This window comes from Anolis sagrei, chromosome 9 (assembly GCF_037176765.1).
Source record: "Anolis sagrei isolate rAnoSag1 chromosome 9, rAnoSag1.mat, whole genome shotgun sequence".
NCBI classification, from domain to species: Eukaryota; Metazoa; Chordata; class Lepidosauria; order Squamata; family Dactyloidae; genus Anolis; species Anolis sagrei.
Window position 1 is genome coordinate 24,865,877 of NC_090029.1, and position 130,000 is coordinate 24,995,876.

The 130,000-nt window shown below is 41.5% G+C and overlaps 6 protein-coding genes and 5 non-coding genes across 13 annotated transcripts in view; 8 read left to right on the top strand and 3 right to left on the bottom strand.

Annotated features, from left to right (window-relative positions):
* Positions 1-16,867: 16,867 nt before the first annotated feature.
* ZWILCH (zwilch kinetochore protein) lies at positions 16,868-38,097 on the bottom strand. Of its 2 annotated transcripts, XM_060755368.2 has the most exons (18): positions 37,998-38,097; positions 35,192-35,243; positions 32,983-33,078; positions 32,789-32,907; positions 31,158-31,360; positions 30,586-30,671; positions 29,229-29,399; positions 28,182-28,253; positions 27,921-28,014; positions 27,674-27,726; positions 24,778-24,883; positions 23,748-23,827; positions 22,191-22,347; positions 21,272-21,300; positions 19,983-20,119; positions 18,896-18,991; positions 18,558-18,676; positions 16,868-17,248 (listed from the first exon to the last, which is right to left on the bottom strand). In XM_060755368.2, the coding sequence occupies exons 1-18, from the start codon at positions 38,057-38,059 to the stop codon at positions 17,160-17,162; spliced, it is 1,821 nt and encodes a 606-aa protein (XP_060611351.2). In that variant the 5' UTR covers positions 38,060-38,097; the 3' UTR covers positions 16,868-17,159. The 2 variants fall into 2 exon arrangements, with proteins under 2 accessions (XP_060611351.2, XP_060611353.2); XM_060755370.2 differs by lacking the exon at positions 35,192-35,243 and having other exon boundaries at positions 37,998-38,059.
* Positions 38,098-38,338: 241 nt separating this feature from the next.
* Positions 38,339-50,941, top strand: RPL4 (ribosomal protein L4). The gene is made up of 10 exons (XM_060755371.2): positions 38,339-38,440; positions 41,698-41,869; positions 43,896-44,002; positions 44,563-44,701; positions 45,239-45,363; positions 45,969-46,098; positions 46,382-46,538; positions 48,236-48,319; positions 49,909-50,029; positions 50,755-50,941. Exons 1-10 carry the CDS (start codon positions 38,438-38,440, stop codon positions 50,845-50,847), a joined length of 1,131 nt encoding a protein of 376 aa, XP_060611354.1. The 5' UTR covers positions 38,339-38,437; the 3' UTR covers positions 50,848-50,941.
* LOC132762798 (small nucleolar RNA SNORD16) lies at positions 41,507-41,607 on the top strand. The gene has a single exon (XR_009630207.1). It is a non-coding gene; the product is annotated as a small nucleolar RNA SNORD16 (small nucleolar RNA).
* LOC132762796 (small nucleolar RNA SNORD18) lies at positions 43,746-43,817 on the top strand. The gene has a single exon (XR_009630205.1). It is a non-coding gene; the product is annotated as a small nucleolar RNA SNORD18 (small nucleolar RNA).
* Positions 44,395-44,494, top strand: LOC132762797 (small nucleolar RNA SNORD16). Its single transcript, XR_009630206.1, has one exon. It is a non-coding gene; the product is annotated as a small nucleolar RNA SNORD16 (small nucleolar RNA).
* LOC132762795 (small nucleolar RNA SNORD18) lies at positions 46,157-46,227 on the top strand. The gene has a single exon (XR_009630204.1). It is a non-coding gene; the product is annotated as a small nucleolar RNA SNORD18 (small nucleolar RNA).
* Positions 50,942-53,781: 2,840 nt separating the features above from the next.
* On the top strand, positions 53,782-65,105 carry SNAPC5 (small nuclear RNA activating complex polypeptide 5). The gene is made up of 3 exons (XM_060755366.2): positions 53,782-53,908; positions 60,693-60,782; positions 62,996-65,105. The coding sequence occupies exons 1-3, from the start codon at positions 53,819-53,821 to the stop codon at positions 63,089-63,091; spliced, it is 276 nt and encodes a 91-aa protein (XP_060611349.2). The 5' UTR covers positions 53,782-53,818; the 3' UTR covers positions 63,092-65,105.
* Positions 65,018-104,257, bottom strand: MAP2K1 (mitogen-activated protein kinase kinase 1). Its single transcript, XM_060755365.2, has 11 exons — positions 103,998-104,257; positions 88,991-89,201; positions 85,537-85,683; positions 82,539-82,616; positions 80,948-80,999; positions 74,889-75,013; positions 73,131-73,320; positions 70,516-70,580; positions 68,446-68,507; positions 68,086-68,131; positions 65,018-66,063 (listed from the first exon to the last, which is right to left on the bottom strand). Exons 1-11 carry the CDS (start codon positions 104,075-104,077, stop codon positions 65,947-65,949), a joined length of 1,173 nt encoding a protein of 390 aa, XP_060611348.2. The 5' UTR covers positions 104,078-104,257; the 3' UTR covers positions 65,018-65,946.
* A 4,829-nt stretch (positions 104,258-109,086) lies between these two features.
* Positions 109,087-118,104, top strand: TIPIN (TIMELESS interacting protein). 2 transcript variants are annotated; one of them, XM_060755364.2, is made up of 8 exons: positions 109,087-109,185; positions 110,794-110,965; positions 111,311-111,395; positions 112,102-112,177; positions 112,648-112,770; positions 113,889-113,952; positions 116,242-116,442; positions 117,589-118,104. In XM_060755364.2, the coding sequence occupies exons 2-8, from the start codon at positions 110,836-110,838 to the stop codon at positions 117,708-117,710; spliced, it is 801 nt and encodes a 266-aa protein (XP_060611347.2). In that variant the 5' UTR covers positions 109,087-109,185; positions 110,794-110,835; the 3' UTR covers positions 117,711-118,104. The 2 variants fall into 2 exon arrangements, with proteins under 2 accessions (XP_060611347.2, XP_067327484.1); XM_067471383.1 differs by having other exon boundaries at positions 109,117-109,195.
* Positions 115,975-116,109, top strand: LOC132762799 (small Cajal body-specific RNA 14). Its single transcript, XR_009630208.2, has one exon. It is a non-coding gene; the product is annotated as a small Cajal body-specific RNA 14 (non-coding RNA).
* Positions 118,105-119,725: 1,621 nt separating the features above from the next.
* The window catches only part of DIS3L (DIS3 like exosome 3'-5' exoribonuclease), a 22,753-nt gene continuing 12,478 nt past the window's right edge, over positions 119,726-130,000 (bottom strand). Inside the window, exons 11-17 of the mRNA XM_060755363.2 lie at positions 129,792-129,884; positions 127,909-128,445; positions 126,781-126,935; positions 126,091-126,269; positions 124,242-124,387; positions 122,659-122,833; positions 119,726-120,287 (exon numbers count right to left, since the gene is read on the bottom strand). Of these exons, the coding sequence (XP_060611346.2) occupies positions 119,970-120,287; positions 122,659-122,833; positions 124,242-124,387; positions 126,091-126,269; positions 126,781-126,935; positions 127,909-128,445; positions 129,792-129,884 (1,603 nt within the window). The 3' untranslated portion in view covers positions 119,726-119,969. The remainder of the gene's footprint in view (positions 120,288-122,658; positions 122,834-124,241; positions 124,388-126,090; positions 126,270-126,780; positions 126,936-127,908; positions 128,446-129,791; positions 129,885-130,000) is intronic.

Sequence of the window (130,000 nt, forward strand, 5' to 3'; positions counted from 1 at the left end):
GATATAGTTTGTTTATGCTGAAGTAAATGTACCACAATCTTTGGGTGCATTGATAGTGACACTGTATTGGCTCAAGGTGACGAGAGTTATGGAAACTGTAGTTTCACAAGGCCGTCTCTGCTAATGAGTACATCCCACCAGGAAGAAGTCATGCACCTTAAGGCAATGTTACCTGGTGCTGCATCAAATTACAGCTCCCATAGTATTGAATCATAGCAGTATGGATTTTGGGGTACCCCAAGGATACTGACACTGCATTGGCTCAAGGTGACGAGAGTTATGGAAACTGTAGTTTCACAAGGCCCTCTCTGCTAATGAGTACATCCCACCAAGAAGAAGTCATGCACCTTAAGGCAATGTTACCTGGTGCTGCATCAAATTACAGCTCCCATAGTATTGAATCATGGCAGTATGGATTTTGGGGCACCCCAAGGATTGGCAATGATGCCAAGGTAAGCGGCGCAATGGCACGGCTCCAGGTAACAACATTGCCTTAAGGTGCATGTATTCTTCCTGGTGGGATGTGCCAACTGGACTCCCTCCAGATCCTATGCAAATCTCCTTAATTTGGGTTTGGCTGGGATGCCCTTTCTTGAAAAGAGAGAGTCATAAATGATCAGAAGGTAGAGGGGAACTCATTGAAACTTTTGGCTGCTGGCCCCGGAGTTTGATCAGCGTTGAGCATGTTTTCCTATTTTATGGCCTTGACTTCCAGCTATGGATGGCCGTATTCTCACCTGCAGTAGGTTTCCCACAAGCGAATCCCAATGCAAGAATAGAAGCCAAACGGATTACTCTGGGTGCACCTATATAGTAGAATGCTATGGAATCACAGGAGATACTGTTTGACAAGGAGCCAAAGAGAGCTGGTGCATCATCAAACTACAGTTCCCACGGTTCCATAGCACTTAGCCATCACACTAGTGCATTAAATCTTCAGTGTGGATACAGCCCTAATTCATCATCAACAACTACACTATGTAACATTTGAAAAATGTTCTGTTCCTGATTTGAAGGTGTCATTAACTGTTTAATTGTTGTTCTACTCCAGAAACTTTTTTTCTGTGGCACAAACTATGTGGAATTGGTCGAGACTCGGGGAGATACTCCTTGCAAAACTATAGCAAAACGTGCTGCAGTTTAATCAACGTTTCCCATGTTTTGATGATAGAACCAATCAGGAAATGACATTTATAACCCAGGAACGAAACTCTTGTTCCATATTGCGATTGATCACAAATATCCCAGTCCTGTCTATGAAAGGTTGGAAGATAGACACTGCAATAACCAGAGCTTGACTTCTTTGGCAGCTAAATTGCCAGCGTTTGCTGCCACAATTTTCATTGATTTTTGGAGATGCTTTCAGGACATGAACCCAAAAGCAGTGCTTTGTTCCTTGAAGCCGAAGAATGTTGAGCGAGTGGGTTTATTAACAAAAGTCCCTCCCCATAAATGTACAGCAGAGTAACTTATTAGCAGCAGTGTGACCTAGCACCAGTAGCCCAAAGTTACAGACCAATGTTATCTCTTCAATAGGAGGCTTTTCTTTGTAGTAAAATAATATGGTTGCACTATTTACAAGAACAAGGTTTCCATAACACAAATAAAGTTCTTCATACTTTGAACCGCTTCCACGCTGGACTTCTTTCTCATGCAGATAAACAGCTTTGCTCTCACAGAGCCCCTTAACACACCGAACTTACACAGGAGTTTCACACAGTAGCTTTTTACACACAGCAGCCTTCACACTGGACCTTCACACACTGAGGCCTTCAACCTGGGGCTTCTCTCACCAAAGCTTCTCACACCAGGTCTACTCACACCGAGGCCTACTAACACTGAGGCCTTTCTCTCACTGAGGGCTCTTCCAGACAGAACTAAATTACAGGTTTTAAAAGGGGACAAAAATCCCAGGATTTCAGAAGACGTCCACATACAGACTTATTGGTCATGGAATTTGTGCTGTCGCACGCTGGGCCTGTGCATAAGACTGTAGACAGGACATAAATTCTGTGTGCCCAACGGGACGCCGGGGCTGCCTCAGATTAAAGGCCCTTGGATTCCCTTAAAACAGAGTCTTTAGATTGCTTAAAGGTTCAACAAAGTTCTTTATTAATGAAAACAAACAGGTATTTTAAGGCTTTCTTCACAGTCTATTGGCTCTCTCTCAATCTTGTCCACGGGGAACAGGCACTATCTTCATAACTATATACTTACTAATGGGGAAATCCTTAACTTCTAATTTGGGCAGTCTGTCTTTGCCTCTGTTGGCGTGGAGCCCCTGCACCCGGTATCAACTGCTTCTGGGACTGCTTTCCACATTCAATGCAAAGCAAACAAAATTGGAGCTCCTGGTACAACTGTACCTGCACAGAATTTCTACCTCCGTTGTCTTGATACTTTGTTGGGAGATTTAGAGGCTCCAACAATGGCTGCCGTGGAACTTCTGTCGGAAACTTCAGCAGTTTTTTTGTTTAAAAAACCTCAAGATGTTGATATGCAGATATGCAGGGAGTTACTACAGCTAATCACTGCAAAAGTTCTGTTCTTTTTCATGGCCAAAGAAAATGTGCCCTCCACATGTTTCAAAAACAAAGTTTTTGCCTTCTACTCAAATGTCACCTTCTTTCTCGGAACCAACCAACCAGGAACAAAAATCTAAAACCTGGGAACAAACTCAGATAAAAAAATCCCGTGATGTCCTATTGCAGGGACACACAGACATGCGAGGATCCTCATATTCAACTCAAAACCATGATATTCCCACACCTACAAATCTCAGATTTTTTTTTTTGCCTTTTGTAACAATTGCTTCCATGTTTACAGGAAACAGCATCTGGCCACCCTCCTGTTTGCTGCGGAAGTTCCTGGGATAAAGGTACTGTCTGGACGGGCCCTGAGGCCTTCTCACACTGAGGGCTGTCTCAGACTGATGCCTCTCTCACACTGAGGCGAACTAACACTGAGGCCTTCTAAGCTACAGTAATATACTGTAAAATAGAACTACAGTTTTTGCTGAGTCATTGCATGCATTTAACCCTTTCAGTGCTTGATTCACAGTTCTGTAATTTAAAATATCTAGTTAATTTTTAATATTTCTGCCAGAGAAAGCCTTTGCCAGGAAATAGATATTACCCACCTTTCTTTGGCACAAATGAATGTGCAAGCGGCTACTTGGTTACGATTCCTGCGCAAGGAGCGCATCGTTCCCCTAGGGCCCACTGGAGGGAGGAATGGCTGCCAGGCGGAGTGGATTTTGAAGGAAACCAGGCTCGAATGCCATTTAACGGAGCCACTGCATTCTTTGAGAGTTGAATAACCCGGAGAAATCATTATAAATTGATCTGTATATTTTCTCTTCTCTCCCCTTTGGAATATTTCAGCCTTCCAGAGCTGCTGACATAGGAACCAAAATAAGGCCCCAAGGAATGATGGAGTGCAGGGAGGTTTTATGATGCAAAACCAAAAAGCTGCAAAAAAATGGAAGTGGAGTTAACTCATGGCATTGTGGATACTGGGCATGGAAGAAGTTCTTTTTGCCTAGGGATTGGTTCTAGCAACAACAACAACAACAACAACAACAACAACAACGTGTAACATGATTTCTGTTCCTGGGTTATAAATGTCATTTCCTAATTGGTTCATAGAAACACAGAAAATGTGAGAGATGTGAGAGAATTGGCCATCTACAAGGACGTTGCCCAGGGGACGCTCGGATGTTTTACCATCCTTGTGGGAGGCTTCTCTCACATCCCTGCATGGGGAGCTGGAGCAGACAGATGGAGCTCAACACACTCTCCCCGGATTTGAATCGGTCAGCAATTCTACTGGCACAAGGGTTTAACCCATTCTTCCACTGGGAGCTCCATACAATTATAATAATATAATATAATATAATAACAATATGGGTCCGCAGTGACACAATGGGTTAAACCACAGTGCTGCAGATCTGAGGGTTGGCAGTTCAAATCCACGGGACAGGGTGAGCTTCCACTGTTAGCCCTAGCTCCTGCCAACCTAGCAGTTCAAAAACATGCAAATGTGAGTAGATAAATAGGTACCGCTTCTGTGGGAAGGGCATAATACGCTCCAAGCGGGCTCCTCGGCTTGAAAATGGAGAATAGCACCTCCCCAGAGCCAGAGATGAGCACTACCTCCAAAGCAGGAAATGAAAGGAGAAGCCTTTGCCTTTGTTTGTGTTTGTGTGTTTCACTGTATTGTAACAAGGCACTGAATGTTTGTTGGTATCTGTTTACACTGTAATCCACTCTGAGTCCCCATGGGGAGAAGGGCAGAATATAAACAAAGTGTTATTATGATTATGATTATTATTATTTGGCAATATAATATGATATAATGTGCTGCAGGATGTCCCTCCCACAAAGACAAAGTTTTTTTAACAGTTAATAAAACTGCAAAATACCGAACCTGAGCATCACTGGGTACCACGAGCTAGTATGTATGTGTGTATATAGAAGGAAAACTCTGTAATGGCTCCCAAATCCGGCCTGAAACGAGTTTGAATTTGCATGCGCCCTTTGGGGTTTCTCAAGTGCGCTAGAGTCTGAAGATGCTCTCCCATTTCCAAGCTTAATGGCCCATGGCCTGTGCTTCCTCCAAAGAAGCCTTTTCTAACCCCCAGAGCACTAAATCTTTCCTCTGCTACCAAAAAACAGACAACAACAAAAACAACAACCGCCCTTGGATTTCAAGGCACGATCTCAGAAGGGGGATTATTTAGGTCAAAGCCAATGGTGCCTTTTCGCTCGCTCTTATTTCTTCCGTAATGAGAGGGGATTGCCAGGTATAAAGGGATGTCCCATGGCATGGAGGGACCCTCCATCCCGAATACCTCTCCTTCCCTTCCTTTTTATGGATGCTCTGGAACCAAATTCCCTGCTCGATGCTCACAGAACCCACTAAATATCCTTTTTCCAGCCTGAGCTGGAATGGTTTCGCAGCCCATTGACGTGACAAACACCTGCCATTTATGCGGCAAAGAGCAAAATAAAGCAACAGAGATGCACTTGGCACATTTCACTATCCAAAAGATTGCCTTATCTCTTGCTCCAACCCCACATTTTGGGAGGGAATGAACCACAGAGAGGTATTTTATGGTTTTTCAATAGGATTATAAAAATGGGATTGCTTGTGCAATGTATGCTTTTGATTTTGCTGCAGTTTTCAATGGGATTTTGGCAGGGATATATCTCAGGTCCAGGAAGGAAATTAGGGCATTGCTTTCACCAATTTAAGTATCTCCCAATAATTTGCTTTTTGCTTTTGCTTTTGCAAGTGGATGTTTTGCAAGAATGAATGCAGTTTGACACCATTTTAACTACAGTGGCTCTATGTTATAAGCTGAAGTTTTACTTAGGTGATCCCTCGTAGCCCAAGGATGATGGTCCTCCAAGTGTAGTGTCTTGGAGGTGGGTCTATAGGTGGCTGTGTAACCCTATTCTTGCCCGCATGTTCTCCTGCTGGTGGAAAGCAGTCCCAGTCAGGGTTGGCTTGACACGCCTTCCTCTTGGCACATTTATCCCTTTCACCCTCCATTTGTGCCTCTTTGAATTCTGCAGCAGTGCTGGTCACAGCTGACCTCCAGTTAGAGTTCAAGGGCCAGGGCTTCCCAATTTTCGGTGTCTATGCCACAGGTTTTAAGGTTGGCTTTAAGCTCATCTTTAAATCTCTTTTCCTGTCCACCAACATTACATTTCCCATTCTTGAATTGGGAGTATAGTAACTGCTTTGGGAGACGGTGATCGGGCATTCAGACAATGTGTCTAGTCCAGCAGAGTTGATGGCATAGGAGCATTGCTTCAATGCTGATAGTCTTTGCTTCTTCTATGAACCGGCACGAGCTCTAAGATCTTCCGGGAAGGCCCTCCTCTCGGACCCACTACCGTCTCAAGCGCGGTTGGTGGGGACGAGAGAGAGGGCCTTCTCAGTGGTGGCCCCCTGCCTCTGGAATGCCCTTCCAAGGAAAATAAGACAGGCCCCATCCCTCCCCTCCTTTTGTAAGAGCTTGAAGACCTGGTGGTTTCAACAAGCCTTTGAAAATGACCAGTTCTAATTCAGCCCTACCAAAGGCAGGTAAATACAGCAAATAATAGCCTTCTAGGTTGAGATAACTTGACACAATGCTAGAAAATTGTAGATTTCTAGCATCTCAATGCTTATTTTGATCTCTAAGTGCTTTTATCATGTAACAGTGCGTGAGAAAGATTCCCATGTAATCCCATGGAACAGTACATGAGGAAACCCAAGTCATATCCTACGATATTCATGAAAGAAAGGCAGAAAGTAACCAAAGTAGTGTAACAACATTTGAAAAATTTTCTGTTCCTGGTTTGAAAGTGTTATTTCCTGTTTAATTGTGCGGTCCTTACTTTGAAAGGAGTTGTTCTGCTCCAGAAACTTTTTTTTTTTGGTGGCAAACTAGGTTGAATTGGTCAAGACTTGATGATGAGACATTCATTGAAAAACTACCTGCAAAGACAAAGTTTGTGCAGTTTAATACACTTTTCCCCATGTTTTAATGATAGAACCAATTGAGAAAGGACATTTATAACCCAGGAACAAAAATCGTGTTACAGAGTGTTATTATTGTTCTCTAAAGGAGCCCTTTGTGTTTGCATCTCTCAGGAGGGGAAATTGGGCAGAGGATGCAACCCGAAGTTTTAAGTCTGTTCGCCTTGCGAAGCCCCCTCTTTGGCCCTGAACAAGAGGGTTCCCAAAGGGGCCCACAGAATAGAAAGATGTCAGTTTTGATCCCAAGTGTTAGTGACGGATGGATGGGCTGGGGCCCTTAATTGGGCCTTGGTGCGCTCAAGCGCTGCAAGCCCTTCGGACATGAAACGCTCCCCGGACCTGGCTGCGTTGATGTCCGAACTGCTCAGGGTTTGCCCCATTGAGCAGGCTTTGGGCTTCGCTGTCATTAACCCTAATATCCGCTGCCCGTCGCATGGCAACCGGGATAAGTGGCCGGGAGACGTAGCGTCCCCACCGGACTTTCACGGCTCTTGGTTTTACAGACATGGATCTGATGAGGCCCTTTGATGCTGCTGAGGAATCATCCCCAGAGAGAGGAAGCATTGCCAACTGGGAAGGTTCCCAGTTCGATGGGACTGTGAATCCGCTCCAGCATTTAGCCTGAACTTTTAGGTTGCTATTCAATATGCTGGGCTTTCTTTCAATGCCATATACATCTCCATCATCACCATCATCTTCATCATATATCATATCATCATATATATGTATTAGGCTTGTGCATAAAATTTGGAAGTTTTGTGAAAATTCATTGAATCTGTACTTTCAAACTGATATCCGACACGTTGGCATGGCTTGTGCTTAAAACTTAGGAATCAAAACTTACCCAATCATTTTTCATTTTCATTTTGTAAACCTTAGAAGCCGCCCAAAGTCAGTTTCCTGTTCATGTCAAGCAGCCAAAAAGGAGCCCATTCCTCGTGAAATTAATGGCCTCTCGCCATTAGAAGAGGTAAAGCAGGGAGAAAGCAGAGTTCGCTGGGAAAGAAAGCACAGGATTCTGGGAAATGTAGTTCAGAGAAGGCAAGGAGCCCTACGCCAGAGAATGCAGAAGTCCCTGTCCTGAACTACATTTCCCAGAATTCTGCTCAGCATCAGAAAGCCCCAGTCAGGGCAATGTGTCCCTCCATCGCAGCAGTGAGCCAGAGTTCCAATGTATGGTTGAATCTGCAAAGAGGAGGACTGATGGAGACTTCTAGTAAGATAATAATAATAATAATAATAATAATAATAATAATAATAATAATAATAATAAGAGCTGGGAAGAAATCCCTAAATGCATGGCTCTTGAGGTCCCTTCCAACTCAATATAGGAAGTATATTATCTTAGAGGCTGGATGGCCATCTGTCAGGAGAGTTTGGATGGTGCCCTTCTGCCTGGAAGAAGGGAGTTGGACTAGATGGTCCTTTGGGGTCCCCTCCAACTCTAGGTTTCTAGGAAAATGTAGAAAAAATTAAAAAGCATAGAGAATTAAAAAAATGCGCCATAGGTGGCGCAGTGGGTTAAACCGCTGAACTACTGAATTTGCTGACTGAAAGGTCAGCAGTTCGAATCCAGGGGGTGGGATGAGCTCCCACTGTTAGCCCCAGCTTTTGCCAACCTAGCAGTTCAAAAACATGAAAATGTGAGTAGATCAATAGGTACCGCTCCAGTGGGAAAGTAGTGGTGCTCCATGCAGTCATGCAGGCCACATGACCTTGGAGGTGGCTCTTCGGCTTAGAAATGGAGATGAGCACCAATCTCCATAGTCGGACACAATTAGACTTAATGTCAAGGGGAAACCTTTACTTTTTTATATTTAAAAGAATACACACACACACAATGGAAATATATATATTCATCAAAGGAAAGTTAAATCAGCTAACGCTAAAAACCATAACAAGATGTGAAAATGTAAAGCCGATAAACAGTAAAATAGAATTAAACATTCAAATATTTTAAAGTATATAGCAGTAAAAGAGTTAAACAAATCGTTTTAAAATCTGGGCTAAAAGGATGTCATATTGAAAGAAAGGTCAGATTTTTTTTCCGGCTCCAGATTCTTGGATGGATGCATTTTGACGTCCCTTGAACTGCCATGGCATAGTGCTATGGAGTCCTGGGAGTTGTAGTTTTGCAAGGTTTTTAGCCTTCTCTAAGTCGGTCCCTCATCAAACTACAAATCCTAGGGTTCCATGTGGAGTCAAAGTGCATTAATTCTGCAGTATAGATGCACTCTAAAGTCGTATTCAGACCCTTTTGATTGATTGCCGCTCTGTGCTTCCCATTTCCGTGCCCATACAAACCCCGAGAGCCTGTGCCCAGAAAGAGCAGATAGCATCTTGTATTACACATGCAAATGAAAGTGTTAATCCTCCATTAAGCAGCCCTAAATTAAATGTATGTTCATTGCATCAGGACAAGCTGTGCTTTCCTTTGTGAAAGAGATAACTATCTTGGAAAGGCATCTGGAAGAGCAGGAAAGGCAAAACACATCCAACCTGCCGTTTGGGGATCCAACATTTTGCAACCAGCTCCTTTCTGCCAAATATCATGGAAGGCAAGCCATTTGTTCTTGAAGTCAAGCCGTTTGGCATCATGCTGTCAAATGGGAATATCAAGAAGGAAATCTGGGCCTATTGATTCGAACGTACCCTCCTTGTTGTCTCAGTTTGGCAAGCTGATGGGATATGTAGTCCAACAGTTGGTGGGCCACAACTTCTTCAATGCAGTCCGATTAATTTCAGTTGGAGGAATTGCCATCCTTTTGAAGTGGATAAGTAGGACTGCGGATAAAAGACTCCGTGCCCGGCAAGCGTAAGCTAAACCGAATGGGTTGAGACAGGGAAACACTCATCAGGTTGAAGAATAAATTATAGATATTTATTCAATTCAAATAAAAGGGATGCAAGTACAAGTGAACGCTTCGAAGTGTACAAGCATAACATTTTGACAGCTACTCCATGATTGGCTGAAAGAGGGGTCGGTTTGGAGAGCACTGCTGATATTGTTGCCTCCAGGCAGGGATTCCCTTTCATAGGGAAATGATAGTTCGGGATTGGCCGGCTAGTGAGGCAACAAGCACATGGGACGTCTTCTGGGAGAATCTGGCATTTGCAAAGACAATGCTAAAGAAGTGATCATGAGTTTTTGATTAACTCAACTGTCCAGTTCCATGTTAGCAAAGATAGGAGCTTCCAAATACAAAGGTGAGCAGCTCCTGAAACAAAAGGTGATGATTTTGGGCAGTCAAGGGCTGTGTATCAACAAAGAATTTAACAACATAATCTGAGCTTCTGTTTCTATGCTCAGCAACCACTCAGCCTCATGTGAACCATTAGCTAGACAAGTGTTTCTCAAAATGTGCTCCTCCAGATGTTTTGGACTTCAGCACCCAAAAATCCCAGCCAGTTTACCAGCTGATAGGAATTGTGGGTACTGAAGTCCAAAACATCTAGAGGACCACAGTTTCAGAAACTCTGAACTAGACAAATAATTCTGGGTTTATCTGAGCTGATATGGGAAACTCTGCATACATGAACAATGGATTTTTTGTATTGTCAAAGGCTTTCATGGCCAGAATCACTGGGTTGTTGTAGGTTTTTTCGGGCTATATGTCCATGTTCTAGAGGCATTCTCTCCTGACGTTTCACCTGCATCTATGGCAAGCATCCTCAGAGGTAGTAGTGACCTCACTACCTCTGAGGATGCTTGCCATAGATGCAGGTGAAACGTCAGGAGAGAATGCCTCTAGAACATGGCCATATAGCCCGAAAAAACCTACAACAACCCAATCGATATTTTTATGATTGTCTGGCTGGGAAACAGCCAGAGGGATTTGCCCAACCTTCTGGCTCTCATGGAAATAGCTCTGCAGGGTTATAAAGAGGTGATGGTCTCTGGGCTATATCTTGTTACATTCTATAAAGAAGTATATCTATTTAATAGAAATAAATACAGTACAGGGAATGAGACAAGTTACACAAAAGTCAAATAAAACAATTACAATTTATGAAAGGGTTAGAACAATACAGTGGCGGGGCGAAGCACTCAATTTCAGATGCTCCAAAATAACAAAAGTTCAAAAAAGTATTTCAAAAAATAATTAAAATATTTTTAAAATAGCTCTTGAGGAAGTATACAGCCTCTTTGGGGGATCACTGTGATTTGACACTTTTGAGTTTTCAGTCCAGATTATAGGATTATTTTGCATGATTCATAGACAGAATGAGGTTGCTACTAGGCATTCAACACAGCTCTGTGTCCCGTGGAAGTACATTTCAGGGTTAAAAGGAGAAACTGTGGATTATCCATTAAATAAAGTTGCTTTTTTAGTTTGAGATAGCTGCCATCTAGCGGTGCATCATTCATATTGATATGAAAGGCAGGCTTCCCAAGGGAACCAAACAAATCCTGGTATTTCCCATTGATGAAAGAGACAATCTGGGTATCCTGCTGATACCATCCCCTAAATAAATACACCTTCCTCTGTTTATATTTGTATTATAAATGCTTGTCTTTAAGATCCTTAGGGAGAAACGTAATGGGAATTGGGCATTGCAAAGAGGAGCTAGAGCAGATGGCCCAGTCTCCTAATGCTATTTGTTGGATTGATGGCTGACATGCAATTTAAATAATGTGAATACTAATAATAATGTCATTGATTGGCTGTGAAACGCTGCCACACTTAGAATACTTGAAAGGGATTTAAATGGCCTTTGAAAAGATATTTTATTTATTTATTGAACTGGAACTCCCAGAATTCCCTCATAATCATGCTGGAAGGAAGCAATGGGATTTGTAGTCCCCAGAAAGGGACATTTTGCATATACAGTAGAATCTCGCCTATCCAAACTTCCCTCACCTAACGTTCTGTATAATCCAACGCAGTCCGCCTCCCGCCCAGATCCATAGCTGTTTCAATAAATTGCAGTGTTTTGGTGCTAAATTTGTAAATACAGTAATTACTACATAGCATTACCGTGTATTGGACTTTTTCCGATTTGTGGGAAAACATGATTTGTAAAATCATAACGTAATTTGACGTTTAATAGGCTCCTTATTATCCAACGTTTTCGCTTATCCAACATTCTTCCAGCCCATTTATGTTCGATAAGTGAGACTCTACTATATAGCAATTGAAAATGCTTTCATGAGAAGACACCTTTGCAATATAAATGAAACCTGAATCTTGGTCGGATCCTTTCCTAAAACAATCCCATGTCAGTTTTGCAAAGCTTTGGAGCCGGGCGACCCAAAGCGATCCGCTCTGCAAGGAACTCAGCCAAACGTTGGAAAGAGCTGATTCCAATGACGTGCCATCTGTAATAACCGTAACAAACATAAGTAAGTGTTCTTAATTCCTTGCTTTTAATACATTCAAACACCACATTTACATTTTGTGTCACTGGCAAGAAAGCAGCCTGGCAAAGCATTAAAGGGACACCGGTTGAGCTGGAAGAAATAGGCCCCAAGTTCTCTTTCATTACTGCAGCTAAGTAATAATCCCAACGGAGACAAAGTTCTTTGCTTCCAAGGAGGTCAGCAAACTTTGCTGAAGAATTAAAACACACAGTGTTAGGAAGAATCGGAATATATATTCATTTTTCTTCCCATTTTATTTTGCTGTTCAATTATCTTTTGTGTTCCAAACACACAGGCAGTGAAGCCAGGTGCAAAAACTTAAAAAGACTTGTGGGTTTTCTGACATGACGGTTGACGTCATATTTCTTGATGGTGAATGATGTGTCGAGGCATGTTCTTTCTAGGCTCAATATCTATATTCTTTCCCCTAAGAATATAATGTTTTAAGTAGGAAACAAAATATCTGGAAAAATGTTCAGGAATGGAAAATATAAAATATCTAGGCTCGAACCTGACGGAGATCATTTTTTGCTAATGAAGACACTTACTGACTTCCTCACAATAGAGAAAAAATCCACGTAAAGTTTCTGCCTCCTGCAGGATTCTGGGGTTTTTCTGGCTTGTGAACCAATGTCCTGGGCATGTTACACTGTTGTTTGTTTGTTCAGTGGCTTCTGACTCTTCCTGACCTCCTGGACCAGCCCACACCAGAGCTCCCTGTCAGCCGAGGCCACCCACAGCTCCTTCAAGGTCAAGCCAGTCACTTCAAGGATACCATCCATCCATCTTGCCCTTGGCCAGCCCCTCTTCCTTTTTCCTTCCATTTTCCCCAGCATCATAGTCTTCTCCAAGCTTTCCTGTCTTCTCATTATGTGGACAAAGTACTTCATCTTTGTCTCCAATATCCTTCCCTCCTGTAAGTAGTAGTCGGGCTTTATTTCCTGCACTATGGACTGGTTTGGTCTTCTCGCGGTCCAAGCACTCTCACACAATTCAAAAGGAACAATTTTCCTTTGCTCAGCCTTCCTTAAGATCCAGCACTTGCATCCAGCTCTCTTCTTCCAAGGAAACATTTTCTGATTTACTGGCTGCAGTCTGCATCTGCAATCATCTTTGCTCCTAGAAATACAAAGTCTGTTACTGCCTCTTTGTTTTCTCCCTGTATTTGCCAATTTTCAATCAGTCTGGTTGCCATCATCTTGATTTTTTTGATGTTTAACTGCAACCCAGCTTTTGCACTTTCTTCTTTCATCTTGGTTAGAAGGCTCCTCAGCTCCATCTCGCTTTCAGTCATCAGAGTGGTATCATCTGCATATCTAAGGTTGTTAATGTTTCTTCCAGCAATATAAACTCCCGCCCTGGAAACCTAGACTATTCCATTTTGTTTACACTATGTAACAAAATTTGGAAAAATGATTTGTTCCTGGTTTGAAAGTGTTATTCCTTGTTTAATTGTGTGGCCTTTACTTTGAAAGTAGTTGCTATCCTCCAGAAACTTTGTTTTTGTGGCTGCCGCAAACTATGTTAAATAGGTAGAGACGCAATGATACATTCATTGAAAAACTAGAGCAAAATGTGCTATAGCAGGATGTCTGTCCCACAGAAACAAAGTTTTTGCAGTTTAATAAACTTTCCCCATGTTTTTTTATGATAGAACCAATTAGGAAATGACATTTAAAACCCAGGACAAAAAAATTGTGTTACATAGTGTTATTAGGTAAGAAGAACCACAACAAAAGTGCACATAGAAATGTGACTCTTACAATGTTTTGCTTCTGCTGGGATCCCATACTAGAGAGATAGGGCACTTGGGCCGGCGCTGCAGAATTGTTCCCTGTGGGCAACATGAGGACGCCAGCTAAGCCTGAAAGCATGAGTTGATGGTGGAGTGTGATTAACCAATTAATAGCTTCATTACAGAGTAAATATACATCTCCGGTTAATTGGAGCTGGCAACCCACTGAGTGTCTGCCTTTCTTCCACTTGCACCACCAGAATTGGAATGTGGTTCAATGTTCCTTGCTGTTCTTCAACTCCAAAAATTGGGAAATTGTCTTTTTGGAGACCAATGTCCCATCTTCTATGGGACACACCATGATAGCACTATAACACAATTTTTGTTCCTGGGTTATAAATCTCATTTCCTAATTGGTTCTATCAAAAAACATGGGAAAGGTTTATTCAACTGCCAAAACTTTGTTCTTGTGAGAAGGACATCTTGCTATTGTTTTTCATAGGTAGGAGAGAGCAGGCTTGTTTTCTGCCGCCCTGGAGACTAGGACTCAGAACAATGGCTTCAAAAGACAGGAAAGAATATTCTACCTAAACATTAGGAAGGACTTCCTGACTGTGAGAGGCATTCAGCAGTGGAATTCTCTGCCCCAGAATGTGGAGGAGGCTCCTTCTTTGGAGGCTTTGAAACAGAGGCTGGATGGCCATCTGTCAGGGGTGCTTTGAATGCAATTTTCCTGCTTCTTGGCAGGGGGTTGGACTGGATGGCCCATGAGGTCTCTTCCAACTCTATGATTCTACAGGTACTTTGAATGCGATTTTCCTGCTTCTTGGCAGAATAGGGTTGGACTGGATGGCCCACCAGGTCTCTTCTAACTCTAGGATTCTATGATTAAATTAATATCTTATCATAGCATCTCAACCAATTCAACCTAGGTTGTGGCAGCCATAAAAATGAAGTTTCTTGAGTAGAACAACTACCTTAAAAGGAAGGACCGCCCAATGAAACAGGAAATGACACTTTCAAATTAGGAACAGAAATGTCACTTAATAATAATAATACTTTACTTAGAGACTGGCCAATCTTCACGAGGGGACTCAGGGCAGTTTCCAACACATAATATAATATAATATATTGTATATACATATAATATTGGTAATATTATAATGTAATACAATATAATACTACTAATAATAACATGATATAATTATGTATTTTATATTATAAATATATGATATAATTATGTATTTTATATTATATTATAAATCTAATATTACTAATAATATTACAGTATAATGTTATAGTACAATGTAATATATAATATTAATATTGTGCTATGGTAATAATATAATATATTGTATTTACTTGCTACTTGTAAGCTGCTCTGAGTCCCCTTCGGGGTGAGAAGGGCGGCATATAAATGTTGCAAGTAAATAAATAAATAAATAAGGCAAGCATTCAATGCCAACGAAGAAACATATCAACAAATTACATCGAAACAAGACACGTGAGACAATATAAAACAGCCTAACTGTAAACTTAATACTAAATAAGAATATACCAAAAAAATCAAACTAACAACCTTAGCAGACATAATCACTTGCCTGTGATTCCACTCCTGGAGAAAGGTGGCATGATAATGAAATCCAAAAATGAGAAATTGACTCAACCCTTGAATGTTAGGTGAATTACATGGGCAAATGCAATGGATTTAGTAGCTCTACTCAGGACTGAGAATTGGAATGAAGCCTTTGCTATACCTTTCCAAACCTGTAAATCTTTCCTCTCGGGTAACAAAATGTCTTGAGCCAATCCTGCCTAGAAAAGCATAACATTGCAAATAAATAGCCCAAAATGTGCGGCCAACACACATTTTGGAACCTCAGGCCTGTTTCTGGGCATATTTGGTCAATTTCCCCTCTTAAGCTCTAGTTTTTGGGATGCAGAACATATGCCATCTACCTGTCGCCCATAGTAAAACTATGATAACCGTATCTACCCATTGCAACATTCTGAATCAATGTCTCAAAGAACCCCAGGATTAAAAACGAAGACACCAAATTTTATTTTTTTTTGCTGTGGTTGGGCTGTGCAATCTCTACTGACCACATTGGTTTGACACAATTGTTGTTAACTGTCTTCAAACTGAATTTGATTTGTGATGCTCCAATGAAGGAGAGACCTCAAAGTCAGCAATCCTCAACCACAGGGTTCTGGCTTGAGAGAATCTCTCAGTCTAAAATGGATTTTCCCCCTTTTTCCTCCTTGCCAAGTCTTACTGTCTTTCCTCCTGAATCCTGTATTCTCACAATGTTTCCAAAATACGACAGCCTCGCTTCAGTCAACACGATTTCTAGGGAGAGTTCAGACCTGGGTTTGCTCTGGTGCCCATTGATTTGTCCTTTTTATTTAATGTGGAAGCCTGCAAGTCCATCAAGAGCAGAGTTTTGGATCTTGACCTTCACAGTCTGAGTCTTGCCGCAAAGACCACTTGTTCCCCTACCGCATCATTAATTCCATGTAAGTCTTCTCAATGGCAGATGTTATACAATCCCATACCTTCTGAACAACTCTGAGACATTCTTTTGTGAGACTGTAGCAAATTTTATCCTTGAGATAAGTAGTTCTTAATTATGCTTTCCTGTGACTTCCTATTGCTGTATATGCCTGTGTTGTGATTTTGTTGTTGTATGCTAATCAAGGCTGTGTGCATATGTAGATTTGTTCTTTTTGCAATCAGTGGGAGTCACAACTTATGGCACTGTTTTCCCCTTTGGAGTCTCTCTTCATAAGGTTTTCATGGCAAAACATACTGAAAAGAGATTTACCAAACCCCTCCCGCCATGCCTTTGTCCCAGTGAACTCCATTTTCCACTCCTGCTGTTGCCCAGTAGCTATTTGGCTCTTTGGCCTTTTCTGCATTATCTCATAAGGAAAGGTTTAAATACAATTACAGGCCCCGACTTGCCTTGGAAGTTCAGAAGGAAGCACAACTCAGAGCTTATGCATCTTGAATGGATGAAAAGAATAGAATAAGCCGTTCCAATGCTGCCATCGTGTGGGGAGGACGGCATATGGCCAGTTTGGCTTGAACTGGATAACCAAAATCAACCTTTTCCCTGATGAAAGCAGTTGTGCTTAAAACCAACACTATTCCAGAGCTGGAACTGATCAAAAAATTGCAAACCTGTAGAAAAAAACATACATCCATGAATCCAGAAAAAATGCTGCTTCCCTAGAAATTGCCAGGATTGTATATTTATTTGACACAGACATCTTTTCCTTTCAGTCCCTGAAGATTTCCCTTTCCCTTCGCTGCATTTAATACAGCCACCAAACAAACTGTCAATGTGACATAAATACTATATACATATATAATGGGTTGCTATTTTAACGCCTAACAGCTATATTATACATGTGTTCCCCATTGATTCTCCTTGAAATGTTAAGGCAAGTGATTTCAATACACCGCTGATGTTGTGTACCTCCACCAGTTTTACATCAGTTAAGGAAGTCTACATAAACAATCTATTGTCAGCCAAAGTACACTGCAGAGCAGTCAGCCAGAGTGGTGAAACACGTTTCCTCTTTGCTGATGGAAGCTTCTGTTTCATCCAGGAGACCTGCAAGATAATAATAATAATAATAATAATAATAATAATAATAATACAGCACACAGTCCTAGACACTTGGGAAATGTTCGACTTGTGATTTTGTGATATGAAATCCAGCATATAGATCTCGTTTGCTGTGACATACTGTGCTTTTGTGTCAGTAAAATAATAATAATAATAATAATAATAATAATAATAATAATACATTTCTACTATATATATTTCTGGGGCTGACTCGGTATTATAATAATAACAATAATAACAATAATCTATTTCTACTATATATATATTTATTATATTATATTTCTCTTATGTATTTTCCAAAGTGAGAGCACATCCAGAGAGCACGCTGAACCCAACCACTGATGAATCTGGATCAAACCTGGCAAACATACACATCATGACTAACTTCAAATACTGGAGGTGTTTTGTGGAGGGCTGAACCAGTATAATCATTATAATCATCATCATATATCTCTCTATATATTTCTATTATATTATATCTATGTATTTTCCAAAATGAGAGCACATCCAGAGAGCATGTGGAACCCAACCATCGATGGATCTGGACCAAAGTTGTCAGACATACACATCACAAACAACTTTAAATACTGGTGTGGATTGGGGACAATGACAGATGATGATGGGAGTTGTAGTTCATCCACATCCAGAGAGCTCTATGAATCCAACTATCAATATATCTGGACCAAACTTGGCACACAGACCCAACACCTGAGTCCCCTTCGGCGATGAGAAAGGCATGATATAAATATAGGTAAATGTAAAGGGTTTCCCCTGACATTAAATCCAGTCGTGTTCGAATCTGGGGGTTGGTGCTCATCTCCATTTCTAAGTCGAAAAGCCGGCGTTGTTTGTAGACACCTCCAAGATCGTGTGGCTGGCATGACTACATGGAGCACCATTACCTTCCCGCTGGAGCGGTACCTATTGATCTACTTGCATTTGCATGTTTTCGAACTCCTAGGTTGGCAGAAGCTGGGCCTAACAGCGGGAGCTCATACTGCAACCACATTCGGAAAGACCTAGGAATCTCAGAAATGGGGAGATTCACAATCCCAAACCAAACAGTGACTATTTTTCTAATACTCTTTGTCCTTCCAAAAGATCTAACCCAGGTATTACTGGGTACCTAAATTAATAATAATAATAATAATAATAATAATAATAATAAAGAGCATGGGGGAAAAATACAAGATGCCTTGGGTGCCAGGGGAGACACTGGACTTATTTGTAAGGAAAGACAAAGAACACAAAGCAGAATTACTGCACCAAGCTTCAGACCGTAAAGGCCACTCACCCACAAGGCTTTCATTCATGTGTTCATCTGGAGGGCTGGTGCTGAGCTGCCACACTGTCCTCAGTTTCTTCGACCCTTGTCCACTGCTGATTTCCACTCTCCAAACTTGGGGGAAAGCACTAGGCCAAAGGGGAAAAACTGTTTATTAAGAGTTCAAGAGAGGATAGAGAATCAAGGCAAATGCCATGGGTCTTAAGGAACAAGAAAGAGAATGAACAAGGGAAGAATGACAAAGACACACAGTGTCTCCCACCACCTTTGGTCCCCTCATCCCTGACCCTAAAAAAAGGTTGACAAAGATTGGCTAGGCCTAGTTTAAGTATTGAGATTGAGCTTACCCTTGGTAGAATGCCTTCAGAAAAGCCGTCTTGACTGGAAGCTGAAATACATGTTTTTCATTCAGGGGGTTTTCCTTATAGTATTTTATACAGGACCTAAAAAGAGATATTTTTAGGGATGTGAATAGGTTTAAAACAACAACAACATATAGCTGAAGATTAATCCCGACAAGACAGAGGTCCTCCTGGTCGATCGTAAACCTGACCGGGATTAAATACATATAAAATAAAATACATATAAGCCAGTTCACCAAAATAAAATCATGTCCAACACTAAAATAAAATAATAATATAATATAATAATAGTAACAATAACAATATAAAATACAATAATATAATAATAATAAAATATACTAAAATTAATTCATAACACTGTATCAATAATAATAATAATATTACCTCAAGGTGTCTCAAGAAGGTCAAGATAAACCCACATATTAAAACATAATTAAAATACAACCACAATAGCATATATTTAAACATACAGATATTTAAATCTATGAAAGAAATGTTAAAAACACACAATAAACATGGGATGTGATTTTAAAATTTCATAGTGAAAACTGAGTGACTGGGTTGGTCTTTGGATGTTTTTAAAATGGTTTTTAATTATATTCGCTGTTTATTTTTTAATAGTTTCAATGTTTAATCCTATTTTTTTTGTTTTTAATTATATATGATTTTTAGAGAGATACAGCAGAGGAGAAATAATAATAACAATAATAATCTACTTAATTATAGAAAAGTATTTCTACCTCACCAATAACCTTGAAGGAAAAGGAACATCCAATAAAATTATTTACACTTAAAAGCCAATTGCATCCCCAGACTTCATAAAACCTTGTGGCCTTATTTTTAAAAAATCAAAAAGATACTAGCTAACTCCAAGAAGACTATATATCTATTGTGCAAGTGCATATGTGCTAGAAAGTGCCTATGTATTTTACTGTTAGCAATTTGAGTCTCATTTTTAGAGAGATGAATTGGGGTACAAATAAGAAGAGGAGGAGGAGGAAGAAATTGTTATTGTGGTTCCTTCAACCAGTTTTTAATTTGCTTAAAGAAAAACATGAAGGCAAACACTTACTGTGTCAAAAAGATGAGGTGTTCCTGCTCAAGTTTGAGGAGCTCGACACAGTTCTGCATGATCTCCAGCATGTGATGAAGCTTCTGCACTCGATGGACCTGTTCCTGCAGGTCAACCAAAGCAGACATGAAGTAGTCCTGAGAGAAAGGGAGAGACGGGCAAAGGCAGAAACCATTACCCCTGGAGTCAGCTGCTGAGTGCAATTCATAAGATATCATAGAATCAGAGTTGGAAGAGACCCCCAAGGGGCATCCAGTCCAACCCCATTTTGCTAGGAAGGAAAAGCACAATCAAATTCCCCTCAACAGATGACCATCCAGCCTGTTTAAAAGTATCCAAAGAAGGACCTTCCACCACACTCCTAGGCAGTGAGTTCCACTGCTGAACAGCTCTCAAATTCAGGAAGTTCATCCTAATGTTCAAGTGGAATATCTTTTCCTGTCATTTGAACCCATGACTCCATTGAGTCCTCATCTCCAGGGCGGAATAAAACAAGTTCTGTTCCCTCTTCCTTATGGCATCCTTTCAAATATGTAAACACAGTGATCATGTCTCCTCTCAACCTTCTCTACTGTAGGCTAAACAGACCCAGCTCTTTAAGACTTTTATCATAGGGATTCATGGTCTCCAGACCTTTGATCATTTCAGTTGCCCTTAACTGGACAAGTTCCATCTTGTCAATATCTCTCTTAAATCGCTTTGCCCAGAATTGGACAGGGTTATTATTCCAGGTAGAGATGTGTGAACAAAGAAGGAGAGGGGTTTCATGGTTCTCCTTAATCTAGACCAGTGGTTCTCAACCTGTGGGTCCCCAGATGTTTTGGCCTTTAACTCCCAGAAATCCTAACTGCTGGTAAACTGGCTGGGATTTCTGAGAGTTGTAGGTCAAAATACCTGGGGACCTACAGGTTGAGAACCACTGATCTAGACACTAGACTCCTACTGATGCAACTTACAATTGCATTAACTTTTTTAGCTGCTGCATTGCATTCCTGGCTCATGTTCGGCTTGTTGTCCACTAAGACTCCAAGGTCTCTTTCCCATATAACTCTGTTGTGGAACTAAGCATTACGCAACCTATCTCTGGGAGTTTAATTTGTTCTGCCTCAGTGAAGTATCCTACATTTCTCCTTGTTGACATTCATTTTGCTAATTTTGAACATCACAAACTCAACAAAAGCAAAACAAAGCTTCCTTCTTTGCCCTACAAAAATAAATAAATGCTCAGTTCTCTAGTTATTATTTCACTTTTGTTTACAAGGAATGAAAGTAAATTGCATGTATCTTACCAACTGAGTCTGCGTTGTAAGTTCTTTGCCTGAAATAGTTTGAAAATATACGCAATTAATATGAAATATTACATCTTAATTTTTACTGTTTATAAAAAAACTAGAAAGAATATCTATGTAAAAATGTCACAAGATCTCATTCTAACTGAAAAATTGTAACAGGAACTCAAATCAATAGAGATAACCTTCGGGACAACTTCATCTAAGGAAGTTTATTTTTAAAAACAATTATTTGCAAGTTAATATATCAATGAACTCTTCCGTGAAACAAATCCAGCATATGTTTACTTGCCAGAACTTTGAATTATTTATTTATTTTATTTATTTACAGCTTTTATATTCCGCCCTTCTCACCCCGCAGGGAACTCAGGGCGGATTACAGTGTACACATATATGGCAAACATTCAATGCCAATTTTTGACATACAAAAATATACAGACATACGCAGAGGCTATTTAACTTTTTTTTCCTGGCCGCCAGGGGAGCTGTCGCATTCATCGTCCATCTGCGATGCTGATGAAGCACTTCTGCATTCCTGCATGCTTCCCCGCTGGATTGCTTTGCTGGAGTCTTCTTTATGGCCTCATAAATCAGTTAATTTAGCCTCCCCACACTTTAAGGTGGTACCCTATTTTCCTACTTGACAGATGCAAGTCTTTCGGGTTGCAAAGGTCGACAACAGGCTACACACAATTGGTTGGAAATCCACTCCAACCCAAGCTGGCTTCGAACTCATGACATTTTGGTCAGAGTGATCATAATGCAGCTGACACTCAGCCAGCTGCGCCACAATCCCGGTGAAGCTCTGTTTGATTTCTAGCCCGATATATATATATATGCTTAAATCAGAAATGATTACTTTAAAAAGTGATGGAATGCTGGAACAGAACTATAATGGTTGGGCCCAAAGTGTACATACCTACAAAATAGTGGAAATAATCCCTCTTCAATTTATCCACGCCGATTTCGAGAAACATCCGCATGGGAGCATCACCACTAAGAGAAACCTGCTCAACGTTTCCATAATAGGATTGTTTAATCAGTTTGCTCAGCAAACTGCTGCTTTCTTCATGGACCTATGAGGACAAAATACATGTCACTGTGTTGGGGAGGATGGGAGTGTGTCATTTTCCCAAGTTGGGGGTTAGAATGAGAAAACAAACAAGCCTTGGGTTTAGATGAACATCACTTCTCTCTATTATTGAAGGCTTTCATGGCTGGAATCACTGGGTTGCTGTGAGTTCCAGAAGCATTCTCTCCTGGCGTTTCACCCACATTTGTTTGCCCTCACAACCTTTGAGGATACCTGCCATGGATGCAGGCGAAACGTCAGGAGAGAATACTTCTAGAACGTGGCCATACAGCCCAGAAAACTCACAGCAACCCAAATACATGTCATTTATATCCGAATTCCAAAATATCTTGAAATATAAAACAATTATGGCAACCCCCCCCCCCTCAAAACAATGTATGAAGCTATTTCTGAAGGCTCAACAACATGAAATGCATGCTATTAAAAAACTTTTTTTTATTTTAGCTAGCTATTTTAAATATTTAAATGTTTAATTCTTTTTTAATTTTTATATGATATTATAAATCATATAACATTTTTATATGATATTATAGGTTTTAATTCACACATTGTTAAGGTTTTTAAATTTAGCTGTTTTGGGCCTCTTTGACAGGAAAAGTATGAAGTATAAATAATAATAATAATAATAATAATAATAATAATAAATGTCAGGTTTTAATTCACATTGTTATGGTTTTTAGTGTTACGTAGTTGTTTTGGGTTTCTTTGGCAGAGAAAACGTGGAGTATAAATAATAACAATAACAATAACAATAATAATAATAATAAATGTTATGGTTTTTAGTGTCAGCTGCCTTGGGTCTCCTTAGGCAGGGAAAACATGGGGTAGAAATAATAACACTAATACATGTTAGGTTTTTTCACACATTGTTATGGTATTTAGTATTAGCAGCTTTGGGTCTTCTTTGGCAGAGAAAATGAGATATATTAATACATAATAATGATAATAATTCCTCAGTGGTTGAGGTCCAACAGGTCTAACAGAAGAAATGATTTAAACTGGGATCGTTTCTTCTCCTCAAATGTTCTGAATAATCTGAGCAGAAACTGTAAGCTTCTGAGATATAGGGAATGTTGATGTGTTAGCACAGCATAGAGGCTGGATGGACATCTGTTGGGAGTGCTTTGATTGTGCTTTTCCTGCCTGGCCGGGGAGTGGGGGGGTTGGACTAGATGGCCCTTTGAGTCTCTTCCAATGCTATGATTCTAAGTCGTAACACTGTTTCAGTTGGTGGCCTTCACTGCTGCTCCTATTTTCAAGTCCTAATTGTATGTTGTATGCTGTTGGGAGGTCGAGTGCAGGCCATTCTGCTGATGGGCCTTTGCCTTGGAACAAAAATGGTGATAGTTGTGCCTAGATTCCCACTCCGTTCCTCATACCTACCGGTGCCTGCAATTCACCGCACTGAAGGGATTTCATGACCAACATGAAACATTCTACCAGTTCCTCATAGGAAACGATATCTTGGAAGAATAGAGTTCAGTGTTAAAGAAAGAATGGATAAAAAAGGAAGCAGATTAATGCACCAACCAATGAGTTATCGAAACCCCAAACGTTTTTGGTCAGAAGACACTCAGAGGTACCCCACAGCTAATACATGTATTATTATTATTATTATTATTATTATTATTATTACTATTTTTTCATGAAACATCATTCCTGATTTGATCAATATATGCACCATATATACTCGAGTATAAGCCGTGTTTTCAGGCTTGAAAACTCGATCATGAACCCCCATAAACAGCAAAAAATATTGTAGGTCTTTGGAGGAATTTCACCTTGGTTTAGGGAAGTTGTAGTTCACTTACATCAAGAGAGCACTGTGAACCTAAACACTGATGGATCTGGACCAAACTTGGCACGCATACCTGATATGCAAAATTTGATTACTGGAGGGGTTTTGGGGGGTGGTGGTGGTGCAGAGAATTGGCCTTCCTTTCTGGGAGTTGTAGTTCACCCACAACCAGAGAAACTGTGACCTCCACCACTGATGGACCTCGACCAAACTTGGTACACAGAACCCCCATGACTAACTCAACTTACTGGAGAGGTTTGAGGGGACTGACTCACCATAGTGTAAGTTGTAGTGCACTCTACAGTCAGATGCATCCAGAGAAAACTTACCCAACATAACCAACTTTAAGTACTGATGGAGTTTTTTTGGGGTTAACCTGGCATGATGCGAGTTGTAGTTCACCCACAACTTTATGCATTTTGTACAATAAAAAACTGACTTTTTCAAATAACCCGGACAACACCGGATACCTAAGCTCTGTTCTTAACTATAAGTTGTTTGTAAGTCGGGTGTTTGTAACTCGGGGACTGGCTATATTTAAAACATTTGCCATTTATCTTAGAGGCTGGAAATCTGAAAAGGAGGTAGCTGGAGTTATAAGCCTTTAAAACATACTTCTCCATATTTTAGACCACAGCAGTTCCACGAAATCCAGATTTCCTCGCTGATTGAAAAGACTTTCCATAGAAACATAGACTGCACTGCTAGTGTCCTGGGGACTCTGTGAAGGAGAGGGGAGTGATACGACTTCAGCATACAGAAACAATTGTCAGCAATGGGTACAAATCACCACACTTCAGACAAATATATAACTATGTAACAAAATTTGAAAAAAAAAGTCTGTTTGTGGTCTGGAAGTGTTATTTCCTGTTTAATTGTGTGTTCCTTACTTTGAAAGTAGTTGTTCTACTCCAGAAACCTTTTGTGGCTGCCACAAACTAGGTTGAATTGGTTGAGACTCAATGAGATATTAATTAAAAAATGATTACAAAACGTGCTGCTGCAGGATGTCCCTCTCGCCAAAACAAAGTTTTAGCAGTTTAATAAACTTTTCCCATCTCAGTTCTTGTGGGTTTTTTTCGGGCTATATGGCCATGTTCTAGAGGCATTTCTCCTGACGTTTCGCCTGCATCTATGGCAAGCATCCTCAGAGGTGAGGTCTTATGACAGAACGAATTAGGGAATGAATTAGGGAACAAAAATTGTGTTACATCAGGAAACGAGGCCCTCCGAGAGCATTAACATTATTTGACAATACATTGAACATTATTTGATTCCATCTGTAGTGATAAATCAAATCAAACTAAATGACAACTATCAAAATGGTACTGGAAAATTCAGGAAGTAAAATTTGGAACATTAAATGGATTATGCTTTGGTATGGGAATCAGATCTAGGATTGAAGACAGAAGAGAAACAATGGGACTCAATTTGGAAAAACTCAAGTGTATAAATCAATTTCAGCACAACTGAGAGAAAATACTTTGAAAACTAAGTATAGATGGTACTACTATCTACTTAAACTACATGGAATTATTAACGGAATCCCTAAAGTATGGAAAATAAGGGGTTTGGAGCCCCTTGGAATTAAGATTTATTTATTTATTTATTTATTTATTTATTTTACTTGTATACCGCAGTTTCTCAGCCTAACAGGCGACTCAACGCGGTTTACAACAAGGATAAGATCAATACAATGATATACAATTTAAAACCATTAGAGCACAATATACAATATTGACACAACAATAACACAATGCATCTCATAACTAGAGTCGTGATCCAAATTCGTCGTCCATATTTCCATTCCTGTAATCATCACATTCATTGCACTGATTAATCAAATGCCTGTTCAAACATCCAAGTTTTTAATCTCCTTCGGAACACCATCAGCGAGGGGGCTGATCTTACCTCCATGGGAAGGGCGTTCCACAGCCGGGGGGCCACCACAGAAAAGGCCCTGTCTCTCGTCCCCGCCAGCCGCACCTGTGAAGCAGGCGGGATAGAGAGCAGGGCCTCCCCAGAAGATCTTAGGGTCCTGGCGGGCTGATAGGCAAAGATACGTTCGGATAGGTAGCTTGGGCCAGAACCGTTTAGGGCTTTAAAGGCCAACGCCAGCACTTTGATTTGGCTCAAAAGTATGGAGATTCAGAAATGAATTTCTATCATGGATAAAACAAATAGTGAGGGAAATAATACATTTTAGGGAAGTTCTATTAATGATCTCCGTATTTGAAAGTGAGAATAAGGATTTGGTAAACAAATATATTATTCATGTTATGTGCCACAAGACTCAAAAATATTAGAAACTGGAAAAAAGCTATAGAAAATTTATCAATAAAGGCTTGGCCAAATAGGATAAGGCCTATAGAACTATTTGAAAAGTTAACCTATAAACTAAGGTGAGCAAAAGGAGAAATAAAAGAAGACCGTTTTGGAAATACATGAAACCTGTCAATAAGCTCCAATGTGTCAAAGCAATGGCGAATCTAAACCCACAAAACGATCAAGAAAAACTGTGGACGAACAATTAGAAAAACATACCACCACAGTGATATATAATGGAGAAAATTGGAATAACTAAAAAGCAATAGAACTGACAGAGATGTATTGCTATGTGAATGATGGGGGAGTATCGATTTGGGAAGAGACAGAGTAGCAATGCAATTGCATTGTGTTAAATACTTTCTTTTAATCAATTAAATAATAAAATGTTTAACCATTATTTTTTTAAAAATACCATATATACTCGAGTATTAGCTGACTCGAATATAATTTTACCACAAAAAACTGGGGAAATGTATTGACTCGAGTCTAAGCCGAGGGTGGGAAATGCAGCAGCTATGGGTAAATTTCAAAGTAAAATAGACACCAATAAAATTACATTAATTGAAGCATCCATAGTTTAAATATTTTGGAATATTTACATAAAACTGTAATGTAAGATAAGACTGTCCAACTCTGGTAAAACCCTTATTCTAACCTTCTTCAATGTAAATGAGCTTATGTATCCTTCCAATAATAATTGAGAGAGTAAAATAATAAATGTAATAATAATAATAATAGAGTAAAACAATGAAAATGTAATAACAGCAAAACTAGAGTAATATAATAAATTAAGGTAAAAAATAAATGTAATAACAATAATAGATTAAAATAATATAATAATAACAATAATAGAGTAAAATAATAAATGTAATAATAATAATAATAGAGTAAAATAATAAATGTTATAAAATATAATAAATAGAGAACAATAATGAAAATGTAATAAAAACAATAATAGAGAAAAATAATAAATGTAATAAAATAATTATAGAGTAAAACATTGTCAATGTTATAATAACAATAGTAAATAGAGTAAAATAATAAATGTAATAAAAATACTAATAACCGAGTAAAATATTAAATAACTTCGACTTGAGTATAAGCCAAGGGGAGCTTTTTCAGCCTTAAAAAAGCTGAAAAACTCAGCTTATACTCTAGTATATACTGTAGTCTTATCACATACATCAGAAGAATCTTGGTTTGGTGTCTTCAACCCATCTGCTTCATCCTTTAAATCTAAAGATCGAGAGAATATAAAATGATGGGGTTGCAGCACAAAAAAAGGACAAGGCAAGAGTTCAGCTTGAAACTGATAAAATTATGCCCAGAATTGGTGATTTATTAAGCCCCCAAGGTTGTAGAAAAACATGTTTTTAATTAGCTGTGTTAAGCGTTGCCTGGCAGGTGTTTCAAGAAGACTACAACTTTACCTTTCAAAAGTTTCTGCATCACTTCAATAGCCGATTTCCGGCCCAAAGGCTTAGGCCAGTCGGTTGTGCCACTCTTCAAGCTTTCGCTTAAATTCTAGCAATATGGATAAAGAAAGCAAACAGAAGGACACATGCGTCATTTTCCATTGCAGTTCTCATCAGCATTAAGTTTTAATTGAAAACAAGCATTTAATTGAAAACAAGTACAATTGTGGCTGAGAGGCCAGCCTTCTAATTGGGAAATGTTGCTGGTATACTCACAAGGATAAATTGCAGCTCCCTGTACAGCTCATATGTAGAACTCAAGGTGCTCCCAGGTGCCATTTGAATGTTCTAAGAGAATAAAATTACTAATGTTGAAGAGACAGTTGCTGGAACACATTCAGACTAATAAGTCAAGCTACCCAGTATTTATTTATTTATTATACCTTTTATTTCTAGCTATCTATCTTACATATATTTTATTCTATATACTAGCCCCTATTTTTATTCCCCTCTACCCTATTCCATTCCATATCTATCTATATCAATAAACAGAAGTCAATATAGACTTAATATAGACAATATAGAAATAAATTTTCCAAGATGGCTCCCACATGCAGAGACTACTGTGATTCCCATCTACGACATATCTGGATCAAAATATGGCATACAAACCCACCGTGACCAACTTTAAGCACTGGCAGGGCTTGGAGGGGAAAAAGACCCAGAATGATAAGAGCTCTAGAGCACAGTAAACCCAAGCGATGATGGATCTGGACCAAACATAGCATGCATATCCACCATGATCAGCTTTAACTACTGGTGCCAGTGGGCCCGGGGGGGGGGGGGAGGGGAAATGGATGGATGACAGATTATGGGATTTATAGTTTACCCATATCACTTATACATTTTCTATTGGTACAATTCATAAAATCTGAAAACAATAGCATATTCTAATAAACACCACTAGAAATTTTAAAAACAATATTAAGTTTTTTTCTTCGTGTCAGGAGCAACTTGAGAAACTGCAAGTCACTTCTGGTGTGAGAGAATTGGTTGTCTGCAAGGACGTTGCCCAGGGGAACAATATTAAGTGAGGAAGAGTCATTTCCCGCTTCTTGAAAGTTTTCTTGGGCTTAGTACTGAATGAGGATGGGCCCAAAAGTGGTGGAAATGTTCTCACTCCTTAGAATGTATTTTTCCCCCAAGCGTTTAGCTGAAATAACACTTTTTGCAAAATTTTGTATTGATCCCCCCTCCCCCGGGGCTTGTACTATCCTATCCTATCATCATAATAAATGAAACTAAGCTAACTCTTTCCCTTACCAGGATAGCATCTGAAGTGAGAGGAGGTGTCTGCAGGACCTTTGTGACGTTGTTCCAAGAGAAATCGGCATATATATTTCTCTCCATGGGAGCGAGGCTGTCCTCCAAAGAAAGGGAGCCCAAGCAAGTGGTTTCAAGGAACTCATAACGAGCAAAACCCTTTATGGTCAGCTAGAATTGATACAACATATAGGTTACACAGTTTTTCTACTAACTGTAGGGTCAACAACTACGGGAAAATAATCAAAGCCCAGCCACTAGCAATGGGCATAAGAATCCCCATTACGAATGCAATTCTTAGCATGCTTGAATATTGGAAGAAAGTCCCACTGAAATGTGAGGGCTTTCCTTTCAACATTTTAGGTTTTGTTTTTTTTTTGGTCGTGTCAGGGGCGACTTGAAAAACTGCAAGCTGCTTCTGGTGTGAGAGAATTGGCCGTCTGCAAGGGGACGAGGAGCTGGAGCTGAGAGAGGGAGTTCATCTGCCTCTCCCTGGATTCGAACCTGTGACCTATTGGTCTCCAGTCCTTCGGCACAGGGGTTTAACCCACTGCGCCACTGGGGCATTTTAGATAGTTCAGGGTCACTACCATCAACTTTTTAAAGCACTATTTTAAAGGATTAGATAACACTATGTAACACGATTTTTGTTCCTGGCTTATAAGTGTCATTTCCTAATTGATTCTGTCATAAAAACATGGAAAACTTTTATTAAACTGCCCAAACTTTGTTTGTGTGAGAAGGACATCCTGCAGCACATTTTGCTATAGTTTTTCATTGAATATCTCATTGAGTCTCAACCCATTCAACCTAGTTTGTGGCAGCCACAAAAAAACAAGTTTCTGGAGTAGAACAATGACTTTCAAAGTAAGGACCACACAATTAAACAGGAAATAACACTTTCAAACCAGGAACAGAATTTTGGTGAAATTTTGTTATAGTGCAATTAAGAACACTGAGATTTTCCAGTCCAGCACACTTTTAAACAAAACCAGAGTGAATAAAGACGAACAACTATAGTTTGCTGTTTGCACCTTCCCATGTTCAGCCCTTTTGATAGCCAGGTCATGCCCATATTAGGAGCCCTGGTTCCTGGATCTGGATTTGAATATTGATTGGATGTTTTATACTTTTGTGTCTATTTACTTTGTTTTTAACTGGACAAACACTCCATTTGATCATGTTCTTATTTTAATTATGTTTTTGTTTGCTGGATTGCTTGTTTATTGGCTTATGGACATTTGGTCCCATGTAAGCCGCCCCGAGTCCCTTTGGGGAGATGATATTATTATTATTATTATTATTATTATTATTATTATTATTATTACAACAAATGTGAATTTTTAAAAAAACCTACATCTACATCAGTACACCGATGTGTTGTTCGATGTTTCTCTTTCAGGTTTTCCAGACTTGTCGAACATTTTTTCTTTGGCACGGGTCCTGGAAATAAAATTTAGCAAGTATTGTCAAACTCCCAAAGAGTTTATAGAATAATGTGCCAGATTCCCACCAGCACGTGTTCACATTTAGGAGATTTCTATCAAGCCAACTAAACGTACGTTGCCTTGCTTCTGGCAGCTGCAATAGTATATTTCTCTGAGATAAAAGCTACCAAATGAATAATACATCTGTATAAAGACTACATGTATTTGAAGTAAGAAGGGAAGTGCATCCATTGGAGTCACATTTCCAGGGACTACTGCTTGACTTTAAAGTGACTATTTCCTTTATCAGACGCATGTAGCAAAAAATCACATTAAAAAAAAGTTCCTGAACTACTGTGAACTTTCCATTTTGATTATAGAAAAAACAGTGACGTGCTACATTTTTGTAATATGTGCTCCCTTTTAAAGCCTTCCCATACTTCCCACACTTCTGCCCAGCAAATCTCACTGTAAGAAATGCCCAATTGAGAGGAGAGCTTACCTCTGCAGGTAATTGAGTGAAGAATTATGCCTGTGGAATTGTTCCCGGTGCTGAAAGGCTCAGCTCCCATCCAAATGGTCTGCGGAGGATCGGAGCGATCACATCGCACCCACAATGGAAGACGTGGTGCTGCACTGTTCCTGTCAGTTTTTAAGTGGTTCATATGTGGGTTATGAGCCATGGTGAAGAACGAAATGAGCTGCCTAGAAACAAACAAAGCCATAGGAAGACTTAATCACAAATCAATCTCTAGTTTACATTCTTTGCCCCACAATCTTTGATTGTTACCATTTGGAAGAGCTAAATGCTGCAGGCTGAATTGTCACATTTACTGCTCTATTGCTTCAGTAAGTCCAGTAAGAAAATATATATTGATTTAATACATTCTGTAATGCACAAGCCTTTTTTCCTCCCATGTTCCACCCTTTCTTAAGACAGAAGGCATTTAATAAAGCAGTCTCCATGACACCCAAATTAAAGAGTTGCACCATGCTGTCCTTTCTCCCATCCTGGACTTTCCAGATATATATACATCCAACTTGCCTCACTTCTAATAGACCTCAGAACAAACCTCTGAGGATGCCTGTCGTAGATGCAGGCGAAACATGAGGAGACAACTGTCGTACCACAGGCCTGAAGCCACCTATGACCACAGTGTCACATAAGAGTCCAAGGTAAAAGCAGTTTATTTTAAAACACACAATACACACACACATACATACACACACACATAGGAAAAATCCAGAAATAAGGAAATCAGGTATATAATCCAAATAGATGGTAATCAATTCTCTCTTGTAAATTCAGGGATAAAATAGTCCAAAGATAGTCCCAGAGCACCAAGGCAACTTAAGTTGATAAGCAAAACTTGAACAGGAATACAAACCATGAACATGAAGTACTTAGATCCAAAACTATGAGCAAAAGTTGAAACAGGAATACAAAACAAGACCATAGGATACTTAGATCCAAAACCAAGACTTGAAATGAGAGAGCCAGGCCTAGCTGTCAACTTGAACGCCACATTGCCTGAACCAAAGAGCAAAGTGCCCATTAGCTATTAATAAACAGACATAAAAGCATTACGTATTATCTGGAATGTCTGCTTCCCTCAAAGGTGTGAAGATCTATGAAGCTGGTTATTTGTACGAATCTGCAAGCAAGCCTCCTTGCTTAAATCAGAAGCTAGAGTCCTTATCTGGAGAGGATGCTTCCAACTCTTTTCCCTAACCTTGAGGTTAAGAAACAAATTCTCAGGCTCTGCATCTGTGCTGGCCTCTATCTAAAACAGTTTCACTTTCCTAGCCTGCATGAGAAGGAATCCCAAGGCCTGTATCAGAATGAATTCCAGGAAAGCCCACAATCCCATCTGACTCAAAGTCATCAGTGAGCCCCTCGGCCCCTGTCTGCTGTGACTGCTGCTGAGCTACAGCAAGAATGCTACTGTTACATGGCCATACAGCCCGAAAAATTCACAGCAACCCAGTGATTCCAGCCATGAAAGCCTTCGACAACACATACAATACTTTACTTGTTTGTTAATGTTAAGAGACAATGAACATGCATTTCTTTTTGGTAGAAAAATGCCCATTTCTTTTAGGGGAAAATGTAAGAGTTAGGATGAAACACACCTCGCTCTTGAAACTGGCAAAGCAAGTGCCAAAGACACAGAACCAGAGACATCACCTAGTTGGCTGGTTTCTTCTAATTGGCTGGTTTCTTCTAATTGGCTGGTTTCTTCACAGGGCTTCTGCAAGAATAAAAGAGGCTTCTTATAGTGGCTGCTCTAACCAGAAAAGCAAGTCCCAAATTTTATGCTACTCACTGCTTTCTCCAGAACAATCATTTCCCCGTCTCTTTGCCAGAAGCTCTCCAAGGGATTTGCATGTCCCTTGCCATTCAAATAGCCATAAACATCTGCCTGGCAGAAGAAAACAACTGTTTTAATCAGGCACATTTAAAATGATATTGCAGGGGAAGGATGACTGTAATATACCATTGACTTTGATGCACACCTTGGCTTTGAAGGTGTGCACTAAAAAAAGGATTGGCTGTCTAATATAATGTGAGGCCATGAAAAGACTGGTGCAAAGCCACCCCCGCCCGATGTAACTTAGCCAATTTGGATATAATCAACAGTAGATAACACCCCACCCCATGCCTAAGCATGATCTTTCCCTGCGGTTTCATGTAAATATTAAAAAGCATTGGGGAGAGAATGGCACCAATTTGTTTAGAACTGGTGTATTATTTCAAAACAAACAGGTATACTTTCCAAAACAAGAGAGCTACAGGTTTCAAGCTTTAATAGTACAGTATTGACATCCATCCCTTCCTTTCTGCTTCTCTTCCTCTGGCTACATTACAAAAACAAAGCTAAGCAGAGTAACAAATAAAAAGACAAAACATTTATTTACATTGTTTTCATAAAGCACAATGTTTTGTTTGGAAAAATAATGCATGTTTACTAGGCTGGTACAAAACTTTCTAAAATTGGATAAAAATGGGTAAAATCTGTACTTTCAAAGTGATTTCTGACATGTGGGCTTGGCCTGTGCCTAAAACTTAAGAATAAAAACCCATCCAATCCTTTTTCATTTGCATTTTTGAAATCTCGCAAGGCTCCCTTCCAAAGTCAACTTCATTTCCATGGCAAGCAAGCAAAGCAAACTCAAAAAGGCTCCCATTCCTTTGTAAATTAATGGCCTCTCATCATTAGCAGAGAGAAAGCAAGGAGCAGTGTTCACTGGGGAAAAAAGCACAGAACTCTGGGAAATGTAGTTTGGGAAGACGAGGGGCCCTATGTCAGTGAATGCAAAAGGCCCTGCCCTAAACTACATTTCCCAGAATTCTGCTCAGCATCAGAAAGCCCCAATGAGGAGAGGGGAGAGATGTGTCGCTCAGTAGCAGCAGCCAGCCAGAGTTCCAATGAATGGTTGAATCTGCAAAGAGGACTGAGACTGACATATTTCTAGCAAGAAAATCTCCGTGTTCTTTTGAGGGTTCCTTCCAACTCAATAGGGGCAGCATATCAATTAGTTTAGAGCAGTGGTTCTCAACCTTTCCAATCCCGTGACCCCTTAATACAGTTCCTCAGGTTGTGGTGACCCCCAACCATAAAATTATTTTCGTTGTTACTTCATAACTGTCATTTTGCTACTGTTATGAAATGTCATGTAAATATCTGAAATGCATGATGTATTTTCATTCACTGGAACAAATTTGACACAAATACCCAATACGCCCACATTTGAATATTGGTAGGCTTGGGAGGGTTTTTTCTTCTTCTATAATTTGGGAGTTTCTAGGATTTATAGTTCACCTACAATCAAAGAGCATTCTGAATTCCACCGACAATAGAACTGAACCAAACGTGGCACACAGAACTCCCATGGCCAACAGAAAATACTGGAAAGGTTTAGTGGCTATTGACCTTGAGTTTGAGAGCTGTAGTTCACCTACATCCAGAGAGCACTGTGGACTCAAACAATGATGGATCTGGACCAAACTTGGCATGGATACTCAATATGCCCATACATGAACACTGGTGGAGTTTGGGGGAAATAGACCTTGACATTTGGGAGTTGTAGTTGCTGGGATTTATAGTTCACCTACAATCAGAGCGTTCTGAACCCCACCAACAATAGAACTGGGCCAAACGTTCTACACAGAACCCCCCATGACCAACAGAAAATAATGTGTTTTCTGATGGTCTTCAGTGACCCCTCTGACACCCCCTCACGACCCCCTCAGGGGTCCCGACCCCCAGGTTGAGAAACACTGGTTTAGAGGCTGGATGGCCATCAGTCAGGAGACTTTGCCTGGAAGAAGCAGGCAAAGAAGAGAGTTGGACTAGATGTCCCTCGGGGGTCCCCTCCAACTCTAGGATTTTATGAAAATATAGAATTGGTTAATATTGGTTTCTATTGTTTAATATGGGAGACGTTCAATAAGATAGCTATTGTGGTTAAAAAAAACATTTTTGTCAAAACCTTTTTTAAAAAATTAATGGGTTGCACATGCCTAATGCTTACCTCAAAAGTACAGGGCCCTTTGATGGCATCTTTCTTTCCTTCATCATATGTTCTAAAATACAGACAACAATATGTAATAATAATAATAATAATAATGCAGTTTTATTTTTAACCTTCCCTCTCTCCCAAAGGGGACTCAGGGTGGCTTCCAAAAACAAAATGGCAAACATTCAATGGCAAGAGCAGTATCAAAAGAAGCAAAGTAAACAAACAAAACAAACTATTAAAATTAACAGTTAAAATAACTAGATTAAAATGAACAAATAAAAACAACCTTTAGCAAGAGAATGTACTCGATCAGGCCTCATAAGTAACATAATGTTGAACTCTAGGTTTAATTTATTATTTATTTACCATATTTACACCCCGCCCTTCTCACCTCAAAGGGGACTCAGAGCGACCTTACAGGTAGGCAACAATTCAATGCTATATGACAACTTGAAAATATAACACTGTACACAACAAATATTTACATTGTATGTATATTTTAATCAATGTACAAATTTCAAAAATGCCTGAAACATAGCTTTAAAACGGATCCAAACTGCATTAATTTCATTTTGCAGATATAAAATTGAGAGATTACATTTTGGGAGAATTGTGATCAAGTGTGAGGTGCTTATTTTCTGTAGCTATTTCTTTCTAAGTGTAGTTTGAAACACTTTTCACAAGAAAGGACTAGCCGTCCCCTGCCACACGTTGCTGTGGCCCATTCTGGTGATCTGGAAAATAAAGTGATGACAAAGCGTTGGTTTCCAATATATGTAATTTCTTTATGCTTGTGGGTAAACAGTATTTCTTGTTGTTTGTTTGTCAGTGTTGATGTGGAGAGTGTCTGATTTGCCTACTCTGGAATATTGTAGTCCTTCTTTAGGGGTTTCTTTCAAATCTATGATACTATATTTGTGTGTGTGTGTGTGTGTGAATCATATCTATCTGAATCTATGGCTGGATGGCTCTTTGTCAGGAGGGCTTTAAGTTTTGTTGCCCTGGTGAAGGGAATTGGACTGGAGTATTTTCTGTTGGTCATGGGGGTTCTGTGTGGGAAGTTTGGCCCAATTCTGTCATTGGTGGGGTTCAGAACACTCTTTGATTGTAGGTGAACTATAAATCCCAGTAACTACAACTCCCAAATATCAAGGTCTATTTCCCCTAAACTTCATCTGTGTTCACATTTTGGCATATTAATTATTCGTGCCAAATTTGGTCCAGATCCATCATTGTTTGAGTCCATGGTAGTTTCTGGATGTAGGTGAACTACAACTCCCAAACTCAAGGTCAATGCCCACTAAACCCTTCTAGTGTTTTCTGTTGGTCATGGGAGTCCTCTGTACCAAGTTTGGTTCAATTCCATCATTGGTGGAGTTTAGAATGTTCTTTGATTGTAGGTGAACTATAAATCCCAGCAATTATTTGAGTGATGGTCACTCCTTGTGTTGTGAGACGTTTTGTTGCCAAATTTGGTGTGATTTCGTTCATTTTTTCTTTTGTTTTTAAGGCACTCATTATGCACAGAGCATATACATACATACATACATATCTCACAACACCACAAGATATTAAACTAACATTACAAATGGATTTAGAAAAGGCAGAGGAACGAGAGACCAGATTGCCAATATCCGCTGGATAATGGAGAAAGGCAGGGAGTTTCAGAAAAACATCTACTTCTGCTTCATTGACTATTCTAAAGCCTTTGACTGTGTGGATCATAATAAATTGTGGCAAGTTCTTAGTGGGATGGGCATCCCAAGCCACCTTGTCTCTCTCCTGAGGAATCTGTACAAGGACCAAGTAGCAACAGTCAGAACTGACCACGGAACAACAGACTGGTTCAAGATTGGGAAAGGCGTACGGCAAGGCTGCATCCTCTCACCCAACCTTTTTAACTTGTATGCAGAACACATCATGCGAGGATGTGCGGGGCTTGATTAATGCAAAGCTGGGGTGAAAATTGCTAGAAGAAACATTAGCAACCTCAGATATGCAGATGACACCACTCTGATGGCTGAAAGCGAGGAGGAGCTGAGGAGCCTTCTAATCAAGGTGAAAGAAGAAAGCGCAAAAGCCGGGTTGCAGCTAAACGTCAAAAAAACCAAGATTATGGCAACAAGAATGATTGACAACTGGAAAATAGAGGGAGAAAATGTGGAGGCCGTGACAGACTTTGTATTTCTAGGTGCAAAGATCACTGCAGATGCAGACTGTGGCCAGGAAATCAGAAGACGCTTCCTTCTTGGGAGGAGAGCAATGTCCAGTCTCGATAAAATAGTAAAGAGTAGAGACATCAGACTGGCAACAAAGATCCGCCTAGTCAAAGCCATGGTATTCCCTGTAGTCACCTACGGATGTGAGAGCTGGACCTTAGGGAAGGCTGAGCGAAGGAAGATCGATGCTTTTGAGCTGTGGTGTTGGAGGAAAGTTCTGAGAGTGCCTTGGATTGCGGGAAGATCCAACCAGTCCATCCTCCAGGAAATAAAGCCCGACTGCTCACTGGAGGGAAGGAGACTAGAGACAAAGTTGAAGTACTTTGGCCACATCATGAGGAGACAGCAAAGCCTAGAGAAGACAATGATGCTGGGGAAAGTGAAAGGCAAAAGGAAGAGGGGCCGACCAAGGGCAAGATGGATGGATGGCATCCTTGAAGTGACTGGACTGACCTTGAAGGAGCTGGGTGTGGTGACGGCCGACAGGGAGCTCTGGCGTGGGCTGGTCCATGAGGTCACGAAGAGTCGGAGACGAATGAACGAATGAACAACACAACAAACAAATGGAAGACAAAAAAGGGACTGAAAGGGAGACTCACTGCTGAAGGAAACGGCAAAAGCGAAGACCAAATTCACGGCGTTTCTGCAGCGAGGCGGCCATCTTTATTTCTTTTCGAACTGCGGCCTTTTCCCCCCTTGCGCTTTTCTCGCGTCCTGATTGGACCGCTGTCTGGATCCTTCCGCGCAGTGAAGCGGTTTCAGGAAAGAAAGAGTCCCTCACCATTCTGAGACGGATTGACCCTATTCCTGTCACAGAGGACAATCAAATGGTGAAATGTTGCTTTAGAAAAGGCGGGTTTTTTATAAAAAAATCGTAAAAACAGTGAAGTTTGGCTCGATAGAGAAAAGGGGGCGGGGCTACGAGGCGGAAGAGTCCCCCAAAGAAGAGCGGTTGTGAGAAGAACTTCCTTTTCCGGCTGGGCCCGCGACAGAGGCGGCGGCGTGGGGAGTTCCTCCGCGACTCGGGAGCGGCGCCGTCATGGTGAGAGGCAGCCTTTGGGTAATAAAGGGACTGTTGGGAAGGAAGGAAGGAGAAGGGAGGCAGAGAAGCCGAGGAAGAGAAGGGAGGAAGGAAAGGAAAGGAGCGAAGGAGGAAAGCCACCATTCCAGGAAGGCCGGCCAGGCGCCATTTTGGATCGCCGCGTGGAGGCCTTCAGGCAGAGAGAACAGGCCTTAGGCACGGGGATAACATGATCTCAGGCATGGGCAAACTTCAGCCCTCCTGGTGTTTTGGACTTCTACAATCCCTAGGAGCCTGTGGAACACATCTCACCACACTAAAACAGTGGATGTGGCTCATAATGAGACATGCCGCATTATCACGGGGTGTCTGAGCCTTGCACCACTGGAGAAATTACACTGCTTAGCCGGTATTGCACCACCTGATATCCGCCGGGAAGTAGCAGCCAATAGTGAAAGGACCAAGGCAGAGACATCTCCAGCTCATCCCCTTTTTGGGTATCTAGAAATAGTTTTCTAAGATCTACAGAGACACTTACTGGAACACCTCAGCAAGTGAGAGTCCAAAAGTGGCAGGCTCAAACCCAGAACCTCAACCAATGGCTGATACCAAATGAGAGACTCCCCCCTAGGCACACAGAGGACTGGGCGACATGGAAGGCGCTGAACAGACTGCGCTCTGGCACCACGAGACGCAGAGCCAACCTTCAGAAATGGGGCTACAAAGTGGAATCCTCGACATGCGAATGCGGAGAGGAGCAAACCACTGACCACCTGCTGCAATGCAACCTGAGCCCTGCCACATGCACAATGGAGGACCTTCTTGAAGCAACACCAGAGGCACTCCAAGTGGCCAGATACTGGTCAAAGGACATTTAATCAACTACCAAACTCACAAATTTTGTATTATGTCTATTTGTTTGCTTTGTTCTGTTAGAAATGTAATATAATTCACTGGCTGTCCTGACACGAAATAAAACAAAACATAATAATGTTAATTATATATTGCATATTACATGTAATATTACTAAGAATATTATGGGATAGTGGCATAGTACAATATAGTAATATATAATACTAATATTGTACTATGCCAATAATATAATATTATAATATAATGGAGCTTCTGGTGGCGCAGTTGGTTAAAGCACTGAGCTGCTGAGCTTGTTGACCAAAAGGTCACAGGTTCAAATCCGGGGAGCAGCGTGAGCTGTCAGCCCCAGCTTCTGCCAACCTGGCAGCTTGAAAACATGCAAATGTGAGTAGATCAATAGGTACCGCTCCGGTGGGAAGGTAACAGCGCTCCATGCAGTCATGCCGGCCACAGGACCTTGGAGGTGTCTATGGACAACGCCGGTTCTTCGGCTTAGAAATGAAGATGAGCACTTAATGTCAGGGGAAAACCTTTACCTAATAATATAATACATTGAATGTACATTTAACTCGTAAGCCACTCTGAGAGAGAGCGAGGTACAAATGTAGTAAGTAAATAAAAACATTGTATATTTTTAATTTGATAATGCTTTTATGTCAAGCCGCTCTTGAGGCTCTTTTGGGGAGCCAAAGTGGGGTATAAATAAAAATTTATAACTAATAAAATAATAATTTATAACTGATAAAATAAAGGGATCCCAAGTAGCTTGATCAGCTATATAGACATAATAATAAGTAATATACTTTTTTCTGTATCAGGAGCGACTTGTGGAACTGCAAGTTGCTTCTGGTGTGAGAGAATTGGCCGTCTGCAAGGATGTTGCCCAGATGTTTTGATGTTTTACCATCCTTGTGGAAGGCTTCTCTCATGTCATCTGTGCTCTCCCTGGATTTGAACCTCCGACCTGTTGATCTTCAGTCCTGCTGGCAAAGGGTTTAACCCAGTGCACTACTGGGGGCTCCTGGTAAAACATATATAATTACATATGTATAAATAACATACATAAACTAAATTGTATCCTAGTGCTTTTATGGCAAGATGCTTTGGATGGCTTGACATAAAAACGATAGCCTCATTTAAAATATACAAATATTAAAACAGAATTAAATATAAAGAGTATTAAAAGATTCACAGTTAAAATCATGCAAATATATTTGATGCATATATTCAAACCTAAAACCACAACACCCCCTGAAATTGATCTTTAAAATCTTCATCTTTAAAAGCCTGTGGGGTCTCTTCCAACTCTAGGATTCTTTGCTGAAAAATAAGAATGGTATTGCAGTCATGCTCTGGTTGCAAAATATTTTACATAGAGATGTGATTTGCCACTTAGAACACTAGGCAGAATCAGTCTGTGGTTGAATCCAGCACAGCCCTCCTTGTAGTAAGTGCCTTTAATCTCAGAGGAATCCGAAGACAGCCTGTATAACAGAATAGAAAAATGCTTTTTTGAAGTTTCATATGCTGCAACCCTCTCAGAAATACCTCTTTGGTAAGCTTCCAAGAGCTGTGATCACACTTTTCAACAAGACCCCCTTGCCTGTTTTACAATTTGATGACCCAGTTTTCAAATCTAAATACCATATTTGCTGGAATATGTTGCTCACCTTTTGGGATTAAATTATCTTGCCAAAATTGGGATGCAAATGAGATTTGAATCATCTTAGTGCTGAGCCAAAGAGGAAACTGCACCTGAAGCGCCTCTTTTAGGGATGTCATCTCTAATGTAATGGTCATGGCTAAGTGTTCTGCAATGCTGGGATTTGTAGTTTGTTGAGGCATCGGCATTCTTTGGCAGAACAGGCTCAAGACTTTGTAAATGTAATTAAAGTACATTCGTTTTACAACATAGATGCACTCCTAAGGGTTTCTTTTTTTGCTGTTGCAATCTTTGGGGTACGAACACCTTTGCTTTTAAAGAAGGAATTCTAAGCAGGCAGCCATTGTAATGTCCAAATTATAAAGAGTACCCCTTTTACTGCTGTCCTTTTACTTTTTTGGTTTCAGTGTTTTGAAAATTGAGGTGTATATTAGATTATTGTATGTCACTCACTGATAGTAACACTTAGGCAAAGAGTGGGCACATCTAGTCCTGATGTTGCATTTATATTAGGACTGGATGTGCACTTCTTTATATATGACTGCACATATTGCTATGATGTTGTAATTTGCGTCGTATCCGGTGTTCAGGGACAGTTGCCTGCTGTCCATATGCTGTCACCGATGAGCTGAAGATTCTCTAAAACTGAGCAATATTTGTTCTTGTTTTGAGCAGCGTAACTTTGAGTGGAATTTGTCTATTATAACAATCTTTTCTTTTGTGTCTCCCCACCCAAATCCAGGCTTGTACTCGGCCTTTGATTTCTGTGTATTCCGAAAAGGGGGAAGTGTCCGGTAAAAATGTCACCATGCCGGCTGTGTTCAAGGCCCCTATTCGCCCAGATATTGTGAACTTTGTTCACACCAATTTGCGGAAGAACAGCAGGCAGCCCTATGCTGTGAGCGAACTTGCAGGTACGTTTCAAAACAGTGCTGTGGAGATTCAGGGTTTCTTAGTGGTGTCCCAGTGGGTTTTAAATAATAGATTAGCTTAAGTCTTTTGTAATGCTGAATATCAGAAGTAGTTCTTATTTTTGGATTTTATGAAGGCTCTCATTAGAAAATGCACAAGTATGTGAGTGAACTACAACGTCCATCATCCTGGGTCTATCTCTTCCCATCCCCCCAAACCTCGCCATTATTTTAAGTTGGTTATGAGGGATCTGTGTGCTGAGTTTGGTTCAGATCTGTTGGTGGGAGTCGAAAGGCTCTCTGGATGTGGGAGCCATCTTGGAAAACACTTTTTAACACAAATAGAAACATACATACAAACATTTTCACTTTTACTATGTGTGTGTGTGTAATATATATATATATATATATATATATATAGTCTATTATATTATATAGATGTTCCAGTATGCATTTGATGATGGTTAGGTCCCTGTTAATGTACGCTAAACCCTAATTGACCGATAGATTGTACTTAGCATTTTATCCCCAGCCCTGGCCCTATACTCTTTTTTTTTTTTTTTTTTTGCTTAAGTCCATGCTCAGCCCTCTCTAATTCTGATCATGCCCATCGAATTCCTGGTTATTGGTTGTTGAGGTTGCTTTTGATTTTATTTATTTATTTATTTATTTATTTACGGTTCTTATATTCCGCCCTTCTCACCCCGCAGGGGACTCAGGGCGGATTATAGTAAACACATATATGGCAAACATTCAATGCCAGTTTGACAAACAACATTTAACAGACAAAGGCTATTTAACTTTTTTCTGGCCGCCAGGGGAGCTGCTGCTTTTCATCGTCCATCAACGACACCAATGAAGTTCTTCCGCATTCCACATTCCCCGGAGTCTTCTTTCTTTATGGCCTCATAAATTAGTTAAATTTAGCCTCCCACACAAGGTGGTCCCTTATTTTCCTACTTGACAGATGCAACTGTCTTTCGGGTTGCAAAGGTCGACAACGGGCTACACAATGGCTGGACACCCACTCCAGCCCGGGCTGGCTTCGAACTCATGACCTTTTGGTCAGAGTGATCTTAATGCAGCTGACACTCAGCCAGCTGCGCCACAATCCCTAAAACCTATATATGTTTTATACCTTGTTGCTTTTAATTGTTTAATTAGATTGTTATATGTTATCTTGCTTTAACTGTGTTTCATTCAGTTTATACACTTTGTTGTTTGCTCTGGGCTTGGTCCCTCATGTAAGCCATCCGAGTCCCTTTGGGGAGATGCTGGTGGGGTACTAAAAAGTTTTTAAGTTATTATATAATATATACAGCCAATCTCTGAGTCACAAACATCCAACTTACAAACAACTCATAGTTACAAAGGGGGTTGAGACAACAGGAAGTGACAGAAATCATCTCGGAAGGGAAATTAACTCCTGGAAGAGTCATCATGGTGAAAAGGTGTCTCAACTGAATCTTTATCACTGACTCTTGTTTCCACAACAAGCCAAATTTTCCAAATCCAATTCTCACAGAGACAGAAAGTGAGGATATTATCCAAAGCTTGTGTGTGTGGCTGAAGTTACCCTTTTAAAAGTTTCCATTCTGACTTGCATACAAATTCAGCTTAAGAGGAAATCTACAGAACTTGTTCATTAACATGGGGACTGCCTATCATTTTATTGATATAGATGTTGAAAAGTCTTAGTTGTCAGTTTTATGCCACGAGTTCAATGGAATGTGAAATACACAGTATATGTTAGATTATTCCTTTAGCTCTGTTTATGTGTTGCTCATTTGAAGAGGCAACATGGATGCTTCTAGGCTGCTGTGTGTTTTTTCACATTTTGGGAGATTGTGTTCTGCAAGAGCTTTCTTCCTGTGCCACATAACTATGATGAGATTCCACTTCTATGGTCCGTGTTTCTGAATTCTGTGATCTTAGTGGAAGTTCTGACGTTGGCTTTTTCAGGTTCAGGGAAACTGCGTCAAAATGTTTGATTAGCAGGTAACGAATATTGTACTGCTTTCCCTTCCAGGGCATCAGACCAGTGCTGAATCATGGGGCACCGGCAGAGCTGTGGCTCGTATCCCAAGGGTTCGCGGAGGTGGAACCCATCGGTCTGGCCAGGGTGCCTTTGGCAATGTATCCTTCATTCTGGCTGCCCTTCCTGAGAATCCCTTTAGGAGAGAAACTCCTCTTTTGAAGTAAATGTCAATCCTAATGCTATCACTTAAGGCAGGCCTGACTTAACAATCAGACCCCTTTCACATAGCTGAACAAAATCCCTCATTTTCTGCTTTGAACTGAGATATGTGGCAGTGGACTCAGATAACCTAGATCTTGTGGGATTTTCTGGCTTGATATTCTGGTTTATATAGCTGTGTGAAAGGGCCCTTGCTGTTATGATTTATATCCCACCTTTCTTCCTGCATAGCTGCCTTCATAGTAGATAAACTAGCTTTGATAGCCAATAATACTATGCCATTTGAAATCTGAGGCAGTTTGAAAGTACTCAGAAAAAACAGACCCAGGCTTGCCATGATGTCGTAATTTGCGTCTGACTCTGCACTCAGCGACAGTTGCCTGCTGTCACAAGGCTGGTGCAGATGGTTGGTGACCAGCTAATTCTGAGCAAGGCTGAAAGGGCTGAGGGGACTTCTGTAATGAATATTATAGTTGCATCCTTTATGCAGAGTAAATAGATGTGTCGTGGAGGCCGCATGTTTGCCCCGACCAAGACTTGGCGACGCTGGCATCGTCGGGTGAACATCACCCAGAAGCGCTATGCCATCTGCTCTGCTTTGGCGGCTTCAGCTCTTCCGGCACTGGTGATGTCTAAAGGCAAGTATTTTGGGGACATATTTAGACCATGCAGCAGAACTGCAGTTGGAGGGTAGAAGTATAGCCCAGAATCCTGGAGGGAGCAGGTATTTTATTAACCGTTGCTTAAAAAAAAAGAGAAATTGTACTGAGCAACATAAAGGAATTTTAGATCTGCTCGTATGCCCTTCCACAAACGCCACTATCACCTTTCGTCCATGTCCCAGCATTATTTCCATTTTAACTTTACATTTGGCCTTCCCACTGTTTTTAATTTTGTGTTGTCTTATTGATAATGTTGTATATTTTATTGTCTATGTTTTATCTTAATTGCTTGTACTGTTGTTGATTTGCTTGTATTGTTGTATTCGGGCTCGGCCTCATGTAAGCCGCACCGAGTCCCTTGGGGAGATGGTAGCGGGGTACAAATAAAGTGTTGTTGTTATTATTATTATTATTATTATTATTATTTCTTCTCATAGTTTAGGCTCATTAATAATCACAATCTTGTCCTTGTAATCAGGATAACACTTAATCTCCAAACTTCCTCTCTGCCAGGCCATCGCATTGAGGAGATCCCAGAACTTCCTCTGGTTGTCGAAGACAAAGTTGAGGGTTACAAAAAGACAAAGGAAGCAGTCCTGCTCCTCAAGAAGCTGAAAGCCTGGAATGATATAAAAAAGGTGAGCAGGACATTACTTTTAAAACGAGTGGTTTTGGTATCGATTGAAATATTTGTATTGTTTTCTAATAGCTAGAGATCTTGTGGTACTTTGGTTGTCCCTGGACTGATGATAATAATAATGATAGCAATGGTAATAATAGGTTTTATTTATTACCGCCCTCTTCTGACAGCTCAAGGTGGTGCACAACATATTCAAAAATATTTAAATATAAAATATACACAATGAATGACATAGAGAAAATACAAAAACATATATTAAAAAACCCTGCAGATACAGATACAGAATTGTGATATTGCGAGTCTGAAAATATATATTTCACCCATTATTAGAATGTTGTTGCTTTTTTTAATACAAAGCCTAGTATCCGATTTCATTTACATATTTCTGTATGGCAGTTAGTAACTAATCCAAGAATATTCCTCTGAAGTTATGTAAGCATATTTGAGTTTTCGTTGTCTCTGCAAAGTGATGAATTTTTCACTGGTCCGTGTTTCAGATGAACAATGGTGATGGTGAAGTTCTGAGTTGGACAGATCCATTTGTTCACGCAGAAAGTGTGTGGTGTGTTTGGATTTCAACAGCTTTGTTGTTTTGTACACTAGGTCTATGCCTCCCAGCGCATGCGCGCAGGCAAAGGGAAGATGCGGAATCGCCGTCGCATCCAACGCAAAGGACCCTGCATTATCTTCAATGAGGACAACGGGATCATAAAAGCTTTCAGGAATATCCCAGGTAGCTGTTGCTTACAGAACAAGGTGTATGGTCTTGAAAGTTTGTGGGCAGAAGGGCTAAAAAATGATGAGATTCCACTTCATTGGTCCGTGTTTCTGAAACACATGATTTGGTGGAAGTTCTGATTCAGTTAAATAGTGGGATACAAGACTCCTACTTTAGAAGGAGAAATTTGATAGGTATCTAGCATATTAGCACCCAACACACAATTAGATCTTCATATTTGGCAGTTGTGGCTATTTCCTAACTTGGAGGATATAAAACACGTTTTTTTCATTAACAGGAATTACTGTTCTCAATGTCAACAAGCTGAACATCTTGAGACTGGCTCCTGGCGGTCATGTCGGACGTTTCTGCATTTGGACTGAAAGCGCTTTCCGCAAATTGGATGATTTGTATGGCACTTGGCGCAAGCCGGCTACCCTGAAGAGCAACTACAAGTAAGCTTGTTTTCGCCCAATCAGTAGAAGTTAGAGATGTCTGGTCCTTTTTTACTTCCTAATTAAGAGTAGGAACTGAGGAGATTGAAACATTTTGGAGATTGGTCTCCAAATCAAGACAAGCCAAAGATGGGCATCAAGAAAAGTGCCGTGTTTTGACTTAATCTGAATTGTGAGTTTTATAGTCTCAAATTGACACAATCATGCATGTCCAAGCCAAGAAATCAAACTTTCCCCATGTCTATCTGTAATTTTTCTTCTCTGACTTCAATGCCTGTCTCTATTATGTTTTCTACAAGCATCCTTTTTATCACTTTTTCTGTAAACTTTTCCTTGTGTTCCCAAACAATTTCCTGTCTGAAAAGTTTACAGAAAAAGAGATAAAAAGGATGCTTGTAGAAAACATAATAGAGACAGCAGAAGGAAAATTACAGATAGACAGGGCCTTCCTATGAACCATCAAAGAGGTTAAGAACTTCTGGGAAGGCCCTGCTCTCAGTCCCACCTTTTTTGCACATGCGGTTGTCGGGGGGAGAGATAGGGCCTTCTCAGTGGTGGCTCCTCGGTTCTGGAACTCAACCCCAGCGAGATTAGATCAGCGCCCTCACTCCTGGCCTTCAGAAGGAAAACAAAGACACAATTGTGGGAGTGAGCCTTTGGCCAGTAAAGTAATGCAGACCAAGAAATAATTAGTGAATATGTGCAATGACAGTTGGAATGTCTACGGTTTATGATTTTGGATCATGTTTTAATGCTTTGTGTTAATGTTTAAATGTTGCTTATGTCTTACGTTCAATGGTTTTAATGATTTTAATTTATAGTTATATGTTACTGTTTAGTTATTATGATTTCTTAACATATGTTGGCATTAGTATGTTGTAAACCATCTTGAGTCCCCCAGGGGTGAGAAAGGCAGTATATAAAAACAGTAAATCATAAATTCTGAAAACAATTTTCACTCACTTCCTTTCCCCTCCTATCTCCTCAGATAACTCGATCTCTTTCTACCTTTCGCGCAGATATCCATCCTTCGCCTTAGTGGCATAATTATAACATCCTATCTTATCCACATTCCTTCACCCCTTCCTTGCTCCTTGTCACTCCCTCCTTTTTTTCTCTTTAACCCATTCTAACATTGTGAAATTCACTTCACTCATTTTCCTGGTCCAAACAGAGTGTTTCAGGTTTGAGTTTTATCCTCCTAGAAGAGGAAAAGGTGCTCATCAACACAGTTTGAATGCATTTGATAGATACAAATACATAGGGGAACAGCAAAATATCAATGTTAATAATAATACATAGCAGCAGATTGGAGGGTGAATCCTATCCCCAGCCAAAAAGTCCTTGATGGGGGAAATAGTTAAAATAGATGGAGTTTGGAGGCTGCCTTGTGTCTTCCAGGTATTGCTTATTTACATTCACAGTTAGGTGGAGACCTCTCCTTTGGAGGCTGTTAAACAGAGGTTGGATTGCTAACTGCTGGATGGGCTTTGATTGTGCTTTTCCTGCATGAGAGCAACCTTATGTTCCTCTACCAACCTCTTCCAACTCTATGATTCTTATTTTTTATCATCCCTTACTTCCTTTGGAACCGATTCCAACTATAGCCCTTTTGATACTAGGTGTAAGGCAGAAATGACTTGTTTATTGGAGTCCTGTGATGGCTAATAATGTACACGTGGTCTGTTTAAACGCAGCTTGCCAATGCACAAGATGACCAACACTGATCTTGGAAGGATCTTGAAGAGTCAGGAGATCCAGAAGGCCCTGCGTGCACCAAAGTAAGTCCCTCTTGAAAATGTTTTAAGGTAGTTGCTTTCAAACAAAAGGAATAGGACACTGCTTCCATAAATGATTTGGATGAATGAAAGTAAATGAATGCAGTGATGCTTGTCCTGGTATTCCAGTAGAAACTAATAAAAGATGTCACACTTGTATCTGTTAATTAATCCATCAGTTTGTTTTCTAAAAGCCTAGTTTTCATAATGCATAAGTAATCTAACCCCCGTTGATTCATAAAACGACCCAAATTCAAGCAGAGTCCTATTCACTCCTGGAACAATACTAGTTAATATTATGTTGAACCTTCAACTCAAGAACAATCAACATAGTTATCTCCTTTTGCATCCTAAGAGTATCCCATTAAAACAGCGTTTCTCAACCTTCCTAATGCTGCGACCCCTTAATACAGTTCCTCATGTTGTGGTGACCCCCAACTATAACATTATTTTTGTTGCTAATTCATAACTGTAATTTTGCTGCTGTTATGACTTGTCATGTAAATAGCTGATATGCAGGATGTATTTTTAGTCACTGGACCAAATTTGGCACAAATACCCGATACGCCCAAATTTGAATACTGGTGGCATTATGGGGATTGGTTTTGTCATTTGGGAGTTGTAGTTGCTGGGATGTATAGTTCACTTACATTCAAAGAGCATTCTGAACTCCACCAGTGATGGAACTGAACCAAATTTGGCACACAGAACTCCCACGACCAAAAGAAAATACTGGAAGGGTTTGGTGGGCATTGATCTTGAGTTTTGGAGTTGTAGTTCACCTGCATTGAAAGGACACTGTGGGCTCAAACAATGATGGATCTGGACCAAACTTGGCACAAATACTCAATATGCCCAATTGTGAATACTGGTGGAGTTTGAGGAAAATAGACCGTGACATTTGGATGTTGCAGTTGCTGGGATTGATGATCACCACTCAAGGAACATTCTGAACCTCATCAATGATATATTGGATCCAAACTTCCCACACAGAACCCCCCTCACTAACAGAAAATACTGTGTTTTCTGATGGTCTTTGGCGACCCCTCTGGCACCCCCTCGTAAACCACTGGTGGAGAAAAGCTGCTTTAAAATATCAAACAATGGAGTCCAGGCTCTCAGTGTGATCACACGGCCCTGCGGCTGACTATTGCAGAGATCTCTAGTTCTTTTGGGTTTCTCTTTGCATGCTCCTTATTTCTCATAACATTATGTAACAAACTTGGAAAAATGTTCCAATCCTGGTTTGAAAGTTTTTATTTATCTGTTTTATTGTGTGGTCCTTACTTTTAATGTAACTGTTCTACTCCAGAAATTTGTTTTTGTGGCTTGAATTTGGTTGAGAGTCATTGAAAAACGAGAGGGGAATGTGCTATTGCATGATGTCCCTTCCACAAAGACAAAGTTTTGTCAGTTCAATAAACTTTCCCCATGTTCTTATGATAGATCCAATTAACAAAAATCATGTTACATAGTGTAATCTGGTGCTAGCACCATCCTAGGACCTTTCCTATTTCCAGGCTTATTGTCTTCATACCTGCTTTGTTCTCCCTTCCTGTAAATCACTCCTGTTCTTTCCAATCTCTCTTCAGGAAAAAGATTCACCGCAGAGTTCTTAAGAAAAACCCACTGAAGAATCTGAGAATTATGATTAAGCTGAACCCATACGCCAAGACTATGCGGCGCAACACCATTCTGCGCCATGCTAAAAATGTGAGTGTGCTTATTAACAAAAGACCCTCCTTATACGTAAATGTACAGCAGAGTAACTTACTAGCACCAGTGTGACCCAGCACCAGTAGCCCAAAGTGATAAAAAGAACAGAAACACACAGACCAATGTTATCTCTTCCATAGGAGGCTTTCTTTACAGCAAAATAATAAATATAGTTGCAGTATTTACAAAAACAAGGTTTCCACAACACAAATAAAGTTCATTATATTTCCTTCTTTGCTTCCATACTGGGCTTCTCATGCAGATGAACAGCTTCGCTCTCATAGAGCTTCTTCTCACACCAAACTTACACAGGACCTTCACACAGTAGCTTTACGCACTAAGGCGTACCTCACACTTGAGGCCTTCTCTCACTGAGACCTCTCACAGACTCAGGGCTACAGGCACACGTTATATAGAACTGCAGCTTTTGCAGAGTCATGATATCCATTTAACCCTTTCAGTGCTTGACTCACATTTGTAATTAAAAATACCTATAGTTAATTTTTAATATTTATGACAGTCTAAACCAGAGTACAATTATATATATATATATAGAGAGAGAGAGATAAAGGTTTTCCCCTGACATGAAGTCCAGTCGGGTCTGGGGTGTGGTGCTCATCTCCATTTCTAAGCCGAAGAGCCGGCATTGTCCGTAGATACTTCCAAGATCATGTGGCTGGCATGACTGCATATATCTAACATTCTTGTCTATTTCCTTGCAGCACAAACTCAAAGAAGAGAAAGCAGCGAAGGGGAAGGAAAAGGCTCAAGCTGCTGCCGCCGCCGCTGCTGCAAAAAAGGAAAGTGCGGCTTAAACCTGACAATAAAAAAGAGTTGGCGCTTGGCCTGCTTCAGTGCTGAAAAGGGCTGTACTGTGTATGACAGTGAATAAAAAACAATTTACCCAAAGCTGTATCTTTTTTTCTTTTGTTCATTATTATATAAGCACCAAAAGGCATTCAGAAATCCAGCAGAGCTTAAGACGAAAAAGGTTCTTAAAATGGGGTTTTATGTATAGTGCTAAATAAAAAGCAAGGTGTATTCTTTGCTTTCCTTTTCACTTGTTTTAAGGCTCAATTGGAAACACGGAGTATAGAAATCCTTGCGTAAAACAATGGCAAGCCCTAACTACCACTTTTTCTTTTAATAGGGTTGCAAATCAGTTAACAGCAGATCTAGAACAAATCTAGAAACTCATTATCATCTTTAATTTTTCCTCCCAGAAATTGAGAGTCATGATGTCTTATCTATCAAAATGAGATGCAGGATGCATAAAACCATACTAAAATGCGACCAAAACTAAAATAGCAATGACATCACATTTAAGATTATTCTTATTGGAGATCATAGTTGCTTTTATCTATTATTATTTCCTCAATTTTCTCTGTAAAAAACAGACTCAAAGCCATTTACAATTAAACCAATTTGTATTAAAACCTAAAAATACAAGAGGGTAGATCTAAAAGTTTTGCCTCATGCGTCATAAAAAGGTTATGAATGAACATACAACAGAAATTGGACAGATCATAGCCTGAACTATCCTCTACACAAAGCAACTGTTCAGCATAGGTTTTATTTATCGTGACAGGAAAGAACCAAACAGTTGCATTTTTAAAAAAGCACAAGGTTTGCAAACTTGCAGTTTTGTTAAATGTCCTTTGACCAATAGCTGGCACTTGGAGTGCCTCTGGTGTTGCTATAAGCAAGTCATATAAGCTCAAAACCAACCTTAAAAACTCCGGCATAGACACTGAGAACTGGGAAGCCGTGGCCCTTGACTGCTCCAGCTGGAGGTCAGCTGTGACCAGCAGTGCTGCAGCATTTGAAGAGGCACGAATGGAGGGAGAAAGGGAGAAGCGTGCCAAGAGGAAGGCGCGTCAAGCCAACCCCGACCGAGACTGCCTTCCACCTGAAAACCAATGCCCTCACTGCGGAAGAAGATGCAGAGCAAGAATAGGGCTCCACAGCCACATACGGACCCACAAGAACACTGGAAGACAATCCTCGGAAAACAAGGGATCACCTAAGTAAGAAGTAGTAAGCAAGTCCTCCATTGTGCATGTGGTAGGGCTCAGGCTGCATTGTAGTAGGTGGTCTGTGGTTAGCTCTTCTCCATACTCGCATGTTGTGGATTCCACTTGTTGGCCCCATTTCTTAAGGTTGGCTCTGCATCTAGTGGTGCCAGAGTGCAGTCTGTTTAGCACCTTCCAAGTTACTCCGTCTTCTGTGTGCCCAAGAAGGAGTCTCTCATCTGGTATTGGCGATTAATTGAGGTTCTGCCACTTTTGGACTCTTGCTTGCTGAGGTGTTCTGGTGAGTGTCTATGTAGATCTTAGAAAACTATTTCTTGAAATAAAGTCGTTTATGTGCTGGCTGATTTTCAAATGGGATGGGCTGGAGATGTCCTTTCACTATTGGTTGCTACTTCCCGGCGTAAAGCTTTCGACATTAAGTCTAGTCCTGTCCAACTCTGCTGGGTGGTGCTCATCATTTCAAAGCCGGCATTGTCCGCAGGCATGACTGCATGGAACACAGTTACCTTCCCACTGGAGCTTATCTATTCGCATCTCTTCCTACGAACCCACCAGGAACTTGAGATCGTTGGAGGAGACCCTGCTCTCGATCCCGCCTGCTTAGCAAGCACGTTTGGCGGAGACGAGAGACAGGGCCTTCTCTGTGGCGGCCCCTCGGCTGTGGAACTCCCTGCCTAGGGATATTAGATCAGCCCCCTCCCTCCTGACCTTTCGAAAAAGAGTGAAAACTTGGCTTTTCGAGCAAGCATTCGGAACCTCAGCATAAACAGACAAACTTGAATCGGAAAATGACCCAGGAACGACCAAGACGATGGAACGGATGAGGATTTGAACGAGAGGATATAGTTTTTAATTTTTTTATTGTTCATTGTTTTATTATTTTAAATGTACTGTAATGTTGCTTTTTTTGCTTTTTATCAATGTATGTATTTTAGCCCCCGGTGGCGCAGTGGGTTAAAGCACTGAGCTGCTGAGCTTGTTGATCGAAAGGTCGCAGGTTCGATTCTGGGGAGCGGCGTGAGTTTCCACTGTCAGCCCTAGCTTCTGCCAACCTAGCAGTTCGAAAACATGCAAATGTGAGTAGATCAATAGGTACCGCTTGGCAGGAAGGTAACGGCACTCCACGCAGTCATGCCGGCCACATGACCTTGGAGGTGTCTACGGACAACGCGGGCTCTTAGGCTTAGAAATGGAGATGAGCACCACCCCCCAGAGTTGGACACAACTAGACTTAATGTCAGGGGACTACCTTTACCTATGTATTTTATATATGGCATCAAATTGTGCCGACTCTGTACGCCGGCCTGAGTTGCCTTTGGGCTGATATGGGCAGGATAGAAATAGCATAAATAAATAAATACATAAATATTGATCTACTTACCTTTGCATGTTTTTGAACTGCTAGGTTGGCAGAAGCTGGGGCTAACAGCAGGAGCTCATCCCGCTCTCTGGATTCGAACCGCCAACCTTTCAGTCAAATATGGGACAGTGTTTAAGAAATCCCCCCCCCGCCTCCCCCTACATTTGAAATGGAATAGCCCATTCTCCAATCAACTGTTTCCAGTCTTTCCCCCTTTTAGGAATGGTAGCTCCTCCCACACCAGGGGGTGTCCAATAGGAAAGCGGTCCCCTCTCGCTTCCGCCCTTGAGGAAGATGGCGCCGCTTCCCTCGCCTTACCTTCTTTAGGCTACGTCACATTGAAAGCCGCAGCCTTAGCGTTGTCGTCATCGGCCCGCGCCGGAAAGGAGCAGGATGCTGAGCCGCCTGCAGGAGCTGCGCAAGGAGGAGGAGACGCTGCTGCGGGTCAAGGCGGCGCTCCACGACCAGCTCCACCGCCTCAAGGTCCGGCTCATCTGCATATGCTAATGAGGGCCCTAATAAGGGGGGGTTGGTTGTCATGGCTTCCCCGTGGAGGCTGAGAGAGTGTGACCCTTCCCTTTCCCCTTCATTGGGGGTTGGGGGCCTCCCCGTGAGAACCACCACCACCATTCCTCTGAGGCTGAGAGAGTGTGGCTTGGTCGCATCATCATAGATTGAAGGTTATGATTAGATTGAGTTATTGAATTATTGATTGAACAATAAAAACAACATGCTGAGGCTGAGAGAGTGTGACTTGATTGCATAATAATAATAATTGAAGGTTATGATTAGATTGAGTTGTTGAATAATTGATTGAATAACTGAATAAAAACAAGATGAGACTGAGCGAGTGTGACTTGATTGCATAATAATAATAATAATAGATTGAAGGTTATGATTAGATTGAAGGTTATGATTAACAGTGCTCTGTGCAGTCATGCCAGCCACATGACCTTGGAGGTGTCTACGGACAACACTGGCTCTTCGGCTTAGAAATGGAGATGAGCACCACACCTCAGAATCAGACATGACTGTACTTAATGTCAGGGGACTACCTTTGCCTTTACCTATGATTAGATTGAATTATTGAATAACGGATTGAATAATTGATTGAACTATGAAAACAACAGGCTGAGGCTGAGAGAGTGTGACTTGATTACATAATAATAATAATAATAGATTGAAGGTTATGATTAGATTGAATTAGTGAATAATTGATTGAACAATAAAACAACAGGCTGAGGCTGAGAGAGTATGCCTTGATTGCATTATTATTATTATTATTATTATTGAAGGTTATGATTAGATTGAATTAGTGAATAACTGAACAATAAAAACAACAGGCTGAGGCTGAGAGAGTGTGACTTGATTGCATAATAATAATCATAATTGAAGGTTATGATTAGATTGAATTAGTGAATAATTGAATAATTAAACAATAAAAACAACAGGCTGAGGCTGAGAGAGTGTGACTTGATTGCATAATAATAATAATTGAAGGTTATGATTAGATTGAATTGTTGAATAATTGATTGAATAACTGAATAAAAACAAGATGAGGCTGAGAGAGTGTGACTTGATTGCATAATAATAGATTGAAGGTTATGATTAGATTGAATTATTGAATAACTGATTGAATAATTAATTGAACTAAGAAAACAACAGGCTGAGGCTGAGAGAGTGTGGCTTGATTGCATAATAATAGATTGAAAGTTATTATTAGATTGAATTAGTGAATAATCGAACAATAGAAACAACAGGCTGAGGCTGAGAGAGTGTGACTTGATTGCATAATAATAGATTGAAGGTTAGGATTAGATTTAATTATTGAATAACTGATTGAATTATTGATTGAACAATAAAAACAACAGGCCAAAGCTGAGAGAGTGTGACTTGATTGCATAATAATAATAGATTGAAGGTTATGATTAGATTGAATTATTGAATAACTGATTGAATAATTGATTGAACTAAGAAAACAACAGGCCAAGGCTGAGAGAGTGTGACTTGATTGCATAATAATAGATTGAAAGTTATTATATATTTATTTATTTATTTGCTTCACTTGTATACCGCTCTTCTCAGCCCTCAGGCGACTCAACCAATTCAACAGTACAAAACAGATCATTAATCAATTAAAACAGCAATATCAATTAATTCACATCAAAACATCAATCCAACAATACAACAAAATAACAATTCATCACGTCTCATCAATAGAATCAGCATCCACTCTCATTGTTCATTAATCCATATTCCAATAATTGCACTGCTTAGTTGAAAGCCTGTTCGAAGAACCAGGTTTCCACTCTCTTCCAGAATGCCAGATAGGAGGGGGCCGATCTGATGTCTGTAGGAAGGGCGTTCCACAGCCGAGGGGCCACTATTGAGAAGGCCCTGTCTCTCGTCCCCGCCAGGCGTGCTTGTGAGGCCGATGGGACTGAGAGCAGGGCCTCCCCAGATTGAATAATTGAATAACTGATTGAATAATTGATTGAACTATGAAAACAACAGGCCAAGGCTGAAAGAGTGTGACTTGATTGCATAATAATAATAATAATAATTGAAGGTTATGATTAGATTGAATTAGTGAATAATTGAACAATATTGATTGAATAATAAAAAAATAATAGAATGAAGAGGAAAAAGATGATTCCCTTCAAAAAGTTCACTTATTTTTGGGATGAGGGTCTGTCACTAATAATCATATAGTGACTATAGTCATTATAATAATAATAATACTACATTTATCAGAGGCTGAGAAGGATCCCCCGGTGGCGCAATGGGTTAAACCCTTGTGCCGGCAGGACTGAACACCGACAGGTCACAGGTTTGAATCCGGGGAGAGTGCGGATGAGCTCCGTCTGTCAGCTCCGGCTCAAGATGCCGGGACATGAGAGAAGCCTCCCATAAGGATGGTAAAACATCAAAACATCCGGGCTTTCCCTGGACAACATCCTTGCAGATGGCCAATTCTCTCACACCAGAAGCAACTTGCAGTTCTCAAGTCGCTCCTGACATGGAAAAAAGAGGCTGACAGAATGTGACTCATTCAAGCTCACAGCAGTCCCTTGTTTATAGGCTAGAAAGCTTTTATTCCCCACCCCACCCCTATAAAATGCCCACCAAAGAAAATCATATTTGCGGATTTTATACACTATACAGCTTAAATGTCAATATGAATGAAACCACTTCTCTCTTTCCCTTTGCCTCATCTATGTCTGGATGGCCATCTGTCAGGAGAGATTTGATCCCACCCTCGGATTCTATTATTCTATACACTTCTAAGATGGAAACAGTCAAGATGGACTAGATAATGATGGATACTCCATCAATGGAGGCCTTTAAAGGGAGGCCAGAGGGTCATCTGCTGGGAAGGTTTGGTTGGTTCCTTCATTTATGGCACAAAGAAAAGGGTTGGAGTGGATGGCCTTCGGGTCCCTTCCAACTGTAAGGATCTGTGTTACGTTCTTGTCGTGCGCCTTCCAGTTCTTTGAGACTTGTAGTGATTCTTCAAGTGCTGCAAAACCTATTGCAGAATTTTCTTGCCAAGATTTGTTCAGATTTGCTCTCCTTAGAGGCCAAGAGAGTGACTTGCCTCAAATATCTGTGTTTCCTTTTGTATTATTCTTAGTGCAAAACTGCCTCCTGGAACTGATATCTTGGGCAGCCTCAGTATCGAATATAACTCCTTATCAGACAAGCCTATTAATTGTTGTTTAAATTTGGTATTAAACTGTTGATCCCATTCCTTTTGGTTTCCCCAAAACAGAAAAATAGTAAGTTACGTGCACCTTCTGAAAGGGACATTTCTGCTTTAGTTTTTAATTTACACATTGTATGGTTTTTAATGTTAGTCCTTTGAGTCTCTTTTGAGAGAGAAGCAGGGCATAAATGCATATAAATGCATATGGTTTTGGACGATGAGTCTAATAGTAAAGGTAGTGGTTTTATATGTTTTTAAAGATTTGAATGTACCGTATATACTCAAGTATAACCCGACCCGAATATAAGCCGAGGCAACAAATTTTACCACAAAAAACTGGGAAAATATATTGATTCGAGTATAAGCCAAGGGTAGGAAATGCAGCAGCTGCTGGTAATTTTCAAAATAAAAATAGATACAATACAATTACATTAATTGAGGCATCAGCAGGTTAAATGTTTTGAATATTTAAATAAAACTATAATTTAAGATAAGACTGTCCAACTCTGATTAAACCATTATTCTAACCTTCTTCAATGTAAATGTGCTTGCATATCCTTCCAATAAAAATAGAGTAAAATAATAAATGTAGTAATACTGCTACTAATAATAGAGTAAAATAACGGAAATGTAATAATAACAGTAATAATAGAGTAAAATAATAAATATAATAAAAACGATGTTAAAGTAGAATGATCAATGTAATAATAATAACAACAACAGTACATTTATTACGTATTTCTAACAGGGTGAAATAATAAATAACCTTGACTCGAATATAAGCGGGCTTTTTCAGCCTAAAAAAAGGGCTGAAAAACTAGGCTTATACTCGAGTATATACAGTATGTATTTTATAATTGTTTATTGTAATTTTCACATTGTTTTAATGGCATCAAATAGCTGCCTATGCTGTAAAGCCACCTTGAGTCACCTTCGAGTTCGAGAAAGGTGGGGTAGAAATATCGTAAATAAATAAATAAATATTATGTGTTATAATAATCATAATGGATAATAATAATGTATGATCAACATCCAGCGGTCTTGCTCTTGGCAGTTGGCATCTAATTAGGAGGATAGGAAGAATAACATATAAATACACAAATGGGCTTGTCTAAGTCTTTAGCTCAAATGAAATCTTTACAGTTGGGGTTTGCATTTCTAACTAGGAAAGAAAAAGTTGCAGGTTCATTAACCCATCTTTGTTTGTGCCTATGGCTCATTCCCCCCCCCCCCCCCCCCCGTAGCTATAAAAAGACCTTGACAAAGGATCTCACCACCAAACCTCATGTTTGCATTGTTTGAATGCCACAACAGTGTTAAGACTGTGGCCTGAGGAATGGCGGAAGAGGAAGGCATACACACACACACAGAGGGCAGCAACATTATACATAAATAGGCTGCCACCAGGGAATGTGCTTTCCGGAAGGGATTAGGCCTGAACCTTGCTGCATGTGCAGCACATTGCTTGGTGTGATGCCAAGGTGGGTCAGATGTTGTTTAGGCCTTTGGAGACTCCATTCACCTGCAAGTGGGCTTTGGAAGCACTGAAGTTGGCTTGTGTTGATTTCCTAGCACAGATACTCAATGTTGTCTGGGCTTACATTTTCCTTATGGCTCTTCTTTCCTTTCCCTCATACACCTTCATCCCTTACCTTCACTCATAAACACATCTGTCCCTCCCTCCTTCCCTCCCTTTTCTTTCCCTCTCCTTCCTTCATACATCTTCTTCCCTTGCTTTCTCACAATATACCTTTCTTCCTTTCTTTCTTATTTCCCCCTCCCTTCTTTCTCTTTCCTTCCTTCGTTTCTTTCATATATCTTCTTCCCTTGCTTTTTTACACACATCTTCTCCTTCCTTCCTTCCTTCCTTCCTTCTTTCCTTCCTCTCTCCCTCCCTCCCTCTTTCTTTCTTTCTTTCTTTCTTTCTTTCTTTCTTTCCCTTTTCCCCTCTCCCTTCTTTCTCTTTTTCCTTTCTTCATTTCCCTCATCTACCTCCTTCTTCCCTTGCTTTCTCTCATACACCTGCCTTCCTTTCTTTTTCTTTTCCTTCCCCTTTTCTCTCTCTTCTTTTTCGTTCTTTCCTTCCTTCATTTCCCTCATCTACCTCCTTCTTCCCTTGCTTTCTCTCATACACCTTCCTTCCTTTCTTTTTCTTTTCCTTCCCCTTTTCTCTCTCTTCTTTTTCGCTCTTTCCTTCCTTCATTTCCCTCATCTACCTCCTTCTTCCCTTGCTTTCTCTCATACACCTTCCTTCCTTTCTTTTTCTTTTCCTTCCCCTTTTCTCTCTCTCTTCTTTTTCGCTCTTTCCTTCATTTCCTTCATATACTTTCTTCTTCCCTTGCTTTCACTCATACACCTTTCCTCTTTTTCTTTCCCTTCTTTCTCTCTATCTTCTTTTTTCTTTCTTTCCTTTTTCCCTCACATACCCCCTTCTTCCCTTGCTTCCACTCATAAACTTGTCTGTTTCTTTTCGCTCCCTCTCCCTAGCTCCCTTTCCCTTCTTTTTCTCCGTTTCCTTCATAAATCATCTTTTCCTCTTGCTTTTCCACACACATCTTCCTTCTTTCTCTCTCTCTCTCTCTCTCTCTCTCTCTCTCTCTCTCTCTTTTCCTCCCCTCCCTTCTTTCTCTCACTTTCCTTTGTTTCCCTTATACACCTTCTTCTATTGCTTTCCCTCATACGCCTTCCCAACGCACCTACCTACCTACCTTCCTTTGTTTCTCTCTCTCTCTCTTTTTCTCCCTCCCCCCCTTTTCTTTCTTTCATAGCTTCCTTCATTTCTCTCAAAAACCATACCCCCTTCCTTCCTTTCTCTTCTTTTTCTTTCTTTTTTTCCCTGACGCTCATACACATTTCACCTAGCACCAAATAATTCCAAACATACTTTGATTTTTGGATGGGTAGATAGATAGATACATTACCCATTCTTGTTTCTAGATCTCTCAAGGTGTTCATTTCAGAAATCTCTAACCAGCATTCTCCCCCCCCCCCTTTTTTATGTACCTCTTACAAAGGGAATATTTCTCTGTGGGGTTTTTTTTTATTAAACAGAAAGCAGAACAGGGTTTCTTCTTTTGATGTAGTTATGAATCTTGGGTGTAATTTATATATTTTGTTGTGTTTGCTGTTCCATTTTCACTCTTCTCCAAACTCCTTCTCTTGTTGCAACAGTTAAGTCCCATCTTGTTTACTCCTTTGACTTTACTCCATTTTATGAATTACAGTGAAGAAAACGAGGCAGGAACCATATTCTAAGCATGTTGTGGCCATTTGTTATTGCTGCTGCTGCTGAGCAGAAAGTGCAGCAATTGGCTGGTAAGGGTAAGCAATATCATGCTTACCTTTGAGATGTTCTGGACTATAATCCTCATAAGAGCCTGCAAAAGCAAAACTAAGGGGATATATAGTCCAGAATAACACTTTCAAACCAGGAACAGAACGTTTTTCAAATTTTGTTACATATAGTGTAGTTGTTTCATGTTTGGAAGCGAATTTAGAGACTATGTTGCTTTACAAGAAGGTAGGGATTCAAGACTAATAATGGCTGCGATTCCTTTCCAGGTGGAAGAGCTGGCGCTGCAGTCCATGATCAAGGAAAACGAGGGGACAGTGCCGGTCTCATCCGCTGCCGAAATGGAGGAGGAACAAAACGTAAGCTATGGCATTATGCAGGGCTGGTTGCTCCTGTTTTAACCTTTCAGATCCAACCTTGAATGATGGACAGGGCGGAGAGCTTGGCTCAAGGAAGAAAACGTTCCTTGAGAGCCATGTTTAGAGATCGGAAAGGATTTTCCCATTGAGGAGGGGGCAAGCATCTGTTTCTGCTGCTCTGGAGGCAAGGACACAACTGAGCCATGGATTCAAATGGCAGGAAAGAAAGATTCCAGCTAAACATTAGAAAGAACTTCTTGATGGTAAGAGCCATTTGGCAGTGGAATATATTGCCTTGGAGTCTTCTTCTCTGAAGGTTTATAACCCAGGAACAAACATTGCATTCCATAGTGTAATTCAATGAAAGCAAACCTAGCAATTCTACAGAGTAATCTTCTGCAGCCTGGTGCTCTTCAAGGACAGCTTCTTATTAATGACACATGCACATGGGGAATTATTATTATTATTATTATTATTATTATTACTATTTTGGACTTGCTGAAGATATGGGACCAGTGTGTTTAGTGTAGCTGGCATACTGTTAGTGTTGTTGCCATCTGCAAAGATGGGGCCAACAGTGATGCAGCAGCTAAAAAAGCCAGTGAGATTTTGGGCTGCATCCAAAGGGGTCTAGTGTCTAGATCAGGCATGGGCAAACTTCAGCCCTCCAGGTATTTTGGACTTCAACTCCCACAATTCCTAACATCCTCTGGTGCCCTCCTTTTCCTTTTCTTTTCCACTTATTTATTATTATTTATTTATTTATTTCTTGCATTTATTGACCGCCACTCTCAGCCCTAGGGCGACTCGTGGCGGTGAACAGCAACAAAGAAAGACAGTATACAATAAATCACTACAGTACAAATCAGACAAGTACAACATAACATATACTTATGCTAAAAATCCGCTTCGTCAAGTCCTGGGGTCATAGCTGAATTCGTAGTCCTAGTTCATTCCAGTGTCGTTAAGCAGCTGAGAGTGAAAAGAAAGGGGCTGAGGTTCTTAAAAATTGTGGGAGTTGGAGTCCAAAACACTTGGAGAGCCCAAGTTTGCCCATGCCCAGTCTAGATCAAGGGAAGTAATGGTGCCTTTCTAAAGAGGCTTTGGTCAGGCCTCTTTACCTGGAATACTGTGTCCAATTCTGGGCACCACCGTTCAAAAGAGATGAGGGGAGCCATGTTTATGCGGTCCTAAGGAAAGGGGAGCAGGTTTGTTTTCTGCTGCCCTGGAGACTAGGACTTAATGGAACCATGGGTTCAAGTGACAGGAAAGGAGATCCCACCTGAACATTAAGAACTTCCTGACCATAAGGAAAGTTGTTCAACAGTGGAACTCTCTGCCTCAGAGTCCAGGGGAAGCTCCTTCCTTGGAGGCTTTGAAACACAAGCTGGATGGCCATCTGTCTGACGGATTTTGATTGTGCTTTTCCTGCACAGCAGAAAGAGGTTGAACTGGATGGCCCCTGGGTTTGATATTTATTATTATCATTATTATTATCATTATTACTACTACTACTACTATTATAACAGAGGCTGGATGGCCATCTGTTGGGGTGCTTTGATTGTGCTTTTACTGCATGGCAGAATAAAGGGGATTGGACTCAATGGTCCCTGGGTTTGCTCCTATTACTACTACTACTCCTTCTATTATTATTACAGAGGCTGAATGGCCCCTGAGTTTGCTATTACTACTACTACTACCACTACTACTACTACTATTACAGAGGATGGGTGGCCATCTGTCGGGGTGCTTTGATTGTGCTTTTTCTGCACGGCAGAATAAAAGGGTTTGGACAGGATGGCCCCTGGGCCTGCTCCTATTATTATTATTATTATTATTATTATTATTATCATTATTATTACAGAGACTGGATGGTCATCTGTCAGGGGTGCTTTGATTGTGCTGTTCGTGCATGGCAGAAAGGGGTTGGATTGGATGGCCCCTGGGTTTGTTGTTATTATTATTGTTGTTGTTATTGCAGAAGCTGGATGGCCATTTGTGGGGGGTGCTTTGATTGTGGTTTTACTGCACAGCAGAATAAAGGGGGTTGGACTGGATGACCCCTGGGGTCTCTTCCAACTCTATGGTTCTTTGATTCTAAGTTGTTGTCCATGTACTGAAAGTATCCCTGCATGCCTTGCAATCCTTATTTACAAGGAAGCTCTTAGGTTTGTTGGCTTGCATTAACTAGATGCTTTGTTCCCCCTTGACAGATGGACAACGAAGAAGCGATCAACCAGACTAAACTCCAGCTCCAGATGTGTGTCAGTGAAGAGGAGGAAGAGGAGGAGGAAGAATCGGATTCCTAAAACGGGACACACAGCCTCTTTTCTCAGGAAGCTCCCTGCCCACCGTTCAAGGAGAAACAGTGTCCCCCGACCTTTGCTGCAAAGAGGAAGCAGCACTTGGTTTCAGTGAGGCTTCCGGAGGTGGCCACAAAACCGGGGGTCTGAGCCGGGGGGCTTGCGCCATGGACGCAGCAATGCCAATGTAGCACAATTTCCTTTTCCAAAACACACGCAACACTCATTTTGAGCCGAGTAGCATTTGGGAGATGCCACACGCACCGCTCTCACAGCAATAACTGAGCCTCGAAGCATCTGCTGCTGCTAAAATATATATATCTATAGGGTCTCAAAGCCCACATTGAAATGCCTCCAGCCCAAGTAGATCAACCCAAAAGTGGTTTGGGGCCCTTTGCATGTAGCCCTTGGGCCGCTCATGAAACCACTCCGGAAGTGGGGAGATGCCTCGATTCTAGGTATCGTTTCTCCCATTGTGCGGAACCTTTAAACATTTAGGGGAAATCTGGATTTTCTTTTTTACAGTGTTATGTGGAAAGACTGGCTTTCCAACTGTTGTCAGATGATGCTAGGTCCCTTTACCTTTTGGTCCCGGGAAAAAGGGGTCAAAATGGAAGTCAAGTTGTAATGGTGACTTGCCCCAGTTGTTTCCAGTTTGGAGCATTCTTTCTTACGCTCTCTCTAATCCTAGAGCAAGTCTTGGCAAAGCAGTTCTCTAAATATGGTTGCCCTCCCTAGCAATTGGCAAAGAAAGCTGAGAATTTGAGGCTAAACAACGTCTGAACGGCTCTGGTTTGACCACATGTGAAGGAACGGCATCTTTGCTGCAATAATGATGCAGAAGTGAGCCTAATTATATTCCTGTTTCCTTTCTTTTCCCCATTCTGGCTGTATTTGTTTCCCTCCCCATCTTCCTCTAATTGATTATTGATCAGGACCAAGGAAAATTGGGAATGATCAGTATTGGGATACAATAATGCTGGAGCAAGGAAGAAACCCACATTATTTGGAGGGGAATTACAGCTCCCAGGCTCATCCGGCGGCCATGTTTACAAGGGGAGAATGGGAGTGTGTCGTTTTGCCAAGTTGGGGTTAGAATGAGAAAACAAACAAGCTTCGAGTTTAGATGAACATCAGTTCTCTATTATCGAAGACTTTCATGGCCGGAATCACTGGGTTGTTATAAGTTTTCAGGCTATATGACCATGTTCCAGAAGCATTCTCTCCTGATGTTTCGCCTGCATCTATGGCAGGCATCCTCAGAGGTTGTGAGGTCTGTTGGAAACTAGGCAAGTGGGGCTGATATATCTGTGGAATAATGTCCAGGGTGGGAGAAAGTACTCTTGTCTGTTGGAGGCAAGTGGGAATGTTTGGTTAGCATTGAATGGCTTTGCAGCTTCAAAGCCTGGCTGATTCCTGCCTGGGGGAATCCTTTGTTGGGAGGTGTTAGCTGACCCTGATTGTTTCATGGTCAGGAACTTCCCTGTTTTTGAGTGTTATTCTTTATTTACAGTTATGATTTTAGAGTTTCTTAATACTGGTAGCCAGAAAAAAACTGCAAGGCTAATCAATGCTAATCAAGGTGGACAATTGCAACATTCACACCTACATCAAACAGACAAGAGTCTGGGCACCCTGGACATTCCACAGATATATAAACCCCATTTTTCTAGTTTCCAACACACCTCACAACCTCTGAGGATGCTTGCCATAGATGCAGGGGAAATGTCAGGAGAGAATGCTTCTGGAACTTGGCCAGACAGCCTGAAAAACTTAGAACAACCCATCAGTTCTCTAGTTTCTTGCAGGAAAAGCCAGACAAGTGATGGGAGGATTCTCTAATAGGGAATGTGCCCAATTTCCATCTTAAAAGGCCTCGAGTCTTGTTTTAATTAACAGCATTAATGCCTGAAAGAAACCACCTTCCCTGAGTAACACCATGATCTATTTATTAGTGTAGGATTGAACTGCGGAACATCTGACAGAATGAAATGATTAAAAAGGATTTTCCAAACACAAACGTCTATGCAGTTTTTCTTCGTAAGCAAAAGTTGGCTGGTCTTTGGAGGAGGAGGAGGAGGAGGAGGAGGATTTCAGTGCATTTCCTTCTTTTGGCTGAGAGCATTAGTCTTATCGCTGCCTGTCCTTAGAATACAAAACAATCAGGGAGTCGGGCAGTGTCGTTCCCACCTTTTCAACAAGAGACTTTACGAATAAATAGGAGTGTCATCCGTGGTTGAAGATCTTGACCCGTCCCATACCAATTTAGAAGTCTTTGCAAAGGTCAGGAGAGTTACTTTGATCTCAGCTTTGGAGCAGATCATGGTCAAACTTCTTTGGGAGCGGCCTTCCCTAATGATTTAACCTGAGAGACTTGGATAGGCAGGACTGAGAAAGGACCATCAAGTTACAAGGAAAGAAAGGCGGTTGACAACAATTGAGGTGGAGATGAGGACGCACTTCGCATTTGGAAAGGATGCTCTTGTTCGCTTTGAAGCATCGCGTGTTTGGTCAGTTGGCAAATAAGTTGTCAATTAGAAACATATTAATTTAGGACCCTTGGGGGGAAAAAGGAAGGAAGGAAGAGGCGACACAGGGAGGAAATAATTTGGCACATGTGAAGTAGGGCAATATTTTGTGGTGGAAATACACATGGTTGCCCGCCAAGCGGAGAAAAGCTCTGAGAAGATGGGGCCAAGACTGTGTTGGTTGAAATGGCTATAGGAGGAGGAGGCAGTGGTGGCAGGTGGCGATCCACCAAGCGACCACCCCGGTGGGTTTCCGTCTTGGAGGAGGAGGAAGGGGCACTCCGTCGAGCTCCCCTTGGAATTGAAGATCCTCAATTCACCCCAATTCGAGAGTCAGACCCCGCCACCAACGTGGGTTGGGGTACTGGGCTGGTTGAGGCCGATAGTGGCGCACAGCCATCCCGCAAAGTCCACCTCGTCCGCCTCGGAGCGCTTGATGAACGCGTGGACCTGGCGGGAAGTAAGGAGAAGGACATTCGTCAGCAAAGCGAGTGGGCTTATTAACAAAGGACCCTCCTCATAAATGTACAGCAGAATAACTTATTAGCAGCAGCATGACCCAGCACCAGTAGCCCAAACAAGGTTTCCACAACACAAAGTCCTTTATACTTCCTTCTTTGCTTCCATGCTGGGCTTCTTCCTCATGCAGATAAACAGCTTCTCTCTCACAGAGCCTCCTCTCACAACAAACTTATACTGGAGCTTCACCCAGAAGCTTTTTACACCCAGCAGCCTTTATACTGGAGCTTTACACATGAGGCCTTCAACCTGGGGCTTCTCACATCAGGCCTTCCTCATACTCTGCCTTCTCATAGACTAAGGCCTACTCAAACTGTGAGGCTTACCTCACAATCAAAGACCTTTCTCCCACTGAGGTTTACCTCAGCCTGACAGCTACTAAGCTACAGGCACATCTGCTTATATAGAACTGCAGCTTTCGCTGAGTCATTGCATCCATTTAACCCCTCCAGTGCTTGACTCACATTTTTGTAATTAAAAATACCTAGTTATTGAGTATGCCCACATTTGGCCATTCTTCCCTGCTTTGAACCTTCTTGCCAATCTAAACATATGTAGCTCCCTCAGCTGCTTTTGAGAGGGATTCATAATTTCCTGACCTCTGGACTCCTTCCATCCTTTCCATCTTCTTGAATGGCTTTGCCCAAAACTGGACAAAGGATTATGATTCCAGGTAAGGCCTGAGCAAACATAAGAGAGTTGGACTATGGCTTCCCTCGATCTGGACACTAGACTCCAACTGATGCAGACTAAAATGGTGTTGGATTTATTTACTGACGGGACATAGTTGGCTCATGTTCAGCTTGTGGTCTACTAAGACACCTAGATCCCTTTCACATGGACTGTTTCCAAGCAAAGTGTCGCCTATTTATTTATTTATTTACAGTATTTATATTCCGCCCGACTCAAGCCGGATTACAATGTACATATACATGGCAAACATTCAATGCCATAGACACACAACATATATAGACAGGCACTCAGAGGCTATTTAACAATCCAGTTTTTTTCCTAAGGGTATTCTGACCACCAGGAGAGCTGTCGCTTCACCGTCCATTTGTGACACTGATGAAGTACTTCCTCATTCTTTGCATGCTTGCTGGAGATTTTTATGGCCACATAAATTAAATTAGCCTTCCCACGTAAGTGGTATCTAAATTTACTACTTGACAGATGTAACTGTCTTTTGGGCTGTAACGGTCGACAACAAGCTGCACAAATTGGTTGGAAGCTCACTCCCACCCAGGCTGGCTTTGAACTCATGTCCTTTCCGTCAGTGATCTTAATGCAGCTGACTCCCAGCCAGCTGCGCCACAGTCACTATATTGAGGATGTTTCAACTTTCCTAGGTGTATAATCCCTGACTTTCAAGTACAGTCTGATCCCCTTATCCCTGGACTCAATACCCATGGTTTCACTCACCCTTGCTCTCAAAAATATCCTTCCACTCAGTAATGTTTGTGGGCCTCTCTAAGTCTTCCAGTTCTATTCTATAGTATGCTTCTGACCCAAGATAACATCAGAATATAGATCTTGCTATTACTTGTGGCTCTTGGAATAGACCCCCTGTGGATATGGGGGATCTCACCGTAGCAGTTCTTGAACAATTACCGAAAAAGGAGAAAGGTTGGAAATGGAAACAGCTGAATTGGGCTAAACTCACAAATTGCAATCCATTAGCAGAGGTAAGAAGAAAGACACTGTGCCAACAAACCACTATGTATATTAATGCATTAACTGCAGATGTAGCAAAAGGAATCGCAAAAGGTTCGGACTCCAAGGAAACGTTAACACATTTATTGCTTTTACACCTCAGTAGAAAAGACTCAATAGTCCACTTGCAAGAGACGGCCACCGAATGTGTTTAAAGACTTCTAAAGAAGACCAATCCAGTCTGATCCACTCTTTAATAGTTCTTACGGTCAAGAGAAAAAGTAAAAGTTTCCGACTCACCATCAACTGCTTGAGGTCAGCTCTTTCTGCAGGATTCTTGATCAAGCTGTGTGAAAACAAGGAGGGAAGAAGAGTCCTATTCTTATTGCAAAGCTCAATGATCTCATTCAGAGCAAACAGGAGAAATCAGGGCCTTGAGATTGCCTTACACCTCAGGCTACGGCCCGCGGGACAGATACAGCCCACCAATGTTATTTACCGATCCCTCACCATAGCCGCCATTTACACCCTTGCCACTGCAAAGAACGAAACCAAACCTTTCCGGTTCTTTCCTCCTCTGCTCATTCGAGTGCATCCTTTCAAAGAAGGCAAACATCCCTTTTCTTTAGAGGAAACAAGCTGCTTAAGGGCTGGACTCACCACTTGTTCACAAAGTCCTGGAAGTCTGGGCTGAAGACTCCGGTGGGAAGCTTCGGAGGTGGCTGCAAAGGATAAAGCAAAAGACAGAGATGGGAACCCGCATCGGTCCCATGAACAGCTCTCATGTCCCTTAGAACCCAATCCCAATGGGAAAGGGCCACCTGAAGGTCTTCCTGGTCTCTTTATGGGAAAGGAGCTTCGGTGGTCATGGGGACTCGCCAGAGGGACAGTTTTGGCCCTGTTTTCAGTCTGGGAATCTGGCTCCCAGGTCTCTTCCGTACCATGCAATTAAAGCACTTCCATCCCTCTTCAATTCCCTTTCCTCTACCCACCTGCCTATTTGTCGGTCTGTCTGTTTATCCATCCATCCATCCATCCATCCATCCATCCATCCATCCATCCATCCATCCATCCATCTGGCTTGTAATGGAAATCCCTGTCTCTCTGCCTGTACATCCGCCTGTTTATTCATCCGTTAGCCTATCTATCTATCTATCTATCTATCTATCTATCTATCTATCTATCTATCTATCTATCTATCTATCTATCTATCCATCCATCCATCCATCCATCACTATTACTACTACTACTACTACTAATAATAATAATAATAATAATATAATTATTATAAATATGATCTTAAGCACAGTTCTACTTATAAAGCCTAAAAAAGGAGAAGATGTCACAGCGCATGCATGCAGGGGTGGGGGGTACCCGCGCACAAGAGAGCTCCCCAATATCTTGCGGCGAAGCCTGTGGCGGCGACGGCTGTTAGGCCGTCTGGAGCCAGCCTCGGCTCCTCGTGATTGTCCTGGAGAGGAAAGGGACACCTCAAAATTCAAAATCTCAAGCACCAGCCGGAGCAATGGAGGTGGAAGAAGAGGGGCCATTTCTCTTTCTCTCTTTCTCTCTCTCTCTCCATCTCCATCCATCCGGCTTGTAATGGAAATCCTTGTTTGTCTATCCATCCTTCTGCCTATTCGTCTGCCATCCATCCATATGGCCCATCTGCCTGCCTATCTATCTGTCTGTCTGTCTGTCTGTCTGTCTGTCTATGCACAGGGCTTGTAATGGAGAGCCCTGTTTGTCTGCCCATTTGCCCACCTAGTAGTTCATCCAACTAAGTGGCATGTAATGGAGATCCTTGTCTGTCCATCTGTCTGTCTGTCCGTCCACCCATCCATCCATCATTCACCCATCCATCCATCCATCCATCCATCCATCCATCCATCCATCCATCCCTCCCTCCCTCCATCCACCCACCCACCCACCCACCCACCCATCCATCCATCCATCCATCCATAGGGCTTGTAATGGAGATCCCAGCCTGTCTGTCCATCCGCCTGACTATTCGTCTGTCCATCCATCCAGCTTGTAATACAGATTCCCTGAATGTCTGTCCATCTGCCTTTACATCCATCTATCTATCTGGCTTGTAATGTAGATCATTGTGTGTCTGTCCATCCGTCAGTCCTCCCGCCTAGTCGTCCATCCATCCGTCCATCCATTAATTTAACCATTCATCTATGTGGCTTGCAATGGAGATTCCTGTCTGTCTGTCCATCTCCCCACCTATTCATCTATCTATCCATCCATTCATCAATCAATCTATCTATCTGGTTTCTAATAATCATTGTCTGTCTGTCCATCCATCCACCTATTTGTCCATCCATCTTTGGGGTTGTAATCCAGATCCCTGTCTGTCTGTCTGCCAGTCTGTCCTTCCATCAATCAGCCTGCCTATTTGTCCATCCGTCCGTCCGTCCGTCCATCCATCCATTCATCTATGTGGCCTGTAATGGAGATCCCTGTCAGTTTGTCCATCCATTCGTCCATCGATCCAATCACCCATCCATGGGGCTTGTAATGCCAATCCCTGTCTGTCTGTCCATCCATCTGTCTATTCATCTATCTGGTTTGTAATGGAGATCCTCCTCTGTCTGTTTGTCAGTTCGTCCATCTACACATCCATAAATTTATCTACCCATCCTTTCTACCATTATTCTTGCTTGTGAGGCTCACATGAGTGAAAATGCCAAATCCGCACAAGAGTGCTGCTGCCTTGCTCACCTCATTGACGATATAGTCTAGGAGTTCAAAGATGGCCATCGGAGGCCGGCTGTCCGAGTTGTAAGCTGGGAAAAACCAAGCAGAGAGTAGAAGTTAATGATCGTATAGACTTCCTTTTAGTCAATCACTGACTTCCCCAGAAACAATGCATTACCCCCAGAGCTGCCTCTTGGTGGCAGTTTTCCAATAATGGCATCCAGAAATCAGTGACCTAAGAACATCCCATGAACGGTTTATTACATGTTGGAGCTTCCCTTTCCCAAAATTGGTAGGCTTGGGATTTTATTTTCAATTCCCCTGCATCTGCATATTGAAATGCCTCAGAGATGGGACCCAAGTCGTATTCATATACAGTCTGTTCCTGAGTTACGAAGAAAACTGGCTCTGGAGGTTTCTGCTTAATCTGAATTTGTTTGCAAGTTTGGAATAGGACACTGTTTAAGTGCAATTCCAGCAAAGAATGTGCATACATCAGTGGAGATCCCCTTTCTCCCGAGAATAATTTTTCAGTGAGTGGATTTCCCTTCCTAAGTGTTGGGTTTCATCCCTGGACTGCACAAGTCTCCTGTGTCATCAAGTCTCCAGACCTCAATGAGTAGCTAGGCTAGAGATAGGACTAGACTGAGGGATTCCTGTTCCTCCACACAAACATTCCTATGCATGCTTATCCCAGAAGGGGCCTTTGTCTTTACTCTTCTTGCTTGCCTCAATCTCCTCCCCTTTGAAGATGTAGCAATGGAATCTCTGTGAAGGATGAGGTAACGTCCTCTTTAAAGGTATTTTTATTGCCCTGTGTTTGGCCGTGTGGTCATTCTACATTGTTGGCTCTCTCTCTGCCTTTTCTTCCTTCCAGTGAGGATGCATTTTTCCTCTCTCCAGGCAAAATATAACTGCATTGATATTTTTGACTTTTTGCCCTTTTTACTTCTTAGAAGATGAGATTTAGTAAGCTAGTTAGCTCCAAGACCTTTTCTATCTAGAATGTATTTCTTTTCTCCAATAAATATTTTGAATCTAAAGTTTCTAAGCCGAAGAGCCGACGTTGTCCGTAGACACCTCCAAGGTCATGCGACCAGCATGACTGCACCGAGTGGCATTACCTTCTCGCTGGAGTGGTACCTATTGATCTACTCACATTTGCATGTTTTCAAACTGCTAGGTTGGCAGAAGCTGGAGCTAACAGCAGGAGCTCACACCACTCCCCAGATTCACACCGGCGACCTTTTGATCAGCAAGTTCAGAAGCTCAGCAGTTTAACCTACTGTGCTACTGGGAGCTCCAAAATAATACTAATAATACATAATATAAGATTGTATTGTCGAAGGCTTTCATGGCCGGAATCACTGGGTTGTTGTAGGTTTTTTTGGGCTATATGGCCATGTTCTAGAACATGGCCATGTTCTAGAACATGGCCATATAGCTCGAAAAAACCTACAACAACCTAATATAAGATTCTTCACACTTCCTGTTGTCTCAACCCTGTTCGTAACTAGGAGTCATTTGTAAGTCGGATGTTTGTAAGCCAGGGAATGCCTGTATACAATAATAATAATAATAATAATAATAATAATAATAATAATAATAAATTAATAATATTATAAAATACATTAATAATATAATAATAATATAATTTAAGATTCCTCTCACTGTTGAGGCCTGTGAAGCCTTGGAGGATGAGGACGAGGGTTTTCTGGTTGAACCTGGTGTTTCTGTGGGGGAAAGGGAAAGTGTTTTCGAGTCAACGGGAATGTTTTGGATAGATCTGTTGTTAGGAAAACAGGCAGTGATTCTCATGAGAATCAGCCAGGGATTGACTCTGAAGGGAATGAGGAGGAAACAGGAGGGTTGCAGATAACCCAGTGTTTACAGATCTGATGGGATAGTGTGAAACAGAGACAAATCCGGTGCTCCCAGAGACTGAAAGATGAACAAAGGGAACCCAGGTGTGAAAAAGAGTAATGGCATAGGCAAGAGGGAGTATTCTTAAGGAATTGGAGTCCGTGTTTGGTGGGGAGATCAACGTTGGATTTTCAAGTTGCCTGTCTTGAGGGCTCCGAGTTAGGAGTTCTGTTCTTGGGTCTGGACCTTGTTTTCCTGTTTAAGTTCCATGTCTCCAGTTAGGATTACAAATCTTGTTTCAAGTTTCAAGCCTTTGGGATTATAGTCAAGTTCAAGTATCAAGCCTTTGGATTATGGCCATGTTCATGCTTTCAAGCTTTTGGATATAATTCTCGTTTAAGTGCAACCACCCTTGGATTGCAGTTTCTTGCTTTTGCCTTAAGTGATTTCGGAAGTCCTATTTAGAGTTGGCCCTTGCTTTTTTGTTATGATTCTGGAAATCTAGCTCAGGAATGTATTTAGAAACTGTTTTTATATTAGATACTCTTTTCTTAATGAACTTACTGTTCTTGTTGATTGGTGTAGTGTTTGGGTGAAAAAGAGATTAAGTAGGTTGCTGGGCTGCAAAACCCCATTCTTAACTGGGAGTCATGTGTAAGTCAGGTGTTTGTAACTCAGGGTCAGCCCGAATACCTAGGGCATTATCTCTCCTCTCCAGCCTGGTGTCCCCCAAATATACTTTCCTCCCCTACTTCTCCCCTGCGGAGGCTCCTTACCACTCAGGGGCCGCCCGGGGGGGCGTTGCCTCGGCGATGTCTCACAGACAGGCTCCCCAAACATGAGCTGCAACTCCTTGGCGTCCGGCGGTGGAATGGGATACCGGCCAATGGCCATCTCCACCAGGGAGAGGCCCATGCTCCAGATGTCCGACTGCACCGAATAGTGCGTCCCTTGGAGGCGCTCGGGCTGCGGAGAACACAGAACCATCAGATGCAGTTAGACAGCTCTATGGATACCTCTGCCATCATTTGTTTATATTTTAATTATATTTATATTTATATTTATATTATACTAGCTACCCCCTGCCACGCGTTGCAGTGGCCCAGTCTGTGTATATGTGTTTTGTGTGTGTGTGTGTGTATATGGTTTTGCGCATGCATCGTAATGTTGTTGTTTTTTGCTTTTTAAGCCCTTTCCACTATGTTTTTAGTGTTTTTATGAGTGATGTTTTTAGTGTTTTTATGAGTGATGGCCTGATATGTGCATTGTGTCCAAATTTGGTATCAATTCATCAAGTGGTTTTTGAGTGATGTTAATCCCACAAACTAACATTACATTTTTATTTATATAGCCTACCCATCCCCTGCCATGTGTTGCTGTGGCCCAGTCTGTGTATATGTGTTTGCGTGTGTATATATTTGTGTATATGTGTATATATGTGGTTTTGCGCATGCATTGCAATAGTTTTTTTCTTTTTAAGTCTCTTCTGCTGTGCTTTTCAGTGTTTTTATGAGTGATGGTCACTCGTTGGCCTGATAGGTGTATTGTGTCCAAATTTGGTGTCAATTCGCCCAGTGATTTTTGAGTTATGTTAATCCCACAAACAAACATTACATTTTTATTTATATATATATATATATTATATTATAATGATTTTGGTCTGGAAGCCCAGCAGATTGGGAAAACCCATCAAAAATATTGTATTTTTTTCAATTCTAGACACTACCAATTGTAATGATGATGCTGATGATCATGATAATATTTACTTATATATAGGGAGTCCCCAAGTTATGAACAAGAGATCTTCTGTAGCTTTCTTCTTAAGCTGAAGCTATTTGTAAGTTGGAACAGGGACACTTTTTAATTATAATACCAGCCATACACACACACACACACATTATTATTATTGGGTTGCTGTGAGTTTTCTGGGCTGTATGGCCATGTTTCAGTGACCATGTTTCAGAAGCATTCTCTCCTGATGTTTCGTCCACATCTATGGCAAGCATCCTCAGAGGTTGTGAGGTCTGTTGGAAAATAGGCAAGTGGGGTTTATATATCTGTGGAATAATGTCCAGGCTGGGAGAAAGAACTCTTGTCTGTTTGAGGTAGGTGTGAATGTTGAGATTGATCACCTTGATTATCACTGAATGGCCTAGCAGTTTCAAGGTCTGGCTTCACACCTACCAATTCTGCTTCAAAACCTCAGCACAGGGAGTTTGAGAAACTTTCCCCATGTCTTTCCAATTATGAAAGTGACGTTGATAACAAAAATCGTGTTACAAAGTGTAATTGACCTATATTTATCTGCTCCATTGTGCAGCTCTTGAAGTCGCTTCTCCTTTTGCTTTGGCTCAGGGCTAAGATTGCTATATGACGCGGATATATTGCAAATCCTTTACCATTACATTGGAGGCATTGGGGTGTTTTTACAAACAGGAGTTTTAAATAAATAAATTGCGATAGTCTCTGAGAGATATTGAAGATCCATTGTGACTAACAAACAGGACAGTCATGGTTTCATAACCAGTACTTACGGACATGTAGGACCGCGTCCCCACAAAGGAGTTGGCCATGGAGTCGATCAGCTGCCCACTGACCCCGAAATCGCACAGCTTGATCTCCCCTCTGGAGTTGACCAAAATGTTGGATGGCTTCACATCTAGGATGACAAAAATGTGGGGATAATTGATTACTATTATGTTTATTTATATCCTGCTTTTTCTCTCCATGCAAAGAGTCAAAGGCTGGCCATAGGCACATTTTTCAAAGCCTGCACTGCGTTGTTTCCAGGCAGCATTCCTGGCATAGTTCCTGCCTGAATCATGTGCTGCTCCCAACAGCATCCCTCAAAGAGGCCCAAGAAGTCCTAACGGGTGTAAATATATATAAAATTTGAATAGAATAATATATATTTCAATGAACAGAATACATATATATAAAATATAATAATAATAATAATAATAATAATAATAATAATAGATCGAATTGCAAAGACTCTGGCATAAACCAGTAAAGGTGGTCCCAGTGGTAATCGGCATACTGGGTGCAGTGCCTAAAGACCTTGGCCTGCACTTAAACACAATCGGAACAGACAAAATTACTATCTGCCAGCTGCAAAAGGCCACCTTACTGGAATCTGCATGCATTATTCGCTGATACATCACATAGCCCTAGACACTTGGGAAGTATTCGACGTGTGATTCAATACAACAGTCAACAGAGTGACCTTATTTGCTGTGGACTTATCTTGTGTTTCAAATAATAATAATAATAATAATAATAATAATAATAATAATAATAATGTGTTGTGGAAGGCTTTCATGGCCGGAATCACTGGTTGGCTGTAAATTTTTTGGGCTGTGTGGCCATGTTCTGGAAAAACTTATAGCAACCCAAGAACAACAACAACAACAATAATAAATAATGGATAGCAACATCCTTTCCTCCTAAAAAGATCTGGCGCCCAATGAGATATGGGACTCAAGCAAAGAGTGATTCCTGCTGCTCTCTTTGGCCTTGCTTCTCCGTCTCAGAGACCATCATCTGCACTGCAGAACTGCAGCAGTTTGACACCGCTTGCTGAAAGTGTTTTATGGCTGTGGTAGGAGCCTAAGTCAATGCGGTCCATTAGGCTAATGGAAGCCTAGCCTGGCAATGCTCTTCTGCACTGCATCCAAAATGCAGTCCGGATGATTTATGGTTCTTGCCCAGAAATTGCCTTGTTTTCCCTCTTACAAAAATCTGGAGAAAGATTTTTATGAATTTGCTCTGCCTTTCATTGCTGCCACGCTTTCAAAAGATGCCTCTCCATATAATCAATGGGGGAAATGTTTCCACCAGACTTCTAAACGGCATATAACTCTATGTAACATGGTTTTCGTTGCTGGGTTATCAATGTCATTTCCTAATTGGTTCTATCATAAAAACATGGGTAAAGTTGATTAAACTGCCAAAACTTTGTTCTTGATTTGTCATCCCGCTATAGCACATTTTGCAATAGCTTTTCAATGAGTATCTAATCACAGAATCTCACCCCATTCAACATAGTTTGTAGCACAAAGACAAAGTTCCTGGAGCAGAACAACTACTTTCAAAGTAAGTATCACACAATTAAGCAGGAAATAACACTTTCAAACCAGGAACAAAATATTTTTTTAAAATTTTGTTACATAGTGTAATAATAATAATAATAATAATAATAATAATAATAATAATAGATTGCATACCAGGTGCTGGAAAAGATCACAAAATACAAGAACTTACAAATGGAAATGGGACGACTAGAGCAAAGGAGAACAACAGTGGTACCAAGAGTGGTTGGTACACTTGGAGGCATTCCAAGAAACTTTGAAAAGCACCAGAAAAGCTTTAATTTGGACAAAACGTCAATCCATGTGCTGCAGAAGGAAGGCAGCACTTCTTGGATCTGCACACATTCTGCGAAAATACCTTTAATATCCTAGGACCGTGGGAAGAGACCGGTATTCAGAGACAAAGCCCAGACACTTGAACCTAATGTGCATGTGTGTTGTTATGTACATGTAATAAATAATAGTATTTTAATATATTAAAATGAAATAATATATAATATAATATAATATAATATAATAATACAATAATCATAATACCTCTAATATTCTAGGCCCTTGGGAAGAGCCTGATATTAAGAGATAAATCCTGTTGGACTGGATGTCCTATGAGGGTCCCTTCCAACTTTGATTCTACTACTCCTACTACCATTAAGCATGGACTGGATGGCCATCTGCCTGGGGTGCTTTGATTGTGCTTTTCTGGCATGAAGAGGGTTAGACCGGGTGTCCTTTGGGAATCCCTTCCAACTCCATGATTCTATTATTATTATTATTATTATTATTATTATTAAGCAGGGGCTGGATGGTCATCTTGCTGGGGTGCTTTGATTGTGCTTTTCCGGCATTAAGGGGGTTGGACTAAATGTCCTTTGGAGATCCCTTCCAACTCTGATTCTACTACTACTACTACTACTACTACTACTATTAAGCATGGGCTGGATGGCCATCTGCCTGGGGTGCTTTGATTGTGCTTTTTTGGCATGAAGGGGCTTAGACCAGATGTCCTTTGGGGATCCCTTCCAACTCTAGGATTCTATATTATTATTATTATTATTATTATTAAGCAGGGGCTGGATGGTCATCTTGTTGGGGTGCTTTGATTGTGCTTTTCCAGCATTAAGGGGGTTGGACTAAATGTCCTTTGGAGGTCCCTTCCAACTCTATGATATATTATCATCATCATTATTATTATTAAGCAAGGGCTGTATGGTCATCTTGCTGGGGTGCTTTTATTGTGCTTTTCTGGCATTAAGGGGTTGGACTAAATGTTCTTTGGGGATCCCTTCCAACACTACGATTCTATGATGATGATGATGACGAGGAGCAGGGTCTTCTCGGTGGTGGCCCCTCACCTGTGGAATTCTCTCCCCGGAGAAATTAGATCAGCGACATCCCTTCTTTCCTTAAGAAGGAAATTAAAAACATGGATTTGGGACCAGGCGTTTGGGCAATCTGGCAGATTAATAAAGGACTACGACGACTGATAAGAATAGATAATGTAGAACGAAATATGGACTCTGAGTTGACGAACACTGAGCTTGAGATTGGTTTATTGACTGTGATATATATTGATTGTTTTAACTGTCTTAATTGCTTTAATTGCTGTTTTACACGTTTATTTGTATTATTGTGTAGGCATTGAATTGTGCCTTTTTGTAAGCCGCCCTGAGTCCCCCCTCGGGAGTTGAGAAGGGCGGGGTAGAAGTACATGAAATAAATAAATATTATTATTATTATTATTAAGCAGGGGCTGGATGGTCATCTTGCTGGGGTGCTTTGATTGTGCTTTACCGGCATTAAGGGGGTTGGACTAAATGTCCTTTAGGGGTCCCTTCCAACTCTACAATTCTATTATTATTATTATTATTATTATTATTATTATTATTATTATTAAGCATGGGCTGGATGGGATGCTTTTCCTGCGATATTAAATCTGGGGAGGGACACAAACAGGCCATCTAAGGTGGGAATATTGCCTCCCAACCCCAACCGTTGCTTGTCCCACTTTAAAACTCTCTTTAACACTTTTTTGTGCCGCTCTTTGGAATCGATAGACTGGCCCCTGGCTGATTCAGACATACGGAGATGAACAATATTTCCTTTCCTGGGCCTTTTCATCTCCTATTCATTTGCACCCAATCGATTCCCATTGCTCAAGGTCCAGCAGCAGCTGGCAGGAAGAGACCGGGCTGACAAGGAATAATTGAGTTTTGAAAACAGGTGGAAATTGGCTTCGACAAGCATATTACATACTGCAGATAGGAAAACTCCGAGGCCTTGAGAACGCTTGGAGATTCTATAGATGGGGGGGGGACGGGGACTATTGAATTCAAGAGACACAATGACTCAGTAGGAAAGGCAGCAAAGCTTCAATAAAAAGATGGGAGGAATAGGAAAATAGCCGAAGGGAGAAGTGGGTAATAAATTTTATTATTATTATTATTATTGATTCTGAACAGGGCTATTGACATCTCTCGTTCATTTGCATGGCAAAAAGTCAACACCAGCTTGGCATCAACAACAACAGGTACTACTGAATTTCAGAAGAGTGAATTATTATTATTATTATTATTATTATTATTATTATGGATTCTGAACAGGGCTATTGACATCTCTCATTCATTTGCATAGCAAAAAGTCAACGCCAGCTTGGCATCAACAACAACAGGTACTACTGAATTTCAGAAGAGTGAATTATTATTATTATTATTATTATTATTATTATTATGGATTCTGAGCAGGGCTATTGAGGTCTCTCATTCATTTGCATGGCCAAACGTCCATGCCAGTTTGGCCTCAACAATAACAGATACTACTGAATTTAAGAAGAGTGAATTGTTGTTGTTATTATTATTATTATTATTATTATTATTATTACTAGCTTGCATACAAAATGCATAAGGTTGTGGACGAAGTACAACTCACATCATGCCAGGTTAACCCCCTGAAACTCCATCAGTTTGTCATGTTGGGCAAGTTTGCGCTAGATGCATCATGGGTGGGGTTCAGTGTGATCTCTGGCTGCAGGGTAAACTACAACTCCCACCATGGTGAATCAGTCACCTTGAATCCCTCCAGTAGGTTCAGTTGGTCATGGGGATTCTGTGCGCCAAGTTTGGTCCAGATCCATCATCACGGTGGTTACAGTGTCTCTGGATGTAAGTGAACTACAACTTACAGAAATGAAGGTCAGTTCCCCTTAAAACCCTCCAGTATTTTCAGTTGGTCATAGTGGTTCTGTGTGCCAAGTTAGGTTCAGGGCCATCGTGGGTGGAGTCCAGAGTGCTATTTGATTGCAGATGAACTATAAATCACAGTACCTACAATGGCTATAATTCAAGGTGAATTCCTCCTGTTTTTCTTAGGTCATGGGGGTTCTGTGTGCCAAATGTGGTCATGTCTATTGTTAATGGGGGTCACAGTGCTCCGACTTGATGCAGGGTGAACTACAACTTCCATTGTGTGGAGTCAATCCCCCAAACTCCTCCAGTGTTTAGTTGCGAATTAGTATTGCTCTTTTTGTTGTGCAAACAGAATTGAAAAGAGTAGGAAAGGGTTAACGGACAGGCAGCAGGGTGGGATCTTGCAAATTTCACATCAATAGAGAGAGTAAAAAACACTGGGATGTCTGTGATGGAGGAAACACGTAAAACCTAGGATGAAATTGTCTCTGAATTAAAGCCTTTAGTTGGGTGATGGACAGTGTGGTTTTTTGGGAGGACATTGGGAGGGCTATAAGCTGAGATGTCATTGGAAGGAGGGCTTTTGGTGGCTCCTCAGCACTTTGGGTTAAAGCTTTTAGTGGAAGTGGGAGCCTGTTTGTGGAAGTGGGCACCCCAGCCAACACACACATACATATTTTAACTTTTATTAGGTACATAGATATAGATAATGTATTCTGAACAGGGCTATTGACATCTCTCTTTCATTTGCATGACCAAAAGTCAATGCCAGCTTCACATCAACAACAACAGGTACTATTTAATTCAGAAGAGTGAATTATTATTATTGTTGTTGTTGTTGTTGTTGTTATCGCTGCTATGATATTTACTTATACCTTATTATTATTATTATTATTATTAGCATTATTATTATTAGCATTATTCTTATATTCATTTATACATATATTTCCTCACTTGATTTGAGACCCAAAGTGGTCCACAACCTTACAAAACAATGCAATTGAAAACAAACAGACATCTGAATTTGACATGAAATTATGAAAACAAGTCAGTTATAAATTACATTAGACAATGTAATGAAAACACCATACAGTAACTGGACGCAGTAGTTAGACACAGATAACAGCAACAACAATGGCTAAAAATTTGGTTGCCAGGCTCAAGTTTATCTACCAAAACTAACAATTTTTGCAGGGAAATCAAGTTTTTTTCAGCTTAAGGCAATATCCTCTGGACCACTATTCTGGTCAGAAAAAATATGAAACTGCAAATTATTAGCAATGGGAATATACCCAAACAGACAGAACAAAGCCTTCTTACCTCGATGCATTATCTTATGCTTCTCTCTCAGGTATGTCAGGCCTTTTATCACCTGCAAGAAATAAAATTATGATTATAATAATTATTTTAATATTTGCTCCATCTATTTTAATCTGGATTTTGTAATAATACATTTGAACTTGTGCATTTTATGAAAGGATTATGAGGATTGTGTGCTTTTAACTATGCTGTACCCCGCCAAAAGGAGAGGAAGGTAAGAAATAAAATTATGATTATGATGATTATTATTTGAAACACAACAAGATCAGTACACAGAAAACAAGACCAATACGCTGGCTTTTGTTTTTGTCCACACGTCTGACACTTCGCAAGTGTCTAGGACTGTGTAATGTTTCGGTGAATAATGCATGCAGATCCGAGTAGGGTGGCCTTTTGCTGTTGACAGATGGTGATTTTGTCTGTGCCAATTGTTTTTAAGTGCAGGCCAAGGTCTTTAGGCACTGCACACAGTGTGCCGATCAGCACTGGGACCACCTTGACTGGCTTGTGCGAGAGGCTTTGCAGTTTGATCTGTAAATCCTTTTATCGTGTCAGCTTTTCCAGTTGTTTCTCTTCAATCTTGCTTGCTTCTAACACGTTCCTAGGTCAGGAGTATTGTGCTCCAAAACTCTGTCAGTCTGAATTCGGAAGTCCCAGAGTAGTTTGATGTGTTCATTTTCTGTAACTTTTTCCGGCTTGTGATCCCACCAGTTCTTTGTCACAGGCAGATGGTCTTTGTGGCACAAGTTCTAATGAATCATCTGAGCAATGGTGTTATGCCTCTGCTTGTAGTCTGTCTGCGCAATCTTCTTGCAGCAGCTGAGGATGTGATCCATTGTTTTGTCTGCTTCCTTGCAGAGTCTACACTTGGAATCTGTCATCAACTTTTCAATTCTGGCTTGGATGGCATTGGTTCTAATGGCTTGTTCTTGGGCTGCCAGAATCAGCCACCTCCTTTGTCTCCTTTCTCCAAGTTCCATTTGTGAGCCACAGCCATGTTGTTTCTGTGTCTATTTTGTTCTCAATTTTTCCCAGGAACTGTCCATGGAGAGCCTTCTCTTGCCAGTTTTCTCTTCTGCTCTGCATTGTATTTTTATGGTATTCCATCTTTGTCTTTTATTGTTGTTGTTGTTGTTACACTATGTAACTAAATTTGAAAAACAAAATTCTGTTCCAGGTTTGAAAATGCTATTTCTTATTTAATTGTGCAGTCCTTACTTTAAAAGTAATTCTTATGCTGCAGAAACTTTGTTTTTGTGGCTACAAACTAGGTTGCAATTGGTTGAGCCTTGAAGATGAGATAGATATCCATTGGAAAACTATTGCCAAATGTGCTGCAGCAGGATGTCCCTTCCTGCAGAAACAAAGTTTGTGCAGTTTCATCAACTTTCCCCATGTGTTTATAATAGCACCAATTAGCAAATGACATCGATAACCCAGGAACAAAAAATGTGTTACATAGTATTGTTATTATTATGAAACGAAACCTAACAGAAACCCATTTGTTTACAATGTGTGGGAAAAGTACAGTCAGATCTATTTGCTTTGGAAGGGAAAAAAGATTCCCCAAATGCCAATGTCGCATACTCACCGCGATGCTGACTTTGCCGAGAATCTTCTCCGGGATCCTGCCGGCCTTTTTCAGGACTTGGTCCAAGGAGCCGCCATCCTAGAAAAGATGAAGGGATTAAGTGGGATTATGGACAACAAGTGGAACATGAGCTAGGAATGTGATGCAGCCGCTAAAAAAGCCAACGGGATTCCGGGCTGCACCCGAAGGAGGATAGTGCCCAGATCAAGGGAAGTCATGGTGCCGCTCTCTAGTGTCAAATACATTCTGTACAAAGCCCTTTGGGAAGGGAGAAGGCATCCAGGCATCCAGGAACATTGCAACAGAGAGACAGCTGGGCTTCTGATGAAACTCAATGGCTGGGATTTAATGGCAGAGCCAGGAAATGCTTGGGGTCTTTAGGAAGTAAGCCCAACTGGGAATTGGGAGTCTGTTTGGGTCTTCAGTTAGGCTGGATGCTGGGCTAGGAGAACGGCATCAGCATGGGAAAAAAGGGGCAACCCTTATCCATTATCAGTCAGAATAAGGGGAAACTTTGCAACCTCCAGAGTTTATAGCCCTTTCTGGACCCCCGCGAGGCTCCTCCGACCCAAGAAGATAATAATGGATCAAAGTGCAATGAAGTCCAATGTCAAAAAACAGTGCAACGAATAACAACCAACTGTAGAATCAATGCCATCTGATGCCACTTCAACTGCCCTGGCTGAATGCTACAGAAAATATAGGTGGAGCCCAAGTTACAAACAAGATTGGTTCTCAATTTGTTTGTCCGTCGGAACAGATGCATTTCTTAGTGCAACTCCAGCCAAATACGGATGTGTGTAGCTATAAGTTTAAGTAAGTATTTTGTTTATTCATTTGCAGCACAAAGGCTCATACGTGGCTTGATGGATCTGGACCAAACCTATCCTATTGAAAAGAGGAAGGATGGATGGATGGAAAGAAGGAAAAGGGGAAGGAGGAGGGGGTGGGAAGGAGAAGGAGAAGGAGAGGAAGGAAGCAAGGAAGAAAGGAAGGAAGGGAGGGAAAATAAAGTAAGGAAGGAAAGAAGGGGAAGTAGAAAGGAGAAGGAAGGAAGGGTAAAGGAAAGAGAAGGAGGAGGAGAGGGAGGGAGGGAGGGAGGGAAAAAGGAAGGAAGGAAGGGAGGGAGGGGAAGTAGAAAGGAGAAGGAAGGAAGGGTAAAGCAAGGAGAAGGAGAAGGAGATGGAGAAGGAGAAGGAGAAGGAGAAGGAGAAGGAGAAGGAGAAGGAGAAGGAGAAGGAGAAGGAGAAGGAGAAGGAGAAGGAGAAGGAGAGGAAGGAAGAGGAAGGAGAAAGGAGAAGGAAGGAAGAAAGGAAGGAAGGAAGGGGGGAGGGAAGTGAAGGAGAAAAGGAAGGAAGGAAGGAAGGAAGGAAGGAAGGAAGGAAGGAAGGAAGGAAAAAAGAAGGGAAAGAATGGAAGAAGGGAGGGAGGGGAGAAAGAAATAAAATGAAGAGAGGGAGCGGAAATGAAAGGGGGAAGGTATGAGGAAAGAGAGAAAAGGATGGGAAGAGAAAGGAAGGAAGAAGGAAGGAAAATGAGAGAGGCATATGGAGGAAATCAAGGGGTGAAGGAAAGGAAGAGAAGAAGGAGGTGTATGACAGCAACGGAGCCTATATGTGCTAATAATCCTTGAGGTACAATGAAGCCATACCAAAAGCTGCTCTTCGATGTCCAGCTTCAAGGGAGCCCCTCCCTTGGCTTATCAGGACCTGGTTTTGCACAAAGCAAACACGCTCTCTTCCAAGTCAAATATATACTGCTGTTGCAAACAGTGTCAGAGAAAGGGAGACTGGGCGAGCTGCATGGATGCTGAGTACAATACAACCGTTTAAAGCCAAAAAACCAGTTTAAAAAGCAATATAGGTAAAGGTAAGGGTTGTCCCCTGACATTAAGTCCAGTCATGTCTGACTCTGGGGTGTGGTGCTCATCTCCATTTCTAAGCCGAAGAGCCGGCGTTGTCCATAGACACCTCCAAAGTCATGTGGCCGGCATGACTGCATGGAGCGCTGTTACCTTCCCTCTGGAGTGGTACTTATTGATCTACTCACATTTGCATGTTTTCAAAGTGCTAGGTTGGCAGAAGCTAGGGCTGACAGCAGAAGCTCACGCCGCTCCCCGGAATTGAACCTGTGACCTTTCGGTCAACAAGCTCAGCAGCTCAGCGCTTTAACTCACTGCGCCACCGGGGGCCACCAAAAAAAGCAATATAGAAAGTCAAAATATTCATGTTTTCATAGAAACTCATGCATCCGCAGTAGAGATGTTTGCTGTGCTCCGACTTCCATGGAGTCTCCGATCACCTTTGAATCTCGACTGATCACTATCTGGACCTCAAAAGCTTTACTCCACAGTACACGATTTACTGTATTTCCTCACATAATAGTTGCACTCCCTTTCCCCCTATTTTAAAAAAGGGCTGCGATTATGATGTGAGGAAAAAAATGCTGTTTATTCACTGGTTTCTATTGTTGTTGTTTAAATAAATTGCCTTACCTCCAAAAGGGGAGGAAGAAGGATGATCCAGTCTCAAATAAACATCTCTGTTTCCATTTATTTGTTTTTTTAAAACTACAGACTAATTTGGGGCTGATTCCCCCTTCTTTCCTTCATTTTCCAAAGGCAAGGCGGTTTAAGAACTACAAAATGGAGGTATCTGAGGCTCCACTCTTCTCTCTTTTCTTCTTCCATCAAAGGCTAGAAGGCAATTAAACCTGAAATGGAGGTCTCTCAGACTCAGAGTGCTTCTCCTTCCTCAAAAGGGCTCCATTCTATGCTTTGTAAACCACCTTAAGGCCTTGAAGGAAGATGGGAGGAGAGAAGAGTTCAGCTCCAGAGACCTCCATTTTGTGGTTTGTAAACTGCCTTGTGTTCTAAGAAGGAAGGGAAGGAAAAAGGGAAAATGAAATGTGGGTGCAACTATTATGCGAGGAAAACAATTCCATTTTTGGGCATCACAACATTATTATGGTATATTACGATGCGAAAAGGCCTCCTTACCATGTTCTCCATGCAAATACTGATCTCCCCATCGCTGTAGAATGCTCCGTAGAAGCCCACAATATAAGGAGAATTGCATTCGTGCAAGACTTGCAGCTCCCGGATGATCTGATTCCGAATGGCCGGCTTGATCTCCAGGTGGATCAGCTACAAAGCAATGAATTGTCACAAGCACTGTTATTGGATGAATTTTGGGCATGTGTCCTCCTAATGCTATAACATGTCATGCCTCCTCATAGAGGAATGGGACATCAGCATCACAGATTGCACGAATTTCTTCCTGAAATTGCTTCTGTTGCTCTATTGCTCTGAGTGTGCCAGAAAGATCTATGGTGCAAACTCCATATTGGAAACATAGCCATGGTGCAGTTGCATACATTGGGGTCACTAAAATCCAACAATGGAGCCACATGTGCTCCTCAAAGCAGGCTGCTGGGAATGGTATGATCAGGATTTTAGGACTTAATGACACAAAGGGTGTAATTATTACTGTAGTACACGCTTTGGTTACATCCCGCTTAGATTACTGCAACGCTCTCTACGTGGGGTTGCCTCTGAAGACTGCCCGGAAGCTGCAGCAAGTACAACGCGCGGCAGCCAGATTACTAACGGGTGCAGGATACAGGGAGCACACCACTCCGCTGTTACTCGAACTCCACTGGCTGCCGATTAGCTTCCGAGCACAATTCAAAGTGCTGGTGTTAACCTATAAAGCCCTAAACGACTCCGGCCCTGTTTACCTCTCCGAACGTATTCTTCCCTACAAACCATCAAGACCACTAAGATCGTCTGGAGGGGCCCTGCTCTCGGTCCTTCCACCTGCACAAGCACGGCTGGTGGGGACGAGGGACAGGGCCTTCTCGATGGTGGCCCCTCGACTTTGGAACTCCCTGCCATTAGAGATCAGAACTGCCCCCTCCCTCATGACGTTCAGGAAACTAACAAAGACCTGGTTGTGGAACGTGGCATTTGACAACTGATTTAATTCTTTGCCCACATGAAAGGAGGATGATGAATGGGATTGTGACGATTTGGACGATTTGGCTCTTTTAACTGGGATGTTAATATTTTAATGTGTATGGTGCTGATATTTTAATCGTGTAATGAAGTGGCATTGTGTTGTTATTGTATATTTTTTGTATGTTAACACATGTTGTGAACCGGTCCGAATCCCTCTTTGAAGGTGAGAGGGTCGGTATATAAAACCTCGAAATAAATAAATAAATAAATATATTCGAGTATAAGCCTAGTTTTTCAGCCCCTTTTTTAGGCTGAAAAAAATCCCCTCGGCTTATACTCGAGTCAATGTTATTTATTATTTTACTCTGTTATTAGTATTATTTTTATTACATTTATTATTTTACTCTATTATTATTACATTTACATTATTTTACTGTATTGTTATATTTATTGCATTTACTATTTTACTCTATTATTGTTATTATTACATTTATTACTTTATTATTATTACTATTATTATTAAATTTCCATTATTTACTCAATTATTATTTTTATTACATGTTATTACATTTATTATTTTATTCTATCATTATAGGTAATAGGTAATAAGCACATTTACATTGAAGGAGGTTAGAATAATGGTTGAATCAGAGTTGGGCAGTCTTATCTTAAATTACAGTTTTGTGTAAATACTCAAAAACATTTAACCTACTGACAATTACCAGTAGCAGCTACATTTCTCACCCTCGGCTTATACTCAAGTCAATATGTTTTCCCAGTTTTCTGTGGTAAAATTAGGTCCCTCAGCTTATATTCAGGTCGGCTTATACTCGAATATATACAATATTTGTATTTTTATATCGATATTTTAACTAATTTTTATTTGAATTGTGTTGTAGCTATTATTAGATGCCCTGGGTCCCTATATCCAGAGAAAGGCTACATACAAATAACTAAGGTAAATTATTATTATTATTATTATTATTATTATTATTATTATTGGTTGTCTTTGTCCTTTTTGCTTCTGGCCCTTCTGTTCCTATGAACAATCTTTCTTGGAAGTTTCACGGAGCAGCAATTCACCTTTTAAATGGATAGCAAGGGGGCCCCTCACCAAACAACAACAAGAATTACCGGTTTTTCCAAATCAGAACTGTACATCTGGCAAATTCCAGAAACGAGGTTTCTCGCAGTCCATACATCTGAGCTTGATTTATTTGTTTGAGTGTTGAGCTAGTGGGCAGTTTGGGGATACTTTTGTTCTCTCTCTCTATGATATCGATATAAATAAAAATGTAATGTTCATTTGTGGGATTAGCATAACTCAAAAACCACTGGATGAATTGACACCAAATTTGGACACAATACACCTATCAGGCCAAGAAGTGACCATCACGCATAAAAACACTGAAAAACATAGCAAAAGGGACTTAAAAAGCCAAAAAAACCCAAAAATTACTATGCATGTGCAAAACCATATATATATATATACACACAAACACACATATATGCATATACACATGGAAAACACATACACAGAAAGGGGGAAAGAAGGAAGGAGGAAGGAAGGAGAGAAGGAGATAAAGAAGGAGGGAAGGAGAGAAGGAAGGAAAGAAAGAAGGGTAGAGAAGGAAAGAGAGAAGGTGGGAGAGGAAGGAGAGAAAGAGGGAAAGAAGGAGGGAAGGAGAGAAAGAAGGGTAGAAAGAAAGATGGAGAAGGAAGGAAGGAGAGAAGGAGGGAGGAAAGGAGAGAAGGAAAGAAAAAAGGTAGAGAAGGAAGGAAGGAGTGAAGGAAATAAAAAAGTGAAAGAGAGAAGGAAGGAGAGAAGGAACGAAAGAGAGAAAGAGGGAAGGAAGGAAGGAAGGAAGGAAGGGAGGGAGGGAGGGAGGGAGGGAGGGAGGGAGGGAGGGAGGGAGGAAGGAAAGAGACAAGGAAAGATGGAACCAAAGAGCAAAGGAAATGAGAAAAGAAACAGGTAGAGAAGGAAGTAAGAAGAAGAGAAAGAAAAAGAGGGAGGGAAGGAAAGAGAGAGGGAAGGAAGGAGTGAAAGAAAGAAGGAGGAGAAAGAGTGAGGGAAGGTTTGCCACAGCAACGCGTGGCGGGTACAGCCTATATATATATATATCTCTGTGTGTGTGTATGTATGTATGTGTGTGTGTGTATATGTATGTGTGTGTGTGTGTGTGTGTGTATATATATATATATAGATAGATAGATAGATAGATAGATAGATAGATAGAGAGAGAGAGAGAGAGAGAGACAGCATCCAAAATCTGTAGATGGAGGCAAAGTGCATGAATTTGGGGGAGGTTGGCTTGGAAGACCTAGATCTAAGTCCCTAAAACCACCAGGAGCAGACGTTCATCAGGACAGGAGACAAGTGTGCCCACAAATTGCAGTTGGAAATAGACCTCGAATGGCTCCCAATTGAGGAGGTTGTCTCGTTGTGAGACTGCCCCATCCATGGCTTGGTAAGGTCGCCATCTGAGCTCACCTTCCTGGCCATGATGAGGCCCGAGGGCTTGTGGGAGACCTTGAAGACCACACCGCCATTTCCAGCTCCCAGTTCGCTGATCTTCTCAAAGTCATCATCCTTCAGCTCCCCGACTTTCTGCTTCTGGGTCAGAAAGGCCTCCAGGCGTTTTCGTTGCTGCTCGTCCAGCTCCAGTTCCTCCAGCTTCTTCTGCAGGGCTTCCAGATTTGTCCTGAACCGGAAACAAGGGAAGAAATGGCCTTTAAATGGAGACACAAACCAGATCCTTGCAGACAACACATTAGTTTGGAACTGGGTGCTTGCTTATTACACGCAGCATACGTTGGAATCACACAATATGAGCAAAATGGAGTAGAACTGGGATCCAGTAGTTGCATACATCCCGCAGACTACATTTTACTCATCTTTCCATTCGGAAATGCTTGTTGCAACGTCTCTAATACAATGCAGAGATTATCGGGGTGGCCCTAAAAAAAGCTCCTACAGATTGAGTATCCCCTTTCCAAAATGCAAGGGATTAAACTTGTTTTGGAATTCAGATTTCTTTCAGAATTTGGAATACTAGCATTTGCATTATAAGATATCTTGGAGATGGGCCCTACATTTAGACATGATATTAATTTAAGCATCCTGTACACCTTATGCACATAATCAGACAGTGATTTCATGCAATATTTGTGTATCACCAGAAAGCACAAGTGTTCCTATCGAGCCATGTAGGTGGACCATTTCAGAATTTTGGAGTATTTTGGGGTAGAAGACAGTTCCATCTTTTCTCCTATGCTATTCTAATAATATAATATAATGTAATTTAATACAATATATTGTATATACATATAATATTTATAATATTATAATGTAATGCAATATAATCCTACTTATAATATATAATCAGATATTTATATTATAATATTACTAATAATATTACAATATAATGGCATAGTACAATATAATAATATTTAATACTGATATTGTACTATGCTAATAATATAATATATTGTATGTATGTATATCTCTTGTAAGCCGCTCTGAGTCCCCCTCGGGGTGAGGATGGCAGCATACAAAAGGCATAAATAAATAAATGTATTGGCATTTCAGATGTCAAAACTGTATCACTCCATGAGATAAGCTAAAATCCTATTTAATTTTATTTTAATGTTTGCATGCATCCGGTTTCAAACTGACATATTGCATTATTTTAAGAATTAGCCACTTTGAGTCTCCTTTGGGAGAAAAGAAGCTGGATATAAATAATATTCATAATATTAGTGAGGATGATGATGATGGTAGTGATGGTGATGGTGATGATGATGATGATGATGATAATAATAATAATAATAATAGAACTACACACTTTGAGGCAAAAATGCGCCACTTTGCAGAGGGTGGGATTATGGGAGTTGTTATCCAGAGCACATCCGGATAAACATTGGAGTAAGAAAGGCTATGATGAAAGGAAGGATGCGGCTGCACATGGCAGAAAGCCTGTGTAAATATTTTATATGCTTCTCTGTGCCAATTCTGTGGCCGATTACATAACCAGCTACACACTTGCATTTCCTTCCCATCTCTGCTTCAGTGAAACATGCCTCGAGACAAAAGGGAAGTCAAACAATGGAAGGCTTATAGAATAATGGAATAATAGAGTTGGAAGGGTCCCCCCAAAGGCCATCCAGTCCAACCCCCTTCTGCCTTCATGCAGAAAACGCACAATCCAAGCCCTCCTGACAGTTGGCCATCCAGGCTGTGTTTCAAAGCCTCCAAAGAAGGGACTTTCACTGGACTCCGAGGCAGAGAGTTCCACTGTTGAACAACTCTTATTACGGTCAGGAAATCCTTCTTGAATCTATTGTAATTTAAACCCAGGCGGAATGAATGCAGTTTGACACCACTTTAAACTCATGTCCCATTTTCTTAAGCGGCTTGGAACATCAAAAACAAGACAATGCAAAACCTGCAACGTATCGGCATTGAAACAGAGTTAAGCAGAATGGTTCCAAACAAATAGCCAACATCAAAGAATACCATGAAACCTTTCTCTTTCAGCCCAGTCCATGGTGAATGATGTCTTTTAAACTCATGGCTTGTATTTACAGTATTTTAATTTCTGTTCTGTGTATGTTAATACTTGTATTTAACAGAAATGTGTATTTTGCACAATGTTTTATGGTTGTGTGTGCTTTAACTGTGTCGTGCCCAACCTTGAGGAGAGGCAGATAAGTAGGTGGGTGTTTCGAGGGGTGCCAAACTGCATTAATTCTCCAGTGTAGATGCACTCCTTGCCTTGACACTACATTAGAGGCTGGCAATCCTTAGCAGGGTTTGCATTGTCAATGTCCCAACGCCAGTGCGACCCGCAGGAGAGAGAATAAGCCGCTCAGGCTCTCGAAGGCACATCCACCGGCTTCTGTTTCCCTCCCCAAAGCAGCTTTGCTTTGGTTTAGTGGCAGCTGAGCCAAAGGAGGGTCACGTGGTGCTCTGCGTAATCATGCTCCAGGCCAGGAGATGCTCCATTTCCTCTGCCCTGGACTTCTGCTTCACCATACAAACAACATTCAGAACCTGGAAAGCGACGTCAGACTTTTTTTTTGTTGTTGTGTCAGGAGCGACTTGAGAGACTGTAAGTTGCTTCTGGTGTGAGAGAACTGGCCATCTGCAAGGATGTTGCCCAGGGGATGCCCGGATGATTTGATGTTTTTATCATCCTTGTGGGAGGCTTCTCTCATGTCTCTGTTTGGGGAGCTGGAGCTGACAGAGGGAGCTCATCCTCCTCCCCCCGGATTTGAACCTGCAACCTGTCGGTCTTCAGTCCAGCTGGCACAGGGGTTTAACCCACTGCGCCACCCGGAGCTCTGACGTCAGACTAAATTTCTTCTACATCAGGCATGGGCAAACTTTGGCCCTCCTTCCAGGTGTTTTGGACTTTAATTCCCACAATTCCTAACAGCCGGCAGGCTGTTAGGAATTGTGGGAGTTGAAGTCCGAAATACCTGGAGGGAGGGCCAAAGTTCGCCCATGCCTGATGTAGAATGAAATGCAGTCCGAGTCGTGGGACCTGTGGTTCCACAAGGTATTGAGCCTTCACTGCAAAAGGGTATTGGTGCCTTACCAAAGTACAGTGAAAGTGGTGTCAAACTGCATTTGTTTGACAGTGTAGATGCACCAGTGGATTGTCAGGTCTCAGCAACAAACAACTAATGTTCCAGAGAACATGCCATAGCGCAGGTTGGGAGAAAGGCGGGAGATGAGTGGGAGATAAAAGTAGGAAGATAGATAGAAAGGTAGATAGATAGATAGATAGATAGATAGATAGATAGATAGATAGGCAGATAAGCACATAGATAGAAAGACAAGCAGAGAGATAGATAGGCAGATAGACAGGCAGACATGCAGGTAGAGAGAGAGAGACAGAGAGATAAGTAGATAGTGACAGACAGACAGGCTGATAGATGGATGGATGGATAGATAGACAGTTGAATAGATAGGTAGATGAGGTGATAGATAGATAGATAGATAGATAGATAGACAGACAGACAAGTAGAGACAGACAGATAGATAGGCTGATAAATAGATGGATGGATGGATAGACAGACATACATATGAATAGATAGGCAGATGGGCTAATAGATGATAGATAGATAGATAGATAGATAGATAGATAGATAGATAGATAGATAGACAGACATATAGGCAGGCAGACAAGCAGATAGATAGAAAGACAGAGATAGATAGATAGATAGATAGATAGATAGATAGATGATAGATAGCTAGATAGATAGATAGATAGACAAACAAACAGACAGAGAGATAGATAGGCAGATAGACAAGCAGATAGATAGATAGATAGATAGATAGATAGATAGATAGATAGATAGGCAGATAGATATATAGATAGGCAAGGAGATAGATAGACAGACAGATAGGCAGAGACAGATAAGCAGATAGGTAGAAAGAAAGAAAGAAAGAAAGAGTAGATAGATAGACAGAGAGATTGATAAGCAGATAGATATTATAACTTTATTTGTACCCCGCTAGCATCTCCCGAAGGACTCGATGCGGCTTACATAGGCCAAGGCCTCAAAACACAATACAACAATACAATACCTAAAGCAAATTAAAAACAGTTAAGCAGTATAAACAACAAACAATACATCAAGACACTATAAAACTGGGCCAGGCCAGAGTAATGGGTACAAGATTAAAAGTGCTGATGTGGCAGGAGGTATGTAGGATTATAAAGTAAGTGCAGTGTGCAGTGTGCAGCAATCTCAGTTCTACTAAAGTGCTTCTAGGACTTGGTATTGGAAATTCCTAATCTGGGAAGGCACATCGGAACAGCCAGGTCTTCAAGTTCTTTCTGAAGACTGCCAGTGTAGGGGCCTGTCTAAGATCTTTTGAGAGGGCGTTCCAGAGTCAGGGGGCCACCACAGAAAAGGCCCTGTCTCAAGTCCCCACCAAGCGCGCTTGTGACGCAGGCGGGATCACGAGCAGGGCCTCTCCAGATGACCGAAGTGAACGCGTGGGTTCGTAGATGGAGATGCGGTCACGTAGGTAGGGTGGTCCCAAACCGTTCAGGGCTTTGTAGGTAAGCACCTGCACCTTAAATTGGGCTCAGAAAATAAACAGCAGCCAGTGGAGCTCCTTGAACAGGAGATAGTTAGATAGATAGTTATATATACACACAGACACATATATACACTGTATATTTCCATGTATAACCCTAGACATTTCAGTCAAAAGATAACCCCCCCACCCCAAGCCTGGGATGACTTATCCATGAGTCATTGCAGACACTGTACCTTAACCATTATCTAAAAAGGAACCTGCCCTTGACTTCTACATGAGTGTACATGTGTATGTATGTGTGTGCGTGAATAAAACTACATTGTTAATGAAGCCATCAGAATCTGCTTTTGTTCCGGTCGCCATGAGGATCCTGCCTTGAAATCTCTCTTGGCTGGGAATTGTTCGTGCAAATTGCACCGTCAGCCGCCTCCTACGTTGGCATGCGGCAACAGGTGCGTAGGTGTGCTGATGAGCATTCCTCCCGACTGACACGTCTCCGCGTTAAGACAACTTGGCATCGCACCCCTGGCACGCTTAACCACTGTGCAAGCGAGTGCATTCTTAAAATAAGTATGAAACAAGGATCTGGTCCTCAACCAAAGAGAATGCTGACTCTAGAACCCTTTCCTATCGGAAGTTCTAAAGGAGGTTGGGATTCTCTTTCCCTAAGCCCAGGCTTACGAGAAGAACTCAAAACCAAATAGCTGTAGTGGAACTAATTATGATGGGGATGCCTTTTTCCATTATTGTTATAACCCCCGCTATTTCTCTCCACAAGGAGACTCTAAATGGCTGCATGCTGCCAGAGACTGACCCATAGATCTCTTTCTCTCTCTCTCTCTCTCCCTCTCTCTGGACATTCCACGGGGATTTCTGACTGAACGGCACACGTGTCTCCTTCCTCTGCGAACAGCTGGCCGCTTCCTGCAAAGAGCAGCTGGCAATGGGCCCTCCCTTCGGGGCAATGTGTCCTCAAATGCTTCCCTTTGCAGAGGGAGGGAAGGAAGGAAATGATGGGGAAAAACTAGGAAGGAAAAGAAAGAAGGGAGGGCGGAGAAAGAAAAGTAAGAAGGAGAGGAGAGAGAAAGAGGAAAGAAGGAGAAAGGGAAGTAAGAAGGAAAAGAGAAGAGAGAGAGAAAGGAAAAGAAGAAGGAAACGAAAGGAAGAAGGAAAGGAAGGGAAAGGAGGAAAAGATGAAAGGAAGGAAAGAAGGAGAAAGGAAAAGAAGAAGGAAAGGAGGTAGGGACGAGAAAGGAAAGGAAGAAGGAAAGGGAAGGAAGGAAAGAAAGAAAGAAAAAGGGAAGTAAAATGGAAAAATGAGAGAAAAGAAGGAAGAAAAAAGTAAATGAAGGAAGGAAAGGAAGTGAAAGTAAAATGCTAAGGAGAGGAGAGGGAAAGAGGAAAGAATAAAGGAATGAAGGAGAAAGAAAAGGAAGAAGGGAAGGAGGGAGGAGAGAGGAAAGTTAGAAGGAAAGGAAAAACAAAGAAAAGTAAAATGGAAAGGAGAGGTAAGGAGGAAAGATTATAGGAAGGAAGGAGAGGAAATGAGGGAAGTAAAAGTAACATGGGAATGAGATTAAAGGAAAGGAAGGAATATGAAAGGAAGGAAGGAAGGAAGGAGAAAGAAAAGTAAGAAGGAAAGGAAAGAAGAAATAAAAGGAAGGAAGGAAGGAAGGAAGGAAGGAAGGAGAAAGGAAAGTAAAATGTAAAGGGGGAAAGGAGGAAATATGGAAAGAAGGAAAGAAGAAAATGGAAGGAAAGTAAAATGGAAGGAGAGGAAAGGAGGAAAGATTAAAAGAAGGAAGGAGGAAGGAAGGAAGGAAGGAAGGAGAAAGGAAAGGGAGAAGAAAGGGGAGGAAGGAAAAATGGAAAGGAGATGGGAGTAAAGGAGTAAAGATGGATGGATGGAAGGAAGGAGAAAGGAAAGGAAGAAGGAAGCGAAAGGAGGGAGTGAGGGAAGAAAGAGAGGATAAAGAAAGGAAGGAAGGAAGGGAAAGGAGAGGAAGAATTGAAGTACAGGAAAAAAGGAAGGAAGGGAGGGGGGAGGAGGAAGAAAACAGAAACCAAAGTAAGGAAAGGAAAGACAAAGTGTAGAACTGGGAAGGCAAAAATGGATATGTGACCCCTCAGATCCTTATTTCAAAGGTCAAAACAGCAGCCAGTCCTATCTCAAAATGTTGTTATTATAGGAAATGAAGTATTAGGTACTTAACAGCAAACAGGGATTAAAGCTGGATTTGGAGTGTGTTATTTAATTGCAAACCGTTCCATTATTAGATTGGATTTGTGTGATATGCACTACTGTAGAGAGAGGGAAGAAAGAAAGAAGGAAAGGGAAGTGATCCTGCTGCTTTTAAATTGAGTTGAAATGCTTTTAGTGTCGGCCACTTTGAGTCTACTTTGCGGAGAGAAAAAGCGGGGTATATATAAGAAGAAGAGTTGGAGAGTACAGTTGGTTCTCCATATCCACGGATTCAATGCTTTGAGAATATTATTAAAAATTCCGAAAGTAAGCCCCGATTTAGCCATTTTATATAAGGGACTGTGCCACTGTATATAATAATTAGACTGGAACCCCAGTGGCACAGTGGGTTAAACTCTTGTGCAAGCAGGACTGAAGACCAACAGGTCGCAGGTTTGAATCCGGGGAGAGTGAGGATGAGCTCCCTCAGTCAGCTCCAGCTCCCCATGCGAGGACGTGAGAGAAGCCTCCCACAAAGGATGATAAAACATCAAAATATCCTGGCGTCCCCTGGGCAACGTCCTTGCAGACAGCCAATTCTCTCACACCAGAAGCAACTTGCAGTTTCTCAAGTCGCTCCTGACACACACACACACACACACACACACACACACACACAAAAGACTACAGCATCCATAGAATCATAGAATCATAGAATCAAAGTGTTGGAAGAGACCTCATGGGCCATCCAGTCCAACCCCCTGCCAAGAAGCAGAAATGTTGCATTCAAATCACCCCTGACAGATGGCCATCCAGCCTCTGTTTAAAAGCTTCCAAAGAAGGAGCCTCCACCACACTCCGGGGCAGAGAGTTCCACTGCTGAACGGCTCTCACAGTCAGGAAGTTCTTCCTCGTGTTCAGATGGAATCTCCTCTCTTGTAGTTTGAAGCCATTGTTCTGCATCCTAGTCTCCAAGGAAGCAGAAAACAAGCTTGCTCCCTCCTCCCTGTGGCTTCCTCTCACATATTTATACATGGCTATCATATCTCCTCTAAGCCTTCTCTTTTTCAGGCTAAACATGCCCAGCTCCTTAAGCCGCTCCTCATAGGGCTTGTTCTCCAGTCCCTTGATCATTTTAGTCGCCCTCCTCTGGACACATTCCAGCTTGTCAATATCTCTCTTGAATTGTGGTGCCCAGATTCATGAGTTTTGGTATCCACTGTTTGTGTCTTCTTTTGAGAGATGGAAAAGTGTGATGTTAATAGAACAGAATATAAAAGAACTTGTCAAACTACAACTCCTATCATCCCCTAGCATTGAGTCCTAGCAGTTAATGTGGGCTCAAAATTCATTAAGTCTACAGTGTGGATGCTTCCATAGTCAGACATTCCAATCAGGTTGGCTTTCTTGACAATTATTATTATTATTATTATTATTATTATTATTATCATGATCATGATCATGATCATCATCATCATCATCATCATCCCCTTGGATAATGGCAGACTATTATTTATTTATTTATCTACCACATTTGTACCCTGCCCTTCTCACTCCAAAGGAGACTCAGAGCGGCCTTACAACAGGCAACAATTTGATGCCATACATATAAATATCAAAAAATAAACAAATACGTTAAAATCCAAAATGTTAAAAACAACAAACAACTATTAAGAGGAGAACTATTAGAGAACTTTGTTAATTATTGGCAACCAATGAGTCAACGTCTCAATGTAAAATGAAACTAAAAATGTATTTCATAGAATCATAGAATCATAGAATCAAAGAGTTGGAAGAGACCTCATGGGCCATCCAGTCCAACCCCCTGCCAAGAAGCAGGAATATTGCATTCAAATCACCCCTGACAGATGGCCATCCAGCCTCTGTTTAAAAGCTTCCAAAGAAGGAGCCTCCACCACACTCCGGGGCAGAGAGTTCCACTGTTGAACGGCTCTCACAGTCAGGAAGTTCTTCCTCATGTTCAGATGGAATCTCCTCTCTTGTAGTTTGAAGCCATTGTTCCGCGTCCTAGTCTCCAGGGAAGCAGAAAACAAGCTTTCACAACCTGGGGGTCGGAATACCTGGGGGGGGGGTCATGAGGGGTCACCAAAGACCATCAGAAAACACATATTATCGGTTGTTCATGGGGGTTCTGTGTGGGAAGTTTAGCCCAATTCTATTGTTGGTGGAGTTCAGAATGCTCTTTGATTGTAGGCGAACTATAAATCCCAGCAACAACTCCTCCCAAATGTCGAGGTCTATTTTCCCCAAACTCCACCAGTGTTCACATTTTGGCATGTTGAGTATTCGTGGCAAGTTTGGTCCAGATCCATCATTGTTTGAGTCCACAGTTCACTCTGGATGGGAGGTGAACTACAGCTTCAAAACTTAAGGTCAATGCCCATCAAACTCTTCTACTATTTGCTCTTGGTCATGGGAGTTCTGTGGTGTCAAGTTTGGTCCAATTCCATAGTTGTTGGAGTTCTGAATGCTCTTTGATTGTAGGCGAACTATAAATCCCAGCAACTGAAACTCCCAAATAACAAAATCAACCCCTCCGCAACCCCACCAGTATTCAAATTTGGGCGTATTGGGTATTTGTGCCAAATTTGGTCCAGTGAATGAAAATACATCCTGCATGTCAGATATTTCCATTACGACTCATAACAGTAGCAAAATCACAGTTATGAAGTAGCAACAAATATAATTTTCTGGTTGGGGGTCACCACAATATGAAGAAGTGTATTAAGGGGTTGTGGCATTAGGAAGGTTGAGAAACACTGATACAGAGGATCCTATAAGATGTAGACAAGGATGAAGGAGGATATTAAGTTAGAGCTTATGATATCTTGTACTATTTCAATAGAAGACCATGACCCCTTAAAGAAAATATATTACCTGAGAAATGATTATGGAACACTAATAGCTGGAAAGTATTGCACCATAGGCAACAAATGTATGTCTATTGGAATAAATAAATAAATCTTTAGAAAACTCAACAAATATTAAAATCTATATAAATAAAAATGTAATGTTCGTTTGTGGGATTAACATAACTCAAAAAACACTCAGCGAATTGACACCAAATTGACACCAACCTCTCTACGTGGGGTTGCCTTTGAAGACAGCTCGGAAGCTCCAACTAGTCCAACGCTCGGCAGCCATGATTTTAACAGGAGCAGAGCGCAGGGAGCATACAACCCCCCTGTTGCGCCAACTCCACTGGCTACCGATCTGCTACCGAGCTGAATTCAAAGTGCTGGCGTTGGCCTTTAAAGCCCTAAACGGTTCCGGCCCAAGCTACCTATCTGACCGCATCTCTGCCTATGAACCCACCAGGACTTTGAGATCTTCCGGGGAGACCCTGCTCTTGATCCCGCCTGCTTCTCAAGCTCGGCTGGCGGGGACGAGAGATAGGGCCTTCTCGGTGGTGGCTCCTCGGCTGTGGAACGCCCTTCCTACGGACATTAGACTAGCACCATCTCTAATGGTATTCCGCAAAAAGGTGAAGACCTGGATGTTTGTGCAGGCGTTTGAGTAATTTAGTGCAATCTGGTAATGGAACATAGGAATGGAACAATGGACGACGAACCTGGACTACGCTTGGATGATGAGAAGATTGGGTACGGTTGTTGTTTTTTGTAATAATTGTGCATTGTAATTGCTTATTGGTAATTTATGGATAATGTGTTAAGTCAATTGTTATATGTTGTATGGAACCACTGCTGTTTCTACTGTTTTACTGTTTGTGAACCGCTGTGAGTCGCCTTCGGGCTTGAGATACAGCGGTATATAAGCAAAGTAAATAAATAAATAATAATAAATAAATTTGGCCACAAGACACCAATCACGCCAATGAGTGTCCATCACCCTTAAAAACACACAAAAAACCTGCACAACAGACTTTAAAACCCTCCAAAATAAACCATATATACATATACACATACGTTCATACACATATACACAAGCACACATACATACATACACACATATACGCAAGTACACACAAATATACACATATACACATCTACATATACGGCTACACACATATACATATACACATACATACACATAAACAAACATATATGCATATACACAAACACACACATATACACAATATACATATACACATATAAACACAGAAATATACATATACACATGCACACACACATACAGGCACACACATATATATGCAAGCACACACAAATATACACATATACATACACATACATATACACCTACACACATATACATATACACATAAACACACATATATGCATATACACAAGCACACACATATACACAATATACATATACACATATAAACACAGAAATATACATATACACATACACACATACAGACAGACACACACATATATATGCAAGCACACACAAATATGCACATATACATACACATACATATACACCTACATGCATATACATATACACTTACATACACACATATATTTATTTATTCATTCAAATAGACTCTCAGGTAACTGGAACTCTCAAGCAACCAGAAAAAAAATTAATAATACTTTAAATAAATATTATAATAAAATCTGGAAGAAATTATTATTATTATTTTATTATTATTTAGCAATTTTGTCTTGTCCCCTCTATCGGGGGACTCTGGCCGGTTTCCAACAATAAAATCACAAAACAATCATTAAAAAATCATACAACGTATTCAATTAAAACGTTATAGCAGCAAAATGCAATTACATAATAACAATGGTCAGTCGTCATAGTGAATTCCTTGTCCATCATTCATCATCATCTATCTGATCACAGAAATATTGATTCACTCGTAGAAAGCCAAACCCCATAGCCAGGTTTTCACCCGTTTTCTGAACGACAGAATGGACGGGGCAGTTCTGATCTCCAGTGGGAGAGACTTCCAGAGTCGAGGGGCCACCACCGAGAAGGCCCTGTCCCACGTCCCCACCAGGCGCGCCTGAGAGGCTGGTGGGACCGAGAGCAGGGCCCCTCCAGACGATCTTAACGACCTAGATGGTTCATAGGGGAGAATACGTTTGGACAGGTAAACTGGGCCGGAGTCGTTTAGGGCTTTATAGGTTAACACCAGCACTTTGAATTGTGCTCGGAAGCTAATTGGCAGCCAGGGGAGCTGGCGCAACAGAGGAGTAGTATGCTCCCTGTACCCTGCTCGTGTTAGCATTCTGGCTGTCGAACGTTGGACTAGTTGGAGCTTTCGGGCAGTCTTCATAGGCAACCCCACGTAGAGAGCGTTGCAGTAATCTAAACGGGATACTAAAATGACATCAATCTTTAGTGGAAATTTTGCATGAAGTTGTGCCAATTGGCATTGAATGGCTTTATTTTCATCATATGAATCATATGAATATCAAATCAATGCAGAGTTTTATGGTAGATGATAGGTATGGTGTGAGTTAGTGCAATTTCAGTAGGAGCTCTCAAGCAAGCAGAAACTACATTGATCCAAATGGTCCCAGCACAGAGAAGGAAGCGGAAGCTGTGCGAAGAAGGCATTCTTGCAGGTGTTTGTGTTGAAAGTGGCGTTTCCTGCACACAATTCATTGCAAAACAGTAATAGGAAAAGGAAGAAACATTCCGAGTTGGCGACAGAAAGCATGACTTTCACAAGCGTGCCATTATATTTTCCTTCCCACTTCAAATAGGAAGCTAAAGCCACCGGGTATAAATGAAAGCCAGTGAGCCCTCCTTGCTTTGGGACAATTTGCAATCCAGGGGGTTCTGTTTATTTACTATTTTATTTACTATTATTTACTATATATTCTAAATTACAAATCGTAATGATGGATTTTAAACGTGTTTCAATACATATTGATCCTATGTGTTCTTTTAAATGGATGCTTTGAGTCTCCTCGTGGGGGGAAAAAGAGGGGAATAAATAAAGATAATAATAATAGTAAATAATAATAATAATATCTATCTATCTTTCTATACATATAAATTATCTGTTTGTTTTAAGTGACATCATAACTCAAAATCCGCTGAATGAATTGTCACCAAATTTGGCCACAAGACACCTACTACTAACCCAAGGAGTGACCATCACTAAAAATAAAATTGATTTTGTCATTTGGGAGTTGTAGTTGCTGAGATTTATAGTTTACCTACAATCAAAGAGCATTCTGAACTCCACCAATGAGCATTCTGAACTCCACCAAAATTGGCACGAATACTCCATATGCCCAAATATGAATACAGATGGAGTTTGGGGGAAAATAGACCTTGACATTTGGGAGTTGTAGTTGCTGAGATTTATAGTTCACTTACAATCAAAGAGCATTCTGAACTCCACCAATGATGGAATTGAACCAAATTTAGCGCGCAGGACTCCCATAACCAATGGAAAACACTAGAAGGGTTTGGTGGGTACTGACATTGAGTTTTGGAGTTGTAGTTCACCTACATCCAGAGAGCACTGTGGACTCAAACATGGAAGGATCTAGACCAAAATTGGCACGAATACTCCATATGACCAAATATGAATACAGATGGAATTTGGGGGAAAATAGACTTTGACATTTGGGAGTTGTGGTTGCTGAGATTTATAGTTCACCTACAATCAAAGAGCATTCTGAACTCCACCAATGATGGTACTGAACCAAACTTAGCACGCAGGACTCCCATGACCAATGGAAAACACTAGAAGGGTTTGGTGGGTACTGACCTTGAGTTTTGGAGTTGTAGTTCACCTACTCCAGAGAGCACTGTGGACTCAAACAAGGAAGGATCTAGACCAAAATTGGCACGAATACTCCATATGCCCAAATATGAACACAGAGGGAGTTTGGGGGAAAACAGGCCTTGACATTTGGGAATTGTAGTTACTGGGATTTATAGTTCACCTACAATCAAAGAGCATTCTGAACCCAACCAACGACAGAATTGGGGCAAAGTTCATATACAGAACCCCCATGACCAACAGAAAATACTGTTTTCTGGTGGTCTTTGGTGACCCCTCTGACACTCTCTCACGACTTCCTCAGGGGTCCTGACCCCCAGGTTGAGAAATGCTGCCTTAAGGCCATCCAGTCCACCTCCCTTCACCGGGGCAAGAAAACATAATCAAAGCCCTCCTGACAAAGAGCCATCCAGCCATAGATATAGATAGATATGATTCACACACACACACATGTATATGACAGATATAGTATCATAGATTTGAAAGGAACCCCCAAAGTAGGACAATTGTATGTTGTATGTTCCAGAGTAAGCAAACCAGACAATCTCTACATCAACACTGACAAAGAAACAACAAGGAATACTATTTACCGACAAGCATCAAGAAATTACATATATCAGAAATCAACACTTTCTCATTACTTTATTTTCCAAGAATCACACTGGGCCACAGCAACGCCTGGCAGGGGGCGGCTAGTTATTAATAATAATACTATAGTATGTTGTTGTTCCCCACTTTCTGGTTCTCAACCTGTGGATCCCCAGGTGTTTTGGCTTGTCTGGAATTCCCTTGCTTTTTGAGTATTATTCTTTATTTACTGTCCTTTTTTGTTGTTGTGTCAGGAGCGACTTGAGAAACTGCAAGTCGCTTCTGGTGTGAGAGAATTGGCCGTCTGCAAGGACGTTGCCCAGGGGACGCCCGGATGTTTTGATGTTTTATCATCCTTATGGGAGGCTTCTCTCGTGTCCCCGCATGAGGAGCTGGAGCTGATAGAGGGAGCTCATCCCGGATTCCAAACTACGACCTGTTGGTCTTCAGTCCTGCCGGCACAGGGGTTTAACCCACTGCGCCACTGGGGGCTCTATTTGCTGTCCTGATTTTAGAGGGTTTTTTTTTAAATATTGGGAGCCAGATAGGCAACAATCAGTGCCAGCTAACACCTCCCAACAAAGGATCCTCCCAAACAGGCTTTGAAGTTGCAAAGCCATTCAATACTAATCAAACATTCCCACTTGCCTCCAACAGACAACAGTACTGTCTCCATAGATATATAAATCTATTTTTCCTAGTTTCCAACAGACCTCACAACCTCTGAGGATGCCTGCCATAGATGCAGGCGAAACGTCAGGAGAGAATGCTTCTAGAGCATGGCCAGACAGCCTGGCAAACTCACAGCAACCCAACAACATAGTGCATTGCTGCTCCCTGCCTTGATCCATGGAAAGAGGTGGATAAGAAATAAATCATCATCACTGTAAATACTATTGATCATGGTATGGATCCTGGAGGCACCCCGGCCTCGAACCCTTGACTTGGGAGGCAGGCTCTCTGCCCGGACTCACTCGGCCGCGCTGGTCCCATTGTGAGCGGATCCGTCGGGCGCCGGGTTGAGCTGGATGGGAAGGGGCTTCTTCTTGGGCATGGCGAGGGAGAGGAAGGAGGAGAGGCAGAAGAGCAGGCACAGGCAGAGCGGGGCTTGCAAAGGATGAGAGGGAGAGGAGAGCGAGGGAGTCCCGGGCAAGAGGAGGAGGAGGAGGAAGGAGAAGAGCAGGAGGAGGAGGAGTGAGGAAGCTCCTCCTCCTCCTCCTCTTCCTCCCCCAGGTGTATGTGCAAAGGCGCATGCGCCGCACGCAACAAGCCTTCCTTTCTTCTCCTCCTCCCTCTTTCTCTTCTTCTCCACCCTTTTCTCCTCTTTCTTCTTCACCCTCTTCTCCTCTTTCTCTTCTCCTCATTCCTTTTGTTCACCCTCTCCTCCTCTTTCTTCTCCTTCTCGGCACCCTCTTCTTCACCCTCTTCTCCTCTTCCTCTTCTCCTCCTCCCTCTTCACCTTCTTCTCCTCTTTCTCTTTTTCTCCTTCATCTTCACTCTTTTCTCCTCTTTCTTCTTCACCCTCTCCTCCTCTTTCTTCTCCTTCTCCACACCTTCTTCTTCACCCTCTTCTCCTCTTCCTCTCCTCCTCCTCCCTCTTCACCTTCTTCTCCTCTTTCTCTTTTTCTCCTTCATCTTCACTCTTTTCTCCTCTTTCTTCTTCACCCTCTCCTCTTTCTTCTCCTTCTCCACACCTTCTTCACCCTCTTCTCCTCTTCCTCTCCTCCTCCTCCCTCTTCACCTTCTTCTCCTCTTTCTCTTTTTCTCCTTCATCTTCACTCTTTTCTCCTCTTTCTTCTTCACCCTCTCCTCTTTCTTCTCCTTCTCCACACTTTCTTCTTCACCCTCTTCCCCTCTTTCTCTTCTTCTCCTTCCCCTTCACCTTCTCCTCCTTCTTTTTTTCTCCTTCCTCTTCACTCTTTTCTCCTTTTTCTTCTTCACCCCTTCTCCTCTTTCTTCTCCTTCTCCACACCTTCTTCTTCACCCTCTTCTCCTCTTCCTCTCCTCCTCCTCCCTCTTCACCTTCTCCTCTGTCTCTTTTTCTCCTTCATCTTCACTCTTTTCTCCTCTTTCTTCTTCACCCTCTCCTCTTTCTTCTCCTTCTCCACACTTTCTTCTTCACCCTCTTCCCCTCTTTCTCTTCTTCTCCTTCCCCTTCACCTTCTTCTCCTCCTTCTCTTTTTCTCCTTCCTCTTCACTCTTTTCTCCTTTTTCTTCTTCACCCCTTCTCTTTCTCTTCTCATTCCTCTTCTTCACCCTCTCCTCTTTCTCCTCCTCCTCCGCTGCTTCTCTTCCTTTCCCCTTCTTCTTCACCCTCTTCTCATCTTTCTCTTCTACTCTTTCCTCTTCGCCCTCTTCTCCTCATCCTCTTCTCCATCCTCTTCACCCTCTTCGCCTTTCTCTCCTCCTCCTTCTCTTCCTCTTCACCCTTTTCTCCTCTTTCTTCTTCACCTCCTCCTCCTTTTCTTCTCCTCCCTCTTAACCCTCTTCTCATCCTTTTCTCCTTTTTCTTCTTCTTCACCCTCTTCTCCTCTTTCTCTTCTTCCCCTTCCTCTTCACAATTTTCTCCTTTTTCTTCTTCCCTCTTTTCTCATCTTTCTCTTATACTCCTTCCTCTTTACCCTCTTCTCCTCATCCTCTTCTTCTCCATCCTCTTCACCCTCTTCACCTCTTTCTCTTCTCCTCTTTCTCTTTTTCTATTTCCTCTTCACCCTCTTCTCCTCCTTCTCTTATACTCCTTCCTCGTCACCCTCTTCTACTCCTTCTCCTTCCTTTTCAACCTTTTCTCCTCTTTCTTCTTCACCCTCTCCTCCTCCTTCTCTTCTCCTTCCTCTTCACCCTCTCCTCCTTCTCTTCTTCTCCTTCCTCTTCATCCTTTTATTCTTTTCTTCTTCTTCTCCTTCCTCTTCACCTTCTTCTACTCCTTCTCTTTCTTTTCCTCCTCCTCTTCTTCACCCTCTCCTCTTTCTTCTTCTTCTCCCCTTCTCTTCCTGTCCCCCTCCTCTCTTTCTCCTCTTCTTCACCTCTTCTCTTTCTTCTTCCTCTTGTTCCTCCGCTCCTTCACCCTCTTCTCTTTCCTCTTTGTGTTCTTCCCCCTTTCCTCCTCTTTTTCCCTTCCTCCTCCTCTCCTTGTCCTGTCCCTCTCCTTCCTTTTTCCTCTTCTCCTTCCTCTCCTTCCTCTTTCTACCTTCCCCCCTCTCCTCCTTCTCCTCTGCTCCTCCTCTTCCTCCTCCTCCTCCTTGTTCTTCAAATTTACCCTCCTTTCTCCTTTCCTTCACTTCTTCTCCTCTTTTTCCTCCTTCTCTTCATCTACCTCCTCTTTCCTCCTCTCCTTGACTTTCTTTACCTTCCTCTTTCTGTCCTTCCCCTTTTCCTCCTCCTCCTCTTCTCTTTCTTCTTCTCCCCTCCGTCTCTTTCTGTCCCTCTCCTCCTTCTCCCTCTTCCTCCACATTCCTCCTCTTCTTCATTTCTTCTCTTCCTTCTCCTCCTCCCTCTTTCTCTTCTTTAACCTGCTCTTTCATCCCTTCTTGTTCTTCTCCCCTTCACCTTCTTATCCCTCTTCTTCCTCTTCTTTCTTTTCTCCCTCCTCCTCCCCCTCTCTCTTACTCTTCTTCTTTTTCTTCACCTTCTTTTTCCTCTTTCTGTTCTCCCCCCTCCTTCTCTTCCTCCTATTCTCCTCCTTCTTTTCCACTCCTCCTCCTCTCTCCTTTTCTTCCTCTTTCTTTGGTTCTCCTTTCCACCTCCTCCTTGTATTGTTGTTGTTGTTGGAGTTGGAGTTGTAATTTGCACTAATGTTCAGAGAAAGCAAAAAACCTTGCAAAACTACGCACAAAACAACAGTCTTTGGGATTTCCTATTGACATCAGATGCAGTGGTATCAAATTGCATTAATTTTGCAGTGCAGATGGCATTGAATCTCCCATTTGAACCGAGGAAGGGGACTGGTGTTCGCACATGCAGATTCCCACTAGTATCTTTTTCTCAATTGCCTACGATAAGAGGAAAAAAAAAACAATCTTATTTCACATCATTGGTTTCAGCCTGCATTCCCAGTCCTTTGCACTCATGCAGATAAACATGAATCCTGGTCTAATGCAAACAACACCGATTCGGCCTTTCAGAACATGGCTATCAATGGGAGATCAACAATGATGGTAAAAGGCATGCGCTTCAGTAATTGGAAAAGGCTCTTGGATGAGGAAAGTGTGATTCTGATAGAAGCAAGGCTCTGCAATGAGCCAAACGGGAAGCCGGGATGCAGTACAGCAATTGGGAGGTGTTCAAATAATTAATTTGCTGATTAATTGATTCATCAGTTTTGGAATGGATTCCAAAACAGATCCATTTCCCTGATCAAAGTAATGGTTGAATGCAACGGCTAAATACAATGAATTGAATGGGTTTTTTTAATTTTAATTTTTAAAATGCATACTATACAGTATACACACACAAAACATTTACAATTCCCACCACCAACATGAGGATTGTTTTCTTTTACATATTCATTTATTTTTGAGACAATCTTTATATCTTTATACATTTCCATCCTATATACTATATAACATTTGTATCTTATTTCTTATGGCTTGATCTCTGGGTTGATTCATGATATAATTCTTTACCCGTGTCCATCTTTCTTCCATTTCTCTCATTCTATTTTCATTGATTTTTGAATCATTTAATTTCACATTCCTAATTTCGAATTCCATTTGCTCCACCACATATTGGTACCATTTATTAACTGTCCATTTTGATTAATCTTTCCACCCTAATACTATTACTACTTGTGCACATTGAATTATTGCTTCTTTTATTTCCCGTTTCCTCTATTTTCCGTAATACCGCCATTTCCTTTGTTATGACCCACTCATTTCCTAGTATTTGATTTGACTCATTTAGTATAATCTGCCAGAAATCTTGTACGTATTCACATTCCCACATTGGGTTAAATTTAGTTCAAATAAAGCACCGCCTTTGGGTACGTCTACATGGTGGGATTAATGCAGTTTGACACCACTTTAACTATCATAGCTACTAAGGACTCCTGGGAGTTGTAGTTTAAGGCAGGCATCAGCCAGGGAAAGAACTTGTGAAACTGCAACTTCAGGATTCTTTAGCATTGGGCTAAAAGAAGGGGCATCTACACTGTGGAATTAATGCAGTTTGATAGCACTTTAACTATAACCAATGCTATGGAATTCTGGAAGTTGTTGTTTGGGGTAGGGTCCAGCCAGGGAAAGGCCTTGTGAAACTACAACTCCAGGATTCCCTGGCATCGGGCTAAAAGAAGGGGCATCTACACTGTGGGATTAATGCAGTTTGATACCACTTTATAACCAATGCTATGGAATTCTGGAAGTTGTTGTTTGGAGGAGGGTCCAGCCAGGGAAAGGCCTTGTGAAACTACAACTCCCAGGGTTCCTTGGCATTGAGCATCGAGTGGGAATCTGCACTGTGGGATTAATGCAGCTTGATACCACTTTAACTACCATAAATGCTAAAGAGTTCTGGGAGTTGTAGTTTGGGGGAGGCTCCAGCAAGCCTTGTGAAATTACAACTCCCAGGATTCCTTAGTAAAAAGCTAAAAGAAGGGGCATCTAAACTGTGTTTAGATGGGTTTAATGCAGTTTGATACCACTTTAAGTATAATCAATTCTAACTATAATCAATGCTTTTGGACTTGTAGTTTCACAAAACGACAACTACTAGGATTCCATAGCAACGAGCCATTAAAAGTGGAATTAAAAAACGTTTTAAAGGAGACTCCATTAGTGTAGATCCATCTATAATTTATTGTTTATTTTATTGATGTTTATAATAATTCTATAATTCTCCAAAATACGGGGCTTTTTTCGACGAATCTTTGGGCTTTCCTTTTTTTGGCGTTGCTAAGAGGGGTAAATCTACCTAGCAACGCAACATCAGCTAGGACACGTTTTCTAAGGCTAGGGGGCCTCACGCCAAGCAGGTGGCTGTTCTCGCGAGACCCCCCTCGCAGCCAGCGGCCTTGCGCTTGGCCTCCACCAGTGCGCACGCGCAAGGGTTCATTTTGCTCCCGTCTAGGCGGTTTGGCGCGCTTCGGCTGGTTACTGCTTCCGTTTTCCGGTGCCTCCCCAACCGGAAGTTGGCTGCCCATTGTCAGAAGGAAGCTGTCTGGAGGCGGTGAGCGGTGGCAATTTTATCCACATATTTATATATAGCAATTTTCACTCTCTCTCTCTCTATATATATATATACATCTTTTGCAAATATTCCTTATATATATCTGGATGTATATATTGATATATATCTATATTTATTTATTTATTTATTTATTTACTTTGCTTATATACCGCTGTATCTCAAGCCCGAAGGCGACTCACGGCGGTTCACAAACAGTAAAAACAGTAGAAATAGCAGTGGTTCCATACAACATATAACAATTGACTTAACACATTATCCATAAATTACCAATAAGCAATCACAATGCACAATTATTACAAAAAACAACCGTACCCAATCTTCTCATCATCCAAGCGTAGTCCAGGTTCGTCGTCCATTGTTCCATTCCTATGTTCCATTACCAGATTGCACTAAATTACTCAAACGCCTGCACAAATATAGCAATTTCATTATATATATATATATATACACACACACACACACACATATATATATATATACACATACATACACACACACATACATACACACACATAAATATACATACACACACATATATATTGCAGATTTCCATATATATATATATATAGCAATTTTTCCACATATATATATTGCAAAATTCCTCCATCTGTGTATATATATATGCACATATAAATATTTTGATAATTTTCCATATATATGGAAAAATTTCAAAATATTCATATGTATATGTATATACAGATGGAGAAATTTTGCAATATATATGTGGATAAATTGCAAAATATTTATGTATATATGCGTTCTGCAGAATCTTTCCATCACTGTGTAAATATTTTGCAAATTTTCCATATATATATATATATATATATATATCCTTTTTGCTATTTTTCCATGTCTATATACACAAATATTTTGCATATATTTCTATATATTTACATAATTTTCAAAATTTTTCATTTTTATATATAAATATTTTGTAAATTTTCCTCTATATTCATTTTCCAATCTCTCTCTGCATACATATACATATTTTGCCATTTTCCCAGCCAAATTGTTTTATCTGTTTGTGTGTGTATATATATAATTTTTCCATATATATGGAAATATTTTGCAAAAACCCTGGTTTGCAGCCTGGAGTGCTTCAGACATTATGAACTTACAAAAATGCCCTCTGCATGTTCTCATGATATATAACAAAAAAATTACTATATTATTATTGTGATTAGACATTTCGAACAACAACTAGAACAATTGAGAGGAGACATGAGAGCCATGTTTAAATATTGATAAGGATTCCATAAGGAAGAGGAAAGAGACTAGGACTCAATGGAGCCATGAGTTCAAATGACAAGAAAGGAGATTCCACTTGAACATTAAGTAGAACTTCCTGACTGTAATCAGAGCTGTTTGACAGTAGAAATCTCTGCCTCAGAGTCCAATTAATCCTCCTTCTTTGGAGGCTTTGAAATAGAGACTGGATGACCATCTGTTGGGAGTGCTTTGATTGTGCTTTTCCTGCATGGTGAAAAGCGCTTGGACTACATGGCCCAACATTATGATTTTATGATCTCTCAAAAATATAATGCTGGTGAGACCAAAGACATTTATTATCTTCCTTCTTTGTAATAGGTGCAGTATTATCTTCCAGAACAACATTCCTATTGCAACAAGATGATAGATCCCATAGAGAGCAATCTATTTGATCTTCCCAGCTATGACCAAATCGAGGATGAGGCCTTTCTGCCTCTGCCACCTCCTGATTCTCCTGCGGGAGATGCTGAGGCCGACCTGGTTAATGGAGGTGACTCTTTGTTATAATTCTTGGCTCAGAGTAGAATTGTTTTCTTTTTAATTGTAAGCAAAAGTTACTTTTTACTTTCTTGGGGAGGGGGGGCAGGGGGAAGCTGAGTGGGAATTATTTTATTTATTTTCTCTTTTTTCCTAAGGGGATTTTGTTGAAACAGTCTCTAAAGCACCTCAAATACATCAGCAGGACATAAATAACCAACTCTGACAGCACCTTTCTTTGGGACTGATGTAACATTGAAATATATTGTTTACCATCATTAGCCACACTTGTTTACATCATGTAAAATCTGGTTGCTGTCATTTGCAGTTTTAGAATGCATTTATTTTTATTTGCCAGAACAAGAGGGAAACAAAGCCAAGGATTCCCCTGTGACGACCAGAAGAACTGTAAAAAGACCCTTGCCCAAACTAGATGCTCAAAGGTATATTTTAGAGCTAAAGACTTGTGCGTAGAAGTGGCATTCAATAAGGAAATTGGTTTATTTGCTGCCTTTGTATTGATGTCTTCTTCTAGGACTCTAGGACTCAGATCTCAATATATATTCCTTTGCTGATTTGTTTGGCCCTTTGTTGCCCTGTAAGGCCATTCTGTCCCAGAATTCACTCTTGGTGGTTGTGTCCTTCATGAGTCCGAAGTTGTCCCAAATTATGAACCCTATTCAACGTTGTTCTGCATGTATCAATTTCTTTGGTATAGGATTTAGCTTGCAATAGTTAGAAGATTGCAGTTATTGGTCTGTGGATTATATATCATGAATGAACTTGGATCTTTTGCCAACAGCAAAGGATAGAATAAGAATATTAAAACAGGTAATCTTTTCTAGATTAATATAAGTGATGAGTTGTATCATGCCATTCTTCTGCTTTGTGATAGAATATTGGAAAGGCATGGTTCATTACAATAGGAAAAAAAATCAGAGACTGTTGGTTGGTACCATTGCACACTTTGGGGTGTCTTGTTCCATAAGTGACCTATATATTGCTATTTCTGATGTGATTTTATGCAGTTTACTCTGTGTGGTTTTATTTAAATTGCTGCGTTGGGACAGATAAACAGATTGGGGAAGATACTGGATGGATAGCTACATTTGTTTTTCAAGTAACCAGAGACACTTCTAACATTCACAGGCTAATTTCTGAGCGAGGACTTCCTGCTTTGCGAAGCATGTTTGATAATATAAAATTCAAAGGTAAAGGCCATGAGGTAAGGCATGCCCAGAGGTTTTTCTTTTGACTTTTGTGGCCGTTGCATGACAGGGTTCTGTTTTGGGGCCAAAATAGCCAAATAACAATGTTTATTAGTGAAAAGAAACTAAGTAAACATTAGGGACCATAATCACAATAGAGTTACATCCATTGATTGTGAGTTATTATTATGATAGCATTGGTATAAAATAGGGCAACTATTTGTGTCTCCAGAAACAAGAGATAAATAATATTTCAATGTGTTAATATATCTTTGAAAGTGCTTTCCCAAGTATCTTTACCCTTCTAATGTGTTGTGCCCATTTATATCCTATCATGTTAGCAAGAAAATGTCTTCAGCGGCTACATTTATCAGATATGATAATCCTTTCCTTAGATTAGGCCAGACATTGATAATAGTTAAGATTGAATGCGTGCCCAGATTCTTGCTCAGGGAGCGGTTTAATGGCATCTTGTTTGTATGACTAGGAAGCCGACCTGCAAACCCTCATAAGGCACATGGAGCACTGGGCGCACAGGCTCTTCCCAAAACTTCAGTTCCAGGAGTTTGTTGACAGGGTCGAAACCCTGGGAAATAAAAAGCCAGTCCAGGTGGGTGTCATTGTCGCCATTTTTTCTGTAATTTTTTAAGTCTACAGCTGTTTTCCTTTCCAAATATCCAAATGCCAGCCTCCATTTTTGGCGAATTCTTCATTGTTTCCTCCTTGAATACCATGGGTTAACTTGACCATTTGAATATGCTGTGACTTTTAGGTTTGAATATGTTTTAATGGTTTTTAGATGTGAATTTTAAGACTGCTTTAATGTTTGCATATTTGTATATTTTAAATTATGTGGTCATACTTTCGATTTTTAGCTGCTTTGAGTCTTCTTCGGGAGAGATAAAGCAGGGTATAAATAAACAGAATAATAATAATAATAATAATAATAATAATAATAATAATAATAATAATAATAATAATAACAGCAGCAACTAGGAAACTAGGCAAGTGGGGTTTATATAACTTTGCAACAGACCTCACAACCTCTGAGGATGCCTTCCATAGATGTGGGTGAAACGTCAGGAGAGAATTCTTCTGAAACATGGCAATACAGCCCGGAAAACTCACAGCAATCAAATAATATATTCTAATAGCTTTTTTTCTCCAGCCCTTTATGAGTAACTCTTTTTTTCCTCCTTCCAAGATTTCACTATTGATCCCGCAAGCGCAAAGTTATATTGGCCAATTTCTTCATCTCCTTTCTTAATTCTCTTGCTAAATACTCCTAAAGAAAGACACACTTTTGGGTTGTTCTTGACCCCTTTAGAAATAATTTTGTTTGTTTCTTTAACCACCTTTCCCCAAAAATTTTGGACCAACCTGCAGGTCCACCAAAAATTACCTTTCTGCATCTTGCACCTCCAGCATTCCCTTGAATAAGATTCATCTATTTTAGCTGCCATATTATATAGCTAAAATAGAGCTATATAGCTTCTGTAGAACATTTTGGATACATTTTCTCTAATGGATCCAGCGATTCATTAGAGAAATTAATTGCCTGTAACACAGTTAGTCCTTTCTTAGCAAATTATCTCATTTTTAAAGAATGATCCAGCGATTATTTAAATCCTCTTTTCCATAGATGTTCCAGTTGGTGCCATTTTTGAGCAAAAGTAATGCTTTAACTGGTGGCAACACCTAACGAATGACCCATTCTCCTCTTCCTAGGCCTGCTTAAAGCGAATTAGACTCGATCTGCCCATTTTACATGAAGACTTCGCAACTAACGAAGGCATGTATGCATTGACGATTCTAGCACTTGGCTCCTTTTCCCTCTTAATGTCATAATGTTTGGATTCTACTGAGAAATAGTAGGCCTTGAATGATCTGCTCAAAGTTGGTTTACTTTTGTTCTGCTTTGTGTAGTTACAACTAGAGTAGACTCTTTGAATTGGGCCCCTTCTACAATGCCATGTATCCCAGAATATCAAAGCAGATAATCCACATTATCTGCTTTGAACTGGATTATGTGCATCTACACTGCCATATAATCCAGTTCAAAGCAGATAATCTGGATTTTACACGTTCGTGCAGATGGGGCCTGAACTAAGGTTTGCTTTGGTTTTAGCTGTGAATAGATTTGTAACTGGTTTTTAGGTTTCTGTCAATTTTTAATACTGTTCATGTTTATCTTATGTTAATATTTGTATATTTTTTCGGTTTGAGTCGCTTTGAGTCTCTTTTAGAGAGAAAAAGCAAAAATAAACAACAATAATAATAATAGTAATAATAAACATTTATTTAACAGCTTCAGTGGATCTGTTCTAGCTGGATCTAACACTTGGAATGCTCCCATTGCCTGTAACACAGTCCTTTCTTAGCACATTATCTCATTCAGTTTTAGAGAATGATATATTTAAGAGTGTCCACCTCTAGATGGAAGACCAGCTTCCTCACTATGTTTGAGATACAAATAAGTGTCTTGAAATAATATTTGCAACCATTTGCTGAGCTGTCGAAGGCTTTCATGGCCGGAATCACTGGGTTGCTGTGAATTTTCTGGACTGTCTACCATGTTCCAGAAGCATTCTCTCCTGACGTTTCACCCACATCTATGGCAGGCATCCTCAGAGGCTGTGAGGTCTGTTGGAAACTGGGCAAGTTAGGTTTATATATCTATAGAACAGGCACAGGCAAACTTGGGCCCAGCAAGTGTTTTGGACTTCAACTCCCACAATTCCTAACAGCCAGTAAATTTCACTATCTCTCAGAAATCTTCATCGGTATGTTTGCCTTGGTCCATGCTCTGAGAAGGCTCCTCTAAACCCTGAGAATTGACCCAGAGTTCTTCTGGCTTGATCAGACTCCCATACATGAAACAATCCATGCCTCGTTTCCAACAGACCTCACAACCTCTGAGGATGCCTGCCATAGATGTGGGTGAAGCATCAGGAGAGAATGCTTCTGGAACATGGCCAGACAGCCCGAGAAACCTCACAGCAACCCTTTTGCTGAGCATTTTCATCCTATTTTCAGAAGGGACCCTTTTTTAAAAGTCTCTTTGAATGTTTTGAGATGCTTTGTGCCGTAATAGAGATGGGATTTGTGGTAAACCTCCCTACATTGGAGTAAAAATGGATGTACAGGCAGTTCAAGAGTTACAAACGACTCATAGTTGCAAACAGGGGTGATACAACAGGAAGTTGGCCCTGCGCTTTAGCACACCAGGTTAACCACCAGCTGTAGTAAATCTTGCAAACGTAAAGGTTGACAGTTCAAAGCCTGGGTCGGGATGAGCTCCTGGTTTTTAGCCCAGCTTCTGCCTATCTAGCAGTTTTGAAAACAGCAATGTTAGTAGATAAATGGGTACCGCTTAATTGGGGAAGTATTTAAGGCACCCATAAGGAAATGCCAGAAAAATGCTGGTGATTTGATCAAGGAGGATGTTTACGAACAAAGCTCTTTGACTGGGAAAGTGGAGCAAGAGCACCCCCTGGTGGCCGGAACTAAGTACAACCCCCAAGATGCTGAAGATGAGGAAACCTATATATACCTCTATGTCCAGTTGTCTACTGTATATGTGTTCTGTGATCCGCCCTGAGTCCCTTTCCAGGTGAGAAGGGCAGAATAGAAATACTGTTAATAAATAAATTCAATCTTTCCAAATTATTATTTTATTATATTTATTTATACCCTGCTTTATCTCCCCAAAGGGGAACTCAACTTCCCACGATAATAAGATGTCTCAAAAGGACTTGTACTGAGGATAATGCTTGGCCTCTCTCTCTCTTGGTATCAAAGCAATTAGGCCAATGTGGCTGACATGAATATTGGCTGCATTTGTGAGAGATACAATGCAGCCCTATGTGGCCACAGACATTAACAATACTGGTTCCTGCCGACAGTATCTGTCTAGATATCAGATTGCTGTGCGATGGTTCCAGACATTTGATGTAAGAGTAATGACAGCTTAATATTGCATTGTATTGAGCGAGATGCAAGAAATGTTCAAAATGAAAGTCATGTCTCCATCTGTGCTATTGCCTGTCCCTGCTAAACAGGATTCTTGCATCCAATGTAGGTGAAGATGCAGGAAACGACAGGCTGAACACCGAAGAAGTAGATGCATTTTCTGAAATCCAGAACACAAGAGAAGGCCGTGGTTCACCTGTAGTTCCGGCTTTAACGGAGGAGCAACAGCAGAGGATCGAGAGGAACAAGCAGTTAGCCCTCGAAAGGAGGCAAGCAAAAATGCAGCTGGGGAGTCAGTTGCAAGAACACGGTACGTTCTCTAAAGCACTGCCATCTGAAACTGGGGGACCCGACCCAATGGGGTTTACTGATTAGCTCAATGCTGGGGTCCCAAAATATTTTGGCAACAGTAAATAGTGGCTCTTGTGTGTGTGTGTGTATGTGTATATCCGAGGTTTACGACGACTAACAAAAACCTGCACATCCCATATATATGTGTGTGTGTGTGCGTGTGTGTGTGTGTGTGTGTGTATATGTGTGTATATAAGGGACGTGCAGGTTTTTGTTAGTCGTCATAAGTCGTATTGAATTAGTTAAAGTTGTATTTACGATGCAATATCCAAAAACTTAAGACTCAAAACCGACCCAGTCTTTTTTTCATTTGCATTTTGTAAACCTCGGAAGCCTCTCAAAGTCAGTTTCATGTTCAGCACAAGGAAGCAAAGCCAAGCAAAAAAGACTGTCTCTCCTCTTTGAATGAATGTCCTCTCGCTAGATATCTGTGGAATAATATCCAGGGTGGGAGAAAGAACACTTGTCTGTTTGAGGCAAGTGTGAATGTTGCAGTTGGCTAGTTTGATTAGCATTGAATGGCCTACATAGGGACTACCAAATGCAATATTGCCCAGACATGAATCAAGGCATATGAAAGGCACTGCAGCTGCAAGGCCGTTCAGTGCTAATCTAGCTGGCTGATTGCAACATACACTTTTCTCAAACAGACAAGTGTTCTTTCTCCTGCCCTGGACATTAATCCACGGATATATAAACTATACTTGACTAGTTTCCAACAGACCTCACAACCTCCGAGGATACCTGCCACAGATGTGGGCAAAACGTCAGGAGAGAATGCTTCTGGAGCATGGCTATACAGTCCGAAAAACTTACAACAACCCAGTGATAATAATAGTAATAGTAATCTTTAGCCAGAAACATGACTCCACTTTAATGTTTGGTTTTTGTTCTAAAGTTAACTCTTTCCTGCAGCTTAACCTCCTGCCTTTGTGATAATTGCTTCTTTGACCGTAAAAATTGAATTTGCAGAATCTATTGCCTTTTTCTCATACGCTCTCCAGCTTATTGAGTGGCTTAGAGGATGAGTCACGAATTAAATTACAGGAGGGATCGGTGCCAGAAGAGTGATGTTAAGCTGTCAATATTCATTTGCTTCCCACAGAGTTTAGCGAAGACTATAACCATTTTGTGGCCCAGGAGCCGGACGATGGAGCCCCGCTAGAAACGGAAAACCCGGCTTTCCAAACTTCTCCAAAGGCACAAAGTATGGAAGATGACGAATGACTTAGAACTGGGTTTGGATCGAGCAACAAAGGACTTGAAATCACCAGTGGCATCTCCTCCTTCTTCATTCCTTGCTGCTAAAAGGATTTTGATTAATAAGTGCATTTTCTCCCTTTTTTTGTAAACAACTGTAAGGACTTTTTGGTGCTAACCTTCGTTAGAGGAGAGAGTCGTGTTATCATTAAAAAATGTTCTTTGAAATGTTTGGTCTTTCCATTTGAAAAGGAGAAAGGCTTATAGATGAAAGCAGCAAGAGTTCCCTGTGAGCGCAAAAGCGTCCACACAGGAGGCTCTTAGAGAGAACTATCTCCTTTTTACTTTTGTGTGGTGACATGTTTGTAGCACTGTCCTTGTTTTATATGGGAAATAAACAGTAAAATCTTGGAAATCAAAAGAGCTGAATATTTAAAATCAAGAGCAGTTTTAACCAGCATATACCTACCAGTATTGAAATGAGAAGGGTGGGCCTGCTTTTGGTTGATGAGTCAAGTTAATTAAGATTGTTGTTACGTGCCTTCAGGCCGTTTCAGGCTCATGGTGACCCTCTCACAGTTTCCTTGTCAAGATTCATTCAAAGGGGGTTGGCCTTTATCTTCCTTCTTTTGAGGCTGAGAGTGTGTGACTTGCCTAAAGTCACCAGTCCAAGGTCCTAACCATGCCACTTTCTGAATTTCTTCCCTTTGTTCATTCTTTCTTTGTTTTCCCTTTTTCCTGAGTACATACCTTTCTTTCTTTTCCCCCTCCTCCATCCCTCCTTTTCCTTCCTGCCTCCTTCATTCCACTCCATTCCATTCCTTCCTCATTTTCTTCCTTTTCTACATTCTTTCCTTTTTTGCTGTCTTACCTTTCTCCTTCCTTGCCTTCCTCCCTCATTTGCATTTCCTTCCTTTCTTTTCTCTGTTCTCTCCCTCCTTCCTGTCTTAACTTCCTTGCTGTCTTCCTCCAGCATTTGCTTTTTCTGCCTTTCCTTTTTCTTCTTTCCTTCCTCCCGTCCTCTTATCTTTCCCGCTCCCTGTCTTTCTCCCTCATTTACTTTTCCTTCCTTTCCTTTTTCTTCCTTCCCTCCCTCCTTCGTCCTATTTTTCCTGCTCCCCGCCTTTCTCCCTCATTCACTTTTTCTGCCTTTTTTCCAGTTCTTTCCCTTCCTCCTGTTTTATCTTTCACCCTCCCTGTCTTCCTCCATCATTTGCTTTTTCTTCATTTTTCTCCTTCATCTTTCCTTTCCCGCTCCCCGTCTTTCCTTTCTTTGTTTTCCCTGTTCTCTCCCTTCTTTCTGTCTTACCTTTCTTGCTTTCTGTCTTCCTCATTTGCTTTTCCTTACTTCCTTTTCTCTATTCTTCTTTCCTGTCTTATCTTTCTTGCTCTGTCTTACTTCCCCATTCATCTTTCCTTCCTTTCTTTTCTCTATTCTCTCCCTTCTTTCCTTTCTTACCTTTATTGCTCCCCGTTTTCCTCCCTCATTCAATTTTACTTCCTTTCTTTTTTCTCTTCTTTCCTCCCCTCTTTTTCCTCTTTCTCCTTCCCCTACTTCAGTTTCATTTGTCCCTCCTCCTTTTCTCTCTTCTCTACTGCCTGTCTGGCTTTCCTTCTTTCTCCCTCCCTGTTCTTCCTCCCTCCTTCTGTTCCTTTCTTCCTCCTTTTCTGTATTCCTCCCTCCCTCTATCCCATGTGCTGGGGTCCAGGCAAATTACCTTGGCGGGCAATATAATGTCTGGCCATAATCTGAGAACCCCCTTCTCTAGGCAAAGAAGGAATACTGTGCTCTGGTACAAAATAATACAAATGTCAAGCATTGTATAAAACAGGCATGGATAAACTTTGGCCCTCCATGTGTTTTGGACTTCCGGCTCCAACAGTTCCTGACCACAGATCCTTTCCTGAGGCCAGGGATTATGAGATTTGAAGTCCAAAACACCTGGAGGGCCAAAGTTCGCCCATGCTTGATATAGAAAGTGCTGTGGGGGTTGGTTCTGGCCGATGTCATCATGAACGATTTGAAAGAACAACCAAGTTGGTGGCTCTCACTTATTTTAATACTTCCTCCCTGAGACATATGTTGGATATATTTACAGTTTTCTTTACTTCACCCAAGCCAATAGTACTTTCCATTGTCATTCCAATATTTGAATGGTGTTTTAAATTATAATTACAGAGTAACGTCAATTAAAAACATTCCCAGACATCCCCAGTCTTTTAAAAAACAAAACAAAACATGTAAACAAAGCTAGCCAAATGAGATAACTGTATGAAATGGATGTTTCAAGCCCCGCTATTTGCAGACACATCCATCAAAGCCAAGTCCTTGATTTCCTCCAAAAGCTGGTAAAGGTTCGAGCCCTGCGTCTGGCGATACTCTGCACATCCTTCCTCCTCTGCCTTCTCTGCCTGGGATTTTCCATGCGCAAACAGAGCCTCTTCCGCTGCCGCCGTCCTGGTGACTTCCCTCACCAAGTCTGTTCTGGACACCTGAGAGCTTTGAGACGGGTCTCCGACTGGTGCCTGGTGAGGCCTGCAGCTTGTGATCTGGAGCCGGATGGTGTCGGCATGGCAGCGAGACGTCTGCACTGAGATCTTGACCTGAAGCGAAAGGAAACGGGATAAGACCCTGTTTGGAACCTCCCTAAGCAAGCACCCTATTTACTCGAATCTAAGGCTGTGCATGAGATTTTCATCATACGGTCCTCTTGATGTTAAGCCAAAGGGGAAACTGTGTCATCTCTTAACATTATGTAACCAAATTTGAAAAAAAGTTCTGTTTCTGGTTTGAAAGTGCTGTTTCCTGTTTATTTGCATGATCTTTACTTTGAAAGTAGTAGCTATACTCCAGAAACTTAATTTTTGTAGTTGCCACAAACTAGGTTGAATTGGTTGAAACTTCATTGAAAAACTCTTGCAAAAATGTGTTGCGCAATGTCTCTCAAAAACAAAGTTTTGCCATTTAATAAACTTTTCCCCATGTTTTTATGATAGGAAATGACATTGATAACCCAGGAACAAAAATCGTCATGTTACATAGTAGTCAGGGGCCCAGTATCTGTAAGGTAAAGGTTGTCCCCTGACATTAAGTTCAGTCTGGTCTGACTCTGGGGGTTGGTGCTCACCTCCATTTCTAAGCCGAAGAGCCGGCGTTGTCCATAGACACCGCCAAGGTCATGTGGCCGGCATAACTGCATGGAGCACCATTACCTTCCCGCCGGAGCAGTACCTATTGATCTCACATTTGCATGTTTTCGAACTGCTAGGTTGGCAGAAGCTAGGGCTGACAGTGGAAACTCATGCCACTCCCCGGAATCGAAGCTGCAACCTTTCAGTCAACAAGCTCGGCGCTTTAACCCACTGCACCACTGGGGGTTCCCCAGTATCTGTATCATCCATTTAATTAGTGTTTTCGTTTTGTTCCGTCCATTTGGATGGCACGGAACAGGAAGGCCCCTCCTGGAACAAAAATAAACTCGATACAAAAGGCAGGCGGAAGTGGGTACTGGCTCCAAGCCTGCTTTTCAGATCAATTGCTGCATGCGTAGGCCCAAAGCCCCCGGGCCTGCACCCGAGCACTGAGTAAGCAGTGTTCCTTACTTGGCACTCGGTTGCAGGCTCAGGTGCTTTGGGCCGACACTTTGGGTTATGGAGCAAGGCTACTGGCAGCAAACACAATGGGTCTTTACCTCATCAGCCAGGAAACCCTTCGACTCCCCAGATGGTGAGGCAAGACCTATTCAGAAGTGTGCGCTGGGAAGGGGAGCTTGGGTGGGAATCCCCTGCCCAATAATGGGCTGAAAGAAAACAAATCTTTTGGTACCGAAAAGCGAAAACAAATATCTGCTCTCACGATTTTGGTAGGCTCAGCAGAAACATTGGGAGCCCCTCCAAAAACTGGGACACGAAACTAATCAAGGTTTACCCTGAATGCACATGACTATTATGTAGTGTAATGTAATGGCCACGACTCAGTGCTATGTGATTAATAATAATAATAATAATAATAACAACAACAACAAAGAACTGGTGGGATCACAAGCCGGAAAATGTTAGAGAGAATGAACACACCAAACTCCTCTGGGACATCTGGATTCAGACAGACAGAGTTTTGGAGCACAATACTCCTGACCTCATGATTGTGTTAAAAAACAAAGTATGGATTGTCAATGTTGCAATCCCAGGTGACAACAGGATTGCAGAGAAACAACAGGAAAAGCTGACACGATATGAGGATTTTAAGATCGAACTGCAAAGACTCTGGCTCAAGCCAGTAAAGGTGGTCTCAGTGGTGATCGGCACACTGGGTGCAGTGTCTAAAGACCTTGGCCTGCACTTAAACACAATTGGCACTGACAAAATTACCATCTGACAGCTGCAGAAGGCCACCTTATTGGGATCTGCACGCATTATTCGCCAATATATCACAGTCCTAGACACTTGGGAAGTGTCCGACATGGGATCCAATACAACAGGCAGCAGAGTGTCTGCTGTGAACTCATCTTGCTGTGTTTCAAATAATAATAACTTTATTTATGTTCCACCCTATCTCACTGAGGGGTCTCAGGGCGATGCTAGGATTTGTAGTCTGGTTAGGAATTCACATCCTTTGACAGAGAAGGCTCAAGACCTTGTAAAACTACAGATCCCATGACTCCACAGCATAGCAAGGCAATAAAACTGGATTCATTCTCCAACACAGATGCACCGCAATGTTTCTGTTCTGCTGCTGGAAGCTTTGGTGCTCTAATACTTATGCTTATAAAGAAATAGTTCTAAGTATGCAGCCACTGTAATGGCCAAGTTATAAAGAAGGCATTCTTTTGCCTCTGCATGTGACATCCAGCAGCAATTTTTGGGGGGGGGGGGGGGGGGTTACAGGGTTTTTAAAATAGAGGTGTGCATTACATTTGATGGTGCATGAGGCTCGGGTCAATACAGGTTTGTAAGTCAACATGGTCTTGCGACTTACGGTCACGTGGTCGAACAGGTTCAGAGTCACGGAATCTCCATTGGCAGGCATGGAGGTGATTCTGCTGGGAAAACGCTGGAGCGAGCCCGGTTTCCATTCGCAGGTCCCATCTCTCTGGCAAGCGAGGACCAGCCCTTCCTTATTTCTCAGGTAAGCCGCACCTTTGATTCCATACCTGGGAGAGAAAGAGATGAAGCAATTATTATTATCCTTATATTTATTTATACCCCACTTTATCTCCCCTGAAGGAGACTCAAAGCTGCTAATGATCTTACCTATTTATCTATCTAAGAAAAATCTATATAAATATGTGTATATGTATATATGTGCGTGTGTGTGTGTGCATCTGTTTATGTCTGTATGCATTTTCCAAGGTGGTTCCCACATCCAGAGAGACTCCCACCAATGATGGATTTGGACCAAACTTGACCAAAATACCCACCATGACCAACAGAAAACACTGGAGGGTTTAGGAGGGAATGGACCCAAGATGATGGGAGTTGTAGTTCCCGTCACATTCAGAGACAGGATGGGAGTTAAAGTTCGCCGGGTTGTGGCACATCTGGTTGGGAGTCAGCTGCACTAAAATCACTACTGATTGAGAGCCCAAAAGATAGTTGCATCTGCCAAGTAGGAAATTTAGGTACTGCTTATGCAGGGAGGGCAATTTAACTATTTAATGACACCATAAAACTCTCCAGCAGCGTGCAAAAGAATGAGGAAGTACTCCATCTGTGTCACAAGTGGATGGTGAAGTGACAGCTCCCCCAGTGGCCAGAATTCAAAAAAAGCATACCTTCAAGAAGCTGGAAAGTTAAATAGCCTCCGTGTCTCTGTCTATATATGTTGTGTGTCTATGACATTGAATGTTTGCCATATATATGTGCATTGTGATCCGGCCTGCGGGGTGAGAAGGGCACAATATAAATGCTGTAAATAAATAAAATAATAAATAAATATGTGATGAGCCCTGTGAACTCCACCAGCAATGGATCTGGAACAAACTTGGTAAACATGCCCCCAATATGACTAACTGGAGAGGGGTTTTTTTCGGGGGGGGGGGAGGATGATGGGAATTGTAGTTCACGCTGCATCCAGAAAGCACTGTGAACCTCATTGGTGGTGAAGCTGGACCAAACCTTGGACACATTACCCAATATGGCCAACTTTAAGTTATTGGGGGGCAATACCAGAGGACGACTAGGGTTATAGCCCACCCATATCCTTATGCATTTTTAATAAGTAGTCATTACAAAAGACCTGAAATGAGCAAAAGGAGAATTCAATAAAAAGACACACTCTTTGTAATATGGCCAATATAGTTGCTGTCTGCTTAGAACTCGTTCTGAAAAAACGAAAGAGTTTGGATACCAAAGCTATTTGCAACGGAAATGAAAACCTTGGGGTGCATCTATGCTGTGGAATGAATCCACTTTAATTGCCTTCGTATGGAATCATAGATACTGTAATTTTGCAAGGTCTTAAGCTTCTCTGCCAAAGGATGCAGATGCCTCATTAAGCTACACATCCCAGCATTGCATAGCATTGAGTCATGGCCATTAAATGAGAGATGAGGTCCTTACCGAGGAACGAAAACCAAGACGCCGTTGGTCCGGATGGAGTAGACCACTCCGTCCGCGGTGCACTGCTCTTCCCTTTCCGGGCCCTTGTCCTTGAAATACATGCACTGGAAAAGCTCGGTGGACTGTTTCTGCGCATGCTGGGCAGCCTATCCGAAAGAAAAGAAGGAAATTGAGCCCAAAATGCAGTTTTCCTTCAGGCATTTATGAGAGTTCCAAAGGATCAAAGTCACAAAGTTCACACTTGATTTCTACCTGGCTCTTTAAAGTGGCTGAGCCTACATTCATTGATTTATGTACAACGATCTACACCCACTGCCGTCTTCTGGAACATCTCCAGACCCAGGCCTGAATTTCTTCAATTTCCTGTAGAAGCATGGGCCCAATCTCATGTCCAGCAATAAAGGCGCACCTTAAATCATTTATTTTTAAGTATTTATGCCAACAATTTTATTTATTTATATTTAATTATAGTTTAATATTATTTTGCCATTGTATTGTGTGTTCAACCACTGGTAAATGCACCCGGATCTGGCTGACAAGCTAACTTTTGGGGTAGGGCTTATATGAGGAGGATCAAGCTAGGGCTTATTTTCCGGTGAGGCCTTATTTTCAGGGAAATGGGAATGGAACCTGATGTTGGAGCAAGGGAGGCTTGGATGGTCCACAACTTTGACTTTCCATTTGATTATCTTCTGGGAATGATGGGGAAACCCCTTCCGAAGCTACAGAGAATCCTAGAGTTGGGAGGGATCCCAAGAGGCCATCCAGTCCAGCCCCTTTCTGCCTTGCAAGAAGGAACAATCCAAGTCCTATCAACAGATGGTCCTCCAACCCTTGCTTAATGAGCCCAGAGGATATATAAATTGATAGAATCCTAGAGTTGGAAGGGACACCAAGGGATATAGTCTACCCCTTTCTGCTTTGCAGGAAGGAACAATTCAAGCCCTCCCAACAGATGGCCCTCCAGCCTTCATTTAATGAACCCAGAGAAGATAGCTATATAGACAGATAGGCAGTTTGATAGATAGATAGAATCCTAGAGTTGGAAGGGACCCCAACATGCCATCCAGTCCAGCCCCTTTTTGCCTTACAGGAAGGAACAATCCAAGCCCTCCCAACAGATGGCCCTCCAGCCTTCCTTTAATGAACCCAGAGAAGACAGACACAGACAGCTTGATAGATAGATAGAATCCTAGAGTTGGAAGGGACCCGAACATGCCATCCAGTCCAGCCCCTTTTTGCCTTACAGGAAGGAACAATCCAAGCCCTCCCAACAGATGGCCCTCCAGCCTTCCTTTAATGAACCCAGAGAAGACAGACAGACAGCTTGATAGAGAGAATCCTAGAGTTGGAAGGGACCTCAACATGATATGCAGTCCAGCCCCTTTTTGCCTTGCAGGAAGGAACAATCCAAGTCCTACCAACAGATGGTCCTCCAACCTTCGCTTCATGAACTCAGAGGAAATATAGGTAGATAGATTCCTAGAGTTGGAAGGGACCCCAAAAGGCAATCCAATCCAGCCCCTTTCTGCCTTGCAGGAAGGAACAACCCAAGCCCTCCCAACAGATGGCCCTCCAATCTTCGCTTCATGAACCCAAAGGAAATATAGATAGAATCCTAGAGTTGGAAGGGACCCCAAAGGCCATCCAGTCCAACCTAACAGGAAGACACCATCAAAGTACTTGCGACAGATAGCCACCCATCCTCTGTTTACACACTTTAAAGAGACCACCACACTCACAAGTCGAATCCGTTCAATTATTAAGGCATTTCTTCCTAATGTTGAGGCGGAGAGCTGAAGCCCAGACTGCCTTTCTGTGCTAAGCATCAAAGGCCTGATTGTCATACCCGGTTCCTGTTGTTGACGTGTCTGCAGAGTTCCTCCAGCTCCTTGTTTCCCAGGAAGCCGCCTTTGGACCCCGATTGATCTGCTTCCAAAGGGGTGGCCAACAACAGCCGGTGGACTACAATATCGGCATACCTCCGGATGGGGGACGTGAAGTGCGTGTATTTATCCAGGGCAAGACCTAGAGTTTGGGGAATGCCCCCCAAAAAGAAACACAAGTTAAGAAGACATCTCATGGACGTAGAAAGCTCTGCAGGCCTGACCCTCCCCCTCCCATCCTGACTTTGTTTACTCCAAACTAATGCTTACCTTTTGGGGCTAAATGACCTTGCTATTAAGTTTGCGTCATGTGGTCATCTTAGCGCTGAGCCAAAGCAAAAAGGGATGCTGCTTCAGGAGCTCCTCTTTGAGGGACCTCACCTTTGAGGGACCTCATTTAATGGCCATGGCTCAATGCCATGTGATGCTAGGATTTCTAGCTTGGTGAAGTATCAGCATCCTTTGGCAGGGAAGGCTTAAGACCTTGCAAAACTACTACATGATCCCATAGGAGGAGGGGACAGAGCGACAGATGGACAAAGAGGCCAATGGGGAAGGGCTTTTTCCCTGCCAAATAACACATTTGCTTTTCTGAGCTTGTGCAGAATGTGGCTGGATCGAGACCATAAGGTGAGCAAAAGGAAAACAGGTACCATAGTGAGCGAACTCTTCTTCTGGGCAGGAGCCGGTCGAAAAGTAAACAGCGTTGGACATGGCCTGGGTGGCCATCGACCTCAGGAGCCGGTTCACAAGAGGGTCGGAGGGGTCGTCTGCTCGGTCCAGGGACTCCGCCAACGCCTTGTTCGATCTGGAAAGGTTTGACCTCTTCAGAGAATGCTCTGATTGTTTATTTATCGTGTCAGAAGTGAACTTAGAATATAGTTATAATGCATAAAAAATATTATGCATTATAATGCGACTTGCCGTTTCTCAAGTTGCTCCTGACACGACAAAAAAAATGCATAAAAATCTACAAACAAAGTTACAAACTTGGTATTATGCTAAATGTCCTTTGACCACAAGCTTGTGGATTTCAATGGCTTCTCTGTGTAGTCTGACATGCTGGTCGTTAGAATGGTCCATAAATGTGGGTGAAATGTCAGGAGAGAATGCTTCTGGGATGTGGTCATACAGTTTGGAAAACTCACGGCAACTCAGTGTTTCTGGCCATGAAAGCCTTCGACAACACATTAATAACAACAACAACAACAACACATCAAGCTACTCTGGGACTTCCGGATTCAGACAGACAGAGTTTTGGAGCACAATACTCCTGACCTCATGATTCTGTTAAAAAACAAAGTATGGACTGTCGATGTTGCAATCCCAGGTGACAGCTGTCACGATACGAGGATTTAAAGATTGAACTGCAGACTCTGGCACAAACCAGTAAAGGTAGTCCCAGTGGTGATCGGCACACTGGGTGCAGTGTCTAAAGACCTTGGTCTGCACTTAAACACAATCGGTACTGACAAGATTACCATCTGCCAGCTGCAAAAGGCCACCTTACTGGGATCTACACACATTATTTACCGATACATCACACAGTGCTAGACACTTGGGAAGTGCCCAACGTGTGATCCAATACAACAGCCAGTAGAGTGTCTGCTGTGGACTCGTTGTGTTTCAAATAATAATAATAATAATAATAATAATAATAATAATAATATCCCACTTCCATTCCATTTTGTCTGTCTGTCTGTCTGTCTCTCTCTCTCTCTATATATATATAAAACCTCTCATGAAAGGAAAGGATAGCCTCGCATGGCTGGGCTCCTCACCGGGTGTCTATGGCAAAGCCCTTGGCGGCGGCGCATTGCCGGAGCTCGGCGAAGAACTCCTGCCGTGGCGGAGGGTGCTGGCGCAGGAGGGCCCGATGAGGGAAGCGCCCACAGACCTCTTTTGCCACCCAGTGGTTGGCCAGGATCATGCACTCGGCCACCACCTCATGGGCCTCCAGTGGCTGCCGTGGCACCAGGTCCCCGATATTCTTCTGGGCATCCAGCTGGACCCGGACCTCCACCCCTTCCAGCTCCAGAGCTCCAAGGCAGTCCCGCCGGGCCCGCATGCGTCGTGCCACCTCCGCCAGCCGCCCTACAGTCCAGCACAGCTCCTCCACCTTCCGGGCCCTTGCCCTGCCGTCCGGGAGGCCCACCAGCTCTGGGAGGTTTTCCACCACACTCAGGTCCCCGTCCAGCAATGCCTGGGCCACCTCGTAGGAGAGCTGGAAGGAGGAGCGGATGATGCTCCGCTTGTAGCAGACCTGCTTGATGTCGCAGGAAGCTTCGTCCAGCTCCCACAGGACACTCACCGCGTACCTTGGGAAAAGATACACAATGTCACCGTTTAGCACAGAAAGGGAATATGGCAGTGTAGACATATAATCCAACTGGTGGACAATTTGGATTCAGAAACTGGATTATATGGCCGTGTAGAGCCAGCCTTTGCCATTTTGAGGCCATTTTAACATGGTTAAAACAGTGAGGATTACAATACTATGCAACACTATTACAATAAAAATAGCAAATTTGGTGACGCAGTGGGTTAAACTGCTGAACTTCTGAACTTGCCGACCAAAAGGTTGGCGGTTCGAATCCAGGGAGTGGGATAAGCCAATCTAGCAGTTCGAAAACATGCAAATGTGAGTAGATCAATAGGTACCGCTTCAGCAGGCACTCCATGCAGTCATGCTGGCCACATGACCTTGGAGGTGTTTACGGACAACACTGGCTCTTTGGTTTAAAAATGGAGATGAGCACCACCCCCCAGAGTCCGGCATGACTAGACTTAATGTCAGGGGAAACCTTTACATTTTTATCATTTTGGATAATAAGGGATAGTCAACATAGACTCCTGTTTATTGGATTAGCCTAATGTCGTCTAATAATATGATTAGATTCATTCCCTTTAAAGGTTAGACTAGACTTAATGTCAGGGGAAACCTTTACATTTAGCTTTATAGCAAATATACAGAGGATAAAATAGAGATCCAATAATAATAATAATAATAATAATAATAATAATTCAATTCAACAGCCAGTAGAGTGTCTGCTGTGGACTCATCTTGTTGTGTTTCAAATAATAATAATAATAATAATAATAATACTCCTGACCTCATGATCCTGGGAAAAAACCAAGTATGGATCGTCAATGTTGTAATCCCAGCAGGATTGAAGAGAAACAACAGGAAAGCTGACACAATACAAGGATTTAAAAATTGAACTGCAAAGACCGTGGCACAAGCCAGTCAAGGTGGTCCCAGTGGTGATCGGCACACTGGGTGCAGTGCCTAAAGACCTTGGCCTGCACTTAAACACAACCAACGCTGACAAATTTACTATCTGCCAGCTGCAGAAGGCCACCTTACTAGGATCTGCATGCATTCACCGATACATCACACAGTCCTAGACACTTGGGAAGTGTGATCCAATACAACAACCAGCAGAGCATCCTTGTTTGCTGTGGACTCATCTTGTTGTGTTTCAAATAATAATAATAATAATAATAATAATAATAATAATAATAATAATTGTTAGTATTATTATTCCCTCTAGGCCTCCAGTGCAATTCTATGGCCAATTTCTTGCACCATTTCCAGCAGGAATTGACCACAGTGTCACAAGACCTACCTTGCTTGAGACATAGATCAAATGCAACAATTCACCTGTCAACATTTCCAAGAAGAGAACACAAATTGGCACTCAGGACGGCAGGCAGCATGTCGTAACGTCGGTCGGCTAGATAGTAAGTAGTGGCCCTGAGAAATTAGGGAAAAGGATGATGATGATAATAATAATACATTTATTACCTGGCTCTCTCTAGGTAGGGCACAACATCATTAGTAAGGATGAGTTTTATAGTTCAGTTCCTGCC

Bases quoted from the DNA above. Each gene is read 5' to 3' on its own strand.
- MAP2K1 (XM_060755365.2), bottom strand. From the start codon at position 104,077: ATGCCCAAGAAGAAGCCCCTTCCCATCCAGCTCAACCCGGCGCCCGAC. The intron at 68,508-70,515 runs GTGAGCAAGGCA...TATCCTTTGCAG, and splicing joins TAGACTATATCGTCAATGAG to CCACCTCCGAAGCTTCCCAC. The intron at 66,064-68,085 runs GTGAGTCGGAAA...ACTTCCCGCCAG, and splicing joins CTGACCTCAAGCAGTTGATG to GTCCACGCGTTCATCAAGCG.
- TIPIN (XM_060755364.2), top strand. From the start codon at position 110,836: ATGATAGATCCCATAGAGAGCAATCTATTTGATCTTCCCAGCTATGAC. The intron at 112,771-113,888 runs GTGGGTGTCATT...TCCTCTTCCTAG, and splicing joins GAAATAAAAAGCCAGTCCAG to GCCTGCTTAAAGCGAATTAG. The intron at 113,953-116,241 runs GCATGTATGCAT...CATCCAATGTAG, and splicing joins AGACTTCGCAACTAACGAAG to GTGAAGATGCAGGAAACGAC.
- RPL4 (XM_060755371.2), top strand. The intron at 45,364-45,968 runs GTGAGCAGGACA...TTTGTACACTAG, and splicing joins CCTGGAATGATATAAAAAAG to GTCTATGCCTCCCAGCGCAT. The intron at 50,030-50,754 runs GTGAGTGTGCTT...ATTTCCTTGCAG, and splicing joins TTCTGCGCCATGCTAAAAAT to CACAAACTCAAAGAAGAGAA.
- ZWILCH (XM_060755368.2), bottom strand. From the start codon at position 38,059: ATGGCCGCCTCGCTGCAGAAACGCCGTGAATTTGGTCTTCGCTTTTGC. The intron at 20,120-21,271 runs GTAAGATACATG...CCTTTCTCTCAG, and splicing joins TTACAACGCAGACTCAGTTG to GACTACTTCATGTCTGCTTT. The intron at 17,249-18,557 runs GTGAGTGGCCTT...ATTATCTTGCAG, and splicing joins CATGAATGAAAGCCTTGTGG to GTCTCCTGGATGAAACAGAA.
- SNAPC5 (XM_060755366.2), top strand. From the start codon at position 53,819: ATGCTGAGCCGCCTGCAGGAGCTGCGCAAGGAGGAGGAGACGCTGCTG. The intron at 53,909-60,692 runs GTCCGGCTCATC...ATTCCTTTCCAG, and splicing joins ACCAGCTCCACCGCCTCAAG to GTGGAAGAGCTGGCGCTGCA. The intron at 60,783-62,995 runs GTAAGCTATGGC...CCCCCTTGACAG, and splicing joins AAATGGAGGAGGAACAAAAC to ATGGACAACGAAGAAGCGAT.